Genomic DNA, 105,664 nt, shown 5'->3' with positions numbered 1-105,664 from the left:
TACATTTCTACCAGCCAGGCAGCATAACAAATAATCGCTCACACATTTGTGTAAATACAAAGTCCGTGAAATATTTTTCACACATGCTCACTCTTGCTGTGAACAACTGCACCGATGATAAGACATGAGCGAGGAGCACGCACAGCATGTGAGAACAGCCAGCACACAGCCCCCTAACTTTATTGACATAGCCTGAATTCGAAGGTCAGTCGACTGCACTTTATTTATACGCCCCATACCCCATCTCTGCTTTTGAGGCCATGTGACTGAGTCAAGGCCAGGATTAAAAACCTGGGATGTTATGAAGACAAACAAGTATCTACGCAGAAGGCCGTCATCATGAACACATGACCACATGCTTACTGAGCAACATTTTAACAGTCAAAAAAACACAACGGCACGTTACGGATCTGTTACTATGCGTGACTGTATAAGGTTGTGTAATTAGCTAATGCACTCTAACCATCAGGTTTTCACAGCACTTGGTAGACGAAGCAAAGGTCAGCACAGATAGAACAGTGATGTAGGAAGCCATACAGGAAGTCACACATTTAAAGCTGATTTAAACCTCACATATTTTTATAAGCATACATTTTGCGCATTGCTTCACACCTTTGTCTTTCTGTATCAGTGACTGATGCAACTTGCCATTTTATTGAAAATTTCTAAGCATGCTGCTTAATCTCATGGGTTGTGTAAACGAAAAAAAAAAAAAGTCAAACGCCGGTGCAAAGTCACTGTGTCAGGGATTAAACCCCTCACATGATCCCAGCAGGATCCTCTCCACAGCAGTTATCTAATCAGCTTGACCTCTCCTTCCCAGCAGGCTGCAGGATGAGAAAACACAGACACGGCACTGCTTGTCAACACATACAAACTGTTCAGCATTGCTCTGGTAATTTTGCATGGGAGCATTCATCAAAGCATACTGCAGTGTGACCTGTGAGAGTTTATTATGCCATTGATGCAAAGATAATGCATCAATAGCAGTACCACTGCGTCTTAGACTGTAACATGCAAAGAAAGTTTGACAAGTTTTCACATTTACCATAACGTAGAGATACCATAATGTAAACAAGTAATTTAGGACTAGTGGTATCTTCCAAGGTCATACAAAACAGCAACAATGTTTGGGTTGTTGTACTGCCTGCATCAGGGTCATTACAGTTAATGTCAAACTGCAAGTCTAAGTAGAGACAAAAACAAGTCTGGATCTACACTTTAGCTTTAGGTTCATGTTCCCATGTGAAAAATCCAACTGTTTTTAAAATAATCCTCTGAAGGGGCTGCTTTGATGTTCTCTCAGTCTGTGTTGAGAGTCATTTCTGCTCGGACACCTACAGAGGCTTTACTGTGTGTATGTGTGTGTGTGCTTTTTGGGTGGGGTTGCATTGAGATTTGCGTGAAGTTGTCACATGACAGTGACTAAATGGATGTGAGGAAAGAGGGTCTCTGTTGAGGATCATCAGCCGTTTTCCCCCCTGCATGTCTTACAGGAAACATTTTAAAAGGAAGTTGCTGTCGTGATATGGACACTGCCTGTTGTATCTACTCCAATTTCTCACAATTCTCTCTGAATCAGCTTCATATACCATACATATCATATTTTATATTTTCAAGCTCATTTTGGTTTGCTTTTTTTCTTGGAAAATTGGTATCATCATCATTATAAGGTGGGGTGGGCACCAGGCTACTTGTCTTCAAGGCATTTTTCCTGCCTGGGAAGGAGAAGGTAATAAAAGCAAAGTTTTAGCTAATGAGTTGCCAGGATGTGGTTTGAAAAAAGGATGTTACTCATGGCTACACAAGAACTTCACTCACTTATCTAAAATCAGAAGCAGCACTTAACTAATAACCAAATGTGGAATGAGCACAGTATGTGCAGGGAGGTAGGCAGGCAGGCTAAATAACCAGACAGAAATTATCTTCCTTCACTCTCTTGTCACCTTGGACTATAAACAGGCGTTATCAACCCTTGGAGGAGTTCTGTGTCCAAATCAGCTTTTGGTTGAATAATGTCTTGGCAGTAATGTCTTGGGAATGAAACAAAGCATGACCAGCATGTTGATAAAACACTCCCTTCGTCAGGGTACCATGGTGTCTAGCAAAACATGCAGCACAAATAGCATTCGGCTCATTAGGGGAGGAAAGTTCATTCTGGTCTCCCGTATATTTCAGCAGTGAAGGAAGGAAATTAAATAGAGACAATTCGACTGGATTTAACTGAAAGCGTGTGCACAAGTCACATCACTGTTCTTGTCTTTAATGACTGCATGAGTGTACCTCTAGGAATGAATACAGCCTGTTGCAGCTTGTTTTGGATTAGGACAGGTGACAGGAATCCTGATGCAAAATGATTCATGGACAACAAAACTCTATTGCTCAAACTGGGAAAACCAGGCCAGGAGGTTTGGGAGAATAAGAAAGGGTTAGCAAATTCTGTTACTACATTTCTTTACTTTTTTGTTTCTATGTGTGGGAAGATGCTGGTGGAAGTGTGATGGTCCCTTAAAAAATGTTGAAATACATTAGAAATGAAGCCACAGTTCAATTTCCTGTAAGACCAGAAGCAAGTCCCAGCATGACAAGAGACATTTTTGGGAAGGGTTAACATTCTGATAAAATCCTTGCAAAATCACCTGGAAATTCCTGTAAACATTAAATCACTTGCTTAGATTGGTTGGTGACAATCAAGTATTTCATAGTTTGGGCTGACAGATTAATATCTTGGACACACCCTACTTCCACTAAAGCTCAGTAAAGTTTGTCCCTTTCCCATGCATACAGTGCACATACATGTAAGCTGTAACAAAACATTCAATTTTCAGCCTTTGTGTCTTAAGCCTGATCTAACATGGTGTTACAGTCTCTTGGAGAATGATAAACAAGACATTAACACTGGGTGTGTTCTGCTTGAGGGGATAAGTTTGGGTTTCCTTTGCTGGAAGACCTTCCCCTGGTGACTTCTGGGAACACGAGCAATGTCTGATCAGTCAGTGTGAAGGCATTAATCCCCACCTGCAGCTTCTAACCAAAGGAAACTGCTTACTGTTGCAACTGACTGTCTTGTGAGAGAAAGTAAAGGTCACTGGGCCATGCCACACACAAGACAGTATGCACTTTTAAAGTGCCCATGTAGCAAATAATAATGTGCACTTAAGGACATTCAAAATGATTTCATGTCATTATTGAATCCTTTTTTTAAACCGTTGCAAACTATAATTTTCTGTTAGAACAAGCAAAGTTTTCCTAAAGCATTAAAACTTTTAAAAATAATAGTAGCTCTGTCCTTTTAAATTCTGTCAGTGAAGTGAAGCAACCTCTGCGGCTCACGAATAAAGCAAGCAACCACGTACAAGAAACTATAGTTCCTCAACCTACTATTCGAGGAAGCCGCCAAAATGAGTGACTGCACATATGCCCAAATTTAGAGCAGACATAAAACAAATTTTCATTATTCAGGTGGCCTGCTAAGCGACAGGTGCGTGCTAACTAGGTATGTAGCTGTCTGCTAGGCTTCACCTCAGCTAATTCATTTGAGTTATTGGCACTAATTAGCAGGTATCTGGAGTGCATCTGTGCCGTGCATCCATGTATTCTATGGATGCAACTTACTAATCAGCTTGCAAACTTGGCACACTGTACTCTCATTGCAAAACTGGAAGTCTAAGTTTAAAAAAAAAACACAAAATAGCCCATAAACCTGTGGGTGATGTCATTTGTTCATCATGTGCATCTTTCATTTCCTTTAATCTTCTGTATGTATACTTATCATCACATTATTGAATTTCATAGTACATTCTATAGATTGAACATATATTAGTTTATTTAGCTTTTTGTAGTAACAGGTTTATTTAGTTTGGAACATTTTTTTAAGGAGCATATGGTTACTTTTTTTTTTCATAAGTTTGTACTATAACTATTTATGCAAATTGTGAGCCCTGCTATATACTAACAGCTGTGGTAAGAAGATTGCATGTGCTCATCACTGGTGTGAATGTCCTAATATGTGTGAGCTTTTTAAAAAATAAATTGTTTGTGGTTTGGTTTATGTGGCCCAGGCTCATAGAAAACAGGTCTGGCCTGAATCCGGCATCAAGCTGGCACTGCTGACTGACCGGTGTCATGGCAGGGTGTATGTCACCCAGATGTGGGCCAGGTCTGACAATGATGGCACTATTTATGTTCCTATTTTCTTATTTTAGTTAGAAGACCCAAATGCCATGTTGCAATACTATAATGATATGGTAGCCAACGTTTCAAATGCAGGTTTGACAGGTTTGTGAGGCTACACTTTATCCAAAACCTAGTGAGGGTTTACTCATGTTTACCACCGGGTGGCTGTAGCTGAGGAGGTAGTGCAGGTCACCTAGTGGTCAGAAGGTTAGTAGTTTGATCCCTGGCTGCTCCAGTCTGCATGTCAAGAGTGTGAATGTGTATGAACGTAGTTAGGAAGCACTCAGTTTAGAAAAAGTGTGTGATTGGGTGAATATGGCATGTTATATAGAGCACTTTGAGTAATCTGGGAGAGTAAAAAAGCGCTATATAAGAATTCATCCATTCATTGTCTGAACAGAGTTTCGTCATGTTTCTTTTGCACTATTATGTTCTGGCACATGTTGTTATTACATGACTTGATTAAGGTACAAACTAGGCTGACATCTGGGTCCAGAGCTGAAACTGTTCTGGGCCAGCACAGGGCCACCAGTGTGTCTGCAACTGGCCTGTAGCTGCACACAACTTACACATGGCCCACATACCGCAAAGAATGACGGCCCTTTGGTGGCCCAGATCTGGTTTGCCAGAGGTAGTCCACACATGGGCCAGTACAGGACCACCAGTGTGTCTGCAACTGCCCTTGTGCTGGCCCATGTGTGGGCCACCTCTGCCAAACCTGATCTGGGCCACCAAAGGGCCATCATTCTTTGCGGTATGTGGGCCTTTAGTAAGCACATTGTGTGGGCCAGATCTGGGCCATACCAATTTTGCTATGTGGTTCAGTCCATGAGAGGACTCAAAATTCTAAACAGAGCTGTAAAAAGGAGATGATCTGCAAAAGTTATACTGACCTGAAATCCACCATGAACTTTTACACCTTAGTTCCATTACACACATGACCCTACTATTATCAATAGCCCTGCAAATACCTCAGTAGGCATTCTCGAAACACATCCCTGTAGCTCATTCCCTGGTACATCCACACATAAAAGCTGACACTGACAGGTCAGCTTTGAGGTCACCGTGTTCCACATAAGGAATTTCCCCAGAGCCTCTCAGAGCACACAATACCTTCCCTCTCTTCCTCAGCAGAATTTAGTGTGTTGGAGCCACAGAAAATCACTATTCCATTCCACATTTAGCTGAACTGAATTGCTAAATTTAATTACTAAGAATTGCTACAGTTCTTAGTAAGATCCTGTTAGGTTTATTGTTTAAGTGTTGGAGTTATTTTTTATTTTATTATTATTATTATTTTTAGCAATGATTCATTTGTCACACAAAAACATTTCAAGTTCCTCATCGAATTTAGCATGGAAAGCTTAAAATACAGCTTCCACATCCTTTTTAGCTGCGATCTTGCGGAGACAACTGATATTCTGACTTCAGATTGTGAAAATTAGGCTCATTGATCTTATCGTCATTGCTTCAGAAACATGAGACACAATTAACCTCAGCTAAAAGACAGATAAGACGAAAACAATTCCAAAGGTCACAATAGTGACGTGAAGCATCATAACGCGCAAGATCATTTCTGCTTGTTGTACATTTCCACTGCATGAGTAGCCTAGTCTGAGTTTTTCTTTAGCTTCTTCATTGCTGGCTTAGATCATTTGAATAAAGTAAAATTGTCTATGGAAATGGATGGAGACTGAAGAAATACACAAGAAAACCTGAAACATTGAAGCATTCTTGTTATGCATCTCAAATACTATTTCTAAGCAAATCCTCACACAGAACAGTACATTCTTATTGTAAAACATTTGCTCTGATGCAAACACTACTCAAGCAATGTGTCACCGAAGTTACATGACTGATAAAAGAGATTAGCCATTAACTGTCCCTCTTTACCAATTTGTGCAGGAGATTGCACTATTCTAAACTTACATAACACACATTGACACAATCAAAACAATGAATGTTTCACTTCATATGTTGTATGGACTGCTGTACTCTTGTTTTCATACTTGAATGGATCTGTTTGACACATTAAACCAACTTTAGCTTTTCTTAGCTAACAAAACTTTTATATGAAATCCAACCCAAAGCTTATTTAAAGGTAAATGAAAATTGTTACCTATAGTCAGATGAATGCACATTTTTAAGCTAAGCTTAAGATCTTTTAGCTAAAACTGTGTATGTCACCATCAGCCAGCATTATATGGAAATAATTCTGACTTCAGATTCAACTTCAAGCTTTATTAATGTTTCATGTAAAGACTCGTGAACTGTTGGGACAAGATATTTGAATCAGTATGATTTGTGTCTTTGCAGTTCATGAAATGAACAAAAACACTTGCTAAAGGTGCTGCAATTACTGCTCAGTTTTTCCCCTTTTTAAGCTATTCCTGTGAATTGCAGACTTGACTATGAAGAAAACACAAATATGATTCAAATCTGTCATTGATCACAGTGATTCTATCACTATGATTAATGAGAGTATCTTAGTTGTTTCAGTAATTCGTATAATATTCATTTTTTAAAGTCCAGTAGTGTATGAGAATTTATGAGAATCAGTTGTTTTTCATGCCTGAAGAAATGTTTGTATTTTTCTCATTCATCTAATTCAGTGCCAAACATATAGGCCTGAGGACCTCTTCACTGTGGGTGTTAACAATGAATCATCTTCACAGTTCGGTTATTCACAGGATATAGGCTAAGCAGTGGGTGATACATGCTGCTTCAATTCAAGAGATGTAGGGTATGCAAAAACACAAGTATCACATTAAGGTCAGTGAGGTGGGAAAAAAAGAGCGTTGTTGAAGGTGTTGTTTCGACAGTGTTTTTCAATAGTGTTGTTTCAGCAATATCAGAAGTGTTGTTCTTTTTGTCAAGGGAGACCAGTACACAAAAAAACAGCCACATAATAAACATTATATATGATTGCAACATGCAACATGCAAATATGTGAGTATTAGGGACACCTTGCTCATAATGGGTCGTTCCCTCTTTTGCCTTCAACAAACCAGTTTGAGATGGTCTGAGCTTTGTGACACGGACTGTGCTGGAAGCAGCCATCGGAAGATGGGCACATTGTGGTGATCCATAAATGGATGGACATGGTCAGCTTTGGCTCAGGCGGTAGAGCATGTCATCTACAAACTGGGAGGTTGGTGGTTTGATCCTTGGGTGCTCCAGTGTGCATGCCAAATATCCCTAGGCAAGATACTAACCCCAAGTTGATCTCTGATGCATCTGTTGGAGTATGAATGTTAGATAAAAAGCACTTAGAATAAAGTGTTATATATATTTTTAGGTAGCATATATATTTGGGTTTTTTTTGGACCATTCTCCCCAAACTCTAATTGGAAAACCACATCATTTTCTAAAATACTCAGAGCAGCCCGTCTGGCACCAGCAACCATGCCACATTTAAATAACTTAAAATTCAAAATAATTTAAATAACCTTCCTTGCTCATTCAGATGCTAGCTTCAACTTCAGCTGGTCATCTAAACCACGTCTACACACCTAAACCCACAGTTCTTCTGCCATATGACTGGCTGGTATAGATGTTCGAATTTAGGAGCGGTTGAACAAACGTGCCTAGCAGTGGCTGATGAGAGGATGAGAGAGGAGACAGCAGAGCCTATGACCTTACTTAAAGGTGGTCCAACTCATCAGGAGTCAACAGGCATTTAAGCTACGAACAATAGCAGCATTTATAACAACAAATGACTCTCCAACCTGCCTGGAGCCAGCAGTGTCTCACTTCACATAACCCGGGATCCAGATTTAACTGTTCTTGACCTTTTTACTTTGAGCAGCTGATGAATTGTGCAGTTCCATGACAAAGCCCTGCTTGGCTACGCCAGTCTCATATTGTCTGATACATCACTACAAAACACTGGCAACAGACAATGGAGGGTCACTGCAAAGGGCTTGAAATAATCATAACAATGACAGCTTCCATATTTATAGTTGCAAAGAGACTCCCAACTGCAGCGCCTAAGTGCTTTGTTATTAACAGGAAGAGCGGCTCCCCATGAAGAATAAACAATACTCCTCTTTACTGGGTGAGTCATGACAGAAGGTTTCATGGTCTGCTGCTATGCACTCAAGCTATAAATGTCCACTAATAACTCAGCTATAGCGCAGAAACATTGCTACATCTATATAAAACAAACAAAGAGTAAAACAGCAAATTCTTATTATTGTTTTTGCTCTGATAGGTTGCTCTGAATAAGAAAACTGAGAGAGGAATCTATTAGAAAATGCCTTTCTAAGCATCAGTAGCCAGACTGAGATCACTGGGTCATCTTGCATCTGCACAGCTCTTCCTGAGTGAAACTGGGGGTGTTCAAAAAGGAGGCCACAAAAACAGGGAGACAAAAGGGGAATAAGGGATTGCTGCAGATAGGAAGTCAATTTTTCATCAAGGGTGATGACAGCAGCTGAGGGTCGAAGTGTGGACAATCTCCCAACCAGGCACAATGAAAGGTCTTTTGTGCATCATTTGATAAGAATGGGTGGTACTGGATGATAACGCGTATAATGACCCACACCTTGGCTCATGTGATGAAGCACATTATCAATAACAGGTCAACGATTTGGTCTTGGAACTGAAGAAGCTTCTCAGATGAGAGTTGAAACATCTTGAAGAAACTTAAAGAAGTCCAGTCGCTTTTCTTGACCATGACCTGGATGACTGAAAACCTACACAGACATACGTGCTTCTGGATTGTTTGCTATCAGGCCACCCAGATGAGCAGAAAGAAAATCGGTGAGGGAACTCAGATTAGGGCCTGAACAATAGCTAGAAGTGCAGCTTCACTACAGATCTGAGCACATAATAAAAACCGGAAACAGCACGTTTCAAAGTGAGTACATTAGAATGAGAGCAAGGAAATGCTACATCACTATGCACGCCTCAGTGTTTTCTGATGTTTTCATATGTGGTGCTCAGCTAGCGTGCAAGGAACAAACTAGGGCTTTGTGGTTTTGATCATACTTCAACAAAAAAGGTGTCACCAAATGTTCACAAACACACTGCACCAAGGTGGCAGGTTACAAAAGTGATATGAAATCACTGTAGATAGTTGCCCTTCTCGGTGTATGTTTTAGTCAAACCGCTGAGTCACAGCAGCACACACACTATTTTCACAATGACCTCACAAACCCAATCTTAAGTGCAGGAGTTTTGAACAATTTATTTAAACAGCTTTTTTTATTTCTTTTTTTTGTTGGCACATTTATACAGCAGACGTGTCTGTTGGAGACAGCACACACGTCCTTCCTGCAAGAGGAAACCTCTGTTCACGTTCATTTCCTTTTGCACCAGTAGTTAAATGAGGTGGACAAATCAGGTATACCTGGCACTTGCAAACAATCAATGCTTTATTGTTTAGATTTTTTTGAAACTCTGGTTTTAAATGCAATTTTTGTTTTAATATTATATAAAATATATATATAAAAAATAATACTGGCAAGAAACTTTTAAAAAAGGAAATAATTTATAAGGAAATTTGAATATGGCAGGTAGAGGACACACTTACTCGGCATGCAAAAAGGGACTGCAGTAACTTTCAAGTGATTCAATGCAGTATAGAGAATCATATCTCGTTGCTGCAAAAGTAGGTACTCTTTTCATTGTTCAAACTTGAACATTTTTCGGGATTGTTTATATCCTTTTGCAGTGTTTCACATATTTCTTGAAGGCTGTTCCTCCTTTTCCCCAGACATTCTTTCTTGCTTCAGGGCCTGTGTTACTCTACCTTCCTCTTTTAAATACTGAATAATAATAATCTGATATGTAAGTTAGGCAAGATACTTGCCCAATTTCACTTTTTTCTTCTTCCTTAAAACCTCTTGTGTGGTATTGGCAGCTTGCACTTGATCATAATCAGGCTTGGATATTTTTTTTTTATATCTTCAGGAGACTTGGAGTCTTGTTAGTTGTATTTTAAAATATCCACAAAGACATGATTTAAGATGCAATCTCTGATCTATCCAACACCTTTAGCCCTCATGAATGCCTGTATTATTGCTCCCCCACGTCCATACTTGACTAACTGGGCTATTATTTCCCTGTGTGAGGCCTGGCCAGGTTCCTGCCAAACATGTTTTTTATTTCCACTGAAGAAAGTTTTGTTTGATGCTTATAGCAAAGCTCAATTTTCCAGATATGTTTTTTCCAAGCAATATTGTACATGTAATTCACTGGTTGTGAATTTTACTTTATGTGCATTACCAATGCTGGACTAATGAGCGGTACATTTACTTCACCTCCTTAGTATTGCTGCAACTTTGCTTCCCCTCTTGACTGATTTCTTGTTAGTCACTGATCTTCGTGTATCCTGTCTTTGTGATATCGCTCATGTGAGATTAACTGGAAGTCATAGGTTTGCTCACCTTAGTTTCAGTAAACTGAAACTAAGCAAGTGATCATTTGCTGCAAACCTCTGAGTTTTAGTCTGAGTTCAGTCTTTGTACTCATATTGGATGTTCATAAGGAAATACTTATATTATATTTATAGCTATTACTGTTAATCCTAAATTCTCAGAGGTGGCAGAAGTTCAAACAGCCAGTATAAACTCTTTTAGACAAATTCATACACCTCCAACCCCTCAGTTTATAAGACCAATATATAAAGACACTTCCCGCTTCATCATGGCCACTGGTGGGAGACCCTTCTATCTGCAGGACACAGACCATGATGAAGTTGCAGCTCTGCTATGATACATCACATTACTGTATCTTTTCCAAACATGGACATCTATGCTATGGAGGTGCTTTTTTTTTCTAATTCTAAATAGCAGGGGGGGATGAACTGTGAGCACTGGAGAGGGGATTCATTGTGCCCTCGTGATAAGGGTTGAGCTTCCTCAGTGAAACACATCGTGGGCAGATATCTGGTAAAAGATACCATGGAGCGCTCATGTCAGCCACTAGGAGTTCTAAGTTACTGAAAGAACATTAGCAGCTGGATAATCCAGCTCTGATGTGACTGTTGGTGAATCATTATGGTTTTGTTGACTCAACGGGCTGTAGTATCCCTATCCTGCTCAGCCCAAACTGTAATGGGCGAGGCTTGGGTTAAGTCTGTCTGTAGCCAAACATGTGGCTGTTCTATTGTCTGGTCCTATTCAGTCAGGCTTCTCATTTGGCAAACCAAATACAGTAACATGTTCCACTTGCTCCTTTGTATTTATAACGTCTTTATGCAGCATGGGGACTCACTGATTTATTTCACTGCCACTGCTAATTAGAAGGTTAATCACATCTGAAACAATGATTATCTTTTTGTATTTTCTAATTAATTTTTATTTTTATTTCATTTTTGACTTTTTGTTTTCACTTCAGTTTAGATTTAGTATCCAGAGTGGGTTTGCTTGTTTCAGTTCGGGTTTTGTTTTGTTTGAAAATTGCTTCTTTTTTTTGGTCAGTGTTAAGATAAGTATGGAGTGCATATGTCAGAGGTAAACTGAGGAAAATCAGCACGGGAATTTAAAAAAAAAAACACTTTATGAAAGCAGTTGACAGACATCTTATAAGAATACAAAGTCTCAATAAACAAGTCCATCAAAGCCTCATCAGGGGAACTGATAACAAATTTTACCAAACAAAGAAAGTCTGAAACTAAAGCTATTTTCTACATATTTTCCCATATTTTATTTTATTTTGGTTAGTCTTCCAAGTTCACAAAACCATTTCAGTTATTTTTTTCTTTTCCCATAAGTCTGGTTTTTAATCTTATTTTGTTACCTAAGCACATTTTTTCACATCTAATTTTAGTTTTTAGTTTATTTTACCAAACTTTAATTACCCTGATCTGAACCACACGATAGCTTTTCCCATTCTACACAATGGGATCCCAAAGGGATTCCAACTCCACCTAGTGGTACATAAACCAAATAGAGTGCAGGAAGGATGGGCCCTGTAAGCACTCACTAGAAAATGAAAAACAACAAAGCAGCTGAAAATGCCAGATATGTGGTTTGTTTAGTCACAAGAATAAAAGCCATATAACAGCAACAAGATGTTTAGTCTGCTTTTGATATTGCAAAAGAAACAGACTTCAAAAGGTGCAGGCAGGCTCAAATTGGTGTGACTGCATGGAGACATAACCTTTCTGACTCTAATATTTCCTGTTTTCCGAACAAGCCAAACAGAAGCTTCCCAGTGGCCTCAAATTGCAAGGAATGTTTATCACTGCTAACCTGAGGCGAAGACAACTGATTAAACAGAGCACACAAAACTTCCAAACATCTTTATGTGCACAAAATTTTCTGACAGCAAGCTGGAAAAAACAAAAACACAGTTAAAACTTTAGTGTCTTGTTGCAGCTTTTAAAAGTTAACCTTGCCTTTTTTACAGGCTCAGAAGGAAAAAGGTCTTAGTGTTCCAAAAATATTTTCTCAGCTTCATCCATCCAGTCACATGGAGATTCCTCTTCAAAGTCCCTGCAGTGAGAGGACCAACAAAGTCAACACAATTTAAGAACTATACTTTCATTCAGTATCCTTCCCATTTCAGTCTTTTTCTCACCCTGTTCACATTAAAATGAATTAAAACACTGCTGTAACTATTTCCCTTTATGTCCAACTGCTGTACAACATCATCTAATATGCTCTGCATTAACGCTGGGATATTAAACACAACAATACGTCAGGGTTACTTACGTGTCTTCATCATCAGAGCGTGGCTGCAGTCGGTCCTCGTCTATAACCAGCTCTTGTTCGGGCCCATCCGTGTCATCACCCTGAGGATGGGAGAGGGGTCCCAACAGAGGGTCTTCACCTGAACAACACCACAATGATGAACACATTAAAGATTTCAGTTGGGCTATCTACAGCTTATATTGAGATAAGAGTCTGCTCACAGATCAGCAGACCTCTGTTTATTATGAAGGTGCTGGAGGCTTTGCTCAGCTGAGCCTTCTCCAGCAGACTCAGAAGCCTCTCAGGAGGATTCCTTTCCCATCGTCTTCTCTGCCTGCTGTCCTCTGGCTCCCCTGCAACAGAATGCTTTAGTTTGGCATTTCAGTTGCTACTGCTTATTTTTGCACCTTTCAGGAAATGAAATTCTGCTGCTACCATACCTTCATGAGTAGAACTAGTGAAGGTCTGGCCAGTTGATGTCATACTGTCAGATGAAACCAGACTGGCATTAGCTAACACCTGCAGCACGGTGTCTGATGGCTCAGTAGACCACTGCTTTCGAGGGGCGGGGTCTCTGCTTTCGAAGCAGCTTTTTGGTAAGTCCATACCTGATTTAAAGGGTTATTTAGGACATATTTTGGTGATAAACCATTCAAAGGTCAGTCTTGAGAAAAAATTCAATAATGTAACCCTGCCAGCAGCGCAACAGTAGATCATTTTCTTCAAGATAACATTGTTAGCTTTGACTCCACCTTCAGATGTTGATGTTTTTATTAAACTCTTCTCTCCCAGAAGACGAGCCACATTCTTTCCCTCCTCTCTGTTCCATCGACCTGTATGCCTCGCCTGCTCCTCCCTCTCTGAGGCCTGTAAAAGATTCAAAACACCGCCCTGAATCAAATGCACAACACGAGCTCTGCGGCCATCTGAACAAACAAAAGGTCCACATTGGATTACCACAGCTGGCAAAGTTGCGTAAGAGTTTAAATTCTCATGCTACCATTAGGTCAAAACAGCAAGTGACTGTGATGTAGTGCAGCCCTAAAATCAGGTTCAACATACTGATTTTACCTGGGAGGGCAGGTGTGTACGCAAGAGTTTAGAAACCCTGTGAGAGGTCAGGATGGTGTGCAGGGACGGTCTGTCTTTTGGGTTTGTCTTGAACATCTGCTTGACCAAGTACTGCAACTCATAAGGAAGATGACTGGGGAGGGGAGGGTATGCACCCCGGCACACCTTAAGAATCAGACTCTTCCAGCTGGATGCCTGGAACTGGACACAGGAGTAAAGCGTGAAGACACAACAAACCACACCGCAACAACCGAGCCACAGAAAATACACAACAGGTGATCTAACCGAGCCGACGATATAGGGCGTCTGCAGTATCTCAGAGTGCTTTGAGATGACAGCAGAGATATTTAACACAATGATTCACTGACAGTAATTGAGAAATGCCCACATTCAGAGCCACTGTGCATGAAGTGTGGAGGAGGGAGTACCGGGTGTCGCAGGGTGCAGAGCTCGTACAGGACGCAGCCTAGAGACCACACATCACTGCAGAACACACAAAGGGAGAAATGGTTATTCATTCACACCAGACATTTCATCATGTACTGGCAGAGTCAGAGAGAACTGGTTAACCCATGCATGAGTTACACAATCACTGCTGAGCCCCTTTAGTCAGAGAACTCAAACTAAATCAGAGACTGAAAATAACATGTAAATGTATGCTGTCGGGGAAAAAAAAGCCTGCAGAGAGACTCTAAGCCGGTGGTTCTCAAAGTTTTAATGACTTAGTCCCACTTTAAGAAGTAAGAATGTGACTTAACTTTTAGTTAGTCTTTGCACTGTCTCTCTACAGAGGATGACAGTGTTTTATGTTGCTATTTCTTCATTTTATTCAGTCACTTTTTGTTCTGGTTCATAGTTGTTATTCAAGCATTACTCAAGTGGGTGTTACAGTGCTTGATGCTAGCTGTATATGTCAGTGTTAGGAATGTTCAGTCGGCTATGATGGCAAGAACAGAAGAGCTGGGTTTGAAAAGAGATGATCCCTTGGTATCATTCTGCCCTGCTCTATCGTAACACGACATGAAGTGTGGCTGAATGAAATGTGCAGCGGCAGACTTGAGGGCCACTGGAGGGCCACTCGAGGGCTAGCACTTGGTGATCCAAGTCCTTTAAGATCTCTGGATATTTTTGTAGTGCAGATTTCACACATACTTTTAATAACTACTGTAGGCATTCGAATGAACTATAATTATCACATACAGTAATTCCACATATACGCACAAATATGTACACACTCTCTGCAGGTGCTCTACTGTCACCATAGTTTGACCAAATTTGGTTCTGGCATGTCACTTTTTAAAAATAAAAACCACACAGTTGGTTAAACAGATGTATTATTTTTATGTACAGTCATGGCACAAAGTTTATTTTTCAGGTTTTCTTTAGATTATTTTTACATGTTTTTTTGATATTGTGAATAACACTAGGGTTCTGTGAGATTCAAAACATTTTTATTGGCAAACAAATAAAAATTTAGTATGGGCAGTGACAGCACTGCCAACAATTTTTGCACACAACTGTACACTATTCTAGCATAGGTTCCTTTTTCTTTTCTCATTGATCTAGTTACTGTTAATCCGTATTCACAAATTTTATTCATGTAGAAAACATGCCCAGAAACTCTTGGTAGCACATTTTATTCAATTCATACACTCACCGGCTATTTTAGTGGGTACACGACGACCTGCTGAAAACGGGAATCAAAATGGGGAAGAAAGGAGATTTAAATGTAAATGTGGCACGTTAGCGCCAGACAGGGTAGTCTGTATATTTTAAAAACTGCTGATCTGCTGGGATTTTTCTGACACAACTACCTCTGGGTTAACAGAGAATAGTCAGAAAAAAGAGGACATATCTAGCAAGCATAATTTCCTTGGGTCAGAATGACTTATTGATGCCAGAGGTCACAGGAGAATGGCCAGACTGCTTTGAGCTGATAGGAAGGCAACAGTAAATCAAATAATCACTTACTACAACCAAAGTATGCTAAACAGGATCTCTGAACGTGCAAAATGTTGAACATGAAAATGCTGGGCCACAGCAGGAGAATAAATACACCGAGTGCCACTCTTGTCAGCAAAAAACAGGAAACCGTGGCCACAATTCGCACCAAAATTGAACAACAGTAGCTTAGGAAAACATCATGCGGTCTCACAAGTCTCAATTTCTGCTGCCACATTTTGATGGCATGATCTGAATCTGGCATGAGCAGCATGAAAGCATGCAAATCTCCTGCTCTGCTGCTGAGCAGGACATTTGCGGCACAGGTGTTCAGGTGGCAAATCTGCAGCAACTGTGTGATACTATCCTGTTAATTTTGACAAAAACCTTGAGAAATGTTTCCACCCTCCTATTGAATTAAGGGATTTTTGAGGGTAAAAGGGGTTCTAACCCAGTCATAGCAAGCTGTACCTAATGAAGTGGTTGGTGAGTGTATATTTACATTTCTGCTTTCCTTTAGCTTTTAACGTTTCTTGTTACAATGACACACATTTTCTAAGCACAGACACTGATCTATTGAGAAGAAAAATAATTTCATCTTCATATTGTTTGATATAAACTGGAGGATCCAGCCAAACGCTCACAGTAGCATACCTCTTATTGTTGTACAGCTTATTGTCCCAGATTTCTGGTGCCACATAATACGGAGTTCCAACATATGCATGAGCGTAAGCCTTCGAGCTGGAACAAATTTACAATCAAATTTAAAATCGACACACTCAAAATTAATTTTAAAAAGCTAAACAGTGTCAGGTTCTTTACCTATTCAAAATACAGGCTGAGCCAAAGTCTCCAAGCTTGACTGTCCCATTATCTGTCAGGAAAATGTTCTGGGTGAGGAAATGAAAGATAAGTGATGATTTAACATGACACAAGATATAGGTACAGCCAATTATGGCAAAATGAGGTTATAACACAGGTGGGTTGTAATGTTTCTGATCTGGATCAGCAGTAATAATAATATACACTATACTATATGGTATATAATAATGGATGGGGTTTTTTTTGGCCTTTATTTTTGGCAGGACGGTAGTAGTCGGATGGTAACAAAGACAGGGAAGGTAGTCAGAATTGAGGGAATCACACTACCAGATGGCAACATTGCAGACATAGAGGACAGCTACAAGTACCTGGGGATCCTACAGGCAAATGGGAATGATGAAGAGGCTGCTAGGAAAGCTGCAACCACCAAGTACCCGCAGAGAGTCAGGCAAGTCCTGAGGAGTCAGCTGAACAGTAGGAACAAGATCCGGCTATCAACACCTACGCTCTGCCCGTGAGCAGGTACCTTGCTGGGATAATAAGTTGGCCAAAGGAGAAGACAGAAGCCACTGACATCAAAACTAGGAAGCTCCTGACCATGCATGGAGGATTCACCCCAAGTCCAGCACCCTGAGGCTGTACGCTAAGCGGAAGGAAGGAGGCCGGGGAATGGTGAGTGTCAGTACCATGGTCCAGGATGAGACAATGAACATCCACAAATACATCAGGAAGATGGCCCCAACCCACCGCGTGCTCAGTGAATACCCCAGGCAGCAGAAACCCAAGAAAAAGGAGGAAGAAGAGGAACCACCGTGGAAGGATAGGTCTCTGCACGGTATGTACCAGAGGCAGATAGAGGAAGTGGCTGACATCCAGAAGTCCTACCAGTGGCTGAACAAAGGTGGACTGAAAGCAGCACAGAGGCACTAATCATGGCAGCACAGGAATAAGCTCTGAGTACAAGATCCATAGCGGCTGGGGTCTATCACACCAGGCAAGACCCCAGGTGCAGGCTGTGTAAAGATGCCTCTGAGACAATCCAGCACATAACAGCAGGGTGCAAGATGCTAGCAGGCAGGGCATACATGGAACGGCATATCCAAGTGGCTGGCAGAGCATACAGAAACATCTGTGCCGAATATGGCCTGGGAGTCCCGAGGTCAAAATGGGAGACGCCCGCTAGGGTGGATGAGAATGAAGCTAAGATCCTGTGGGACTTCCAGATACAGACGGACAAAATGGTGGTGCCTTATCAACCGGACATAGTAGCGATAGAGAAGCAGCAGAAGACGGGTGTAGTGATAGACGTAGCGATACCGAATGACAGCAACATCAGAAAGAAGGAACACAAGAAGCTAGAGAAGTAGCACGGGGTCAGAGAAGAGCTCAAGAAGATGTGAACGGTGAAGGTAACAGTGGTCAAGTGGTAATCGGAGGACTAGGTGCAGTGACTTCTAAGCACAGCCACCGTCTTTCGGTCTGTTGCATACTTTTACATACTGGGCTAAAATATGCTGATCTTGAATATCTTTTTTTAAGATGTAATTTAGTGAAATCTGGAATTACAGAGCTGAATTTGTTCAGTAAATGTTACCGAGTGACATGAGTGTTCAGACTGAGAGAACTGAGAGAACAAACATAGGAAATCTGATACTTCTCTCTATGTTGAAGGCACGTTTGACTTGAATGAACCAGAAGGAACATTCATTAATGTACCCTGAACAAAGTAAAATGCATAAGCTAGAATACCTAGAAGTGACTGTACCTTGGATTTCAGATCTCTGTGCAGAACTCGCTGATCATGGATATGCTTTGCACCTGCGCACATTTCAGCGAACCACTTCAAGATCTGAAAAAAGAATTTAAAAACCCAATGAAACACAAGTAGGGAAGGGTAATTGTGATCATGAGTGCAGGAAGTCAGGACGTACATTATCAACACTGAACTGGTTTGACTTCTGTTGTTTAATCCTCTGGAGCAGATCTCCTCCGCTGCAGTACTCCATAACAATCCACAGGAGTTCATCAGCTAAACAAACACAATCACACTTTCTATTTTGCAATCCAAACAATCACAACTGTATGCTCATAAAAGTTTTGTAATGACTTTTAAAGCGAGTGTTGTTCGTGTGTACGATTACCCTCGAATGCCTCCCTGAAAGCCACAATATTCGGATGTTTCATTCTGGACAGCAGGATGGCTTCCCTCCTCGAATTCTCCAGTTTGGACTGATTCTATAAAAATGCAAATGCAAACATGATTGTGTTCCATACAGCGCGAAACAAAACAAACAAACAAACAAAGGCAGGCTGACAACAAACAGCTTCCATGTCTCAGTGTAAGCAGCAATCTGGCAGGTTATCAGCAAGGCGCAAAAAATAATAATAAAATAAAATAAAATAAAATAAAAATTTCCATATGCGACCCCAGGCTGCAACATCACGCCTGGAATTCCAACAAGTCTTATTTTACTTGAATGTTTTATAATCATCACAGTTTCAGGGGAAGATTTGAATCAGACTGATCCGTTTGCTCCAAACAGGTGAGGACATTCCCTCCTTTCCTTGCACATACCTTTGGCAGCTGAATCTCCTTCACCACATATTTTTCCTGACTGCTTTTGCACCGCACTAACACGGCCCGGCCAAACGAGCCTTCACCGATCACTTTAACAAGTGAGTATTTCTCCATCGATCTTCTCCACATAAAAGACAAAGAGGGAAAGAGAAAGAGCACACTGGGGGAAATAACTAGCTACAGCGGGATGAGCCGATGGAGCCGACCCTTCACATCACTGCTTTTTTTAAAGCCGTGTGTGTTCGCACAGGGAATTTTTACAATACATTCATTAGAATAACGTCCCAAAATAACCTCCACCTAGACTAGTGCGGTTTATCTGGCCACTACTTCCTTATTATTATATGACGTAGGGCGAGGCGCCACTGTGCTACCCAGCGTGACCGCTAGATGGCAGAACACAACCTCTAATACAGACTAATAGTTTCATATGTCGTGCAGTGATATTGTAAAAGTATTGTAACAAATATAGCAGTAGTTTTTTTTTTAAATTTACATTATGTATTTGCTTAACGTTGTATTATATGGTATTATGATTCTATATTATATTTGTATTTGAGAAAAAATATTTTTAACTAATAAAAAGTGATGTTAATAGCTGAGCAACCATGTAATAATGAATACCAACACTTGTTTACTCGACATCATATACACTTCCAGGGAAATATAAATTAATTAATTAATCAAATAAAGTGCTGGGACCCAGTTAGGTACTAATAGTGAGCCAGTCAGCTTTACTTGTGAATCACAAGCATATTAAGCTGAAGTAAAACACATGTGTGTGTGCAGGGTAATGACATGGAAGAAGAGGTCCACAATGAATTAATGGAAATGAAACGGACTGTCACTATTCATCATAGTGAAACGACTGGTTTGATATAATAGTTCTGATCAGGTAACTGAAGTTTTTAAGTTTAACCCCTCAAGCAAGCAAGTCCACCATAAATGATGTTTTTCATTTCTTAGCAAATGCAATACAAAAAAACTGGCAACCAACCAACAAAAATGACTACAAAAACACACGTTAAATGTTAATAATCTGACTTTGCCCCCCCCCCCCCCCCCCCTCTTTTTTTTTTTTTTTTTTTTTTTTTAAACAAAAAAGCTTATTTGAAGGTAGGTAGGTATTAGGGGAGGACAGGGGCCTGTTTACTACTATGTTACATCATCCCTCCTTTTGACAACATGCAGTAAGGCTCTGAGCTGTGGTGGCCAGATGTGTTCTAGGTTTGAAAGTGAAATCTCTTCCTATTCTTCCTCGGGAGACTATTTCAGTTTCTCAACAGTTCAAGGGCATGTTTGTGTCATATCTTTTTGTTTCATTATACATCAAATGATCACAGTGGGTGACAGGTCTGCACTGCAGGCAGGCCAGCTGAGACTTGAAGTCTTTCACCACAGAGACATGCTGCTGTTATATGTGAAGAATGTAGTTTGGCATTACCTTGCTGAAATAAGCAAACCTGTTGCTGAAAATGGTGGAATCATTTGGCAATAATGATTTATCAGTATGTCAGTGCATCCCAGTACCAGGTGGTAGCAAGCTGAATGGGACCTCTCCACTTTTGCATGTGTTTGAGCTGTAGGAGGAAGCCAGAATATCTGGAGAGAACTCACACAGACAAGAGGAAAACATGCAAAGTCCATACAGAAAGACCCCAGCAAGATGGATTCAAACCCAGGACCTTCTTTGCTTTGAGGCAGTAATTCCAAATACAATTAATATTGACAGTAGATATTGGATAGTTTCCACTGCGCAGCTGTCCGTCTTCAGTGTAGTGCTGCCTCAGGATATGAAGCTGTGAAGATTTTTATTATTATTTATTTATTTATTTGAGCTTTTTTGGCATTCGCCTACAGAGATTTTTTTTCAGATTCTCTTAATCCTTTAATGATATTATGTGCCACAGATAAGGAATTATTTGCCATTTCTCCATTTCTCCATTTCTATTACTGTCATATTGTTGCATTGTTCCTTATGCTGAATTCACAGGCTGGTGAAGCACCCCCCCCTCCCAGCTTTACTTCTAAAAGACTCGGTGCCTGTATGATTTTTACACCCAGCCATGTTTCTAATTAACCTTGTTAGTTGTGAGATATTCCACCAGATGTCAGATTCTTTACAAAAAACAATGCAATCCATCATTTTTACTTGTTTACACTCACATACATAAGCTATAAAAGTCTAAATATAAGATCCTGCCAGTGCAGCGTTTTGAAATCAGTCTACAGAGCATCACACCAACTTAAGCATCTTTGTGAGAGTCAGCTAATTAACTTCCATATCAGATGGCAATGAATGAACTGGTGTGTAAATGTGTAAATTGTGCAAGGAAAGAAAGTGTCATTTGTAGCTCAGGAGTTGAAGTTGAGCACACACCTCTGCTGTGCTTTAATGATCAGCAGAATCCCCCAAACAGCATCTTCTTATAAACCAAATGCCTCAGAGTCAGATGGCTGCGTTTACCATAGAACCACAAATTATTTGTTTCATTATCTTCTGATGTGTTTCCCCCTCCTTGGTATCGCTCTAGTTGCACCTATTAGCAAATAGCTGATCCTCCTCAGGAGGAAAATAAAGACAATTACGAATTATGGTCCGACAGTTTGTTTACAGCTTCTGGATTATGCTGCACAAGCTGTTTGGGGAAATGTGATGGACATTTTTCCTTATTTTGGCACATATAATGATGTCTCATTTAGTCTGGAAAGAAGCCCTGACAAACTCTCAGTAGAGCCTATACTGATAAATGGTTGGGGGACTATATGCAGCATGGAAGAGCTATTTCTTTATGACAAGCTGTTAACTTTGCATTACAGAATTTAAAGGTAAATCAGAAAACCGATGAAGTTCAGCCTCTTGCTGGTGATTTCATCTAATTCCACAGAATAGTGTTTCTCCAATAAAACTAAAAACATGCTTTAAATACAAAGTTTGTTGGCCACCAGAGGACCAAACTGTAAAAGTTTATGTTTTTCTGTGACAGAGCTATTTTACATCACATTAAACGTTTGATTTGCGAGGTAATTGCAGATTCTATATGAAGGGCCTCGCTGTAGGCGTTTGTGGTATCAGACGGTATCAGATGCTGTGACTCATCTAATTTGTGCTGCTTCATAATTGATGGACGGCTGGCATGAAGCAGCTGTGGGGCAATAAAAATTAAAAATTAGCTTACAGGTTTCTCAGTTCAGGATTTGGGTTGCTGTATGATATATGGACAGGATCATGGAGGACATCAAAGTGAAATACAGTCTACAGTGCAATACATTTACATTTCATGTTCTTGAAAGAGAATACAAAAACACAGGCCAAGGAACAAAAATGACAAAGACAACCTGCATTGATGACCTTCTTTCACTGTAATATATTTTAAGAGAAATTATGTCATAAAAATTTAAGCTTCATTTAATTTTTTATGTTTGACATTATAAGTGGAATACACCTTTTGTAACAAAAAAAAACCCTTGATGTCTTGCCAATTTAATTTCTAGGAGAAGCTTATAGTATATTGAAAGCCATCAAATGTTCGGTCGTGGGAACAATTGGAAATCCATTGTCAGTGAAGGTGAATGTTTAAGTCCATCAGGGAACCATAAACCTGCATAAGATGTAATATGTAGTGTTTAAATTAAAAAAAGAAAGAAAAAAAAAGCAGGGCATGAAATACCGCTGCAATATATTGTAACAACAGTGCATTGCCCAGGTGGCATGTGTATGAGAAAGTTAGGACAGTAATAATAAATCTTCAAAATGAATGCTCTGAGCAGTTTTGTTTAATAAAAACAGCAAATTATAAGGAGCAAGCATTTTTAAAAAAAAAAAAATATTCATTGATATAAGCCACTTCATGGAGGAAATATTAAAGATGAGTACAATATCTTCAAACCATTGTTTCATTACCCACAGCTGTAAGCTGCTCAGCTGTTCAAACAGAATTGGATTGAATGAATTCAATCCAATGATCAGCCATCAAAGAAGCAAAACTATGATTCAATGCACCGTGTGGGTGATGAAGGGCAGATCTAAAGTTCACCTGAATTATAAAGTCCATTTGAGAGACATAAAGCAACACTTTATCACCGTCCTTTCCCTCAGACCACAGTGCTGTCCTTCAGATAATTATCTGGGATATTTTTCACCTTGCCCCTCTTTCTTGTTACACTGTCCTCAAAGATAATTATCCTTCACATATTTTTGGATTTGAATCCTACTGAGTAAAAAGGACAGGCTAAACAGTCTAAAGAGAATATATTCCTTCACTTACTAAAGCCGCATATTCAAAATCCCACAAAATTAAAGAATAGATCCATTATAAGAAACTACTAATTAAAAATACTGATTTCCTAGGTGGTTAATACCAATGCAACATTTTCAGTAGTAACTGCTTGCAGTCAAGCTATTTTTAACTGCTTGTGTAATTTAGTGTAGTTGCTTGCAATATAGATGTTGCTGCCATCCAAAGAATCAAAAGAGAAATCTGTGGGTGTTTTGTGAAACACTGTGTATCATATTTAAAGGTGAATGGCTAGGAGATTTAAAAAAGCAGTATCTCTTTGGGCGCTGGAGGAAAAAGATACGCCTATGAAGCAGGAAAGGGAAAAATATCTACAAAATAGTATAAAATGACCAAACTAAAGCTATGTAATCTAAAATTTGTACTTCGTTACAGAGGTGAGTATATGTAGTGTGGTACTTTCCTTAATGTGCACTCTAATGTTCACATCATCCTGGGTGACATTAGTGGTTGAGAGCTTCTGTGGCAGTTCAAAGAAACTTAACAGCACATTTAAGACATACAGGAAGTGGGGAAAGACATAATAATATCATTATCAGACAACTAAATCACCTAAACAGCCTCAGTGGAATGCCTAGACCTATGTGATCTCAAGAATGAAAGATAAATGCATTTTTCCCCCCAGAGATGATGAACCAAATATAGCACGGGCCACTTCTGCAAAATGAAAGAAAGTTCATAAAATGTATATAGTAGCGGGATAATGTTCGTAATCAAAGCAGACGTTCAACACAACAACATCCAAAAAAGGGAACACGTTTCTGAGTGTGTAAAGAGATAGACACCAAGATATCGAAGACATCGAGATGAAAAGAAACCATGACTGATTTTCCAGGTTAGCCGGAGAACGAAACAAGGGCTGATTTTTGTCATACCAAAGCAGTAAGAATTGACACACCTACAAATAAAACTCTGAAATATTATGAGAAATATATCATAGACGTCATGGGATTTTGTGCTGCTGGTACACCATGTGCAGTCATGTGATGTTTTGCAGAGGTACTATTCTAGTACTCATAGACTTGTGTAGTATTTTGGAACATTTACCACACAACCACCAAAATGCCAGAGGAAGTTACCTCATAAACTCAGAGTACCAGCATCAGGGAGCAGTTCCCGGAGGAAAATTTTGCTGCTAACAATAGCTGTTTTCTTTTCCATTCCTCTGGTCTGGTATTTTTCACTGGGAAAGTGTATTATTTTTCACTTGATCTGGAGACAAATATCCAGCTCTAAAGCTTGTTGATTTTTGACTCTCGCTCTCTCTACTAAGTGGAATCAGGTGTGTGAGAAGTGCCAACCAGCTGCAAATCATCTGTAATCTTTCCAGCCTTACGTACGGGTCTCTGACTTCCCTACTTTACCAGACTGTAGACAATCCATCTTCACCAGCCTGAGTCCAGCCACTGATGCCCTCTCATTGTACTTTCCTTTTACGTATTTCCCTCTTCTGACTGCCCCTCTCTTCTCTTTCTCTGGCTGGGCTTGACACCGCTGGGCTCCATTTCCCCTCCCTTGTGCTGCACTGGTAAATCCATAAGCTGCCAACTTCAACCTTTCTTCCTGGCCCCTGGACTCAGTATTAACTTAACATGTGAATAGCTTGCTCTTTATTGCTACACCCTTCTTCTTCCTGTATTCTTCATTTTGGTTCTCTGTTCAGCCTTAACAATATCCAAGACCACCTGAAGTAAATCTGCTGCAACAACTTTTCAGGGTCGACTGAAGTGCTTCATATATGTATCATATAAAATAGGTTCGCTGCGATTCAAAATAGAATTAAAATGGCAGTAGATTTGGAATCCTGTACTCGTGAGCTTTTGGAGACAGATAGAAGAATCAGCATGTTTCTCCTGGGAGGCCTTCTGTGCTGCAGAGGGTTGATAGCAGAGTTGATTACGCCAAACAATACCTCGGTGTTGTGACAATTTAGATAGGAGTTCAGAGAACGCTCCTCATACATCTTCTCTGCATATATCTCGTATTACAGTATAGGTTCTCTATATGGCCCTGAAAATATTTGCACTTTGTTGGATGCTGTGTTTGTAAGGAGTTATCTTTTTTGAGTAAAAAGAAGACATTAAAGATGGATTTTTCTATTTTGCTTTTCTAGTGCAACAGAACTCTGTTCAGCCTTTAATGAAAACTGTGCCGTTTCTGCAAGCTTTGGGAAGCTCTCTGTGTTTTTTTTTCTTTTTCCTTTGAGACAGTGCCTAGAGATATGGTTTCAGATCTCTGGAAAATTTGTGAGGCAGTAACTTTTGGTATTTAGGAACTATCTATAAAGTTCTTGTAGCCAGGTTTCACCCAGGTTTGGAAATAGGCTACTGCTAGTTTCCTAGTTTGAGTTTTGACTGAAGTGTCTTTAAAGGCGATGGCAAGTGCACACAAGGAAGACATCTGTCTGAGGATACCAATGCTTTTTCACAAATGCTCTTTTACTCCCATCCCTCAGAGCCAGTCTCCTCTTACTAGGAAATAATTTGGATGAACTTGTGAAATGAAGTTATGAAGAGGAGAAGTGAGGCAATGTGGAAGCCATCTGAGATTTGGGTGTTTTTCTCATCATGAGAAATTGGAATGTTATTGATGAAGAGCTGCAGACATACAGCCCACAGGTTTATTTTATTACTAATGTCTGGAGAAAAAAAAATAGACAGATTTGGTATGTCTATTTATAAGAAAATAGAAACCAGTGACTGAAAATTTCAAGTAGGTGCGAGGTAGAACATGGTGAAATCTACAGAGAGCAACAGTAAAGCTGTCTTCTGCCCTGTGTGATATTAGTGCTCATACTAAAGCTTCACTCATAATCTCACCTGCGGCCAATTTACAATCACCAATTAGCCTAGCCCTCCTAACTGCATGTCTTTGGACTGTGGAAGGGAGCTGGAGTACCCAGACAGAACATGCAGACTTCACACACACAGAAAGGCCCCAGCCAGATGGTGGATTTGAACCCAGGACCTTCTTGCTGTGACGCGACAGTGCTAACTACCACCCCACTGTGCTGCCCTAAATAGTAAAACTGATATATAAAAACTGTATCGCCACTATTCTGCATATAGATCATCCTTATCTGTCTGATACTTTATAATCACATTTTAATTAACTCTATGCACACCCATGTTAAGCCCATTTAGGTGATTTAAGTATTCTGGCTCATTAGAGGTCTTAAAAAGACAAGATATCTCTCTCAGAGAGTAAAACTTTGCACATGGAATCAATTTGGGATGTTACAATAGGAAAGGCAACAGAAAAATATTGTTTGCACTAGCTCACGATCATCTATCACCCCCCAAGTCTAAATCTCATACTTCTGCAACTGCATCTTCTTTTTGTTCTCAGTACCGCTGGCCTTACAAAGTCTGTAATATGTATTCTCTAAGACATACCAATTTGTCATAACATGACCTTGCAGCTGTAGCACAGAGGACTGTGGGTCAGACTGACCAAAAAGTGTACTCACTCACTTACATACTGCAAAATGCTACTAAATGTACAAGTTTAAGTCTAAGCTTTATTTGTCGCACACAGTATAGTCAGGTATGTACCTAACTGACTGTGCATGAGGAAACAACAAGAGAAAGAAACAACCAACATAAATCTGCCAACATAAACAATAAACCAAAATAAACAACAGTGCAACCATAAGAGACGTCAATGACTGAATATTGGCGTAGTGGGGGAGGAGCTTGAGTCTCTGTCTCATTCAACAGTCTGATGGTCTGAGCTAGATGCTCCTCCTGTTCCTCTGTCTTGGTCACCAGTAGACCATAGCGTCTCCCTGATAGCAACAGAGAATACAATCTGTTGTTGGGAGTTGGGGTTCCCAGCAATCCTCTTGGCTCGTTCTACATTGTTGATGCCTTTCAGACTTGAGGGGATTGGCCTTGATGGTCTAATCAGCTTATCAGCCCTTCCTGAGGGCTAAGCGGTCCTGTTGGGTAAAGCTTCCCTTCCAGGTGGTGATTCTTCAGCTACCACAAGTTCCTGAGTAGGTGGAGTACAGGCCAAGGTAACTCAATTTAGTGAGTGACCCCAAAGGGACTATTGTGTTAAATGCTGAGCCATAATCAATAACTAGCAAGCTTAATATAAGCCTCTCACCTGGTGTTCAAGTGGGTAGGGGTGGAGTAGAGGGGAGTGAGTTGGGTAAGGCATCATTTGTACAGCTACTGGAGTTCTGTGCAAATTGTAGAGGGTCAAGAAGGATGTGATGACGATTTTTGTTTTGTTTTTTTCCTTTAGTTCATTGACATACTGTGAATGTTCATTAGTCTAGATATTATATTAGATATATTCTAATCATGCCAGATCCCTCATTTTCTTCACCTGTGTCACATGCTTATGTCTTTGCTAGTCTTAGCAGGGATTTGACAGAATCATGTAAGGAAGAGATGTAGGGATGAAGGACCCAAAGCTGCCAAACGGGAAAGCTTTGGTTACACAGCGTCAATCTTAAGTGATGTCGTCAAGTTATGATGTGTGCACAGCTGGATCACCTGTCAAACCGAATGGTACATCCACAGAAAAAACCCCCAGAACTCCTTCTCCAAAAGGCCAATAAAGTCCAAGAGGCATTTATTCATTTAAAAGGTAAACCATGTTGGAAAACACACATGGGTGTGTGCGTGTGTGTGAGTGTGGTCTCTGGAAGGTAAACAGAGGTGCTAATAATATAGAGCAGACATTTTTCCTTGATCAAATATACTCTCTCCGTATGGGCTTTACCTTTTTACTAAGTTCAAACAAACTGCTAATTTTGAAACCCTGCTAACCAGAGCCTCCATATATCCCTGAGGGTGAACCAGCGAACCCTGAGCTGTAATCCCTCTATCCCTGTCTGTGAGCTTTGAGTAACAGCCTCTGATCCTCTTTGCTGATGTGGTTTGTCTGGTCTATGTTATCATGAATTCCCTTTACTTCCCTGCCCATATTAACATGGTAATTGTCAGATCTCTAAAAGAAGACATACACAGCTAATTGGCACTTCCTTTAAGTAGAGCAGGGACTTGTGAATCACAGTAGGAAACAAAGAACGGAAAAATGTGGGTGGGATTTTATTTGAAATTAATAAGATGGAGTAACTTCAAAGTTAGTTTACATTCTAGTTAATGTGATCCACCTGTGTAGCTGTGTTTGATGTTGTGGAGGACGCACATTAGTACTGAAGTTGGTTGTGTAGTTTTTATTTATTCCGCTGCCTGTACATTTAAATATTCCACTACAAAATAACTGCTCTGGGGGGAAAGTGAGGGTGACACTCTGCTATCTTTCTATACAGGCTCTCCAGCTATCCTGCAGCAATATCCATTATGCAATATCTTTATGGAGATTGGTGTTATAGAAGCACAAGACCTTTTTTAAACAGGGTTGATCTTAAGGGCAGCAATTATCTTGCCCAAAAGTGTTGATGGAAAAAAACTAATAATTAGAAAGAACTAATTGATGTTGATGTATCTATCTGGCAGATTAAGTTAAACTCTCTCAAGGTTATTTAGGACTCTCTTTCTTAAATAATTACCATGGCACTGGGAGCTCAAAACATTAGGAAAACATCTTTGCCGCTATGACAATACAGAAATGTGCTCTTCTTAAGTTGCAGTGTGTTAAGCTCTCAGGGGTGTTGTAATCCTCCTAAAATGCTGCAGTTTTAACTGCCTCTAATTTAAGCAACATTCACTACGTTGTCTTTGTTGATTTCTCCTAATGTTGTTTTTCATCTCTTGACGTTTTCCTTAAAAGTAAAAGGAAAAGTAATTGGGAAACAGACAATTTGCTTTAGGGTTCTTTTGGATCCAGTCCACGTAGTCTTTCTTTGTTTATGTTTATATGAAGTTTACTTAGGCTGACCTTTAAAATATTAAAAATAAATACCCCTTTTTTGCCTTCAACACTGCCTTGGTACAGATTTGAAAAGGTGCTGGAAACATTCGTCAGAGATTCTGGTCCATATTGACATGATGGCATCACATAATTATTGCAGATTTGTGGACTGCACATTCATAATGTGAATCTCCTGTTCCACCACATCCCAGAGGTGCTTTGTTTGATTGAGATCTAGTGAACTCATGTTCAAGAAACCAGATTCAGGTTGTTTGAGCTTTTTTGACATGCATTCTTCTTGTTGGAAGAAGCCATCAGAAGATGGGCACACTGTGGTCACAAAGGGATTGATGTGGTCAACAAAACTGCTCAGGTAGACAGTGGAATTTAAGGATGCTCAGTTCATCTTGAGGAGCCGACACAAAATCTCCTAAATCGTTACATCACCACGGCCAGTCTGAACCAGTGAAGCGAGTTAGGATGGATCCGTGCTTCTATGGTTAAGCTAGTCCAAACTTCCATATGTCCCAGGAGAAATGATAACTCATCAGACTAAGCAATGATTTTCCTATATTCTGTTGTCCAATTTTTTTGAGCCAGTGCAAACTGGAGCCACAGTTATCTGTTCTTAGCTGATAGGAGTGGCAGCTGGTGTGATCTTCTGTTGCTGTAGCGCATCAGATTCAATGATGCCACATTCAAAATCACCTAAATTGCCTTTTTTCTGATGCTCAGTTGAACTTTGAGATGTTGTCTCATTCATACCTAAAAGCACTGAGTTGTTGCCATGTGATTAGCCGATTAGATTTTTGCAATAGCAAACAATTAACGAGGTTTACCTAATAAAGTGAGCTGGTAAGTGTATACTACTACAGTTGTGGTGATGTGATCCTGCTAGTAATCATTGTATCGTTTTTTGAGTACATGGCTTCATAGTTCATCATTTGTACTTGGTCTTTAAAGCTTTGGCTAACTTGTATTTGTTTGTTGACTCCATTGGGGTTTTAAATCATCACCCTCGCTTGCAAAAAACACAAACTTCTTTGTCTTCTGCTATCTAATCTTATTTTTAGCTCTATTCCAGCACAAATGAGGTGTCTATAAATCTGTTTGTGATTCTTAGAGCACAAAAAATATGTACAGCTCAAGGTGAACATCAGCACCAGTCAGTCTAAATTCACGTCAGTTACGTCAGTTGTAATATGTCTTCATTCAGGAGCTGATGCGAGCAACTGAATTTCTCAGCCACCACTCATTTATCATGTTTTAAGACAATCAGCCTCTTACTTGTTACAAGATCTCAGATTGAATGGTACACCCTGTCAGTCTGAGATTCGGGTGCAGATATAAAAGAAGGAATGCTCCAATGTGACCCCAATGTGTCTGCGTCTGCTGATGAGGCATCTGGTTGACTCTCTGTAACAATCACTGCTGATATCAATCAGCACAGGAGATCAGAGAGAGGGAGAGAGCAGAATGCAGAGGAGCCATACTAATATATTAAACAGGGCAAGTACTGAGAGGAATATTTCTCCAGTGAGGATGGAGAGGAGGGGGCGTTGCCATTATCTGGGTGATGTTGAGAATTGTGAGAAAATGGGCATGCTAATGAGGGCCAAAACACATCGAGAACAGCTGCATTGTAAATGAGCTGACTTTGTGCACTTGAGCTCGGATGTGGTGTTTGTTAATCAAAGAAAGAAAAACAGAGAACAAATGGCTAAAAATAGTAACTGAAAAGCTGTGTGCAGCTCGCACCTCTAATGACACGCATACAGCGGTGGTAATTGCTAAGAAAAGGTTGCCATTATTGTTATTCACACTGTGAAGGCAGGGTGAGGAGCTACGAGATAACCCCTGACATTAAACTGATGGCCCGACGGACGCAGAGTGCCTCAATTTCCCAGGGTATGATTGCATTTCAGGCTTTGTCTGGAAGACTCTGAAGCTTTGAAGCTGAGAAGCCCGATCAAAAGGCAAATACTCTGACTAGAGGTTAGTAAATTTACTTCATCAATAAGGTGGAAAAATTACATTCACAGCACTGCCCATCCTTATCCTCTTTGTTGATCAGAAAAAAAAGGACTCCCACATGTAGCGAACACTATCAAGATCAAGAAGTCATGGGAAAAAAGCTTTTTAGGAATGCACGACTGTTCGTTTTTGCTCCGGGGCGTCGACTCAAAGAAGACTTGAAAAACCAGACTTCCAATAAACATTTATTTACAAAACAAACATAATGGCAAAGAATAATTTGAGGGTGAATACAAAATGTGATAAAATGATAAAATACATTACCATACACAATGTATATCTTATGAATGTGTTAAATAAACTATGCTTTGATTTTTGGGGTCTGAATCAAGGAAGCAGGCAGCCAGTGTCGGATTGCTTTACATTATAGGGATTATTGCATTTCTGTTTGTGTTTAAGGCAAGAATGAGTGATGAAGAGGAGACCGCAAACACTTCACGTAACAATGAGGCAATATTACTTCTGTTCATCACAGGGCGCACTATCACATAAACATTAAAGACCAAAGAAGAGGAAGACAAAAGAAAAAAAAAAGAGAGGGAGAATACTCTTTTCATTAAAGAAATAGTTATGTAACAATCTTACAAACAGGATTGGTCCATACATTTTTCATTTAAGAACAGCTTTTAAGAGAAGTACCACTTTTCAAAGCCATGTGTGTGTGCTGCATTATGAAACAGTCCCTGCAGTTGTCAGATGAGTAGTGTCCCATGATGTGCAGAGCACCATAATGACATGATGTCTTTGGTGCCTGATGTGCTGTACTGGTGTGAGTGCACAGAGTCCTCTCCCTTTTGTCGTACCGCCCGAGGTCTCTGCCTGTCCCTGTCTCTCTGATGCTCTCTTCAGTAAGGGTACTGCTTTTGCTTCTTCCCTGCGAAACAGGACAGCCAGGTGCACAGCAGCATAGCACCCGCCGCTCCTGCCCCTGTGCAGTAATACGCCCAGCCGATCTGACAGGAACCTGCAGAGGATGAAAAAAGAAAAGGTCTTTTCACCCTCTAGAAAAACATTGTAACAGATTCAAATTAATCTGGGCAAATAGGTCTTTAGCCAGTAAGACAGTCGCTTGATTTTAATGGAGAACGACACAGCTTACTCTGCATGTATAGCCCTTTTTAGGAAAACTGCCTAAAAATCTCACATCACTTCTGCGATGAAGGGGAACTCGAATGTTTACTCCACTCAGATCAGCTACACTGTAAAATTGGACCTAACAGCTCACCCATGCTTTGAATGATAATTGAGCATTACGCTATGTAAAACACAGCGAACCATTCAGACGTTAGTTTGAAATGCACAATCATTTTGTTTGAGATATATCACGAGAACTCCGCACCGCGCCTTTGATCTTGCCCTAGATCTAACATTAACGTGTTAGTGTTAATCACAGAGAATGGTGGCAACTACTTAACATCTCTGCTCAGGTTACTATGTTCCCATCTTCTTGTGAAATACAGCTAGCACTGTTGAGAAAATATGCACAAAACAGAGCCCCAATTCATGTGCAAACAGTCTGCTATGTGGGAGATGAACAATTAGAGACTTGGAGAAATGCAGAAATGGAGTCTCTGGAAATTACAGTGATGCAACGAAATGCTGAAACGCAAATAAAACCGAAACCATTAAGTGCCTCCTTTAGACACACCTTGCATAATCATCAGAGGTAATTATATGCATTATGAAATAGGATACAGTGGTTGAGTTTCTTTTGAAAGTGTTGAAAATACTTATTTCTCATTTTCTGTGGCATTAACAAAAAGTACATCCCCTCTTCTTAAATGTGACTGTAGCTTATCTATTCATTCAAATTAACGACAAGGGTATTTTCCACTTGCAAAACATATCCCATCAAAGGAATCACTCGGATCCTTCATGCTTTGCTTCTTTGGACTCAGGTATGGAAATGAACACGTACGCAGTTAATGCCTCCTGCAGCGGCATTCGGAGTTTTCAAGCACTGACTACAGCCTTCATGACTAATTAACGAGAGATGAATTAATGAAGGACGGCTTCAGATGTGGTGAAAGCATCATTCGTCGTCACCATCTTATCATAGTGTTGACATAAATGAGACGAACCTTGAGTTGCCAGTTGCTCTGAACAAAACTTTCAACCAAAAGCACTTGTTAACACAAACGTATATGTGCCTGTTCTTCCACAGAGGAAATAAAATGAAAACTGCGAATTCAACATAATTACCTCTGATAGCGTGTGGTGATGTGTTCTTGAAATTTAAAAGGGAGAAATCTGTTTGAATTATGTGGTTCAAGAGTAGATGCTGCTAGAATGGCAGAATCGGTGTGAATCCATAATTCATATGACAGAAAATGTATTAAAAATCACAGTTAATGTTTGCTGATGGTGTTCCTAATACATCTGGCTGCTTAGCATTTATTAACTTGCAACTCTTAACTTCATATTAGCAACATTTGCATTTTTTTTTCTTGTAGCAACAGTTGGAGAGGACAGTGAAGCTGTTTGGTCTTTCATTAATCTGTTCAGAGTATCATCTCAGCAGCGACAGAGCATATCTTCATGAAATGGGATACAAATACTACAACCTGCGGCTATTTTGCCCATTTCCAGTCGGAAAATTGATTAGGATGAATAAGCAAATAAACAGTGGTTAGTTTTTTTTTAACATTTTATTATTTATTTATAATCGCTGTGAGTGCTTCTTCATATTCTGCAGTTGCAAAAAGAAAAAAACATATGTAGCCTGTGTGCTGAATTACGTTTTAATGTTTGCATCCACTGAAATGTGCATCATACGTCTGTTGCCCGGCACCTTCTTTGACCTGTATGCTGAACGGTAGCACGGTAGCATGCAGCATAGATAATCCAGTCCCCCTAGTTATTTCAAATCCCACCTAAAAAAGCAAAGAAAAAGTAGCGCATAGGCAGATTTGTTTGCTTTCACGACTAAGAAATTAGCATTAGCAGAAATTTCCCCCAAAAAGTCTATCTTGGAGATTGATTACTGTATGTCGCTGAAGGAAGAAAGACATCTGAAAGCAAACCAAACTGCACGTTAATCAAAATGAAATTTAAACGGATCTGTTTTTCACTGACTTTTTTTCATTTATAATCAAACTTGTTCACTTTTAATTTGTGTAAAGCTTTAGAGCTAGCAGGCTTATATAAATAGGTATTTCTTCCCTCCACTATTTGTTTTGTTTTATTGGTAATAAAATTGAGTAAAGATACACATTTTCTTCTTTTCTTTAAACTTGTAATGAAATGTAAAAAGTAGTATGATTGTAGTGAAGAGGATAGAAAAAAATCTCATAAACTGAAGAATATTCACATGGGAGTAGGCTTTAATTACCTATATCTATAGTGATAATGATAATCTGTGTCCCCTTTATTATGCAGGTCAAATGTTTTGTGCAGCTCCATACAGATTCTTTTAATTCAAAAATCTGTTTTTATAGGTTTCCCACCCCTGGACTAGTGGTTCTCTGGTGCTCTTTTCCCTACGGCACGCTTTGATTCTGGACAAAAACATAAGAGCTGAATTTTCTTGAGGTTGATTTTGGGTATTCATGGTCCACACTCAGTGTTTTTAGTGGACCCCACTAAGCATTCAGATCAAGTCAAGATCCAAGCATGTGGGTGACGAATATCAAAATGGGCTGGGATGCTTCCAGGGATCCTCAGAGAGGATGAGCCTTTTAATTTTAATCCAGTGACATTAAAAAAAATCTCCATGTATTCTTGTGTTGTCTGTTAATAATATTAATCCAAGTTCCCAATAAAATATTTTACATCCAGTGAAAAACCAAACACTCTTTGATTAGTATCAAATAAAGGAGCAGCCGCAGTATGAAAAGCTTTTCCACCTCCCTAGTGTCTGATAAAGTAGCATATTACTGTCTGTGAGATAGTCCTGATAATACCAGCTGCATGCAGAGCACAAATCAAAGTATTGCTTATTCTCGGCACACATTTAAAGCTATAAAACATTTTGGAAATGGACAGCTACTGGATCTTCTGCTGTTAATATTTTTCCAAATGCATTAATCAAAACAACAAGAAATCACATCTTTTTTGACTACCAGAGAGAGACAAAAGGCAGCATGTCAACACATAAAGACAAACATCGGTCGTCTGTTTCACGTTTTCTGCGATTCGTCTGTTTCTGGGAATAAAAGATCCAGCGAGCACGGCACAAATTTATGAACCATCTGTGTGTAATTAAAGCCTCTGTGTGTGATGGATCTCCCTTGCAGACATCTTACCTAGTTGAAACTGGCTTGAGCTGTTGTTGCAGGTTTGCTGTACTTCCTCGCTGTCCCATCCCAGTGGATAGAGTGCGCAGCCCGATCCTATGAGCAGACCTGGGAATGAGATGAAGAGGAGCACAGTCGGGTCAGGTGACGAGGGAATAGCACTAAAGACCGATCACCGGGGGTTCAAATATATCACAAAACGTGGCAGCAGGCTGCAAAGACACCGTTTACGAGATAAAACCTGCAGCAAGGACAAACTCATCATCAAGGTGCTCGCTCAGCTCCTTGACGAAGGCCAGCATTGTTTTTAGGAAACCTCGCCTCTCCGGAGGGGGGTTTTATAATTTAAGAATCTTTTAAGCGCTGTGAATAAAAATGCAAAGCGCCACGTGTTTTCTTATTTGTTCCATCCAGATATCAAGCAAGGTTTAATTAATTTTAACCTCAGGTTTTGTGCGGATTCTCCCTCATTATTTGGTCAATGATTTAATTAAAATGATCAAAAAGAGACAATGAGCTGCTGCTCTACAGGCATATGTGTGACCTCACCTCTGTGGTTCTTCCTTCTCCTTATCCGCAGCTTCTCATTCTTGTTCTTCCTATTATGTTTTAGCACAGAGAGGCAGCGCTCACCACGTCCATCAGTTCTACCTCTGAACTAAGCCTCGCAATCCTTTGGTACATGACACGGGCTGTGATTTTACTACTCTATCACATTTATACGGCAACAAAACAAAGCGCCGCAGCCATGTAGCTCATAAAACTGAAACAAATGAATGAGAACATATGCAAATAACTTGGCAATTTCTCACTGAGGCAACAGTGAAAAAACAAGCATTTTTGGTACACAATAATTACTGTAAAACTCTGGAAAATCCTTGAGGGACTTCTTTATGTCAGTGATTAAAGAGACTTATGATTATGCCTAAAGCTGCGCACAGAGACAAGAGCAAAATCTAGTCAAGGCCATTACATTAAGGATTAATATCCTCAATATTTGCCTGCAGCCAGGTCTTGACAAGTTATTCCCTGGATGTCAAGGCCTGTCTCTTAAAATTACCCTGTGGGGGCCCCTGGTAGGTGGCTCTGCCATCACATTAGCTTAATCCCCTCAGATGTGTCTGCTCTGCTATCAGTTATGGGATGTGATGATGGCAGCAGAGGGAGAGACGGGAAGAAAGCGCTGCCTTCCAACCTGATTACCCCTACCATCCAGGACTGCCTTATTACATCTAGGCCAGATAACAAGCAGGAATTAGTCCACATGTTAATGAGGATGGGCTAGACAAACTGGCTAACATCTGAGGAGGAGTAGGTAGAGTGAAAGAGACATCTGTGTTGTCCCTGGTCACAGCCAAAAGGACAAACGAAAACGGGCTGTCTATATGGCACTGGTGTTAGGAAATCAATTGGGTGAAACTCTGGCATGTTGATGAGAATGAGGGGATAGCAAAAGGCTCTGACCATGTCTGTGTCATTACAGCTCAGGATCAGAGGGGATCCAGGGATTTTAATACATAACAACTGAGCTGTTTCTCCCTCAAACCCTTAAGAAAACTTCAGACGAGTTCCTCCTTCAGACCTAAAAATACTACCTTTAGCCCGTGCACTGCAGCAAAAGCGAAACAGGAGCATTTGATGTAAATCCCTATTCAAGCAGCCACTATGGATACCTGATGAGTCTAAAAACCCACTATTTTAAAAGGTACAAAAATGTATTTAGGAGGAAGGGCGCATTCACGCAGCCATTAAATTTTCTCAGTTACATAATGTTACTCAGTATGTTTTGATTCAAATTTGTAATAGCAAAGACTGTAAAGCATGCCAGCATGATAATGTATTCATGATTAATATTTAACATAATTTAAAATTCTCTTTCAAGTGTTGTGTAATGCAGAGATAGAGCAGCATGTAATCAAACTGAATTTCCTTGCAGCAAAATGAGAGGAGGTAAAAAAAAGAAAGAAAAAAGAGCCAAAAAACGACTTTATTTCCCAAAGATGTTATTATTCTATCCAGTGAGGTATAATATTTCCATTTGAAAAATCAAACTTGATGGCAATTCTCAATCATACTTTGGTTAACACGTTTGCTAAAACGATCAAAACCATAAAGTTGCTCAGCTCTGCAGCAGGCACCAAACAGAGTAGAATGGGAAAAGAAAGACTTCATTGCATAGTTTCCACATCAGGTCAGATTATGATGATGACAGTGAACGCTGGAAATTGCTCCAAGACTACGGGCGGGAGGGGAATTATTGCCACAACAAAGACTGGAGCTGAGGTTCATTGTGTAAGCGCCTAAAATCAAAGGTTTCCATGTGAACTGTCACTGTTGGCTGTTGTTTTTTGGAAGTAAACTCCCAGAGTCTGCAACGCTGCAGTGGGTGAAATCAATGTGAGCGCTCACATGTTACCGTAACACTATTAAGACAGTTACTGTGGGAGCAGATGAACAAAAAATATGGTCACACTGCTAAGGTGTAAATCAGTATCATATGAGGTCCCACGTTTCTCTTTTGGCTTTTATTTATTTGATTTCTTTATTTTTTTCCCTCACGATGGCTAATTCCATCAAATCCCATCCTCCACACTCACTACGTGGGTTATTGAAAACCAGAGGTAGGGGGGCTGGTGACTGGGATGTAGGAAAAAGATTACCGAGAAAGAAAAAAAACAAAAACATTCTTTCACATAATGTTCATGAGCCAAGCTGTTAGAAAGAAGTGTGCCGTTGTGAGAGGCAGCTACCTCAGGCTCTCCTTCTGCATGCATGCTGTTATAGTCAGATACTTCTCATCCTTCTTATTATCCCGTCCTAAGCTAACACTGCTACACCCCGATCTGCACAAACACACAGCTGGGGATTTGTGTCAGTTAGCGTGTGGTTGTCAGCTATAGATATGCTTCTCGACCTTTTGTGCCTTTCCAAGTGAGACTGGAGATTTCCTTTATTGCGACTTTTCTTAAATGTTTCAAAATGTTCTCACATATTGTGACCTAAATCTAATGTCCTGAGTCCTGGTGTGAAACCTACTCAAGTTAGAGACACACGACGGTCACAAGCACTAAAGCTAATTAACCATAAACAGCATTTTACTGCATGGAACTTCACGTTCTCTTTGCTGCAAAACAGATTCTCTGAAAGATTTTAAAAGTCTTGAATTACGAGTCGTTTCGTTTCATTGAGGTCTTTGAGGTATTTCAGAGTTTGTCCCAAAGCACAGAAAGGAAATCGTCTCTTTCAGACAACATGAACAGCAGATGGTCTCATGATGAAATCGTTGCAGGACTCCGCTATAAGCTGTCATGAGAATAGTTAGTGGAATAAACCACAAGTCTGTCACAGAGCCTTGCTGCAGCTAGATGACACTCTGAGACTGACAGAAAGGATGACAAATATGAGAAATATACAACAACAGCTTGCATTGACACGCAGAGGCAGAGGCAGGCAGAGGGGGTTATCACACCTAATACACCCCCCAAAATAAACTGACCCGCTGAAATGTCTGTGCGATCAAATCTATCTCTTAAGCAAAGAATTAGCGAACATAAAAGTTCCATTACAGATACGAACTATTCTGTAGCCTGTCACTTTAATAACCACTCAGATTTCCTCCTGTAGCTTTCAGCATGTGGAGCAGATTTCTCTTCACAGATGGGGTGATGATGACAGGAGGTTATGTCAGAGAGAGCTTTTGTGCATGCACTCCTTATGAACATTGTAACCACTGTGAGGATTTTTAGTGTAATGTTATGATTAAACTAATGGTCCATATATGCTATGCCTGATGGTTGTACAGCATTTATCTCTATTGATGAATATTCTACCACATTATGTAGAATATATGTTGATGTGCTTTGTGTTTCTTTACTGTCTCTATAGATACTCTCTCAAACTACTCCACTTGATTTTTTATACTGTGTTCAGCTGGTATTACTGTAATGGGGGTCCAAGCAGCAGAGCTGTTGGATAAGCCATAGTATTCCTGCATTGGTGTCTTCTTTCTTCTTCTAACATTGAACGCTCTCTTGAGTGCCACCCATAGGTCAAAGTCGGAGGTGTGATTATAAGCATAACTATGGAAGCCCGGTTCCGCCACTAAAAAGAAAAAAGTATCCATAACTTGAAATTTCGACTTATTAACTCAAAATTTTGAGAAAAGTAACTCGAAATTTCGAGTTAGCGCTGCCAATCAGTAATCTATGTGAATGACATCATTTCCTTGTTACCTGGAAGCTGAAGCCCTCAGCTACACATGCTACAGCTAAGCTACCAGTATTACAGCCAGTCATTAATGCACAAATTGCTGATTATTTTCAGCGTGGCTTCACAAATGATGAAATCCTTGTGTTATTAGCTGAATCACATGGCTCTACTATCAGCAAACGTACTCTCGAAAGCGCCAATTTGTTGCGATCCGGTTTTGAGTGCGCATTCCTCTGCGCCATATCTTTCTGGGTAACAAGAAAATGACGTCATTCATGCAGATTAATGATTGGCAGAGCTAACTCGAAATTTCAAGAAAAATGACTCGAAATTTCGAGTTATGGTTCCTTTTTTTTTTAGTGGCGGAAACGGGCTTCCATACATAACTTTTGAAACACATATTTGGTTTTCAAAAATGAGATATTAGTTTAGAGTATCCTGCGACATCAGTTTCTATTATGTTGGAAATTTTGCTGAAGTTGGCACATTTTTACAGGCTATAATATTTTTCTAGTCTTGACTTAAACTGCAACAGAATGTCTTCAGATTGGATTTTACAGGCAGGTTTTTTTTTTTTTAAAAAAAAAAGACAAAATTGTTAGAGATGATCACCAGACCAAGCCACAATTAAGTTGTCTGAAGGATCTTTGGATATTCTGAAGTGTTTGTTTGTTACAGCAGTAATCAGCTAAACAGGAGGTCACATTATATCTACACAACTGTTCTGTGTATTATTGCAAAACCTGTAGCCCTTCCTGGTATTCTCCCTACAGCAAATGTGTCCTTTCACTACTGGGGGGTAATGAAATGCGCTTCCCTAACAGCCACACTTTGAACATAATGATATCAAATTGTCATGGCAACTGTGCCCGGCTGAACTACTAGGTCCACTAGTCGTTGCTTGAGCCCATATTTGAAAAGTTTTGCACTGATCTGCATGCATGCTTTTTTAAAATTCAGTTTTATCTACTGCTCCAGTGCAACTGAAGTCAAATGAACTGTACTGAAAAGCCAAATTTGTTACTTAGTAAGCTTGTTTTTTTTTTTTTTACTATTTCAGCACTCCTCTAAGCTGTCATGATAGGGTAGTTAGTGGAATTCACCAGAATGCAGTTGCAGAGGCAAGGCAGGAACTCATAATCTTTAGAAATCTGCCAGCACCATCATCCACAGACCCCGTGTGTGCTTTCCACAGAGGTGATTAAGGATCCAAAGAGCTAGCTTTCTTTAGTAGCATCAATCATGACCTCAGGTCAAATTTAAAGATTCCCCTTAGCTTTCCGGGAGATCAGGAGAGGTTCAAGTGCGTCTCTATCTGGGAGGTATGTTTGTTTGCCTTACTGCATTCGCCAGCAACCACTGTTTGTAGAGCGTTCCCCCCCCCCCCATTTTTTGAGTTTTGTTTCAGTTGCTTTGGCAGCCAGCTGATGCTTTATAAGCTTCAGGGGTGGATGGGGCGAAGAAGAGGAGGAAAGGGCTGGATAGTGAGTGCAGTGCAGAATATATGAGGCCAGGCAACTTATTCATGATCGAGTTTCAATTGATCTCCGTGTGGTCATTATCGGAATGACTATGTCAGGGCTAATAGCTTGTCTGAAAGGCTCTTCTATGAACTTGAAAGAGTTGGGTTAAATAGATTTAACCAAATACAATCAGCCTCACATATCAGTGTACAATCCAGAAAATCTGCTCTAATATAGTGATCTTTCTTCTGCCTCTGCTTGCCTCAGATTTCATCATCACAGTTGAGCACTTTTTTCAAATCAAATTTTTGCCGGCCTAAAAAGCATACAGAGAAGTGTTTTATTCCATCACGGCTAAGCCATTGTTCCCCATCTTTTTTTCTCTGTCAATGCTTTTTTACCTGAATGAAAAACTGCCCCCTTTTCATATCCCCCCACATTCTCTGATTCAGGCAGTGCTGATGCCTTTTGTCAAGCTTTCTTGCTCTCTGTCAAGACCCAAGGAATTTCTTTACCCTCTTTCATGCCCCGAGACAATACCATTCAAGGTTATCATTCAAGAGGCCAAAAAGGGCAGGGGGAAAAATGCAGAGGCTAAAGCTGGAGAGAATTTTTGTGGCCAGGGAATTGGAGTGTGGATGTGCCTGAGTGAGCTGGCTTAATGTAAGACAGTCCCTTTTGGGCTTGGAAGATCATCCAAAAGAAGCAGGAAAATGTAAGAGCAACCACACCTGGGAAGACAGTCTTGTTCTTCTATTTATACACCCTTTGCTCAGCATATGTGTTAGACTTTTACTTACCAAAAACATGCCAACGATGAAAAAATTACACGATCAATAAACTGCTTCATTACTCCAGGAAATGCATGAAACGTGACTCTAGTTACATTGTCATTCTCTCCGTGTTTATCTTCCAGAGCTATAATGAAAAGCACCAGGGGTTCAGAGTGTCACATCAGCCTAAAGAGGCCAGTGTGACTAATCTGTTCACAGACCCGTCCCTGCATGTCGAGGCATGAATTCTCTTTCATTTAAAACACAAGACAAACAATAACATGTAACGTTTCCCTGCCTGCTTTTTAAAAAAATCTTATTTTGATTGGCTCCGTCATTCAAGTTGGACTGGCTTAGTCATTTTTAGCAGGGCTTACTCCTGTGTGAGCATTTTTGCTGGCAAAGTTGGGGAATTTTTTTGTGAGTGAGAAAGGGATCTGGAGTTTCACTTGAAAGGAGCAGTGAGATGGTTAGATGGAGGAAAAGGGGGGGGTGCAGAGACAGGAGGGATTTAAATAGGGTATGTGAAGTATGTGATATTTGATGTGCACAGTGAAGCATATAAATATTTGTTGCTGCTGCAAGTGACTGGCATTTGGCTTCAGCTGACTGTTAGTCTTCTGATTGGTTTTCCAGTCATTAAAAAAGTATCAAGTATTAATATTCAGTTGTTTTGTTTTAGTTTATTGATGTTATTTTGTTAAGTAGCTACCTCTGTGATCCTGCTGCATACAGGGCAGCTGGAAAAGGCATAGTGGGAAAGATGCTTTTCCAGTTCTTTTTAAGGCGTTTTCATACTTGTACTGTTGAGTCTGTGGAAACTGAAATCTGGTTTTCTTTCCCCTTGGTACAGTCCATTTGTGCAGATGTTAACACAGCAATCACACTCAAGTACAGTGTGATCCGATCTTGATCTGACCCAGCTACCAAACTGTGTATGGTACGGTTTGAGCAACATGTCTTCCACATAGCCACATATACTTTGCATTCTGGGATGTGGCTGATTACCATAGGCATGCAGGAGTAAATTCTCCCTGTTATCCACTAGTTACGAACATGGCACCTTCTTCCTATATTTACTTTTGTTCTCCCTGCTCCAGACACATGTGGCCAATAAGTGGATCGAGGGCTCTCGCATGGTTTGTAGCGACACATTTTTGATTCCCTTGGTGTTTCCTGTTTGCTAGAAAAAGCCACAACTTTACAAACTCATAATTCAGACCAGAGTAAACGAACTACAGGTGAAAAAACATCCTTACTCGGTACCCAGGGGCTGGACCATGGCCAACTTCCAACCAGAACTTCATATTCATTTAAACTACACACAATTACCTCTGTTATTTGCACAGTTATTGTTAAAATTACAAGTTTAAAAACCGCACCCTTTCTGACATCCCTACATCCATCATATTACATCATATCCTGACAATCTGTTAGACACACCAAGGACTCTATAACTGCACCCTCTCAGCCTGGTAGGCCTGTTGTGTCCCTGCCATTATACTGAAAACAAAGAAAACAGAACCATCAAGATGCATTAGTGTAGTTGAATTTAAGTTAACCTAATTCATTGAATCCTTTCAGCAGAATATTAGTACTGCAGTTTTAGTTTGATCTGTAATTGCATTTATTTGTCTTTATGTATAGGAAAAAAACCCATCGAACCAACCACCCACTCAACAAGCTACAAATTCTAAGAAATAAGCCTTTGGAACGACTTTTTGCATCCCAAGTGTCGATGTGCACGCTGCATCACATGTGCTGTGAGCCAACGCAACCGCCTTCACTGCAGTTTTTTTTCTATTATGTCATTATTATGCTGACAAAATCTGCCCAGACCGACATGCAAAGTATTGCCAAAGTACGACAGATGGCGTCTTCTGCCATGATGAAACTGACAGACAGACTCACGAGGTGAAAACAGTACCTGCCACACTGTCACAGCTAATAATAAACTGAATAAATTTGTTGCCTACTGCGTGATGGTTGACTACACACAGAAACTCTGCTAGTCCGCACTCCTCTGTTTAGTTTCATGTTTCTCCATGATTTGCTTCACAATTTGAATATCAGACACAGGAAACTCTATTACTGACCCGGTCGGTGAGATCAGAGCACTGTGACAAACACAGTCTGACTATTCATTCAGAGTGTGACCATCATCTCCATGACGCACCCACCTCATCTTCTCTTTCGTATTTGCTTCCGGCCCACAAAAAAGGTCAAACTGATAGAAACACTCACACACCCACATTATTATTTCATGCTCATATGATGTCTGTGTGGTTTTACTTTTATGTCATCCTGCAAACCTACATGTTTTTTCATGTATTCTCTCATTGTTTGGCTTATTCGCCTTTTGTCTGTTGAACATCAGTTGCCCTCCAGGAATGACTTTAAAGTAAGCTGAACAAAAGTGAATTAGAGTGTTATAAATATCCATCAACAACCCTTATGCAGTTTAGTGGCTAATCAAATTAACATTTTGTGAACTGTATCTTGATTTAGCAAGTCAATTTAGTAAGTTCCTTACATTGTCAGAGATATATAGTATATGAGACGATCTTACAGAGTTTAGTTGACGAAATTTGGACTATGCTTTAGGATAATTTTGTCATTAGTAGGCGTGACAAATATTTTCTACAAGTAGAACTTAGGGCAGAGATAAACTCGTGGTAGTTAAAATGTACTTATAAGTTAGGGCTGTGGAAAAACTTGAGTAAATCAAAAACTTTAATGACTAATGACTTTAATGATTGATGTAATCAGTTTCGATGACCAAAAATAAGTCAGAAATGATGAACAGCAGGTCTAGTTTGCCTGTGCCCCTCTGCTGTTAACTCAGTCTCATTTCTCTCCTTGTCCACCCATCAGTCAACATCACTGGCCCTGGGCGGAAAGAGCAGTTTGTGTTTTATTGATGTGTTTCAGTGCTTTTGCTAAAGGCGTTCTGTCAAGAGCTGGCCTTATCTAATCACACCATTCATTTGTCACACAGTTTCCTACTACAACCAGTAATTAATAAAAACACCAATTACACAAACAAAATTAACTTCTGCTTCATCGGGCGTGATCAAAACCTCTCTCGGTCTGCTAGCCCAGGAGAACAACACGGTGCAGAAAATGTGCACAAGCTGAAAATGGGCTGTGCTAAATACGTAGCAAGTAACTTTCAACAGAGAACATCCTCTGGATGCGTGCGGAGAATGAGCTTTTCACACAAGGGCGTAGATATTTTCTGTATGTCTCACCCTTTCCACTGACAAACCCATGGCTCTCTGCAAGCGTAACAATGTCTCCTCTGATCTCATACTGCAAATTGGATATCATTCCCCCTCCTTTTGGCTAAGATGAGAGTGCAAGTAGGAGGTATGGAAAAAAAAGAAAGAAAAGAATTTCAGCAGCATCCAAGAGAAATTTCTCCTTTTTATTTTCCAAATACTACTCATTTAGTTTTCCTTAAATGCAATGCATACTTTAACCTTTCTCTTAAATGTAGTCACCTCTGTGCTAAAGCTAGTGTGTAAAATCCTGAAAATTATATTCATATTGTATATCTTAGAAATCCTATCATTCCTGGATCACTTGACTTCTACTGTTATCAATTTGCTGCCTCATTTTTTCCCCCAAACAAAGTCCAAAGAAAGATTAGCTTTTGAGCTATCTAGCAATATTTTAATGACTTATTATCACTATGAAGCTTGGTGGCAGGGTGGTGACAGTAAGCTACTTTGCTTGCACATGACACAGATGGAATCAAAGACAACTCTCAGGCTATTCTGGGCAACAGTTTTTCAGCCCTCTTTCAAATCAGTTTTCAGTAATTAAAAGAAAGACGAGGAATGTGCTAAATAACATGCATCTATGGCAAAGTGTTGAAGAAATGATCTGCATGGCAGCCTGGAATCTCTGTGTGTAAGTCATAGCTTTTCCATCAAGAGTCAAATGAAGAAGAAAATGTATGTTGAGCACAACAGAGCCAAAGGCGATGAAAATCCTCCTCAGGGTAGGATCTACTTTATAGGGTCCTGTGTAGCTGTTTTAACTGGGTCATATCTGATGTGTCGAGTAGCTCCCTCCTCCCACTGACAGAGCCTGACAGAAAAGCATAATGATGTGCCATGTGTCCGAAAGCCAGCATATACCTACAGCACTGCGTTCCTCTCTTAATTACCCTTTATAATGAGCAAAAAGCATGCTAGCACAAGGCCTTCTAGGGAGAGGCAAATGAAAGACATTGCAATCTACGCTGTAATATTCATGTTAATAGCATCCAAATATGCAATGAATGTTTTAGTATCCTCCATGCAGACACTGCCAGACATCAAAATGCCTTTGACAGTACTGGGTCTCATCATGTGAGCTGCTCCATACCGCAAACACAAAGAGCCTCCTTTCAAAAGACAATGCAACGCTTCAGGGATCAAGGAAAAACTGACTCCCAATGCCAAGTGTAGCTACAAAGTACTCCACAGCCTGTGTTTAAAGTCCCGGCCCACTACATTCACGCTGCCTTCTGGGACACACACCAGGCTAGCTTACCACCAGGGATTTAGTTGGATTGAGTTTAAGCAGCCTTACTCTGCTCTCAAAAATCAAATATTCCCTAAACTAACAGGTCACTCTCGCTTCCAGGGTTTCATTGTGTGGGTGTGATGTGAAAACCGTTCAGCAAGAGCGGGACTCTCTTAGGACCTGGGGCCAATTCTAAAGCCTTGAACATGTGTATGGATATCACCAGAACATAGATAACATATATATAAAAAAATGTAGTAAACAATTTCTGAAGGTAAATAAGGCTTTATACTGAGAAAAGAAAAAATGTTTCATAACTACATACTGTCTCTTAATGTCTATTTTCAGTCCGCATGCTAAGCTAAGCTAACTATGAGATGATGGCAGTTTTGCATTTCCCATCCCCACTTACAAACAACTTCAAAAGTCAAACATTTTTTAGTGTCTTACTTATTTACATCCACCCATCCATTCTCTTCTGCTTATCCAATTCAGATCACATTACACTCCATTAAAGTTAAAAATGCCAAAGCCTGTGGAAGTTACTTTTAAAAGAAACAACTTCTTATGCATTAATGGTGAATGGTTATATGATAAAGCTTGAGTGACTCCTCTTTCATCTTCTGCCGTTCTATTGACATTTGAGAGCCCTTGAGGAAGAGAATAGCAGAAATGAGAACACATTATGCAACATGTCAAGTAATCTGTGAGCAATACAAAAGGGCAAATGGAGAGCCAGAGATCAGATTATATGTGGCTGTGTGCTCATGACATTTTGTATGATACTGAATTGGTATTGTGATCCTATAATCTTATAATATCTGGTTTATCCTGTCCACTCAAGGATGAAAAGCTTTCTGCCCCACTGACTTTACAGATTGAAACCAAACAGATGTCAAGAAAAGGCTACTGGTTCTATTTCAGGTGAAGTTTTACCATTACAATACTTTATATTGCTATGCCATCCATGACAGTGCAGTAAGTACTGAGGTAAAATAACGCTAATGCTCTTACATTGTAGGAGACTGTGCTGATGAAATTACAGCTTCCTTGTGAACCTTGTATTTTGGGCAGTGCTGTTAGACTCACAAATGATACAATATCATCCGTAAAAAGTCCAGTTTCTCGACACTGAGCGGTTGGAAAAGCGGCATCACAGAGACACTTGTTTGAGTCACTTTGGTGTTAAAATCTCAGTTGCGGTAAAACATGATGAATTATACAGAGCCCCTGAAGTCGTTTCCAAAACTAGTGATTATTTTTTTCCTTCTTCATTAGACTACTAGCTAAATGTGATGACTTAATTCCTGTTTTGACATGCACTTAAATTTCATGTTCATCTTGATAAACAGTTTCTAATTTGTCAGTTAAGCCCTTAGGCAGAATAAATCAAAAACATTTAAGGTAAAGAAATAAAACCGTCTGGATGAGAATGAACTCCGACAAATTAAAACCCAAAGGGTTGGGCGATAGCGGGTGGGCTGAAAATGAAGCACTTTATATGGGTAATTATAGAAAATACAGACAACAACCACAAATATGTGAAATGGCATTGCTTTGCTTAGTGCCGCATCCATTTAGGAAAAAGCGAAAAGCCACACTCTAACGCAGGATGATAAATGGATAGGTTATTTATCATATTTTTAAAGGAAAATGAAAAGGTGGTATACTGGTCAAGTTTGTTTTTACTATGCCCCAGACAATAAAGACCTAACACCTCTATTACACTTGTGCCTCCCACAACCATATGGCTTCAATCTGCAGCAGGCATTCATGCCATAAGAGCAGTGGATCATATGAATCCACACATTATAGCAAGGCCACAAGGACGAATGAAAATCAATAGTTCCCTGGGACTTTCCAATACTGCCTTTCACTGAGGAATTTATATATATATATATATATATATATATATATATATATATATATATATATATATATATATATACACACATATCTACGCAGTAAGATATGGGAACAATGCTCTTTAAGCATGGTTGGTTTGCTCCACTACTCATGGTGTTTTTAATTTTCCACTATCCCACTGCCTTCTGCTTAATTAACTCTGGACTAACAGCAGTGTATGCCTGGGTATCGTATAACTTGGCAGACAGACCTCTCAGTTTCTCTTAAAGAAACAACATTAGGAAGACAATGCAAAGCAAAGCTAGACTTCAATTTCTCAAAATTCGTTATTTCTAACTCACTTAAATGGTTTCGCAACACCCTGAAATTTAATAGTAAAGTTTAAGATTGTAGTTAAAACAAACAAAAAAGCCTGTGGATGCATAAAAATAAAATCAATTTTGACCAAAATGAACAAACTTGGACTCAACTGAAGGACTGAAATGCAAAATTCAGTCAGCTGCCACTTCACATATACATTAAATTGGACTAAATTACTAAATACATTTTATAAGATTAGAGTTTCAGAGTGTACTGAAACTGTTCCACAAATAGAAGTGAAGCACAATGACACGGCATCCAGAAGTAATAGAAGTACAGGACAGATTGCTACTCACAGGGTCCGCTAGTTGGAAAGGGTTAAATTACACCAATATCTCAAATTGTGAATACAATTATCAGCAATCTTCCTGAATTATATATATATATTATATTAAGTTACTTTCCAACCTAGGGTGTATTAGTTCTGTACAAACAGAGTTATAAAATTCATTTTTTTAAGATCCATCTGTATTCATGAACATGAACCAGTGTCTTCAGAAGCTTAAATTGGAAGATAAAACTTGGGTCCGCTACACTGATGATGTATTAGAGAACTGCTTTGTGGAATGAAACTATGAAATTTCACAGCAAAATTAACTTTGCGTCATTATAAAGCTCTCAGCGATGAGGCTCTCGCCTCCATAATGTCATGCATCCACAAAGACTCACTGTCAATAGAACTCGAGTCACAAAACATCCCCTGATTGAATCAGTTTAAGTGTCTTTGGATCAAAGAGGAGCTTGTTCCTACTCACAAATTATGACTGATTTGTCCTAGATCATAGGTCACCGCATGTGCACAGTCATCTTTTTTTTTTTTTTGTCGTTTTGAATGTTGATTACTGTAACCCTGTTATGGCAGCTTGACTGTGACTGAATAGGCTGCTAAGGGCTGTTGAGAATGTACCACAGGACATTTCAGAGCTAGTCACTCTGATTGATTGAGCCATAAAGAGTTTGTCCATGGGGTTAACAGGACCCGGATAAAAGATTAAGAGTCTGTTGAGTGTTGATTAATGGTCGAGGATATAACCTCTGGCCAGTGGTGCTGAAAGATTTATATAAACAGGGTCTCAGCAGCAAAATATTTTACACACACTGAATTGGAGTAATCTAAAGTCAGCGAGAACAAAACAATTACAGGATATCCGCAGGACATGAGCTAAATCAAAACAGAATTGTCACAACTCTGTAATCGGACAAACAAGTGTATTATTAACTGACAGAAGAGGCAGAACAGAAGCAAGCTAGGAAATAGGATGAACCATAAAATATAACTGAAATGGAATAGCCTCACTTTCATTTTTCGTTTTCTAAGTGAGAAGGAATGTGATGACGGGGGGAGAAAAATTTCCTCTGCATATTTATACAGGACGTTGTCTGTGTCAAGCCCTGCCCCACCCCCTGGACTTGGGCTGCCTGATTAGCATTCAGAGAATTCATTAAGACACAATCGCTGGTCTATGGGAACATGGGAATTCTTGATGGAGGAGAGGTTGAGTTCAGCCCGCTGGGTAACTTACTACAGAGAAAAACACCCCATCCCCCCAAACCTGAAGGTCACCACGTCCTTACTCTGCTACTGATCTGATGGATCAGAGACACACAGCCAATGCGGAGGAGGGGGATTGTCTTAAGATCTTTATTTGCACACGCTCTGTTGTTTCCAGCATCCGAAAAATGTGCACTAACTCTGCCTGAGAAAAAGGCATGACTAAACGCTACTCTGACTTTTGCCTTGACTACCCCCAAAGGCAATCTCCCACAGTCCATCAGTTCCATGTTATAAAAGTGTTTCCCTTGTAAGCTATAAAAAAAAATATAAATAAAATCTGACTTTTATGCTCGCACACCATCCATCCTTCAAAGTTGTACCCCCACCCCAATTTCCCCAACTATTAAAATCAATGTAAAGATGAATGAACCGCAGAAACCAGGGGGACATTGGGTAGACAAATTCTTCCGGCTGCGCCAATGGGTCATACATTAGGAAGGCGAGCTTTGGTTGCAACCCAGTGATGAATCATTCCTCAGGGAAGTACTACACACTTCAGCCCGTTTAATAAAAAACACCAAAAAAGTGTCCCGCATGAAAGCTTCACAATAATAAATCACAAGCGATGCATGCAGCGACGCTGCACAAATCCAGCAGTTTGGCTTTGGTCTCCGCTCACTGCTGGACTGTCATTCTGCTATTTCTTTCATCCCGCTGTGGTTGCTTTGATTTGCAGCACAAATATGAATCTTTTTGTCATTACCTCCTTCCTCAGAAAATGATTTCAAATTATAAAGGAATTATCCAGCAGAGGGACAAATACTTCCCTGGGGTTTAATATCACAATTTATGCTTAAGTGTTTCACTTGAAGTGGTCTCTTGATGGCTGATTAAATTTTAAGCATGCATTAGTTTTAAGGGTTTCACAGTAAAATTAATTACCAGTATACCAGTATACCAGTATGGGGGGTAAAACGAAGAACTGTTGTAAAAGTCCACAACAAATACTCCTAAGAGACATGTGTGCCACATCCTCAAGCTTCCTTCTTTGCCTTTTTTACCACTACATGGAAGAAAGACTTTGATCATCCACTGCATCTCACTCAGAAAAAGAAGATGAAAACAGAGTCGGGGCATAAGAGTTGGGGTTTTCCACACGAGGGAATGCAGAGCGGTAGGAAAATGAGGTGAACAGCAGCCACAAAAAGAGAGCAGAAAACCTCCAGCAGCTGCAGCACCCTCGACAGGAAACTAAGCTGCTGAAGCAAGTGTCAAACAAAACAAATTGCTTAAACCCCTGTGACACATTGCGAAGTCTCATGACAAGAGTGGAAATTAAGTTGCCACAGACAGAGAATGCCAAGGCTAGATCACCAGTATGAAGAATAATGCTGACTCTGATGGCAGTGGTGAGGTGTGTGTATTAGTGTGCTTACGAGGTATCGCTTCACACATGAGAATTAATTCATAAATCACTATACATGTGGCTCCTTTGTCCAACAAGGGATTGGAATTCTTTTATGCACCATGTTCTGTTTTTTGTAATGGAGCCAAAGCTAAAATAGACTTCCTCTCAGCAGGGACTAGAGTATTCTGTCTCAAAAGATCCTTTCTTCTCTCAGAACCCAGGCATGGCTGACACGAATGTGACAGCACGAGTGAGTCAACATACCCAGGCAGTGCACTTTCATTTAGGAAGGAGGGAGCGCTTCAAAGTTCAGCTTATGGAGTAAAGTAAGAATAAAGAACAATGAAGAGCAGTCTGTGCTGGCTAAAAAGGCACTTTGAGATGGAGAGAAACTGAAATGGCAGCAACAAAAGAAACAATTTATGCATTCGAGTTCATGTCAAGAAGAAGAGAAAAAGTATTTAATGCCTCTGAGGTGACTCATTTATTAATACAGCAGTAATTCACTTTTTGTAGATGAGGTTTGGTTTTCAGTGTTCTTCACTATGTTCATCGTCCGTGGCGAATCCCTTCATAGAAACGCTTTGCTGAACTACAGAGTCTATAGAAAGGCAAAGGGTAAGAATGAGCCATTACTCACACTAGAGCTAAAAAGGCACAAATGCAAGAAGACGTAAAAAAATACCAAGGTTGATGTATGGGATATATTTCAGTGAAAACTGCAACAAAGAAATGAGTGTGTTCCCATGAGTGTGTGTGACTAAGATCAGGAGCATGTTGCAAAGGTTTAAGGTACCCATTACTGCTGAGTATAGCAGCAATGGGATTAGTGGTACCCGGAGGGCACAGATGGCACCGAAATCCTCCGAGCCGTTCTGAAAAGGTCACACAAAATACAGGAGAGACACCCCCACCTACTCACCCGACCATTCACTGCTGCTAACAGATTCCTCGGGCAGGATTGTGCTCGGGCTTTTAGTCCCTCATCAATCCTCTGAATGCTCCACAATCATTCTTTTCAAGTGTGGAACAGAGGCAGGAACAGAAATGCCTTTAAAATGTCAAACGACAACAGACCTGAGTTGCAGTGTCATTGATGATATCGTGGCGAGGGCTGAATTCAATGAGAAACATGTGGCACTATAGAGGAAAACAGGTTTATCAAAGCTCTTTTGTTGAAATGTTTAATAAGACATGATACGCAAGAAAGAAAGGACAGATGCAGAGAGATGTATAAAAAGAAATCAGTTCCAATAAAGAAGAATTGAGCTGATGGGCAGCTTTTAATCCCATTTGAAGGGCATTTTTGACCCCTTCATTTCTCATTTTCTCATTCATTTGTCTCTGTCATGGTGAATGTAGTCATGTTAGGTCTGCAGAAAGGAGGTTTGCATTCCTCCTCTGTTGTGCATTTCCTGCCACCATACGGCTGCACTGTCCCCGGGTGCCGGCTTGTCCGCCAGGACCATATGGCAAGGCCAGCAAAGCAGGTAGGGAGCTCCAAGACCCTACCAGTGTCACCAGTTTTCATGTTTTCTCAAAAAATACAAATATAGAATAATGAGTTAAAATATACAGACTAAGACATATGGACCACACCAATTGTCCCATGGATTCATGGGACAACAGGTGGGGCATGGATGTGATGCAGCTTCCAACATTTAACCTCACGAAAGTAAGGAAGGTAAGAACTTTTGTAAATCACTACAATTTATTTGATACCTTAGCACTAGGGCTGGGTTTCAATTAAATCGATTTTAGCTTGAATAACGTGATATCGATTCATTAAATCCTGAATCAATTTTTAAATATAAATGTATTTGCCAAAATCTCAGGTTAAAGCTTTCATTTCAACAACCACCAAACAGCTAAAACAGCAAACGAGAGCAGATAAACGGATTCAACACAAAGACGTAAACACAAAGCGTGGACCCGACGCATCAGAATCTGTGAGATGCTGAAAGCCGACACCTCACAGATTCTGATGCAGCAGGTTTTGTCACTATCTGACCAAAATTGACTGAACCAGCCACAAAAGAAGATCAAAACTATGCTTCACATTTGATAAATATCGTCATTAATTCCCTCTTACCTTTGCTGTTTTGCTTCCACCATGATAAAAATCACACTTCCTCCACAGCCCTCTCTCTCTCTCAGTGCACTTCAAGAACATTTTCCAATCTCAAATCTCAGTTTTCTGTCTTGTCTTATTACGCACCAGTCTATCGTTGTGTACAGCGCTGTCGGCCGCTGTTTTTTTTTTACCTGAGACAAGAAAGCCTAATTTCTGCTGTTCAAAACCTAAGAAATGTAAACTTTTTAAAACCATACCAAACTGCAAAATGCTTAGCTGTGTCTCTAATAAAACCTCTGTAACTTTGCTCTGCTTGACTTCAGTTTTTGATCTACTGCAGAATATTTTTAAGGCAGTTATCTGCTATAAAAAGCCTGGCCAGGAAAATCTCCTTTATGTGTTTCTGTGTTTTATCCTCAGTTACTTTGACACAAAGGCACCTGCTGTGATGCTTACACCTCTGATGAAGTCTCACAAGTGTCAGTACTGGTAAATGATAAGAATTATAATATTTCTGACTGTCTGAGGCACAATTTGATTCGATTCAGTTCTAATCAAATCGGGACCTTGTGAATCGGAATCAAATCGATTATAGAAATCAGTGACTATACCCAGCTCTACTTAGCACAGACTATTTAAACTAAACTTTCTAAAATGATCCCAAGAAATGCACGGTACTGTGCAAAAGTCCTCATTTCGTCTGACTTTCTTATAAGTAGTCCTGAGCAATAGCCTTCCAGACTTTCTAAAGGTCTTTTCAAGTTTTTTCTTTGGACATTATCTGCTTTTTTGCTTATTTTTAGTCTAGTACCTGACTATTTTCAAAGAAGTATTTGTTTTGTTTTTTAAACCACTTCTCACTGACCTATGACTCATTCAAGTATACAAAGGCAACTAACTCATAAGACCCTGATAAGCCAAAGATGTGTCTACACATAACAGGTCATTTAAACTCAATATAAAAACAATTCTTAATTGTAACTTTAGGGACTTTGTTACTAGCAGTCTGTCACAAAAACTCATCATTTGAACCCATTTCTTTAGTTGAAGCCATAAAAAATGCCAAATATGACACGGTTTAAAATATTAGTTTTGCATCGACAATGTGATTCCCAAAGAGCTATTAGCACTTGGTATATCTTGGAATACTGTGTAATGTGTCCTTGAACAACTTTTGGGGAAACTGGACAAGTGGAGGACAAAAGAATAAGAATCATGGCTAAAAAACTATCTAGAGCAGATGAACAGTATCTGAAAGACATGTGCTCAAAAAACAGGGAAAAATCCAACAAAGACCTGACACAGGAGCTGAGAGACTCATGTGGCTCTTCAGTTAATCTTCTGTTCACCAAAGCCTCATTAGAAATGGTCTAAATGGAATGCAGGCTGCCAGGGAAAAAAGGCTAAAGTATGCTAAATTACACATGAACTGAACTGAAAATCAATGGCAGCAGGTGAGTGATGAGTCCAAACGTAAAATGTTTTGTTAAAATGATCGTCAGTATGTACAGAATTTGGGGCTTCTCATAATTGATGGAATTATGAATGCAGAAAAGTACCATCATATTTTGATGGAACATTCAGTGCCATCTGGAAAGCATCTGATTGGCAAAAGCTTCTCTTTTACCATTACAATGATCCCAAAAACGCTGCCAATGTAGTAAAAGCATACCTGGATAGAAACACACACAAAGGGACAGCCCACAGTCCAAACTTCAACATTACTGAAGCAGTGTGGGATCATCTTGACAAAGAATAGAAGTAAAGGCAACAACACCCAAAGAAGAGCTTTGAATGTGCTCCAAGAACCCCAGAGAATTATTCCTAAAGACTACTTAAAGAAATTACAAGAACGATTGCCTTTCAGGTTGGGTTGAAGAATACAACAACAACAACAACTTTATTTACATAGCACATTTAAGATCGAAGGTGCACCAAAGTGCTTCACAAAAAGATTATAACATAACAGATATATGACCATAACAGAGTACAAATAAGGTAACAAATGAGAAACGCTGGTTAAACAAAAATACAGATTAAATAAGAAATAAAACATCAGAGCGTAATTTAGAAGATAAAATCACTGAGTATTCATAAATATAAGGTGGTACATCAATAGAAGATAAATAAAGGTGGTCATACCAAGAATTGTACAAACTACCTTATACCTTATGTACTGTATATACTGCATATACTTTATATGTATTTTTCCACGTTTCAATAAATGGCTGCACCTATTCCCCTTCTTCCTTGGAAAATATAAGAAATGAGGACTGGATCGAGACTTTTGCATAGCACTATATGCATCTTTTCATTCATTTCATACCAATTAAATATCGGGGCAGCTTAGTAAAGCGAGATCATAAATCAGGTCTTACTTAAAGGCATAACAAATAAGGGACTGCAGCTGCCTCTCTCATGTCTGACCAGTTTTTGTGGGCAATTTATGAAAAGTGCTGACAAAAACTGCCGCATATTTTTCCAGTTGAAGATGGAAATCTGATTGAAAGATTAACGACAGCCAAATGAGTGGTATTTTCATCCAGTCAAGGGCAGGAAGACTATATAATGTAACATGAGTGAAGGAGAGATCTGTCAGTCAAGTATTGTGCAGTTTGGTTGAAATTCTTGCCAGACCACAACGAGCAAAGTGAAACTTGCGGCTTGGCAGTGCGACCAGACCATTTATTCCAAAGGACAGAAATTACAAGGTGCGGTGCAAAAGTATTTTGGTCAGTACATATTGAACTGCTCGACTAAAACTCTTTTTGCACTTCACCCTGGCAACACAACACATACACTTGTCCGTCAGCTCCTCAGCTTAGGAGTTTGGGAGGAGCACCAACATCAGACATCCCCGGTTAACATTTTCCCCCAGTTGTGTTTTGTCTGAAAAATAACCTCGTCCCTTTTTGGTACCAACAGTGTAAGAATGAAACCATCTTATGGAAGGAAGTCAGAACCCACCTCCGGAGAGAAATCTTCAAACCAATTTATCCAACCCTGGTGGCCAGATGGGAAGGCGGAATATGCGTTATGATATGAAGACGAAACATTTGGACTCTGCGATTACACGTTATGCATTAAATGGTGTTACACCTCACATCTAAAGAAATATAACTGTTGGTTAAGTCGTTTTAGTGATGACAAAAAAGAAAAACTAAGAAAAATGATCAAAGGCAGGATGGAATTTGACGTTCCAATTAGTAATCTGTTCACATGAGAGCCTCTCATGGAGCTCTACAGATCGCGGGAGCCTACAGTAGATTAAATGCATTATGTAGCAACTCATATCTGTGTCAAGACGCAAGGAGTGATAGAGAATCAGCACCAGCCCTGACATCTGTGACTGATTACAACTTGTAATGTTCCAGTGATAAATGTGTGAACAAGAGGCGGTGATGAATATAACACTGTTCCCCAAGGAAGAGGGACCTTTCATTACATGTCTTATTACTGTCTCTTCCTCCTGATGGCTTAATTGATCCTTATGGGCCAACAAACAACCCCCTCCTCCATCCATCCACAGAATATGATACTCAATACGAGGAGAAAAAAACCCCCAACCACAGTAGCTTTTAACCCAACAAGCCCCTTTGTTCATCATTTAATTACAGCGCTTTAAGGCAGTGATCCTCGTGTAATATTGAGTAGTTGCTGGACCATAAAGGTGAATGCAGCATTTTATCGCATACTTTAATTTATATTGGCCATAACTTATTTTTCTCCAGTACAGAAACCATGGAAATAGTGCCACTGGTCTGACTGGCATGTCCTACTGCCAGAGCTTCCTCTGCTGTGGTGCGTGCTAAACTGAGCGCCTTCATGGATGAATTCAGAGGAGAAATGCAAAGCATGGAAGAATAGCGCTCCTTTCTGCCCACAGAGGTTGACCACGGCATATGCTGCAGCTTATTATTCTGCTGTTTTCCATTGTATTTATAGCAAGGGGAACTTGATTTAGATCTGCTCCATGTGGTGATTTGCTGTAGGGATGGGTGCCACATCTTCCGCTCTTCTATATAATCTCCCCTTTCTCTGCTTACTGGCCTTTATTTAAAGATAGTAAGTGAGATAGCAGTGCATCGTTTCTCTCGCTCCGTCTTTCTTTGACACCAGCTGCTGCTGTGCAGTTTATGATGCTGGTTGGGAGAAAATGGGAAGGGGGGGTAAAAAAGAATCCCTCCCACTTTCTCTGGTGGTATGCAAAGATTCCACAGGCGGCCTCCAGAGCCCCTATCCTTCTACAACCCTCCCCCAGCCTCGGCTTCCATCAACCTTCAGTGGCCTCTGAAAGAGAGGGGTAAAGAGTGGAGGTAACAGAGCTGGGGTCTAAGGCAAAGAAGAGGAAGAAGCGTATTAAAAAACAGCTTCACAGTCGACTTCAACGGCTGCATCATATATAGATGTGCAGCAGGGTTTCCAAGGATTTGTTCCCACAAAGGTAACAAGTGTGGGTGGCAATTTCTTTCATATAAATACACTCTTTGGAAATGCAGGGCAGGATAGCCGAGCTGCCAAAACACGATTTTGTGATCTAATGAAGTCTTCATATAGGCGCTGTCGATAAAAAAATAGACAGTGAAATAAAATTCTGTCCGTTTCTGACCATTTTTGCAGGACAGGCACGGGCCCATTTCAACTGTAATTACATTTTAGAGGAGATCATAATACCTCCTAATGGGAGGGAAAGTCATTACAATGGACAACTGGTAATGTGATCGTCTACCCATGACTGACACTCAATTCAAATCTTTCTTTAAATGCCCTTATTTCATTACCCTTTAATGTATTCTTTACTCAGTGTGCCGGTGCAGAGAGAAGTGGGGAGAGATGAGGGAAGGGACGGTTAAAGATGAGCTTCTATCTCAAATGCCTCATTTCATGGGTTATTTTTCTGCTGAAAAAAGTTCAAACTGGGGAAATTCTAATCTGATAATTAATCAGTATCTGGCTGGTGCTGAAGCAGGCAGCTTGTCTCCTTTGCCTCACTGTTAAGGCATCACGTTTACTAAAGCTGTATTTGACTTCCACTTGAAAGGAACAAACAGTGAGTTCGGCCTGTAGCAGCTTTGTCAGGGGCAACGTGTCATTCATTTTGCCACAATTGCAAGACTTTCTGAGTGTACTTGCCAGAGTAAACAACTTACCATAAGGCTGACCGTCTGTCTTCAGCAAAAGGCAAGAACTATAACATTGTGCTCTGCACAGTTGGAACAAAAAACAGCAGCAAGGCTGTGTTCAGTTCTATTTCTTTTAAGAAAAATCGGAAATTGTTTACGGTAAGCTGTTTGTAGTTAAGAGAAGGAACAAAATGAAAATGTGGTTTCAAATTTAAGAAAATTAACCGTTCAATTAGACAAAACGGCAAAATGTTTCATCTGCTGTCTGCTAAAGATGTAGAGTCACATAGTGCTGCTATAACAGGCTGTAAAAGCCTCTGGCTACGATCCAATGGGTGCATTCTGTGACAGTACACACAATGCACCCATTGGACTGTAGTTTAGTGTGCATTGTGCGGAAGAAAACATAAGCAAACAAGCACACAAATGACTTGCAAACAGTTCTTTGTCTTCCTAGAATCTTTGTGTAATGGAGAGCAAACACGGATGGGGAACATCTTTGGATGTTTCTGCACCATCTGCAAGTGTTTGCATAACTGGAAGACTGATTGTTTGCTCTAACCTGTCAATATGGTGATGCCAGGACTGAAATATACAGGAAAATTTTTATTAAAATACATATATATATTCAACTTTGTTTGAGCAAACATGTATGTGTGATGTGTGAGCAGCTTCCAAAACAAACAGAAGACAAACATGACAACAGGAAACTGCACAAAGAGCACAGCTAGTGAAATTTCCCATGCTATTCGCTCATCATCACCTCAGTGTGATGCAGTATCACGCCTGTTTGTTTCCTCTGAAGAAGCTGGAGGGGATGGCCCTTTTCTGCGCAGGGAGAGAGGACAATCTTCCCTTATTTTCAAAAGCTCACCGACAGAGCATGTGGGAAGATACAGGCCACTGCTTCAGTGACCACCTGGAGACCAGATGAAGGTTCCGGGGTTTAGCATCCCTTGCATATGCAAGCGCAACAGGATAGGCGTGAGGATGGTCTCACGCCTATGGCCTGTCTTGAAGACGAATGAAGCGGTGGTGCTGGGCCTTGGGGCCTCACTGTGGGTACCTCACTGTTGGGCTGGTAGATTAGGTCTGGATCGCACTTGACATGCCACGGGAGAAAACAATTGGATGGAGGGGAAAGAGAGTGGAGAGGTTTCTCTGCTACAAAGTGGAGCAGCTACTGTGTGATTCTGTCCTTGTTTATAAAGATATTATAAAAGGTATATTTAATCCTTGCAAGTCAAGTAACTGATCGTTTAATAAACAAGATCTGAAATACATTTATTAGGTAAAACTATTAGCTTTTAGATAGTATTTTCTCTGGTTAATATCAGTGTGAATGGAATATCTTTAAGTAATGGCTGTTGAACAAAACAAAAAGCCTTACCTATGTTAAGCTTTCATTTGTGCTGTTTAGGCCATTAGAAAATAATAATAATAATAGATTGCCTTTCTAAGTGTTTTATATTATCATTGGAGAGACCACATTAGCAGCCACTCAAGTGACAGCAGCCTATTTTCCCCTGCTCATTTCGCCACCCCCACCTACTACTCCTTCCCTGGAGATATATAGCCAGCCATATACATGCCAATGAATCACACTCCTGCTCTGCACACACAAGTTGCCCTTGGTTAGGTGTTACTTATCAAGCTCAAGGTCTAACACTGGGGTAATTATCACAAAGAGCTGAGCCATGGGAGCATGTTAGACGATGATATGTTTAGCTAAGGTGTAAGGAGGGGCGGGGGGGGCTCTTTAATTGCCAGGCACAGACTGTAAGATCAATCATTTGTTGGATTTTTAAGACAAGAGACAAAAGAGGAAGGTCAATGGCTGAATGTGACAGAGAGATAATGCTACACGTGAAGAATGTGGAGCGAGATGTCTGCAAAGCCACTGAAAGAAACAATGTAGAACAAATGAGAGTAAACAGTGAGGCAACAAATGCTCCATAATTACCTCAAGTATCAAATAGTGGTGTGCCTGTTGTTCAGGAGAGGATGAAGATCTCTTTTCAGAGATCAATAAGTCCTACAGAAGCCTGGGCCTCTGGTGGAGTCTCCACCCTCCTCTCTTCCCACAATTCCCACTAGCTCCGTGTTTAACTGCCCACAGGGCTAGCTTAGGGGAGGAGGGCGAACTCGAAACAACAATGCTTAGAGCTAGGACACTAGTGAGCTTCCAGCTGGCAGATCCAAGCTTTGATCATGATTACAGATTACTGTGGTTCAGGGCAGGTGTCTTCCTGAGTAAGCGACACCCTGCTGAGGGCCCATCAATAAGCAGTGGGAAGAATGACTGTTTGAATGCTATGCTTCAACAACTACAAAACCTTTCAACCACTGATACTGCTGTACAAGCTGTCTACTTTAAAATGTTTTGTTGCCTTCTAAGAAAGAGGATGCTTGTGAAAACCCAGGGTACCTTATGGGTAGATTTCAAAAAGGAAACTCTTTTTTTCTATGAAGGAAATCACTAACTTTTGCCCAAAGGAGTCTATAAAAACCACACCCAAGTTACTCTGTCCCATTTATGTATCTGTTTGTTATCAAAGCACACAGATTTTTACTTTGCAGTCCACGGCAGTTGTTGTTTGAAGCTTGTATTTTAGTATACACGTTTTTCTTTAAGCTGAATGTGCATACCACCGGAGACCTCCAAGCACCAGTTGTTAGAAACCAGCCAACGACTGCACAACGAAAAGTGCTCAGCTCATCTCGAGCGTTTCACTTTCAATGTCTTGGAGAAGCTGAGGATCGACCTGTAACCATATATTTGCCAACTGTCTGTAGTGTAAGCTTTCCTTTGTGCTGAAAGTGTGCAGAAATGTCAAGAAGTGAGAGACAAACACCAGCACACGAAAGCCTCAAACCCATGGGAATGCAATCTTCTAAAACAAAAAGCTCCTTGATTTCTTTAGAAACCTTGTAATTTCACATTGTTTGTTTCTACACTTATCCCTCTTATTAAAATATATATTTTAAACCCTGCATTCACCATAAAAACCTATTAATGATTCAGTCAGTTAGTTATTGAGTATACAGTGAAACCCTTTGTTGTTTTTAAGTTAATTAATTAAGCAAAATGTCAAGTAACAGTTTTCATATTAGCAAACATGATGCCAGAGTAAACAGCAGGATTTTCACTACTGGTAGAAGATCTGGGTGCGGCACCTTAGCATTTTTTTTCATGGCGCCAAAACTAAATGAACAGAAAAAAATATGTTAAGACATGTTTTGCTGTTATTTATCAAGTCAAATGCTTCTGTGCTTTCATTTGCTGTACCAAAGTATTACCATATGAAGGAGTCAGGCAGCTATCCACAGACACACAGCAACAATGGTGAAATAAGGATTAAACAATACTCATGACTAACATGTTTGATTTCTCTGATGATTTCAGGAGAGGTCATTACATTATCATAATTCTGGTGGTTATATTACTGATATTCAAATTTATTTATTTATTTTTTCACATTTCCTTTTGAAAGTCTGAATATTATGAAAGCTCATTGCTTTTAAAGGTACTTGTATTTTGTATTGTACCACTGACATAAAATGACCATAAAGTTATAACATTGTCGTTGTATTATTTTATTAATATTATGTAATCTAAACAAAAGTATTTACTATATCAGGCATCTTTTTTTTTTTACTATATTAACTGAACCACATCCAACAATTCTATCAACATCAAAATACACACAAGTAAAAATCCACTGCATAATTTACAACATCTTCAACAAAGCAGTATGTCGAGCCACCCGATTTTAATCAAGAGGTGCAGCTCTTGGTGCGCAATCTAATCCAAAAGTCACTCTAACCATACAGGAAGCACCTGCCAAGATACATAATAAAAATCCTACTCATATCCTCGAGGACATTTCCAGCGCAGATGAGCAGCAAGTGAGTCCACATGCTTTTCAGCTGTTTCTCTACTTTCACTGCCAGGCAAAGTGATGTCTAGCTCAATTCCAAGTACACTGCCCAAGAAAGTGGAGGCTAAATGATTGCAGAGCACCAGACACATCGGAGGCTAGAGAAGAAGATGCCGAGATAATAACGGACATTTACCGGCTAAAACCCAGCGGGGTATTGCAGGGTACACTGCACAGCTGTCTCTGCTTTTATTGCTATTTTGTGCACGCAGCCTTTGTCAGTTTACCAGCTATCTTACAGAATAACCTTGATGTTAGTGCTGTATGTGGCTGATGTTCAATGTAAATACTGAATGACCGATGTCAAACTCACCTTTCTCTGTAATAGCCATCAGTGCCGCCTCACTTTGGAGAGGTTATGCAGTTATAGAGGCAGAAAAAAACAATTTAAGGCAACATATCTTTCCTGAACAAGCTGACTGAGAAAGAAAGATGTCAGTATAGCTTGAAAGCAAACATCAGATATCAAGCCGGCAATCAAAACGGTACAACCTACGCTTTGTCCAACTACTCTCTGACTGACAGTCTGCACAGTGTTATCAGCAGGCCGGAGCACCTCTGACTTCTTGGCTCCTATTATCTCTCTTTTGCACATGACGAGCCATTCAGCTTCCATCATGAGTATGACTGAGTGCTCTGTTTGTGGAAAAAAAAAAAACACCCACATTCTGGCCAGCCACTTACTCTGTGGTTATCTTCCAGTGTCAGATGGGGAAGCACATCATGGTCAGACTAAAACATGTTGAGCAGAACAGCTTTGGAGCATTTTAATATCTGATCGAGCAGCTCTCAAAGAAAGTCAGTGATGTTAGATTAAAAAAAACACTGATTTCTAACCTGACTGATTTCCAGTCCCTGAAACTATGTCGTGATGGCAAGCAGTTTGCTGAATTGTCTTTAATCTTTGTAGTTTTACCCTGGAATAATCACATCCAATGCATGGCTAAAAGACAGGAGGCAGGAAGAGGAGCTGCCCTGAGGGGAATGCCAACAAAGGACTGGCATTAAGTAGCACTATCAGGACAGTCACGATAGTGACATGTTCTGTAATATTCAAGTCTTAGCTGGCGGTGCACGAGATAAGTAGATTTGAGTGATATCTCTGGCAGTGGAGCAATACGGTTCAGCTCCCAAGGGCTTGGCTCCAAATATATAATCACTCCATAATTACAAATCCTCCATTCTGCTTCACCTTAACAGGTGACACCCTTGTTTTTAGCGCTTTGTTAAAAGCTTTCTGGTTTCCTTCCAATTTGCCCATGTAATGGTGACTAAATGACTAAATGACTGACTACAGGGTGTGAAGTCTGTAATGAGGTTTACGTATATACTACTACACAACAGCCTGGAGTTGCCTTGAAATGATGAGACCATCTGAGGGCCTGACATTCTCCCTCCCTTGGCTGCACCAAGTTATGAACAGAATCAGCGGCAAAGGCGAATCCTGGTGCAAACCAAACCCCACTGAAAATGAGTCATACATATATAATCTCATTTATGAGAACCAATCTCTCATTGTTTTTGTGCAGGGACCAAATGGCCCATTACAACTGAGAGAGCATACTTCTCCCATACTGGCTTCTCCTATTTTCTCATAGGGGATCATCTGATTGTTGAGGTTTTCTCTGTACTATTCCAGTACGGAGGCAACTGTTATTGTGATTTGGCACTATATGAGTAAAACTGAACCGAACTTCCCTAAAATCAAAAAAATCATGTACCTGTAAACTGGCTGGTTGCACAAACTCCCACGCACCCTTGAATATCCTCGATCGATGAACTCTAGCTGAGTGTGAAACAGTTGAGATGAAAATTAGCATGTGTGAGGACATGGTTCTCAGCCAGAAAAGGGTGGAGTGCCCACTCCAGGTAGGGAATGAGTTGTTGCCTCAAGTGGAGGAGTTCAAGTATCTTTGAGTCTTGCTTACGAGTCAGGGAAAAAAAGGAGTGGGCAATTGACTGACAGCTTCGTGCAGCATCTGCAGTGTTGCAGAACGCTGTACCCCTCTGTTGTAATACGAAAAGATCTGAATGTAGAAGCAAAGCTGTTGCGTTACCCATCGATCTACATTCCTACCCCTATCTATGTCCATGAGCTCTGTGCAGTGACCAAACTAAACAAATTCACTGATACAAGTGAGTTTCCTTCACAAAGTTTTTGGGCTCTCCCTTAGAGATAGCATGAAGAGCTTAGTCATTCAGGAGGGGCTCAGAGCTCCAACTCCTCCACATCAAAAGGAGGCAGTTATGGTTGTTCAGCAGTCTGATTAGGATGCTTCTCGGATGCCTCTTGGTTAAGGTGTTTTGGGCACGTCTAACTGGAAGGCGGCCCTAGGGCAGACTGAATGATTATGGCTTGGGAATTTATATGTATAACATTTGCAAAATAATGTGAAGTAGTTGGATAGAATAGTCCAGACACTTACAGAAAAAAAGTGATACAATTATGTCCTTAGAAATGATTTGAAATGATTACTTCATCTTGTGAAGCTTTATTTAAAATGACAGTCACAAACAAAGCAGAAAAATGATGGTGGTCAGTGTTTGCATTATCTTGTAGCTATTCACTGAAGATTGGTGTTTTCATTATGGTGGCTAGTCTATAAAGCCTGAGAATAACACATAGTTAATCATTTCGACTGATCCACACCATCTCCCGCTAGAGACATCAACTCATGTGCTTGTTCAAGCATTAGCTGGACTATGTGGGCTCAGTCCCAGTGTGGTTCTAAATCAAACCCATGAAAACTCTCTCATGTTGTGACGTAACTTGAGCCAGGTCGCCATTGCCGTGGACCTTGGTGTAGATGGGCTGTTGGGCCTGGGATCAAAACACAGGGGAGTCAGAATGGGTGAGATCCAGAATTCGAGCAGACAGCAAAGTCAAAGAGTACCATTGTTCCCATACTCCCTTTGAAAAGGAGCAGAACTCTCAGCTTTCATTTTTTTAATCCACGTATGTTGTGACATTTTGCTTTTTGTTCAACATAAAAGAACAAACAAAAAGAATGCACACGGGTGAAAGAAGAAGAATGTGAAAACAAAAATGAAATGATGCGTAATACAGTGCATGAACATGGCAGCAGAGGAGGTGGATCCCACATGCAGGACACACTGTCTTGCTAATGTTCTCAACTCTTATAGCAGGTGAGGAAAGTGATAAGGTATCATGACTGATACCAATATTCCCCACCAACCCCAAGGCTGTTTGTACACTTGCACCTGACCCAACTTGTCACAACAAGTCCTTGATTTAGCTTCCAATACAAGTTTATCTTTTATAAGAACCTTTCCTTTGTGACACTTTGTGTAACAACTGCCAAACCCCAGACAGCTCTTCTGCAGAGCTGTTTTCCACAACAATCCTATATATGGTCACCTCCTGCTGATTTCATAAACATATACAAATATGGGTAGAGGAGTATTCTGTCCCCTTTATAGCCTCTTCAAACTCTCTCAGAGATGGAAGCTTACTTTGTGCATTCCAGAGACACTGTGTTATGCTTTCAGAGGCTTATTTTGAACCGAGTGGCTCAAAATACAACCAGCCACTATATCGTATGGTAAACTGAATGGGCGTCCCAGCTTGGGGTCTCTTATTTCAGTCTGCTTTCACAGCCTTTGTCTGCTTGCGGTTAGTATAACTGCCTGAATTCAAGCTTTTTCATGCTGGGCTTTGTTTATGCCTTGCTGTTGTTGCAGTTTCTTTCTCTCTTCTAGGTTCACCTGAAGGCCAGTCAACAAGGTGCCATTTAGCTGTTGAGGCTTGACAACAATCTGCCCAAAGAGGGTAAAAATAGACTTTGAGCGCTGAACGGACTATAAGCTGGATGGTGGTGGTGTAACTTAACCTGTTTATCTAGCAGACCCCCAACCACTACAAGACTCCAGGGATTTAGACAAATGTTGACCCTCTCTTTCCTCTTTCCCCCTCTTCTCGTCCTATCTCTCTGTCTTTCCTCTGGTTCTGCACCCCCTGCTGCTGTGGAAACCAGATCAAGTAATGGGAAAATCCCACCCAACTGCTGCTGACCAGCTGGAATGAGAGTCTGGGAAGTAAAGGAAAACTACTTCCACCAAAACACTCGGCCTCAGCAGTCAACACAAGTACAGCCACAAGCCACAAATTGAAGATTATTCTTCAGCTTGTGTCAGCCTTTTAAAAACTGAGGCATGCACACTTTTTCCCTGAGACATAATTTCATGAGGCACAATTACATGGTTGTCATTTTATGATAATGATGGGAGTGACATTTTGCTTATTACTACACCAAGGTGCCTTTGGTGATTTTTTCCTGCTTCAAAAAAAAAAAAAAGAAAAGGAAAAGAAAAAGCGTACATGGCACATTTTACTTATATCGAACACTAAACACACAAACACTCTGTGCAGAGTGTGTATTGGAAAATCCCTGGATAAATGTGAATTTTAACACAGATAGTATAAGCAAAACTGTGAAATTAGTGCAATTTTAACACTTTCTCTTGTGCAGCACAAGTAACTAACAAAAACCCTTCAACTTAAAATTGTACTGGGGACGGTTAATGGGCAGAATATATTTACCCCAAATTCCCACCATTCCTTAAGGCAGACAGCGAAGGCAGGCCGAGGACTCAGCAGACAGGACATTAATAAACTCAGTCACATGCGGAGTTATCTACAGGGACCTACCAGAAAATAAAAGCATACAAAAAGCAACCCTTTCATGCTAAAAAATGTTAAAAAGAGTCCAACTCACATGTGCATCTACAGTCACCATGTCATTAGGTGACATGGTGCACAGGTGACCTCTGTCCTCCTCTGATCTGATCTTCAGCTGCCTTCTATGTCATCTTCACCTGTCTTCACATGTGTTTGAGTGACCCACTGAAGTACAGGGTCTGTCCCAGAGCTGTACACTGACCCTGATCTAATTCACCCAGAGACAGTGCTTACACTCTTCCACAAATTGACGGCTCCGGCTTGCCATGCAGCGCTTAATGCTATTTCTGGCCTTTCAGTGATAAAAAAAAATGGGAAACGCTTGGTTTCCCTAAGTCAAATTAAATGAGACATCCACAAGTCAAAGGAGGGAATTACTCACTCTGAAATGAAGCTTCGCATTGGCTCTTTGAATACGCAAATTTGAAATTTAATGCAGATCCAGTTTGATGGAAAACACACAATTTAGACATATTTCTTGAGCAAAAATACACTTCTCAGTATTCTTAGCTGCCTTTTTAGTTGTAGAGTCATCTCAATACATTGAGCATATATTCTATTTTCTCACCGGCCTGCTATTTGACCTACGCAGCAGCACAAAAGAAGCACTGACCTCACATTCCTCTCACTTGGAAGAACAGGGTATAATTAACTGTAGTGTTAAAGGCATGGTGCCTCTGAGACTGTAAAACAGGGTATGAATACTGAGCAAACTATTTTATCCCATAGGGCTGAGAGCCAATCCATACAATCTATACTTATTCATTTATTCAGCCAACTCATGGTCTCGGTCTCCCTCGGAAGCGTCTAACGGGTCAAATGTGGGCTTTTCGTCCTCTTCATCTCCAATTAGACATAGCATGTGGTGATCCAGGTATGTGTTGTTGTTTTTTTTCTCTTTGCATTGTCTGCTATTTGTGTTTCTGTTTAAAAGAGTTTACTTTTGTGCCTGCCACTTCAGTATTGCTCACTGTGAGCAAAGACCTGGACGCTGACATCATGCATGCCCTCCACAATGTGTCATCAGTGATACAGAGGAGTGGAGCCTCTACCATCTGTGAAGCATCTGTCTAAGCACTGATTCACCCATTCATGCATACAGTATTCACTGTTTTAGTTGTCAGTGGCAAAGATCTGAGATGTGTTAACAATTACTTTTCTGTGTACTTTGCCCTTTCTCTGAAAACGGAGGCGAAGGTCCCAGAAAACAAACTTTTGATGGTCTAGGACTACAAGTAACAAATTTTACACAGTCTGTGTAAACAGGAAATAAAGACGCAAAGTTTCACAACTCGAGGAAGGCAGTGTTGGTAGGTCAATCCACCACTTTGGCCCAGGATGAATAACGGATGGTAACATCATCAAGTGTCATTATTAAGATAAAGCTCTAATTTGTTCAATACCAGAAATCCACATACTGTAACTAATGGCATTTCCATCAGCTCTGGCTGTTAACACACTAAACTACTATGATGAACACTGCACTCTGATTAAGCTAAGTGTTGATTAATAAATTACTCAGTCTATAAAATGCCAGGAAAAGGTTAGGAAATATTGATGTTGATGCGGGCAAGGGTCAAATGAAATGTTTTGTTTAGGCAACAGTGAGGAACAACTACAGCTGTGAGTAGCTGGATAATCTCTGACGTTTCACTTGCTAAATTCCTTATAAATTAACAATGGATAATTGCTTGATTACCAAAATTGTTGTTGATTTTTTTTCTGTAACTCAGCTAATCATTTAATCAACTTATAGTTTAATTGCTAGGAAATTCATTTCCCCAAATCATCCATTCCCTTCAACTCTCAAGCTGCTAGTTGTCTGTTATTACAGCTGCTTCAAAGCCAGACACGAATGCAGACACAGTTATGTTCCCCGCGACAAAAAACAATCTGATATGAAGCACGCCTGCAACTACAGCAGAGAAAACAATGACTTAACAGAGGAATAGACTGAAATAACCCTTCTGTCTGTGCTTTAGTTCCCCAGACTTCCTGTTTGACAAAACCAAATCCCTGTTGATGCTGAGCTTTCCACTCTTTTCTATCTTTTTTTTTTTTTGCCTCACTCTTTTCTTTCTAACATTTGTTCACTCTTTCTGTCTTTCTGGCTTGGACCAGGTCCACTCTTCGGGTCACTGGTTACTGGCCCAATCCATTTTTTCCTGCTTGTAGCCAACAGCAATGTACAGTGCCACTGTGAGGAGTAAGAGGAGGCACTCGAGAGAAAGGGATGGAGAAAAAGAGGGGATGGACACAGATGGGTGGACACAAAGCAGATATAGGGGAAAGGTGAAACAGGCGTGATATAGAGAGTTAAAGACTGAGAGCACTGGAAATAATACTGAAGTACCCCCAAATTGAATGGCAGAAAACAAGTTCAGAGAGTGGAGGGTGAATGAAAAAGACAGACCTGAACCCTCCAGACAATAGACTGCCTATAGTTCACATGCTACATTTCACTGCTCTTTGACTCCAAACACTCTTACACTGGTATTAGTGGAGCTTTGAGGCAACAGTGCACTGTGAAAATAGCTGCCGGGCTAAATGAGCGTATTACAGTGTAAGAGTGGTCTTTACTTTAGGTGATCAATCAACCCAGAGGTAGAGACTTCCACTTTATAACCATTAGAGGCCTGAAACATAAGCAGTGAAGAGCAAGACACAGTTCTAAACATCATTACACAAGACTCTTGTCCACAGTGAAAAGTCCTGGCTCCCTCCTCTTAAACATATGCTTTCTCATTAATTTTTTCCAGTGCTTACATGACAGATGAGACACTGCAGTCCATCATCATCAAATCAGACTGGCAGGCCTATGAGGAGGGAGGAATACAGATAGGCTTTGGAAGTAAAAAGGATAACACTGCATGTCAGGAAATATTTAAATATTGCCCAACCCCCTCCCCAGGAAATGTCTTGTGATCTGACACCATTTACACATGACTGTCAAGAGACACTGTTCCAGACAGAATATTTCCCGGGAAATGCGAGCCCCTCGTGCTGAAGCCTCCCTCATATGGATGCGATTTCATTTTGTTGAACCTCTCGAAAATGAGTGCTGGTGGCGAGAGGGGAGTGGAAGCACGCATTCTGGGACTGGGTGGGATCCAGCTGGCAAGAACTCACAAAGCAGCCACAAGGACAAAGCTCCTGGCTGTGCTGGTATGGCTCCAAAACAGGACAACACAAGGCTGTGCCAAATAGCCCTTGGCAAAATTATGGAAGCCATGAAGGCTGCCCATCTGTAATTTATTTACATGTCTTTAAATTTATCACTCATGTCCATGCCCTTCATATACCCTTTGAGCTACACAGGCAGCGCAGACAGAGATGGTAGTAAATGTCATCCAGCCTCGCCAACACATGAGCGGGATACCGTATTAACATGTTATATGTGACAGGTGGGTCACTTCTGTGGAAATGACAGAGCTACTCGGGAAAGTGAGTGAGACAGATCGAGTTGAGTGCATTTGATGTGCTGCTTCATATTCTTCACTGACCGACATTCCACAGCAGTGTGGCCAAAAAGAGTCGCTGGCACAGAGGTTCAAACAGAGCCAATCAACCAGAAAACGAAATGGAGAAGCTATCCTGAAAAGCAACATGGCCAATTATTTGATATCACAGATCAACTGCAGCTTCAGTGGAGGCTGGTGTGGGAAGTATTCAACCAGGACGGTCAACACGTCTGTGCAAACTGCAGAGGCAAGAGCCAACGTGTCGCATGGTTTCCCTCATAAGCACGTCCTTCTGCTAAAACAAACCGGACTAATAAGGTTTCACCAACTTTTGCTATATTCCGTTTGTACTTTCAGTCTATTTGAAGCTTTAGTCTTTTCTTCAGTTCTGCTTTGAAGAAATAAAAAAAAAAACCCAGAAAGAATAAAAATAAAGCTTTGCAAACACTCAAGGGATAAAACATGTCACATAAAATTGCAAGTTTATCATCTCAGTCTGGAAGACCTCACAGGGCAGCGAGGGAACAGTGATGCATTTGAAAAGCCACATTTTTCTGATCTAATTTCATCAAAGAGCTGTCAGAACCCCGGGCTAACATTTAATGTAATAGACATTAAATGTCTCTAATCAATAATAAATGCTTTTAGCCCATCCCACAGTGATAGCATTGGATTTTCTCCCTCAAACTGTGAAGAGTTCTTCATGGAACAATGACAGATAAAAAATGAGACTTTATAGATTCCCTGCTGACCACAACTTTCCCTTATAGTAGTGAAAATGCTGCGCTGAGCTATTTCTTGTTTTATATCCCAGGAGACAGTACACCTCAAAGGTCTGCACCCCCTCTGAAACTGTAGCAGTACATATGAAGTCCCCTATTTCCACCAAACACACTGTCCTGAGAAACTCCCTGAAAAAGGACAAGCAGAACCTGTCATGCATTATATTGTTTGTCTTGTTGTTTCACCTTCAATTTTAGGACAGAGCAGCTCCACACACTCTCAATAAAATATAGCTTATACCCACTGGCCTTGAGTTGCTATATCTGCTGACATTTTTATCAGGAGTTATAATAACTTCAATCCAGCTGACATTTTCTGCAGGTCGAGGCAATATATCGAGAGATCGCAGGTTATGTTTTGGAACAATGCTTTACCACTGTCACTTTAGAACTTTTTGTTTTTTTATCAACAACTTTTTTATTTGATTGAGTGTCTTGAAATGAAGATATGGCATAGTTTTCTGTCATATAAATGCAGTTCCAGTTATTAACTTGAACTGCAACAAACTGCTATGCTCTGGTCTTAACAATATGTCGGAACTAATACCTTTAAAATGATTACACTTCTTCAAATTCCCCTTTACTGAGCAACAAAGAAATGATAGGAAAGATCCTTTTGTATTTTCTTCTTTTACAAGCAACAACAATACTAATCAAGCCTTTATTATTTCTGAACAAATGTATAACGCCAAGTATTTTCATCAGGTGTGATTAAAAATAGGTTGCTTTCCTCTACTTTGGCATCTCAGCATTGTTTTCCTGCCTTTTTGTAAAATGATTTTTAGGCTTTTAAGCTATGGTGCAGTTTGGCATCTGGGTATATCACAAGGTTATTAATCCCTTAAGGCCAGTCACACACACTGCTTGACTTAGTCTGTCTCAGACAAGGTTTTGAGATCTGGACAAAATCCTGATATCGGACCCAATTCAGAGCACATGGCGGAGACTGAAACCTCCAACTTCAATCTGGGCTGAGAGGCAGCCCGAGGCAGGGATTGTGTGCTTTCAGACATCAGTAGATTTTAAACATATTTGAAGTTTTTCAGCGCACAGTCTGCATTGCCTTTGAATGGCACAGTAAGCAAGGCAACATATAAATACAGAGTGACTTTGTTAAAAAAAAAAAAAAAAAAAGTCAATGTTGCAGCCACAAGCTCCAGGCTATTATCAATTATATCCAGTATTTACTGATGCTTGGGCAGAGCAGTTATCCAGTCATAGGACTTGTGATTGTTAGTCATTAAGAATTAATAAAATACAAAATATCCAAACAAAATTATGTGTCATATAAATTAAAAACATAAAAACACAACTTATTGTTAGTTTATTTTGGTATGGGGGAACAGAAAGCATTTAAAAGGTACAGAAGGTGTTTAAATCATAGCTTTAAAATAGCTTTCTTCCTGCTGTGTCTAGCTCCACTTGAAGCACGCAAAAAAGACAAGGCAAGGCTCTGCGGGGGGGGGGGACAAAATCCCCAACAACAAAATCCGAGTCAAGAATCTTAATATGTTTGAATCTGTCGTCTGGGCCACAGTCGGTTTAAGTCCCCAACGCTGTATAAGACAAGACGCTACAGTGAACGCAGTGGTTTGGTGCAAGTACAGGATTTATGAACCAGAGCAGTCTCCTGCTCTCATACTTTGACTCCAGCTCTGTTTCCTAGAGGAAATCTGGGCCTCAGCCATTAGCAATTAACAAGCTCTGGAACAACCTTGCCTGTAGTGAGCTGGGAATAAAACGCTGTTATAAGAGGTAAACAACAACACTAGAAACAATAACAGCCATTGTTAAAAGTCTTTCTCTCCAACTAATGAGATAAAGAACTGATTCCTTTCAACTCTAATCTGTTTCATCAGAATGAGATGAATTACAGGAAGATGTAAAGTGGATGCTTTACTCGTGCCTTCTCAGAGGTCCTGGCCTCTCTGGCAAGATGCTCTTCATTAATCAGAATGGCACCGGTATCAGAGAGCGGACCATTAGGCTCACTTCACTTTCGCTGCTTCACAAACTGTCCTTGCTCTGGCTAATCACTGATATTTGATCACACTTTTCGGCACCTTCTGCAGCTGTTCTGCTGCAGATCTTTATTTCTCAGCCAGGTTCTCAGTTAATGAGAAGTGAATGCTCAGTGTTTGAGTCATCAGGTATTTTCTGTCCTCTCTCTCTCCCTCTCAACTTCCCCTCCCTGCCTGGATATTTCAACACTTTGTTAGCGATAAAAGACAATACATGGTGCAGCCCACTGAGTTTCCCAGTTGTGTCACTTCCAATTAGCCCTTCTGAGACATCTCTGCCCTTTGGCTCACCAGCATTCGAGTTAAAAAAGATCTGATCTTCGTTGTATTGCGTGCTGCCTTGCTTCACTCTCCCACTGTCTAAATTCATGCATGTCTGGATTTGTGAGTCTATGAAAGAGAGAAATCGCAAGAAAGACAGACGGGGAATTTTTAATCCTATAACCAGAAATAGCAGCTTGCTGTAAGGCTCTACGTACGGGGCTGCTGTGAACTTAAAAGGAGCTTTCCTTGTATAAAAGTACACATTTCTGAATAAAGCAGCAAGCCTTCACCTTAATCATCTTCCGTATTATACATCATTAATACCGATGTTCTTAAGTAGCTAAGCTTTTTAGAACTGGGACATGGCATGTTGTGGTGGCCCTCTGTAGATTTATCCTTCAGGAAAAAACCTGGCAGCTCTGTCAAATCTGCCCGCAACCTGCTTCTATGTCACATCACTTTTTGAAGCCAAAGTGAAGTGGTGGGGATTGTAAACAGCAGAGTGGTGAGCCACAGTATGTGAGCAAACGTTTTTGAGCTAATGAGAGGACTGGAACGCCGCAGCTTCTTAAACTAGGGCAGAGAAACTCGCAGCTTCAGTGGAAGACTTCCCTCAGACCTCACGTCCCGGGAGTACACATGTGCAAAACCAACAGCACAAACAAACAAAACTGGTGCTGTGCGAAACAGTGTCCACTTAGCGGAATCAAACAAACAGCCAACAACAGGACGTTTTCAGGGCCAACGTTGCAGTGAGGACAGGACTCTGTCTTTACAAAAAGCAATGCTGGAGGTTTCATTTAAACTTTAGGGGCACAGAAGAGAAAGTGTGGGTATAATTTCAAAAGTCAAACTACAAAAAGAAGACATAAAATTGATACCAAATGTTGGCTCCACAGAAACAAAACAAGGAAAACAACTGAACATAGTAAAATAAAGGAAAGTATAATAAAATCCACATTTTAGAATAGAATAGAATTCAACTTTATTGTCATTGCACATGTCACAAGTACAAGGCAACGAAATGCAGTTTGCATCCATCCAGAAGTGCTTTAGCCATGATATAGATATAGATATATTACAAAATATATATTAGCAATAATATAGGTATATAGATATATTACAGAAATGGGTCTGTTATAGGTATGAGGGTACAAAAAATGGGTCTATTATGGGTATGTTACAATGTACACGGTATGAAGGTATGTTATGAATATGCTATAACTATAAGTATGTACAGGCTGGAGTGGGTATACAAGCTATGTACAGGCTATGAACAGGATATGAAACTATACAGAAATATAAAGTTATACAGAAATATGCAAGTTATAAACAGTTGTAAACAGTTGTAGAATTATAATTATCGAATTGTACAGAATGATTGTTTATACAGAATTATACAGTAGTGCAGTTAAGATAAGTGAAATATGTGGCTAATTTCTACAGAGGCTATATAAAGTGCTAGCGGTTGTGGGTGTGTGTATGTTCAGTCCATTAGTTTAACGTGGGTCAGATGTCAGGAGGCAGAGTTCAGAAGTCTGACAGCTGTAGGGAAGAAGCTGTTCCGGTACCTGGTGGTCTTAGTCCGGAGGCTCTTGTAGCGCCTCCCAGAGGGCAGGAGGGTGAAGAGTCCATGTGATGGGTGACTGGGGTCTTTGATGATTTTCCCAGCCCTTTTCAGACACCGCTTCCTGTAGATGTCATTTATGGCAGGAAGTGGTGCTCTGGCGAGGCAGTTGGTCGTCCAGATGAGATCCTCGGAGGTGTGGACACCCAGGAACTTGAAGCTGTTCACACGCTCCACAGCCGTCCCTTTAATGTAGATGGGTGGATGTGGGTCAGCATTCCTCCTGTAGTCCACGATGAGCTCCTTGGTCTTCTCGGTGTTGAGCAGCAGGTTGTTTGTGTCGCACCACTCAGCCAGACGATCCACCTCCTCCCTGTAGGCGGCCTCATCGTTGTCATTGATGAGGCCAATCACCGTGGTGTCATCTGCAAACTTAATGATGGTGTTGAAACCATCGGTAGGTCTGAAGTCGTGGGTGAAGAGGGAGTAGAGGAAAGGGCTCATCACACAGCCTTGTGGTACACAGGTGTTCATCGTGATTGTAGATGAGCAGTGGTTATCCAGCCGGACATGTTGGGGCCAGTTGGTCAGGAAGTCCAGTAACCATTTACACATGAGGGAACTGATGCCCAGGTCTGTCAGTTTCCTGATGAGTTGTGAGGGGAGGATTGTATTGAACGCTGAACTGAAGTCTATAAACAACATTCTGGCGTAGGTGTTGTTATTGTCCAGGTGTGAGAGGACAGAGTGCAGTGCGATGGAGACTGCATCCTCTGTGCTCCTGTTCTGACGGTATGCAAATTGGTGGGGGTCCAGGGTGGGGGGGGGAGACAGGATTTGAAGTGTGCTAGGACCAGCTGCTCTAAGCACTTTGTGATGATAGGGGTGAGGGCTACTGGGCGGTAGTCGTTGAGGCTTGATGGGTTGGAGTTTTTGGGTATCGGGACGATGGAGGTGGATTTGAAGCAGGCCGGTACCACAGCGTGGGCCAAGGACAGGTTGAATATGTCTGTCAGCACTCCTGCAAGCTCCCCAGAACACGCTCTGAGAACACGCCCGGGGATGCCATCAGGACCTGCAGCCTTGTGGACATTAATCCTGCTCAGCACCGCTCCTACATCGGTGGGGGAGAGAGTCAGTGGGTGGTGGTCCGGTGTCACGTCTGCTTTGGTTGTAGTTGTTGGATTCCCTCGCTCAAAACGAGCATAAAAGTTGTTGAGCTCGTTGAGGAAGGAGACATCAGAGGATGCGGGGGAGGGTTTGGTAGTCCTGTAGTCTGGTCCTGTAGTCTGTAATGGTCTGGAGTCCTTGCCACATGCGTCGAGGGTTGGAGTTGGAGTTGGATTTTTCATTATATAATTGATTCAGCATATTCACACACCTCCTCTAATTGGACCAAAGCTGTACATGGCCAAAAGGCACTCAGAATTCATGTGATGATGTTAATATTTCAGTTTGTGATCTGCCACTTTTTGACACATTTTTACAAAAAATCAGTTCAATTCCAAACTGCAATGAGTAGAGAGTGGGTAACTTTTACTATATTAAATGTAAGTAAGCATTAAGACCAAGATATCGGGGGAGGTTTTTCATTTCCTATGCAATGAGTATCGGAGGAAGTAACAGCTTAACTGGACTGAATGCAGGTTTGCTGGCCAAGAAAAGTATTGAGATTTCTATACTGCCTTGTTTCTTCGCTGATGTGCCTGCAAATGGGTTTGAGCCAAATCTGACGAGAAGTTAATTAAAGGCATTACATCCTTCATAATCTCTATAAACATCTACATCTCAGGAGTTTACAGAGGCTCTTTAAACCATCTTTCAACAGAAAGCAAACCGTAACAAATGAGTGATCTGTTCACTTCTCATAACTGCAGTCAGAGCTTCTGCGCTGCATGCCAGCAGTCACAGCCCAGTGAGCACATTGTAGAGTTGGGCTCAGAGTTGGCTGCAGGTACGAGCATGCACAAATGCACACAGACGAACACACACACGCATATAAATACTCACCACCAACAAACTGAATACCGCCAGCCACGCGACCAATTGTACGTGAGATGAGGTCAGAGATGCAGCAGCCCATGAGAGCTGTGAGCGCCACCAGCAGGAGGAGGCCACATCCCACGCCTGTCACCACAGTACAGATCCTCCATTCAAGACTCGGGATGCCGTGGAAGGAGGCGTACCTCCCACACTGCTCCAGCATCACCGTGGTCTGGCTCTCTTCATCCCTCACTGGGTAGGAGCAGCGACGGAAAGTGCCAAAGGACACTGGCTTGTCCATCTGTATTCCCAGCAGCCAATAGGGCATGAAGAAGCCAACACAGGAAGCAGCAGCGCACAGCAGGGACAGCAGGGCCCAGATAACACCCGTACATGTCAGACTAGACGCCATGGTAAACAGTCTGCAAATGGTTCACACTGAACTAACAGCAGTTATATGAGCAGTTGCTATGTTGTGGGAAGTCTTGCAGTGAGCATTTAACACTAGCAGCCTTCACCTCCTCAGTGACTCCGGGTTCCTGTCAAGAGGAAGAGAAACATCCAAACTGAGCACTGACCAGACACATCATCTGTGTGAACAAGTTGCTGGCTTTGACATGTGACACTGAAAATAAGAAATGTGTTCCCCGATCTTTATAAACGGATCACTAACACAAGCAGAGGAAAAGAATCACAGACAGGAGAAAAATCAGGGAAATAAAGACCTTCAATTATGACATCATCAGGCAGTTATTCTCTAACCAGGTCTTTTGCGTGATTGTTAATTAGTAAGATGTGCTTTTAAAAGTCCTTAGCTAAACTGGGAACTTAGTAGACTAGACTAAAGTAGACTAAAATGACATATTTCTGAATTATGATTTAAATAGATTTAAGATCTGAGAGGAAAAACACAGTCACGATGATATTCAGGCAGTCAATAATTAATCCAAGTTTGATGAACTAAAGGCTGGCTTGTTCTCCATCTCACTTATTACTCTTGGGCTTCTCTGTTTATTACATATAGGAATTCATTGAAGATATATATATAATAAGAAAGTAAATATGAATGCTAATTAGTACATCCTATAACTGGAACAACTGGGATAACTGAGAAAAACTCAAATTTAGTTTGATATTTAAAATAGTGCTAATCCCTATAATAAACTTTAAACTTAAGCTACAAACAGTATTATATCGTAACTGACTATGACCCATACTCACAAAATCAGTAGAATTTGGATGCTTAGTACAGGAAACATAGTTCAAGTGTCTTCATGAGCCGCCACTTCTAGAACATAGTGATTTTTTGCTAGGGGTGACCTTAAGGAACACATTATCGCAGTGCCTACACTATCGGAATGAAAAGAATGAAAACAGGGCAAACACAGGGGGAAAGCAGAGGAAAGCTTACATGTTGGGAGACCTCCGAAATTAGGTGCGCTCGGTGTGCACTGAGAGCTTGTTTCCATCTGCAGACTCCAGCTGTGTTGGATCTTAAAGCAAACTTTTCTTCAGACGAGGGGAAAATGCAGAAGAAATGCGTTCGGTCCTGGAATGTAAATCCAAAAAGTGACAGCAGAATCGGCTCATGAATCACTTCGTGCTCGTCAATATATGTAACTGAAAGGATGATCAATTATTTACTCCTGTGCGGGCGCACAAATGTGCGGTGCAGTCTGACTTAACTCCCGTTTCCACATTCCTCCTCGGAGAGAGAGAGAGAGAGCGAGCGAGCGAGCGAGCGAGGGAGGGCTGGAGGGGGGCGGGTCCATAAAACACTCTCAGGAGGCGACCATCAATCACACAAATCCCCACCCAGGGGCTGGACTCGCCACTACTATCGCTCCTACAGGCTCCTGGTGCATTCACTGACCCTTTGAAAACGATGCACGTTCTCGTACTAAATCCTTCGGGATGCTCAAGGTAATGAAAAGCTGTCAGTGACTTTCATGTTAAAATGTTTACCACATCTAGTTTTGCATTTGGTTAGGTAACCTCAAATTCAGGTAAATGAATTTAATATTGACTGACATTGTATGTCAGTATTTGCACTGGACATCCTTAAGGGAGAGTTTAAGGAACATTACACATGTATAACTGTTTGGATATATATATATATATATATATATATATATATAATTTATATATAATTCTTAAAACAATAACAAAACGGGAAAAGCATTTTGTCATATAAAAAATGCAATGGTTGATTTTAAACAGACCAGTTAAATGTTTTAAATGACATAAATAAATAAATAAACCAAGTAGGTAAACCAACAAACAAACAAATAATCACACTCAAACCCCCCCACACCTGTCAGGCATATGGTCCCACACATATTTTTGTATTATATGACCATGCACCTGTTTTTCATAGAATTATGGTGTACATATTTTTCCGTAATGCAATTTGCACTACTGCCAGTGTCAGTCTCACTATTACTGTTTTTTTTTTTAATATAGCTGAATTTGGACTTTTCTTTGGTTTTTATCATAGTTGTGTATATACATTTTTGCACTCATAGTATCAGCTCATATCATCTCACAGTACAAGCCTATTATCAGGCACCTGTGGCACTTTCCACTTTCCATTCAGTAATCTCTATCTATCTATCTATCTATCTATCTATCTATCTATCTATCTATCTATCTATCTATCTATCTATCTATCATAACATGTAGAATTATTGCTCTGCAATTTGATGCACCACAAGGTAGTGGTGTAATAACTGCTCATAAAAAGGATCTGCAACAACCCAGTTTAATTTCTTTTGTGACCAGAGTGCATCAGCTTCTTTCTTAAGCGTTCTTACTGTGCCAATTATGCATCATTACTGGTTATTTTTTCTCTCTTAAACTGAAAGCAAATGATCCAAAAACTACTATCATCAGGATATTTGTGATGCATTTTCATATATTCCATTTAAGTCAAACCTGAGATGGCTGCACTTTTCTAAAAACTCTACCTGGAAGTTCGTCTTTCTTTGAAAGTTTGTGTTAGATATTTCAAGCACATCTTTTATTATTTTTCCTTTGCTTTAAACTCCTTGAGGTTTTTACCCACTATCCTAATTGCATAAAACCTAGGAAGCATTTGAACTGCTTGGTGCAGTTGAGCAAAAGCGGGTTATTCAACATTTTCAGATTAGTAACAACGTCTTGTGTTTGCTTTTTTCATTTATTCATTTCTGATTCGAGTTCATGCTTGAATTTTAAAGAGTGCAATATTGCCAGAAGCATTTAAATGCAGCATTGGTCCCTGTGAGTTGTGTGAAGGCAGCTAGATGGAGGAAGTTATTCAGCCTGTCCTTAACAGGCTATAATTCTTTACATTATTGTGTCATCATTCATATGTGTTAACGTTAATGTGACACAGACATGACTGACGATATAAAGGAACTGGAAATAATGAAGCCTCTTGGGCCCACTCTATTCCTTGTAAAAGTAAATATGACCATTTCATTCAGCGCTTGTCCCGCACTTGCACTAATTTCGAGGACATAGCAGCCAATTAACAAAAACAAGTTTATTTAAATAGTTTAGCTAAAGTCTCTATAGTAGTTTAAAGGCACGGGAGTGTAAAATGGGTATACAAACTTTCAAAGCCTCTATTTTAATTCCGCATTATTGCCAATATTGAGCTCACACATGATGGAACGTTGTATCGTTTCTAGTCAGGAATCCAGACGGACGTTTATTTCAAACGGACCACAACATCTCTCCGAAAGTTGACGTGGAAGTGTTTGTGTACAATGGCTGATACTAAAGTAGAAATTTCAGCTGACAGCTCGACTGCAGCACAAAATGCAAATGCGGCTTCACAGCCGAACAATCCTCTGTCGAGGAAGCTTAATAAGATATTAGAAACCAGACTTGACAACGACAAGGTAAGTGGGAAGACGTTAGCTTCTTGCTTTTTGGCTAACTAGCTGAATGTAGCAACGAAATAAGTCGTGTTTAAATCAGCCGTTCATTATTATTAGAATGATTTTTCGAAGTTAATCTTTCTAGGTGGCAGTTGATCATCTCTGACTCTATCAAAGCTCAGTAATAACATTGGTCAGATCTTTAGCTGTCCAAGACTTAGCTTTTTGCTGCATTCATTCACTCTTGTTATTCCACCAGAAAGTGCTTGTTATTTAGCTCAAAGCTGATAAAAGGAAACATACACTTCAAGTGGGAAAATGCAGGCCACAAAACTATTTCCACATTTTATGTTCATTTTGAGATATGTGGGTTTGTCAGCTAAAGCAGCAGATAGCTTGGGACATTACAGTTGTCACAACACTGCAGCTGACAGTAATGGTTTTGTTGCTTTGTACTTCCAGGAGATGCTTGAGGCTCTGAAGGCGCTGTCGGTGTTCTTCACTGAAAACAGTTTACGCACCAGGAGAAATCTTCGCGGGGATATAGAGAGGCGAAGTCTGGCGATCAACGAGGAGTTTGCGCAAATATTTAAAGAAGTAAAAGAGGTGATACGGAGTTTATTATTACTGATGAGCTCTCAATGCTGTGGGATCATAGCCAGAAAAAATGTATAAAATATATGTGCAGTAACTGAGGTGGGCTGGGAATTTCCACAATGAGCAGATGAATCTGTTAATTTTTAACTTTATTTTATAAAAACAGTAAATATTAGGACTTTTTATTTCTAAAGAAAACAGCATTTCAGGGAGTGAAATTAGAGAGAGTGTTTTATTAAGACTTCTACTACTTCCAAACAATTTATCTGGGCATTCATAGTCTTTTAATACTAGATATTTTGTTCTGACGAAGAATGAGTCATTACTTTTATGTAGTTCTGTGTGCCAATGTCATTTCAAAACTAATTCATTAATGCTTTTAAAGTTGCTTCTGTGGAGAAAAATGCCAGCATTCAATCATAGACATCGCTTCCCTTTATTCTAAGCCCTTACCAGCAGGCAATTACAGGTATGTTCATACTTCAAATGCACCAAAAGTAATTTAAAGTTAGTTTTTGTTCTCGTACTAAGGAAGCACTGATTCAGTTTTTTCCATTTCTGATACAAGGCTATGGTAGCGCTGAGAAATTAAAAATGCACTGTGACTTAAAAAAATATAACAATGATGATAGTAATAATAATAATAATAATAATAAACTTGGTTAGACTGAGAGGCTGAGTGCATTAATAAGGTCTTAGAAGCAGGGATAAGCAGGGATCTGTCCATGTAGAGCTTTATATCTTAATAACAGAATTTTAAAGTGGATTCTAAATATCTCTGGAAGACAGTAAAGGGATCCAAGAATAGGTGTAATATGTGACCACCCACTAGATTTTGTTAGCAGCCTTGCTCCTTGCGTTGTGCCCCAGTTGGAGACGAGCTAATGAGGACCAAGAGATGCACGTGAAAAGTGCATTAGAATAATCAAGGCAGCAGAAAATTAAAGTTAAAGATGATTGAATGACAGTAAAGGATTGATTTTCACAATATAGTCTTACCAGCATCAGGATGAAGGAAGTTTGAAATGTAAAAACACTGCAAAAGCACAGACAAATGAAAAGCTCACAAAACACGCAACAGAACACACAGACACAATGAGGATGATTTAGGGGAGACAATAACGTGAGAGAACAGCTGCAGTAAACAGCTAACAGCAAATATATATCTACAGTATTATATGACTTATTATTTATTGCCTTTCCTGTTTTTCTCTCTCACAGCACTGACAGATCCCCTGCTTATTTTAGGCGTGTCTCAGTAGAGTCCGTTGCATCTTTCAGTTTCTGTCACTTCAGCAGCTTTATGATGTTGTCTTTACTTCATGTTATTATCTCCCTTAAATCATTTCTGTTGCAGTTAAGGGAGCTTATTCAATTTTTATTATTTATAAGATTTTTTTTTTAACTTTTATTTTTCTTCAGTTGTATATTTTGTGTGCTTTTTCAGCATTTATTCAATTAATGGATGTTTTTATCAGTGGGTTTGACCTCTCAGGCCACAAATACAATACGCTGAGAGGGCACAGCACAATACTGATACCATGGCATCAATATCAAGTATTGATCCAGTACAATTGTTGTTTCAGTAAGCTGCATTACTTATTCTGAGGAGAGAAGAGAACTGGGAATCATTTCATCTTTTGTTTAAAGCAACAGCATATCCTACTGAACTTAAATGTAGAGTGTAAATACTTCCAAGAATATAACTTTACAGAGTTGGTATTTGCTGGTAAATGATGAACTGGTAGAAGGAAAAATGCATTCATGTTATTTTGTAAATTTAGTTGCACAAGTCTCATTTAGGGTAAGTTTAAAGTCTTCACTGCATGTGGCCAAATGGCCATTCATAGTCATCCTGGTTTCTCCGTTCCCTGCTCTTAGTCACACTATGGGTGCATCACCTCACATACACACACAACATGCTGAGTGGAGCTAAGAAGATACAGATGCGGTAAACATAACAAGATTAGGAGTGAGTGTGCCTTGAGGGCAGCCATTCCCCAACTTCAGACCACCGTGGCCCACTTTGACATGTGAAAACTGTCTGCCATGCAGTCAAACTTGTAGTTACATCTCTGAATATCACACAAATTTAATTTAATTATTTGCATGACTTTTGGAGTCAATCCTGAAGAATTTTATTTTATAGACCCGTACAATGATTGGACCAAAAGGACTATAATCTGATTTATCCTTTATCCTATAGAAGTAAGTCAGGTAAAATTTGAAAATGCTCAGCTTTCAAAATTGTGTGTTTCAATCTGTTTAAAGTTTTCAAATTGTGTAAGGAAAAAAAATAATTTCAGTTGACTAATTTTTATTTTTTTTATGTTTTTAAAATGAGTTGATTGTAACTGATGTATTGGGGCGCAACTACCATACCTTCACACCCCATCAATAGGCCCTAGCACATACTTGGGGAATTTCTGTATTAGGGAAAGCATGCTGGATGTTGTCAGTTATGTCAACTCATTTGACCACAGTTAACGGTTAAAGCTTTTGCAAACATACAGAGAAAAGCTTTTAGCATCACAGATGTGAAAAGCCTCCAAACTTCTCACCTTTTGATGTGAGCTTCCTTCCTGCTATGTTGGCTCTCCCATTAGAAACTGGTGCACTGCAGCTGATTTTTGGTGCTGTAAACTAAGAACTGAATTAAATGCATTGGCCTTTTTAAATCAGCTGTTGTCACAACACCAGATCAAGCGTTTTGAGTAAGGATCAGGCTGCTATCCAATCCAAATATCACATTAGTACATTCCTTAATCGAAAGCTGATATCCAAGATCTGTCCTACAGACACTTTATCTGTCTTTATGCAACTCACTAGATCTTGTGGAAAAGACTAGTTATTGGGCGAGTCACTCATCTAGAGTTCAGAGCCTCAAATCAGAGCCCAGACGACTTGCAGAAGTCTAGTGCTCCATCTAATAAAATAAAAATATGCTTAAAATTTGTATATTTCTTTATCCAAAACAGAAAAATGTGTGGTCTGGACCAGCTTTAGAATTATTCTCATGTCACACTGTAGTACGACTTGTGTTTAGCTTTTTGAATGTGATCAGAGGTGCATCAGTGCTGGTGTAACTGTGATTTCACATGATCTGTAGGAGCTTGAAAGTGTTCACGAGGATGTCCAGGCGATGAGCACATGTTGTGAAGAAATGACCAATAGATTAAAGGTACGTTAATCAGCTCCATATGTTTCAAAATTCTCCTGTAAGTTTAAAAAAACATGACCTAGTTTGTTCTTATGGGCTTGATGGTGTGTATCAAAAATATGACTCAAGTGATTATAGAGTTTATTTTGGGAATATAGTTATTGTAAACTGTCTTTTAAACATAATTCCTCTTCTACAGGCTGCAAAAGAGCAAACACAGGACCTCATAGTGAAAACCAACAAGCTGCAAGGAGAAAAGTGAGTAGATTTGGATGTGTGTGGAGATCAGCTTTGTAACTTGATGTATATTTATGTTTTTAAAAAAGGATACAGGTGAAGAATCAATTGTGAATTGTCCTTAAGAATAAACAAAAGGAAATAGACAATTCAGTTGGATACCTATAATTTGTACTTAATGGCTGACTGACAATCTTAATATCTTTTATCACATTAATGGATGGAATAACTTGCGTATACTTAAGTGCACTGATGCACTTAAGTAAAATTCTGCAGCAGGAAAAAGATTGGTTGACTTTGAAAGTTATTGAACTTTATTTTTATTTTTTACTTTATTGCTATTTGAAAGTTTATTGGACCCAGTTTGTTTGGAAAAATAGATCATGCAGTATAGGATAGCACTTTCTTGTTTTCCCATATTTGCCTCGTACTGTTAGCTGCCAAAGAGGACTTTTCCATTTAACTGGAACATGTTTAAAAAAAAATGCAAGTGTAGTATTAATACTATTCTGTTTACAATATAAGATGGTCAGCAAAAGAGGAGCAGACAATAAAAGGCCATAAAAATAAAACTAATACAGAATCCTACAAATTCACGCCAGTTATGCTTATTACTTATTTAATACTTACTTTAAATGACTAAAGTAAAAGTTAAAATATCTCTTAATTCAGCTGACTTTACACATAAATGCTTTATAAATCTGTAACACCTCTATACCACCTCTGCAAAAACCAATGTTCTCATTTATTCATTGACACACACCATCGGGGGCAATGGCAATCAAATCCGGACAACTACCATCTGTCTTCCAGCTGTCCTACTTACTCCAGTGTTACAGTTTCGATATCCACAAGTATGTGGGGCTCAGCTTAGTCTTGAGTTGCTTGGTGATTTATACTGCAGTGAATACTACTGCAAGTCATCAAGGTGGGCTCCAGTAGTGGCGTGTGAACAGGTATAATCCCAGTTTTAGATACAAAGGAAGTACAAGATTATCACTGAAAGTTCTCTGACCATCACTCATTTAGGTGATAGTGTTACACGTGAACATGAACTGTACTTCTGCATCAGATCTACATTGTAGCTTACACCATAGCCGGAACTCTATTTTAACCCTGCGCTGTAACCTTCTGCGACATGCATCTTTAGGAGAAAGATAACTTCATGTCGGGTCGACATATAGCACAGCGACTTGAATGGTGTGAAAGTTTGCGGTGTAGGCGTGAAAGGAGTTTCTGGTTACTGTGTAAGTTAGGATAAATATTTCCCACAGAAGTCAAAATCAAGCTTAAATTGTGTGTTTTAGTAAGTCGGCTTTTTAAAGTTCTGGCTTTAACTTAGTAATATTATTGCACTTAAAAACCTTACTGCACAAGACAGTAAGGTGATTTGATGCTACTGATACCTATGATATGTTACTGCATTTTTAACTGTACTTTGAATGTAACTGTAAAATAATTAACAGTTAAGATTCAGAAGAACAAGACAATATTAATAATCCTTACAGTCTTCTCTACATGTAAATGTAAGTCTCAAAATCAAGGGTTTGTGGGGGTTTTTTTCCTGTGCGCTCTCAGATCTAATTGAAGCCAGACTCTTACTGGAGAGCAGCCGTCAGTACATTCCTGCGTGGGTGTGTGTGTACATTAAGATTTGCTGACAGCACATATTAATGTCTATCAGATATGCAGATCCAGTACAGCTCATGATACAGAGTCAAACTGTAGACACGCAGTGTATATTGGGTACTCTCTTACAGCTCTTGGAATACTGATGGATATTTTTTGGTTGAAAGCCTTCCAATAATTTTTTATCTAGGTTTCATTAATCTGAATTTGGCCACAAGAGTGCTGGCAGCAATGCAAAAATAAAATGCACCCCCTCCCAACATCCTGTTGGCTGATGGCTGACAATTCGGGTGGGGTTCATTAACATTTGTGCCAGATGTGACCTCCGCGCTCAGTGACCTTGCGAGTTGACATGGAGGCAGGGGTAGAGATAATGTAGATTTCTGGCAAAAGACATTGCTGACAGCTGTGATGTACTGCGGCAATTCCATGCTCCACTGGCACAGCTTCAGGACCTCCTAGACAAAAAGGTGACATGGGAGCAGTGGCAGCAAGATTGAAGAGGAAGGAGATGAGTTCCGAGACTGAGAGCAATGAAAGACACCGGTGGGGATAAAGCCAACAGTGAGCGTGTGCAGGCAATTTTTTTAAAAACAATGTGTCGCTTTGTGCAGTGGGTCCTGTTGAAGGTGAACAGTCAGAGGTTTTACAAGAATGCCCTTCTGAGTGGCCTCTTGCTTTGTCTTTTTCTTTGCGTAGCAGTCCCGTGGGACCTGCTGTCTGTCTGTGTGACATTTTCATTTGCAGAACCGCAATGCCCCCACAACGAGATTGGACGGTGTGTGAACGCTGGGCTATGACCTTGTCTTCAGCAATTTTGTCCCAGAAGAGTTGCCAAGGGAAGTGTGCAGTCAGGCTGTCTTCCTTCAGCCACCCACCACTCAGCTCACTGCACCACCCCACTCCAGTCTTCTTGGTCCGATCTATTTCAGGTCACACAACCCTCTGCAGTCCCGAGACACTTCTTCTTTTTTTTATGTTTTGTCCTGTTGACACTTATTATAGCAGTGCTGCATTTGCCGCACAATCCCCCATGTTTTGCTTACAGGGCAGCTCTACTGAGAGTGTAATCGTTTTCAAAGGCCTGCAGATGCTCCAAAATTGTATTTACTTGGCCGAGGAGGCCTATCCTCTACTGTTTGCCGTCTTATCTGCCGGTGGCACTGTGTCATTTGTCAACACTAATGAAATGGAAGGCAACAGCAGATCACTTACAGTGTGCAGAAGCAAAGGTGGGAGCAGAGAGCTCCTTTGTTTCGAGCTGGTTCTGTTCAAAGATGCTGTCAGCAAGAGCATATTAGGTTGATATGTTGTGTGCTGTTCCGTAATGAAATGTAATGCTACCCACCTGTACTGCTTTGTGTGATCATTGCGTTAGTGTGACATGTCATGGTGTTGAACAAGTTTAGACATCTCACAAACAGATGTTTCCATGTAACCGCATGAGCCAGAGCTGAAGGGCATGAACTGTTGGAGCTGTTTACTGAGATACTCGTAGTTGGCTGCCTGCATGGCTAAGATTTACCTGCATTTCCGTTGTGGCAGAAACTCATTTACCACATTAATTCCGTGAGCATGTGATGAATGATCAGATATGGATCCCTGAGAATAAATGTTCTCAGTACGACTTCGGTGCAGGTCATTAATAAATACAAGAGTGCTGAAACCCCTTAGAGAACAATCAGGGACATCAATGACAACCCGTGTAAAATGACACTTGAGCGTTATTAAGACTCAGCTTGCTGCTAATGAGGACATGGCTGTGAGTATGCCTTTGTGCTTTCTGATGTAACTGCATGCTCTCTCTGATCGCTGGCACATGGCTAACAGCTTTGGGAGTGCCAAATTTCCCTGCAATTCTTTGAAATGGCCCCTGATAGATGCTAATGCATAATCGACCTACATGCTTCTGAACTCATGAGAGACGACTGGACATTTGCTTATTAAGGAGAGCAGTTGCACTAGTTTTTTTCTTTTTTTATGCTTATATGCTTATCAGTCATTTTTCAATTTAAGCAATATTGCAATTCTTTTTAAACAAGTCACCTTACATAATAGCAAATGGAATTGGTAAATGGTGCTCTGTGATCAGGCTGTCAGTTTTTATAAACTTGGTGCAGCGCTATGAGCTTGGCACTGTGAGGTAATTAAGAAGGTACTGACAAGGCTGTTTATGAGCTTGTGCAGTGTTATATTGCTTAAACGATTTCCATGCTTGAAGAGACTAAATCAATTGGCCTTATTGGTAAATCTGAGCACACACAGAGACACCAGCAAAGACACAGGCTGTGACTTGTTTTCATCACGTCACGTAACCCAGCTCTAATTCAATTTTGCACGTGTTGGATATTGTTAAGAACAAAGTTAAAATATTGACTTAATTTTCCTCTGAACCACTAACCCATAGTCTCTAGTCATACTTACAGTGTGCTGTTTCCGATTCACTCAAGTACTTTGCCTCTCTCTGGTATTCAGTAATTGCAGTCTTGAGAAGAATGTGTCATGTCCTGACAGCACTGTAGAAAATGAACCTCCTGCTCCACTGTTCCTTTGCTCTTGTTTGGTGTGTAAGAGAGCTCCCACAATCCCCCTCTTTTCACCTTGTACAGCCTCTTTGTTGTGATTTACATCCTGGAGGAACGGGTCTGTCACTCCTGGCTCGGATGTGAGGGGTCATTTCTTATGTTCTAAAGGTGAATCTGATGATGCAGGAGCAAGGTTTTTTTTGTGCTGCTGCTAACATGTATGTCAAGTTTGGCGTTTCCACACGGCGAAGACGAATTAAGGATGCGAAACAATGGGGTACGAGTGTTGCCTTAGGATGAAACGCATTATGTCGTATTTTATTTAGAATTGGAAGTTGAGTAAATAATAAGTAGTGGTTCACACATAATAATTGAAAATAAGCATGGAAGCTTCATTGTTCCCTTTCAGAAATTGCTAATGATTTTTCTTTTTGTTGTTGTTGTACATCTGCGCGTTTGTCTTTTTATTCCCTCTCTCCCATTGTGAAGATAATAACTCAAGTACCTTAAATGATAGAAATTCCATGTTTATACCACAGTATCTGACTGTAGAACGATGATCCAATTAGATTTTTGTCAAAGCCTGCTGCATAAATTTGCATATTAGTGATAAAATCGTTTTTCTTCAGACAGCCATTGCTCCTCACCCTAAACGAGTTTACAGATTTTGAATTAACAGTGAGTGTGTTTGTGTGAGGACCAGCATGTTCACATGGAAATGGTTTCTCTCTGTTTAGTTAATGACCTTGTTAGCATAGCTTGTTATTTTGGTGCGATATCAGTGTTTGAGTGCCTCTTGTTTTAATTTGTTATCTCGCAGTAATGTGATGTTTTTTTTTCACTTACTCCAGCCAATTTTCATTCCATTTCTCTCCCTTTGCCTTTGAAGTTCAGTGCATTCTCTTCTCGCAGGTACTTCTTATGCAAAACATATAAGTTTGTTCTTTTACTTTACCTAAATATTGTACTGGTAGGTGTTTCTAACAGGCTAAAGAGCTGCTTTGGACAATCTCCTAGTGAAAACCTGAAACACAAAAGGCCAGTTTATGTAGGGGGTGCTCTGCTTTATCGCTGAAAAGGTTTAAAAAAAACAAAACTTTTTACAGTCACCACTTACAATTCTGATGTCGACAGGTAGCTGTAATGAAGCCAGCTTTTAAAGTATGCAGTCCAAGCGTGCCGTTGGATCTGTTGTGTGCTGCAGCAAAATCTCAATAAAGATTTTGCTTGAGGTCCTACAGTGCCTTGGCAAGTTCTACAGAGAAATACTGAATTACTAGTTTCTGTAACAGTTTTACAACCCTTTACTTTCAGCCGGCTGAGCACTAGTAATGGCCATGTGAGACACAACTGTCAGATAATGTTGGGTTCTTCTGTTCTACCCAAATAACCCAGTGATTTAGTGATCTTCCTGCGCTTTTGCCAAAAGAGAGAGACTATAGAGGAGTTGGCTCACATGGGGATGGAGGGAGGACACGTTTTTCCGCTATCCCGTGACAGAGTTCCCCATTTGACCAGGGCGGTTTCCATGGTCACTACTGTGTTAAGACACTTATCGTCACACTGATAGCGATCGTTCTGCAGTCATTGGTGACAAAACCTGGCCAGTATCTGGCTCTGTGCTTTCTTTGTGTCTCTTCACTTACTCTGATATTCAAGCTGCTTCACATGATGCCTGTGTCCCACCCTGCTTTTATTCTCAGTTTTCTCTGTTTGTGTGTATGTGTGTGAAGAGTGTGATTGCCATCTGCTGCAGGATTTTGATCATTACACCCTGTTGACAGCTTGCCCCCTTTTTTGTTAAATGAAGGCATATAAGGTAGTTTTTCACACCTTTTTATTTGTGCAGTAAGGAAACACAAGGGGCCGTAACAAAATGCTGTGATAACACTCTTTGATGAAAGACTGAAGAAAAAAATTTTTTTTTCTATGACAAAAATCCACAAGGGTTTTATAGAAAGACATAAAACATCATGATGATAAGCAAATACCCTGCTGAACAGAAACTAAAATAGAAGTGCATCATAAGGATAAGAAAAGGTTTTATTACAGTGCAGCAGTGACAAGTCAAGGAAATGAACAACATTTATCTCTTTCCATTCAGTCAGCGTCTGGAGGTGAGGGCTCAGGTTGCTCAGGCATTCCTCACCAAGTTCCAGCTATCTAATGAGGAGATGACCACACTGCGAGGGTCTCGAGATGGACCCATTACTGAGGTAAATCTCTACCGTCATGAACAATGAATTAAAAGAAGTGATAAATCTTATGTTTTGCAGGGGAAGGATTAGGAGACTTAGACCGACTGTATTTTATCTTTAATTTTTTTGACTTGTCTTCAGTGATCATCTTTCTACTCGAGGCTATACTACCTACATACTCCATGAAATCTATAGTAAGATGTGAACAGTACTACAATTTCTTAGCAAGTAAATGTTCAATGCTATATTTTCCATCCCTTTATACATTATATCAAGAACTGAATGCAAATACAAAAAGAAAACTGCATTATTGATCAAATGCACTTTATATTGTCCAAGTTTTTATGTTTTTTACTGAGTACAACACTTTGGTTCACTGTTGTTGTTTTTAAAATTAACTTTGTTTGACTTGCAGTTATTTTGAAATGAGACAGTGCTTCTTCAACTTCATATACATAATATCATAGAATGAGTTTTTAAAGAGCGTTGTGGTGGCTTAGCACTGTTGCCTCATCACAAGAAGGTCCTTTGTTTGAATCCACCAGCTGTCTGGGGCCTTCTGTGTTGAGTTTACATGTGTGCCTCTCTTCTCTCTGGATACTCTGGCTTCCTCCCACAGTCCAAAGACTGTTTAGTTATTTGATGATTCGAAATTCACAGGAGGTTTTGTTGGCTGTCTGTCTTTCTGTGCAAGCCATGGGACGGATTAGCGACCTGTCCAGGGTGGGATAGGCTCCGGATGCCATGTGTTTTGTCATGCCCCAAAACAACAGTTTTTTTCCAGAATATCAGATTGTTTTTGCAGTTCTGCTAGCATTATTGCTCAGATTACATAATTTGTGTGTTGTTTATTTTGCCAGGATTTCTTCAAAGCTCTCAACCGAGTGAAGCACATCCATGAAGATGTGAAAATCCTTCTGCGAACTAACCAGCAAACTGCAGGGTAAGATGCACATTTCACTGTGTAACTGCCTTTTGCCTCCACTTTCACTGAAATAAAAGAATGTCACTTACAATAATTTAATCTGTGTTATATTCATCTCTATTAAATTTAATAATTTAAGTGGAAGAATTACCAGTAAAGTGTATTCACATCACTGTTATGCTTCTGACATTATGCAGCAAGTCTCGAGTGTTTAATGTGTGGTCTTGGCTTGCATGCTTCTTCTAGGTTAGAGATCATGGAGCAGATGGCAGTGTTACAGGAGACCTCATATGAGCAGCTCTACCGCTGGGCTCAAAGTGAGTGCAGAGTAGAAATACATAAAAGGCATGTGCATGTTGTGAAAAAACAAAGAAAAGTATGATTTTCTATTGCTTTTGATCATGATGTGTTCTTTTTGGTTTCGCATTTAAACAGAAAACTTTGCTCTTTCAAGTGAGAGTAATTGCGTGTATTGGATACATTTAAGGATACATGTGACTCATATCCTGTCTGTCTTTGCAAAAGAATGCCAGACCGCAATATTTTCCGCAGCTTAGCCATGTGTTCACTGATATCAAATGGATTGGAAATAAACTGTTTAGGTCACAGTAACCTCATTTGTGTCTTCATGAAATTACAAAATGTAGAGCGTCGGCTAAATTATGAGCTGCTCTACACACGCTTGTTTTGCTGTGGTTTAGACCTGCCAAAAGCCTGAAATACAGAGATTTGTCAAGTAATAGTTTGTTAACTGTGAAGTGACACTAGGTTAGAACGTTGTTTGGTCGTTTTTGAATTATGTATTTTGGGGAAACCTCTTTTTTGTCAGTTGTTTAAGACTGAGAAACAAATTTTACTTGCAGATACAATTGCAGATTTATCTGTGTTTCCAGCTTGAGTTGACATTGACAACAGTGGATTGTGTGTTTTGCCACAGTCTGGAAGCTTGGCTGTGTGCTTGTACTGTGTGAAACACAAGCAGAGTCACCAGATTCAGGGGAAAATAGAAGAAGAAGAAAAAGACGAAAGAAAATTTGTTTTCTTCTTCTTCGTTGATTTGCTGTCCCCAGCAGGGTCGCCATGATCCACAACATTTAGCAACAAGGAGTAGAGCATAACTCCAAGACTTCAGTTGTTAAAATCATCAGATTATGCTCCAGTGGAAGTATTTCTTGTTTTATTTTGTTTCTTTCACCATAGATGAATGCAGGGGACTGACCCAGGAGACATGTGATATCAGCCCCGTCTTAACTCAAGCCATGGAAGCCTTACAGGACCGACCTGTTCTTTACAAGTAACATATAATCACACACAGTAACAGAAGCATGTCTCTGTGTTTGTCTTTCTCTTTGTGTCAGCATGTCTTAAAGTCCTGAACCACAGGATCATATTGTGGCTAAAACATTATTTTGGATTTCATAGTAATAATAGCAAGGTAGGCCACAAAATACATCTACAAACATTCATTGCAAATCCATGCTAACTTCAAAATTATGTGGTATTTTTCACAGTGACTGTATTGCATTGTGTTATTGTCTTCTTTGGGCAGTCAGTGGTGATAGTGAGAACTAAGGGCATTGTTGTCACTGTGATCTTGGAAAGAGAAGCAAAATGTGTCTAAGTTATAAAATGACGGCCTGGTACAACCGAATGTTGCCCTCGTGCAGCCTGTAGCACAGGAGAGGGGAGGTCTGCTAAAAGGGAAAAAACAATCCCTCTCATTATAAAAATGCTCAAATAGTCTTAAATATATGTCTGTAAATTTCTGAAAAATCCTCTATAAGTAGTATAAATTCAAAGGTTGTATTTTGCATTTCCAAATCTACATCGCTCATAGTTTTTATAAGGATTATCCAAAACAAAAGGAAATCACTTTCCTTTGCACTTAGTTTTCCTCTCCAAAATTCATTGTGTGTTTTTTAAAGTCAACAGAAACAGTATAATGTACTGTGTAAGCAGTCTTTCTTTCTTTCTTTGCTGATTGTTTATCTGCATCATTCTCCCTGCAGTCTACAGAAATCAGTGTAACATCTTTACCATTTTCTTACTTATAAGCCAAAGAGAAATAGTCATTAGTCTTGTTTTTTTTGTTGTTGTTTTGTTTTGTACAATTACAAATGTTTCCAATTCAGTTCAATTTTACTTTCAAAAGTAGAGAGGGACTTTTGATTGTAACGGGGGATTTATACTTCTGTGTCAAATCTATGCTGTTAGTAAGTGTTAACCACAAAACTCTTTCTAACCAAGACATATCCTACACCTTAACCCGATGTGCCCTGCCTGGAAATGCAACTACACGTTCCACTGAGGTAGCCCACAACTATTGCGAATGACCTATTAAGTACTGTCTGTGTATTTCTGGGTACTTTTTTGCTGCAGTTATTGAATTTATCAGTGGGGTTATAGTCAAAGCCTCAACATAAGTAGAGGCTAAGACACAGGTTTCAGTAAATTTGTGGAGGGAGATTGCTGAATGCCAGAATGTACAAAGAAATATCAAAGCTACAAACTCAAGGGGCAAATATGTTTGCCTCTGCGGAAAAAAACCACAACACAGAGTGGAGATCCAGGAGGGAAAAAAGTCCCGACCTTCTGTTTGTTTCTATTGTGGCTGACACCAGATTCAAAACACTAGGACATGACCACGAGGTAATTAACACATAAAACTCCACGCATAGCATGAGTGCTTTTAACAGTGTTGCCACTTATGTAGGTTATGTTGTAGGCTCTACAAAGATTGACCGCATAAGTCTGTAAATACAACTTGGACACGCATAAATATTGATGCTTTGACTGAAGCAACAGAATGAATGCAGGGGTAATGCTCTGTGTGCTCAAAATTAGCCAAATGCATTCAAATGTATAAAGGTGTGCTACAGATCAAAGAATTTCTAATTGATAACATTTTCATCGCGTATCAGTCTAATTCATTTTGGTCACTGTCTCGCACAGTTGTGTTATTGAAGCAAATCCACTCAAACCAAAGCTAGGACTTGACACATTAATTCCAAATTAAACGTGTTAAATTGAAAAGGCTAAGGAGCAAAAAAAATTAATTGCCCAGTGTTTTGGACCATGTGAGTCAATAACATTAAAACATATTACTCACAGAAAGAGGAAAAGCTTAAGGGCTGAATCAACATGTGTTTTAAACCAGTAAATATCAGTATCTGCAAATAATTTATACCTTCTAGTACAGGAGAAGGTCATTCGTCCTCACAGAGAACAAATATTTGCTCATAGATTTTCCGAGGCATACCGTGAGATTAACAAGACAAGTGAAAGTTTCACACGTTTTTTTTTTCTTTTTCGCTTTGTTTGTTTTTGTGGCAGACCTCTCTTGTCTGTCCCGCTTTCTCGGAAATGCACCTGTCTCTGCACCCACAAAGTTTCCAAGGTCAAGCTCTGGCTGTGGATGTTGAGGCTTAGAGAGAAGATACGAGAATTTTTGGAATCTTAAGTCAGCGCTATCTTCTGTTTAGTCTGTCACAGAGCCTGACACTGCATGGTCTTCAGAACAACCTTAAACTCTTTCCTTCTGGAAAAGCTCCCTTCATTGTTGACCTCACCGGCTGACCACACTGCAGCCTGCACAACAGTACAGCTGCTTTTTTTCACATTACATTTGGTTGTTAATTATTGCTTTTTTTCCTTTTGTTTTGTAAGGTACACTCTGGATGAGTTTGGCACTGCACGCAGGTGCGCCGTGGTTCGAGGTTTTATCGACGCCCTCACCCGTGGTGGGCCAGGAGGAACTCCCCGGCCTATAGAGATGCATTCACATGACCCTTTGAGGTACAGCTCCCCTCACACTGTAATTTTACTTTAGGTTGTCAAACTGGATTTAAGAGCTGAATACTGCTTTTTCCAATCTTAAAAAAAGAGCTTATTTTCATATAAGTATGATCATTTTTAAGTTATCAGGTCTGTGGTAAGTCCTTTATAGTTTAGGGAGTCTTCCCTTTAAGTCAGGAATATCTAGGTCTGCACATCTCAAAAGACAAATGGCTGTTTGTCTTTAATTTTTTGATGTTGTTGCATAAATAATAGATCAATTTTTTAAAAATTGGAAGGAAATTTGCAGAATCTTGAACAACTATTACTTATGAAAATTCAGTTTTTGATGATATGATAAGGAGAGCTTCTCTAATAAATTATTCAGTAGAACTTTAATAAACAGACACATACAAGTCTCACACTGTATATCAAGAAATACTCTACAGTTCTTCAGAAGCACAATCATGCCTTTAAAATATTTAGGCTATAAGTATTCTAGAGCATAAATCAATCACAGTTTGTTCCTTACTCCTTCGAATTTGGACTCTAAAACCCAATTCAGGAAGATATTAAATGTCTATTGAATAACAGGATCTGAGTGTGCCCGAGTTTCCTGTTGTACCACACACTCCATCTTCCCCCTTCCTCCTCTGCCCAGGAGCCAAATGGGAGATTTTCTCAGAACACCAGCCATGTTTGGAACACAAAATCACCTCCACTTTATAGGAAGCACCAACAGTTCTGAGAACATCAAGTTCTTTCTCACCTCCTTATGTCCTCGCTCACACACTCGCAGTCACACAAACATACACTATAATAATTTAAGCTTAGCTTTCCTGTTTTTTACCATTATGTAACACTAAAATTCATGCTGTGTGTTTTTTGGCTGAGGGGAGTGAAATGCGATGGCCCACTGATGTAGCTGTGACCATGGTATGGAAAGATTAGCCTTGGCTCGGTCCATTGTTGACATGCTGTTTTGTCACCCTTTCAGGTATGTTGGGGATATGCTGGCCTGGCTGCACCAAGCCACTGCCTCAGAGAAAGAGCATCTGGAAGCTCTGCTGAAACAAGTCACTCTGCAAGGTAATGACAAATTATACAATGCACAGTTAAATTCCCATCATTCAGTTCAGGGTTCTGTCCTCAGGCTACTATGGTTGTATGATGCCAATAGGAAGTCATATAAATGGTCTATTCACTAACTATGTTGTAGTTAAGGAATGATTTATTTTTTCTCAGTTGTATATTTATGAATACAGTAATTACATATACAGTGATCTCAAATGCTAATGTATTTTTTTATGTCTTTGTGCCTTTTGCTTGCATTAGGCGTGGAGGATAACATGCAGGAAGTGGTTGGACACATTACAGAAGGAGTCTGCAGGCCGCTAAAAGTGAGCAATCACATCATACTACTGGACGGCTGTTTGTGCATCACTATTTGACTGATTTACTCACCGTTAATGTTCCTCAGGTTCGGATAGAACAAGTCATAGTAGCAGAGCCAGGCGCTGTCCTTCTTTACAAGCTGTCCAACTTGCTCAAGTTCTACCACCACACCATCAGGTATTTAAAGTTTTGGTCCAAGTAACTCAGCAGCAACCGCAGAGCTGAAATGAAAGGTTGATTAATCAGCAACAAACACCTGAAAAACATCAATTTCAATAATGAAATAATCAATGAACTCATTGTGCAGAACAAAGAATTCTGTGGCTTTTTCAACTGGTTTTTGCAAACTGTGGAGTTAGTCTCTTTTCTATTTTATTTTCTATTAGTCATTACAATAACTTTCAGGTTTCACGCCTTTGGCTGGACAAAAGATGCTACGTTAAGCTTTTTAAGTGTGAGATTTCGTTTTTTTTTTTCTGCTAAAGAACTGTAAACAAAAGGTAATTGATCATGCAAACATACACTGAATGTGGCTGTCTGTTTATCTCCCTATTTGGTCTTTGTCCAGCTCAATCATTGGAACCAGTGTGGCCTCCTTGCTCATCACTATTGAGGAAATGCACTCACTCAGCAAAAAGATGTTCTTCAACAGTCTAAGCCTTCATGCCAGCAGACTCATGGACAAGGTAGCATAATCCACAGTATTGTTTTTCTTCACACATATGTGGGGAATGGCTGTTTAAAAAAAAATCACTAGTGCAGACATAATAATAGATAATAGGACACTTGTAGTGAAATTTAGAAAAGGTGTCACCATATTGTCTGTCCAGCAGAGAGCACTCTGTCTTAGTTATGTACCATATGCTCTTGTGTTACACATTTACTATACAAGCAAAAGGTCCCTGGTTCAATCCCACGAGGACACACAGATCGTTCCTTTGAGGTTGTGTCAGGAAGGGGATCTGTTGTAAAAATCAAAACATCCAGAGCTACCTGCTGTGGAGACTCTTTTTGACAAGGAAGAAGTCAAAAGTAGCTTTTCTAGTAACAAATCTTCGTCAAAAGTTGTAAACTAGTTTGTAAAATACTGTGTTAGAGAGTTTCTAAATAGTCATATCATCACTTTTCTTTTTGTTATAGCTTCAATTTACTATTTGTGTATGATTATAATAAATGTCTGGTGAAATGTCAGTATTTATTTATTTTTTTGTCCCCTAAAAAAGATCATCGGCCTCAAAAAGCCAGTATCGGTTAGCCTCTTTACGACATCTTAACTAAAGAAAGAGATAAAAGTTCACAATGTTCTTTCATAAAAATGCTTAAATGACAGTGTAGTGAAGTTTAGTATTGCACCATGTGGACACACTTTGTATATTTCAGCTCTACGTCTAAACCCTCAAACACAACAAGGCTATTTCTGAACCACTTATGCTTGTAAACAATTTCGGCCTGCTGGCCGCATCATCAAAATGGCGCTAGCTGCCAAGAAACACCAGACTTGTCACCATTTAGTCAAATTGGCATCCAAATATACCTCAGCACGAGCAGTAGCTCTTCCACATTACATGCTGGCTGTGTCCCGATCGATAGCAGTTACAAGAATTATCGCTGTAGCTTGCTGTTAATCAAATTGGAGGCCCTCAGGGTTTTGGTGTCAATTCCACCTAATGCCAGGAACACAGCTTTCTCATAATTTGCTCTATTAGTTGGACAAAGGTGGCCATGCTCAGTTCTACATTGTGTGTCCAGAGGCCAATAAAATCAAAACCCTCTTCATTAAAAAAAAAAAAACAGCTCAACCGACTGAGGATCAGTGTGATAGCAGGTTGTAGCATTGTGTGCAGTGTAGTTGGTTGACAACTTGCCTGTGTGGAGGTTACAGCCTGCACACAACTAACCTTTGTGATTGCCATTTTGGTTGTTTTTCTACTTCGCTTACATCTTGTCTTATGGTGCCGTCTGCCTGAGCAGGTGGAGCTACCACCTGCAGACCTGGGACCTACAGCCTCCCTCACTCAGACCCTCTCCCTTCTCAGGGAGGTGTTGGCCTCCCACGACTCCTCAGTAGTTCCTCTGGATGCTCGTCAGGCTGACTTTGCTCAGGTAAATACATGTTTCTGGATTTAAAAAAATGTATTACCTAAACTAGCCTCCCTTTATTGTTGTCTATTGTAATGTTTGTTTCCATCTATTAATTTAGAAAAGGTGCTATTTAACCCAGTGATTAAGGCTTTGTCTTACTTTTTCTCTCCCAGGTTCTTTCTTGCATACTGGACCCCCTCCTACAGTTGTGTACTGTGTCAGCCAGTAATCTTGGCACAGCTGACATGGCTACATATATGGTCAACTCACTGTATGTCATGAAGACCACATTGGCCCTCTTTGAATTTACAGACAAGAGGCTTGAGATGCTCGAGTTCCAGGTCTGTTCCAGTTGTAAACATACATAAATAATTAGCAAATTAGAAATTCTTTTTCTCATTTTACAAATCTGTATTTGATGAATAAGTAAACACCGTGATTCTAATAACAATGATTAAAAACCATATGCTGGTATGAAACAAGACTTATTGAATCACAAGTCTCTGTTATTCCACATTACTGCATCTGTATTGTTCATTATTAATAGCTGATAATTATTCCCATCCTTTTCATTACAATCCGCAGAGGCCAAATCTTTCACTAAAGAGATCTAATTTGCTGTCTCATAAAAGGGTGTGCATCGTGCATTGTTGTTCACGCTCAAATAGTCCATCTACCCCTTTATTTTTAGCACTTTTTTTGTGTAATTGAACACCACAAGAGCTCCAGTAGAAGCTTCATTATCAACAGCACAGTGATTCTCCATTAATCACAAGTACCATTTATTCACAGTGCAGGCTTGGACTCGAATTTGAAGCCACTCTCTCCCACATTTTTCAGATCGAGGCTCACCTGGACACTCTGATCAACGAGCAGGCATCCTACGTGCTGACCAGAGCCGGACTAAGTTATATCTACAACTGTGTCCAGCAGCACAGTGCTGAACAGGTCTCACACAGAGCACTTAAACACATGTTCACATGTGCTCACTTATGAGTTTATAGAACTGGATTTTTTTTTCTGTCATTTCTCTTGTTAGACACGCTAATGGTCCTCCTCTTTTTTTTTTTAATAGTATACAGACTCCCGCAGTATTGTTTGCACTACCGCTTTGAGACACATTTATAGGCTTTACTATTGCTATGGTTACATGACCAGTTTCTTTGTTAGGGCATAATAGCATTTCCATCAGATTTTTCAGATGAAGGCAACAGAGAAGGGCAGATCTTATCAGCTTGTATTTAAAGATGGGTTCTCCAGTAGTGTCCTGTGCAGATAGGAGCTGATGAGCCTTCCACCCTCTTTATGACACATTTTGCCACTGGACTGACTAAGACCCATAGTTGTGGTTTAGCATGCAAGCTTTGACTCTGGGTCATGTCAGGACATACCACACCCTGCTGCTGCAGTTCAACACAGAGGTCAATCATAAACTGTGATCTTCTGCAGACTATTTCTCTACCCGGGTAGCCTGTCTTGTTTTTGTTTTTTTTGTGGTTGTCTTTTTAAAAAGATTAAATCTCACCTTTTGCACTTGATTCCAGCCCAACTGTTTAACTCCTTAATACTGTGTGCTGTATTTTGGGTTTTTTTTATGATGCATTAAATTTCAGAAACAAAAAAACAAAACAAAACTATGATTTTAAATGAGGCTTTTCACAGAGCTTGTTGCTAGCAGATGACTTTGTAGGTTCATAGTATGTCTGTTAATGTATCCATATCCCTATAAAACAACTCTTTTGCTTTGAACCTTGCACTGCTTTCTATTTGCTGGTTTTAATGTTGGCAATTTAGGCGTTTAAGCTTGACTTAATGTTACCATTCTGGATAATCAGTGGCAGCTAATTGCCTCAAAGGTATCTGCTGTTGTGTACACACAGTCAGGCATTTATTTACTCAGTGTAGTTAACGTCAGGATTTAGGAAGGGCATTTCTCTTTTTCACAAATCGAGGCGTGCATTTCTGATTTCGGTAATTTTGCAAAGATGAACTACACTGACGGAAATTGTCCTAATTCTGTGTCTTATAGGTCAATTAGAGGTTGAATACTGACTTAAAATAGTGTCTTTGCAAATTTCAGATTATAAATCATCTAAACCACATATAATTAAATCAGGAATAGCTCCAACAAACCCAGTTAGGCCTTTTAAAAGGACAAGAAAGGAAGTGTCATGCACTGATGCATATTTACATTTATAGATGCTGAGATAAAGGTGACATTTTATCATGATATAGCACTTAGATCATATCGTCTAGCCCTAATGTAAATCATCTTTCCAGCCAGCTCTCTAGGGGTCAGCTCAGCCATGCACAATTATGATTACCTTTTTGTAAGCATTTTAAGTTTTGGCCAGAAGAGCAGGTTTTAGCTGCTGCTCCAAGCAGCATAGACAGTACACAAAGAAACCTTTTTAGTACTGCATGCAGACGTGAATAAATGGAGACCCTCCACTTCCTTGCCTTTGTTCAGTTCTTTACATTGTTGCTGCTCGAGCGCTGTAACCTGAAGGTGGATTCTGAACTGACAGTTGCTTTTCTTTTCTTAGGGTGCTCTGTCCCTCCTCCCCGGCATGGACAGCTCTTCTGTGAAGGCAGCAATGGTGAGTTATGCTAAATGTGTTAATAAAGCTAAGGCCCATGCAGATACCTGATTCATAATGCCTGCTGTTATCCTTCGCATGCAAACAGGTCCAGTTTGATCGGTACTTGTCGTCCCCTGACACGCTTGTGATGCCGCAGCTCAACTTCCTGCTAAGTGCAGCCATCAAGTGAGTTTCTGTCCCTAATGTTGATAGGTGTTTCTCTGTTCACACAGAGAACAGCATACATGCAATATTCAGGCCTCAAATTAAATGTTTACCCAAATCACCTGGTGTAATAACAGAGTGGAGAGCGTTGTTCTGACTGAATAAAAATAGAACAGGAGCATCGACCTAATAATGTTCAACATTCATCACTTACTCAGATGTAATATGATCATTACTGCATTCTAAACAAAACACTCGAATAAATGCACACAGAGTTTGGATACTAAATTGCTGAAGCCACCAACACATCAAGAGCACGGTGGGCAGGACTGGCTGTATTTGTCTTACTGATCAGAAAAAGCACATGCTTTTAGCTCAATGCAGCTGCTACATTGGAGGGCTCTTTCTATGAGTTACGTTTACTGGAAAGTGCAGCAGGCTTGAGGAGCACTCTGTACCTCAGGTTAATGTTCTCTATTAATGGACATGGAGGACTGATGGGCAGGACGCCATTAATTAGCTTCTGGTCCATTTCTCACCCTCGCTCGTTCCCTGAAATCATCCCCCCTCTTTGTCTTTCTCCCTCTCTCCCCGCTATCGCTCATGTCCGCTCCTCTGCTCACCTAAACACATATAAACAGCCGCCTGCACTCTGAAAAACGCTCCTGGAGCCCACAAATAATGGGAATGTGATTTTAGACTCCTTTCGCTTCACTTTTTTTTCCTTTCTTAGTGCACTTGGTTTGGAGTGTGTGGTGTTACACTCAACACTGTGCCACCTCGTTCTCTGCGGGCCAATTAAAAATATGGATTCTCAAGAGCGTGAGTGGGATACAACCAAGGTGCTCCCACTGTGTCCCCGAGTCCTCTCACCAGGCTCTTCAGCCCAGTTGTTCTATCCTCTATTTCTATTCCACTGCAAATAAAATGGTCACTTAATGTTTCTTGGACAACACTGAAGCAAATCCTGTCTGTAGGTAAAGAAGTCGCAACTGAAATAAAACGTAGTAATGTTCCTTTTTTGTTATTGTCCAATTATAATTAGTTCCCCAAAATATATGAAGATAATGTCTTTCACAGTATCGTAAACGCCAACATACTAACAAATAGAACAAAATGGCTTTATTATAATATAAGCACAGTTGTCAAAAATTGTTGCCGATTGTTGTTTTGTTTTGTTTGTTTTTTAAGTTGGCTACATTTTAGAGCTTTAGAACTTTAGATGAATAGTGGCGACAGATCTTAATTGCATAATTATGACGTCTGTAAAATTGGGACAGAAATCGGAGAAAGAGATTAAAAGTCCCCCATGTGAGCGGTATTTTCTTTGCCAAGTCAGTATGTGTTGTTGTGGCAGTCACCTGATTCTTGTGCCTTAATGCTGTAATATGCGTCCATAGATGGCAGTGTGCACCACACACTGTTGCTCTTTGTTTTGGTACAGCAGTGGCAGCACACATTGGTCACATGAAAAGACACATCTCATTCAAGGCTGACTTTATTCAGCTTTTGATCAGTGATTAATTGCAACATGCCTTCACTTGCCCGATTAAGAAAAGCTTAAAAAGCCAATTTGATACTGCAACATTGACGGTTAGGTTTTCACGAGTTTTATTTGTTTGTGCAGGGAGCAGATTTTCCGCCAGTCGACAGAGTTGGTTTGCCGAGCCTACGGGGAGGTTTACACAGCTCTGACCAGCCCAGCTAATGCCTACAAGGACCCAGAAAACCTGGTGCCCAGATCCCCTCAGCAGGTTCAGACCTTGCTGTCCTGAGAGACACTTTTGTGCCACTTTGTTGATCTCAAATACACTGGGCGAAGCACAGGCCCAGCAAAGGTCAGCCCGCAGGGTATTTAAAGAGCCATGTAAGTTGTATAGTGTAATAACATCAAAGTATATAAAAGTAGGAGTAAAGGTGGGGTACTTTCTGGGAAATGTGGGATGTGGGTCACTGACCTCAGAGAGACAGGACCTGTATATAGAGAGCATTATATGTATATGCTGTATAATGTTTTCACTTTCACTGGGGCTTTCTATCTGTTTTCACACTGTGTGCTCTTTGGGTTCTATAATTGTATCTATAAAGTATCTGTATTGAAAATATTGAACATTATATAAAACAAAATAAAAAATAATTTAACAGACTTGTCCAATTTGTTTCTTCACTATACTGACAGGGAAAAACTAAACAGCATTGCAAGGGGGAACCTCAGAAGCTCCAACAAAGGCCATGTTTATTTCAATCGCAGCTGTTTTAAGTTGTGGGTTTAACACAGAATTTATTTTTTTATAGGTGCAGTTGGCTTCCATGCAGTCCTTAATATGAGTTCAGTGAGACTGAATGTAGTTGCTGACCCAACATTTGATCTTGTCATCTTCTTCACACACCCAGAGCAATAATTTGTCTATACATTTACATATAAAACTGGACTGACTTTCAGCCTAAAGTGCAGTATAACTTCATGTCATTTGTAGGCATACACCTTTAAATTAAAGTTACACTATATGGGCAAATGTATTAGGTCACACATCATTGAATTTAATAATGCTTTGGGATTGTTTTTTCTGGAGTTGTCCTGGGTCTTTTAGCTCCAAGGAAATCTTAATGCTTCAGTTTACTGAGACATTTTGGACGATTCTATGCTTTCAATTTTGTGTGAACAGTTTGGGGAAGGCCCTTTTGTGTTCCAGCACCACTGTGCCCCAGCGGATAAAGGATCATAAAAGCATGGTTGGATGAGTTTGGTGTTTAAGAACAGACTGGCCCACACAGAACACTAACCTCAAACTCAATGAACACCTTTGGGATGAACCGGAATGGAGATTGGATGAAAATTCCCATAGACACACTCCATGCAAGCTGCAGTAGCTTTAAAGGTGAACCAACTCCATAAAAA

General features: G+C 40.1%; 3 protein-coding genes across 3 annotated transcripts; 1 reads left to right on the top strand and 2 right to left on the bottom strand.

Annotated features, from left to right (window-relative positions):
• Positions 1-11,537: 11,537 nt before the first annotated feature.
• nek3 (NIMA related kinase 3) lies at positions 11,538-19,548 on the bottom strand. The gene is made up of 13 exons (XM_063493242.1): positions 19,228-19,548; positions 18,794-18,887; positions 18,584-18,681; positions 18,418-18,501; positions 16,653-16,720; positions 16,485-16,571; positions 14,318-14,372; positions 13,890-14,090; positions 13,571-13,685; positions 13,259-13,426; positions 13,052-13,171; positions 12,840-12,957; positions 11,538-12,620 (listed from the first exon to the last, which is right to left on the bottom strand). The coding sequence occupies exons 1-13, from the start codon at positions 19,357-19,359 to the stop codon at positions 12,554-12,556; spliced, it is 1,407 nt and encodes a 468-aa protein (XP_063349312.1). The 5' UTR covers positions 19,360-19,548; the 3' UTR covers positions 11,538-12,553.
• Positions 19,549-31,822: 12,274 nt separating this feature from the next.
• Positions 31,823-79,329, bottom strand: LOC134641176 (LHFPL tetraspan subfamily member 6 protein). The gene is made up of 4 exons (XM_063493432.1): positions 79,042-79,329; positions 77,658-78,169; positions 35,636-35,734; positions 31,823-32,355 (listed from the first exon to the last, which is right to left on the bottom strand). Exons 2-4 carry the CDS (start codon positions 78,040-78,042, stop codon positions 32,237-32,239), a joined length of 603 nt encoding a protein of 200 aa, XP_063349502.1. The 5' UTR covers positions 78,043-78,169; positions 79,042-79,329; the 3' UTR covers positions 31,823-32,236.
• A 2,008-nt stretch (positions 79,330-81,337) lies between these two features.
• On the top strand, positions 81,338-104,909 carry cog6 (component of oligomeric golgi complex 6). The gene is made up of 19 exons (XM_063493926.1): positions 81,338-81,517; positions 81,959-82,102; positions 85,203-85,274; positions 85,453-85,511; positions 91,749-91,860; positions 92,703-92,785; positions 93,014-93,084; positions 93,968-94,061; positions 96,434-96,562; positions 97,539-97,630; positions 97,877-97,941; positions 98,022-98,113; positions 98,505-98,622; positions 99,908-100,039; positions 100,192-100,359; positions 100,859-100,966; positions 102,565-102,618; positions 102,707-102,786; positions 104,393-104,909. Exons 1-19 carry the CDS (start codon positions 81,383-81,385, stop codon positions 104,538-104,540), a joined length of 1,956 nt encoding a protein of 651 aa, XP_063349996.1. The 5' UTR covers positions 81,338-81,382; the 3' UTR covers positions 104,541-104,909.
• Positions 104,910-105,664: the final 755 nt, after the last annotated feature.

Source organism: Pelmatolapia mariae, linkage group LG14, assembly GCF_036321145.2.
Source record: "Pelmatolapia mariae isolate MD_Pm_ZW linkage group LG14, Pm_UMD_F_2, whole genome shotgun sequence".
Taxonomy (NCBI): domain Eukaryota; kingdom Metazoa; phylum Chordata; class Actinopteri; order Cichliformes; family Cichlidae; genus Pelmatolapia; species Pelmatolapia mariae.
The sequence above is the reverse complement of the archived record's forward strand: the minus strand, read 5'-3'. Positions and strand labels throughout refer to the sequence as shown.

Bases quoted from the DNA above. Each gene is read 5' to 3' on its own strand.
- LOC134641176 (XM_063493432.1), bottom strand. From the start codon at position 78,042: ATGGCGTCTAGTCTGACATGTACGGGTGTTATCTGGGCCCTGCTGTCC. The intron at 35,735-77,657 runs GTGAGTATTTAT...TCTCATTCCCAG, and splicing joins CGGTATTCAGTTTGTTGGTG to GTCTGCTCATAGGATCGGGC. The intron at 32,356-35,635 runs GTAAGATGTCTG...CATCCTCTGCAG, and splicing joins CTCAAGCCAGTTTCAACTAG to GTTCCTGTCAGATCGGCTGG.
- nek3 (XM_063493242.1), bottom strand. From the start codon at position 19,359: ATGTGGAGAAGATCGATGGAGAAATACTCACTTGTTAAAGTGATCGGT. The intron at 18,888-19,227 runs GTATGTGCAAGG...GCATTTTTATAG, and splicing joins AGGAGATTCAGCTGCCAAAG to AATCAGTCCAAACTGGAGAA. The intron at 16,572-16,652 runs GTAAAGAACCTG...AATTTGTTCCAG, and splicing joins TCAGCCTGTATTTTGAATAG to CTCGAAGGCTTACGCTCATG.
- cog6 (XM_063493926.1), top strand. From the start codon at position 81,383: ATGGCTGATACTAAAGTAGAAATTTCAGCTGACAGCTCGACTGCAGCA. The intron at 93,085-93,967 runs GTGAGTGCAGAG...CTTTCACCATAG, and splicing joins GCTCTACCGCTGGGCTCAAA to ATGAATGCAGGGGACTGACC. The intron at 100,967-102,564 runs GTCTCACACAGA...TTCTTTTCTTAG, and splicing joins AGCAGCACAGTGCTGAACAG to GGTGCTCTGTCCCTCCTCCC.